Genomic DNA, 138,558 nt, shown 5'->3' with positions numbered 1-138,558 from the left:
AGTCAAAAAAATGGAAGGTGAAGTGGCACCGAAAGAAAAAAAAATGGCAGGCAAGTTGTTTAAAGTTGAATGGGATAATTGCAATTTTGGTCCCTAATTTTTTAGGCCATTTGCAAGTTAGTCCCTGAACCTCAACTATAAATAGGCCTAACCATTTCTCATTTACACCATCCCAACCAATCTTTCTCTCTTAGTTTTCTTTCTTCTCCCATTTGAGAATTCTTAAGGAATTCTATTTGTTTGTAATATTTTGAAGATAGTAAAGTTATCATCTGGTGTTAGTGCCCGAGGACGTAGGTATAATTTATCGAACCTCGTTAAAACTCTTGTGTTCTTTCTTGTCCTATTTTTCTTTCAATATTTGAGGGTATAATAGTAGTATTTAATTGTGCTATTAAATTACTATAGAAGGGATATTCTGACTAAAGAAAGACTTGGTATTTAAAAGATCCATGTGATCCACCTCTCTTCCCTGGGAATTGAACTTTGTGTGATTTTTTAGTACAATAATTTACACGCTTCCGACCCTATTGGAACAACAAGTGGTATCAAGAGCCGAAGGTTAATCGTAGTATGCTCTGTGGTTGCAGTTTGAACTGATCTTCCACATCAGAAAAGATTTCCTTAGGTATATTGAAAGATTATGGAGAAAACGGTCGGTGTAGGAGCTTCAACATCGTCTATGTGGACAAGACCGACAATTTCAAATGCAAGACTGGCCGTGGAGATCTTTGATGGCACGGGCCATTTTTGTATGTGGCAAAGTGAGGTTCTAGATGCCCTTTTTCAGCAGGGTCTAGACATTTCCATTGATGACGAGAAACCAGATGATGTACAGGAGAAAGATTGGAAGGCGATCAATCGGTTGGCATGTGGCACAATTCGATCATGCCTTTCTCGAAAGCAGAGGTATGCTTTTTCAAAGGAGACTTCTGCAAATAAGTTGTGGGTGGCACTTGAATAAAATTTTTTGAAGAAAAACAGTCAAAATAAGCTCCACTTGAAGAAAAGATTGTTTCGTTTCACTTACGTCCCAAGTACCACAATGAATGATCACATCACCAAATTTAATCAGTTAGTCACTGATTTGCTAAATATGGATGAGACATTCAAAGATGAAGATTTGGCTTTGATACTGTTGGGGTCACTTCCTGAGGAGTTTGAGTTCCTAGAAACTACTCTACTTCATGGCAGGAGTGATATATCTCTGAGCGAAGTCTGTGCGGCCTTATACAGTTATGAACAGAGAAAGAAGGACAAACAGAAAAACTCAATCAGAGATACAGAAGCTTTAGTAGTCCGAGGTCGTTCATACACTCGGAAGAAAACTCAGAAGGGGAGATCAAAGTCAAAGTCCAGACTCGGGAAAGATGAATGTGCCTTTTGTCATGAGAAATGCCACTGGAAGAAAAATTGTCCAAAGCTGAAGAATAAGGGAAAAGCTGCTGTAGATGCTTGTGTTGCAAAACATGATACTAGTGACTCTGAACTATCACTGGTTGCATCATCATCGTCGTTCCATTCAGATGAGTGGATATTAGATTCGGGTTGTACCTATCATATGTCCCCTAACCGGGAGTGGTTCTCTGATTTAGTAGAACTAAATGGAGGAGTTGTTTATATGGGCAATGACAATGCCTGTAAAACTGTTGGGATAGGTTCAATCCAATTAAAGAATCAAGATGGATCAACCAGAGTTCTGACTGATGTTCGGTACGTGCCCAGTTTGAAGAAAAATCTCATCTCATTAGGAGCCTTGGAATCCAATGGTTCAGTTGTTACTATGAGAGATGGGATTTTGAAAGTGACATCTGGCGCACTTGTGATATTGAAGGGCATCAGAAAAAATAACTTGTATTACTACCAAGGTAGTATAGTTATTGGAGCAGTCGCTACAGCTTCCGGTAACAAAGCATTGGACTCAATGCAGTTGTGGCATATGAAGTTGGGACATGCCAGCGAAAAATCCTTGCAAATTCTAGCAAAGCAAGGATTGTTGAAAGGTGCAAAGGCTTGCAAATTAAAATTTTACGAGTATTGTGTTCTGGGAAAGCAAAAGAGAGTGAAATTCGGTACTGCTATCCATAATACAAAAGGTATTTTGGAATATGTTCACTCAGATATGTGGGGGCCTTCCAAGACACCTTCATTGGGAGGAAAACACTACTTTGTTACTTTTGTTGATGACTTTTCCAGAAGAGTTTGGGTGTATACCATGAGAACTAAGGATGAAGTGCTTAGAGTTTTTCTTAAATGGAAAACTATGATCGAAAACCAGACTGGCAAGAAAATCAAGCGGCTTAGGACGGACAATGGAGGGGAATATAAAAGTGATCCGTTCTTCGATGTGTGCCAAGAGTATGGTATTGTTCGACACTTCACAGTTAGGGATACACCACAGCAGAATGGATTGGCAGAGCGTATGAATCGAACATTGCTGGAGAAAGTTCAATGTATGTTGTCCAATGCTGGGTTGGGCAAGCAATTTTGGGCTGAGGCTGTGACATACGCTGGCCATCTTGTTAATCGTTTGCCATCATCTGCATTAGAAAGAAAAACTCCTATGGAGGTATGGTCTGGAAAATCGGCTACAGATTATGATTCCTTACATGTGTTTGGATCCACTGCATATTACCATGTGAAGGAGTCAAAGTTAGATCCGAGGGCAAAGAAAGCTCTCTTTATGGGAATCACTTCTGGAGTGAAGGGATTTCGTCTTTGGTGCTTAAGCACAAAGAAAATGATCTGTAGCAGAGATGTTACCTTTGATGAACCTGCCACATTGAAAAATGTAGCAGATAAAGATATTCAGACGAGTAATACTCCACAGCAGGTGGAGTGTACTCCAAAACAGGTGGAGTTTGAGCAGATGGGGATTTGCCCAGTTAATAAGTCTAATTCTCCAGCCACAATGGAGGAATTAAAGGTTGAAGAGGTTCTGACCCAAGAACCACTAAGTACACCAGAACCAGTTGCAGTTGCAAGGCCACGGAGAGAAATTCGTAAACCTGCTCGATTTACTGATATGGTGGCCTACGCCCTTCCCGTTGTTGATGATATTCCTATCACTTATCAAGAAGCAATACAAAGCTTAGAAAGTGATAAATGGAAAAACACCATGGATGAAGAAATGCAGTCTCTCTTGAAGAACAATACTTGGGAGTTGGCGCAATTACCAAAAGGTAAAAGGGCAATCGGATGCAAGTGGGTATTCGCAAAGAAAGATGGATCTCCTAGCAAGAAGGATATTCGCTACAAGGCAAGATTGGTAGCTAAAGGCTACGCTCAGAAGGAGGGAATTGGCTACAATGATGTATTTTCCCCTGTTGTGAAGCATTCCTCCATTAGAATTTTGTTGGCCTTGGTAGCACAGTTGAATTTGGAACTAGCTCAACTTGATGTTAAGACGACTTTATTGCATGGTGAGTTAGAAGAGGAGATCTATATGACCCAGCCCGAAGGATACACAGATGCTGGTGGTAGAAATTGGGTTTGTAAGCTGAACAAATCGCTATATGGATTGAAGCAATCCCTGAGGCAGTGGTACAAGCGATTTGATAGCTTTATGAGAAGGCAGAAGTACACAAGAAGAAAATATGACAATTGTGTGTATTTGCAGAAGCTGCATGACGGATCTTTCATTTATCTACTCTTGTATGTTGATGATATGTTAATCACTTCGAAGAGCCAAAAAGAGATAGATAAGCTGAAGGCTCAGTTGAATCAAGAGTTCGAGATGAAAGATCTAGGTGAGGCCAAGAAGATTCTCGACATGGAGATAAGTAGAGATAGACAGAGAGGCAAGCTTTGTTTGAATCAGAAGCAATATCTGAAAAATGTATTACAATGTTTTGGTGTAAATGAAAACACAAAACATGTAAGTACCCCACTTGCTTCTCATTTGAAACTTAGTGCTCAATTATCTCCGAAAACTGAAGAAGAAAGAGAATATATGGCAAAAGTCCCATATGCTAATACAGTTGGGAGTTTGATGTATGCGATGGTGTGTACGCGGCCTGACATTTCACAAGTTGTTGGAGTTGTGAGCAGGTATATGCATGATCCTGGAAAAGGACATTGGCAAGCTGTGAAATGGATTCTACGGTATCTTCAAAAAACCGTAGATGTTGGTTTAATTTTTGAACAGGATGAAGCATTTGGTCAGTTTGTAGTTGGATATGTTGATTCCGACTTTGCTAGTGATTTAGATAAACGTCGTTCAACTACGGGGTATCTGTTTACTCTTGCGAAAGCCCCAGTGAGTTGGAAGTCTACCTTACAGTCTACAGTAGCTGTGTCTACTACAGAGGCAGAATATATGGCAGTTACAGAAGCTGTTAAGGAGGCTATTTGGCTTAATGGATTGTTGAAAGACTTAGGAGTTGTTCAAAGTCACATAAGTTTATATTGTGACAGTCAGAGCGCTATTCATTTAGCGAAAAATCAAGTCTATCATTCAAGAACCAAGCATATCGACGTAAGATATCACTTTGTGCGGGAAGTCTTTGAAAAAGGAAAAATTCTACTTCAGAAGATTCCGACAGCAAATAATCTCGCAGATATGATGACCAAGGTGGTAACAACAATCAAGTTTAATCATTGTTTGAACTTGATTAACATCCTGAGAATTTGAGCACCTTCAGGTGTATGGCGCTCGAGAGCGCATTTGGAGGCACTACAAAAGATAACTTTATCGAATTTGGGGAGTTGAAGGAAGTGTGTGAAGATGTGATTATCCTAATCAAATCTTCAAGGTGGAGATTGTTGAAAAGTCAAATTAAAGGGGGTGTTGAAAAGTCAAAAAAATGGGAGGTGCAAGTGGCACCGAAAGAAAAAAAAATGGTAGGCAAGTTGTTTAAAGTTGAATGGGATAATTGTAATTTTGGTCCCTAATTTTTTAGGCCATTTGCAAGTTAATCCCTGAACCTCAACTATAAATAGGCCTAACCATTTCTCATTTACACCATCCCAACCAATCTTTCTCTCTTAGTTTTCTTTCTTCTCCCATTTGAGAATTCTTAAGGAATTCTATTTGTTTGTAATATTTTGAAGATAGTAAAGTTATCATCTGGTGTTAGTGCCCGAGGACGTAGGTATAATTTACCGAACCTCGTTAAAACTCTTGTGTTCTTTCTTGTCCTATTTTTCTTTCAATATTTGAGGGTATAATAGTAGTATTTAATTGTGCTATTAAATTACTATAGAAGGGATATTCTGACTAAGGAAAGACTTGGTATTTAAGAGATCCATGTGATCCACCTCTCTTCCCTGGGAATTGAACTTTGTGTGATTTTTTAGTACAATAATTTACACGCTTCCGACCCTATTGGAACAACACTTAGTACGCATGATGTCGTGCTACTACTTTGCTAAAAAAATATTTATACATTCAATGTCTTGTTAAATGATAAAATAGTTTTTTAAGAACAAAAAAAACACACTTTATTGAATTTTATTACGAGGGTTGCGACACTTGGTGTGCGTCAGCCTGATATTTTAGAGCCTCACGTCCTAGATTTTGTCCTACTAAAAATGTCGACAACTAGAAACAGACGATGCATGGCGGTACGTAAAAGAATGATAGGCAGGCGATTCCCCAATCCCAGCATCTTTGGGACTTGATTGAATCTTTTCAAAATAGTTATGTATCACCATATCCTTTTGTATTCATTGGTTACAAACATATCAACATAGCTAGAAATTTGTATTCATAAAATATAGAAATGAAGCGCAAGCAGCTTACTATTCTGCTGCAACGTTGCTTATCATTTAAGAATTAAGACAGTAAGTGTTGCTTATCATCTATGACCTTTAGATGGCCACAATTGGCCGCATCAGGGAATGGCTCAGAACTACATGTAATCGTGAGTTCCCTTAAATCAGCCAGCTCAACTATCTTGGAAAAAGGAGCCATTGTTGTGCCTTTGATTTGGTTCCTATTTTAAGGCTGTAGGCTTGTAGCTTGTGAGAGAATTTGTAATATTTCTTTCTTTCTATTTTTTTGAGTGTAAAATGAAGATAATGAAACAACAAGTACCCGAACGATATATATATGGATATTGTCGGAACTCGGAATCCATAAAAATTTGTTTATTTGTCAGACAGACAAGATCAACTTAATTCGCAAGATATCATGCTATCACTCGAATATTATCGATCGCTTCTTCTAATATGCGATACGTAACCCTTTGGAAATTTTATTATTTCTATAGTTTATTAATATATTGGACCGACCTCCATTTATTAACAGTTTGGTTTAACTTTAAAAAATGTTGTTGCATGTTTTAAGATTATATTTCCAAAAGAAAAACATGTCATGTTTAAGATGGTTGTAGTTGTTGAAAAGTTTTATTGACTAGACTCTCTCACGATTTCTTGCCAGACATTTTTCTTCCGTCAAATTCAAGAAAAATATTTTATTGATGTAAAAGAAAATATTTTTTATTGAATTTAGCAAAATTTGATTATACCGAGAGAGAACATATAGCACGTATTTTGAGTATTACCAAGCTAAAAAGAAAATTTAATAATTTTTTTATAAATTCTAATCATACTTAATTTCTTTTTTATAATATTTATATGTTGCATTCAAACTTATTCTGAAATTCAAAATCATACCTGTACTAATTAAATTAGAATAACATCTTCAAATCCTACCGTTTTTGACTTGCTGTACATCTTACTAAAAATAGAAAGATGTTATATTATATTGCATGTCGAGACTCGAGAACTAAAAAACCATAAAGAGTCAATTTTTTTATTCATTGATTGCAAACAAAGGAACCAAAGGCACCGCTTGAGAGCCTTCCCAAGAGTAGTAACCGAATTGAGTTGATTTTGAATTGTGGTAATTTTAAAGTTTCTATGATTTATGAAAATGATTTTTCTTTTGTATTTTTTATATTTATATCACACAAAATAATTTAGTTAACAAAAAATAATTTATATATGAACCTAAATTTAACAAAATATTTTTAATATATGAAAAAACAATGAAAAATATAAATTTATAGATGTAAAATAAACTCAATTAAATAATAAAAAAGGTAATTAAGAAAATCTCAAATGCATGTTTGTTTCATTGAAAACAACTTTTATGAAATATTTTTAGGAAATTTTCCAAACAACAGAAAATATTTTACACAGATTCATCCAATCACAAAAAATATTAACTTTTAAAAAAAAAGAGTCATTTTTCAGAAATTATTTTTTGAAAGTCATTTTCAATGAAACAAACGGAGCCTAAATTTAAATTTTAATATTTCATTGGAGCTTAATTCGAGACATAATTAAGTTAACGAGCTTAAGCTCAATTAAATATATTTTTCAATTTTATACTTGAACTCAATTAAATTCATTCTTAATTAACCTCTTTTGGGAAAATGTAATTTTTCTAACATAAAAATATGTTAAAAAAAACTCAACAATTAAATTCATTCCTAACTGAGCTCTTTGGGGAAAATGTAATTTTTCTAACATAAAAATATGTTTAAAAAAAGTTCAACTGCTCATAATTTGATAGAATCAAGTATTATGGTGCTCGAATTTTAATCAATCAATAACTCATGTTGCTAGAGTTTGAGCTCTACTTAATAAATACTGAATTGCACCATCTTGGATAGGGTATGCTTTTTTTTTTAACTAAATTAGTTTAGTTAATCGGTCAACCATTGAATCTAGGGTTGATTAAAGTTTTTTTTTTAATTTTGATTAGTTCAGCTCCAAACACGTTAATTAACTAGATTAACTAATTAACTGATATTATTAACAATAAAATATAATAGGGCCAATATATTAGATAGGTCTATGATGTGTCACTAAATTAACTAAAAATTTGACTAAAATAAGTGCACCTATTAAATAATAATATAGCTACGATAAGCACAGATATCGTTCCCACGGGAACTAAAAGTACTATTAATTACTGTCTTTCTATTATTTAACTAAATAATTCGAGTGATTGATTTAAAAACTAAATTTAACTAATTTAATTAACTAACAAACACGACAAAGAACAAATTAGATAAATAATCGAGTAACAAGCATTAAGCGAAACAATATTTAGGAAAGAATCCGCCTAGATTTCATCTGTAACTATCAACCTAAATTACACAATTTATTTACTTAGTATCTTGATTTGTAGAAATCCCTAAATTAAGCTAATATCTATAAAAGCATCTGACTTTAAGTTAATTAATTGAAATTTTATTTATAATTAAAACCCCTATTATCTCATTAACTCGCACTATGGATTTCCCCACTAGATTTGACTCTAATTCAGTAAATTTATATTGTCCTAATTTTAAGACTGCATGCAACAATTTCGCAACATCTTCTTCTAAACAAGGTCTATTCAACCTCCTATTTAAGCAAATCAAACATAGATCAATATTTATAAATATCAAACCAAAAGAAATAAAGAAACTCATGCTAATCTCCTAAGAAATCAATTGGGAATATTTAATCTTAACGAAAATCTGCTTCAAAATCAGTCTCAATGGTATTTTTTGAGTTATTTTCTTGAATATTCTCTAATGACTCACTTCTATTTTCTTATCTGTTATATATACATCTTAGAATGCCTGAAAAACGTAAAAATCATGATTTTTTGAAGTTCGATATGAAATCCAATGAAATCGACGTAGCCTACCACATGCCCGTATGAGTCACACGGTTGTGTGGTCTGGTTGTGTGGAATAGTCCAGCCCATGTAGGTACTGTAACTTACTCAGACGCTTCAATTTTCTATCATTTTGCTCTCAAGTGCTCTATTAAGCATTAAAGCATGAATTTAAAGGATTAGAAGTATAAAATTCATTATTAACATCGAATAATCACCAAAAAACACATTAAAAATGAGTTTAAAACATATTACTTTTAGCGTTTATCAGTCTAATGCATTATATAAGTCCAAAATATAAAAATTAATAGATTTATATATATACTTATAACAAGCTTAAAAAAGTATCATGAATAATAAAATAAAACAAAATAATAAACAAGAGATAAAAAATAAAAGAAACAAGTAAAAATTTTGATTATTTCGATTAAAAATTTGGTTCAATTATGTAACAGCCCGATTTTGGGCCTAGTCGGAACAGTGGTTTCGGGACCACTATTCTGAGGCCAGAGAAAATTATTTTAGTATTATTTTATGTGTTATAATATAATTTTATAAGTGCATGTAAATTTTGGTAAGTTAATTTTAGCGATTTCTAGTCCAATTTCGAAAAAAGACTAAATCGCGTAAAAGGTAAAAGTTGTATTTTAGTGCCTAAAGGTGTTAATAGACTAGAGAACTAAAATTGGAGGCCTTTAAAGGGAAATTGGACCCTTTTTAAGTGTGTGGCCGGCTAAGGGGAGACAAAAATTTTAAAAAAAGCCAAAATTTATTGGATATTGGGTGACTTTTAACCAAATAGGTAATAAAATAAAATTAGGATGATATCATCCCTTTTTCATCTTCTCTCCACCGATTTTTCCAGCCAAGAAATGGGTTTTGAAAGCTTCACATTTTCAGAAACTTTGAGGCTTAGCAAGTAAGTGATTTTAATGTCTTTCTTGAAGATTTTTATATTTTTGTAACCCCTAAAGCATGAGTTTTCATAAGAGGGGACTATGTGCAAAATGATGAAGAGTCTAGGGTTTTCCCATGAGAGTAAATGTGTTGTTTGTTGTGTTTTTATGGAAGATTATGAGTTCTAGTTGTCTAATAAACAACTTTTGTGAAAAAAATTGCATGAAAACACCTTAAAAAGGGCTAGATTGCTAATTTGTAAAATGAGTTGTAAATGTGTGAAATAGTTGAAATTATGAGTTGCTATAGTTATGAAAATGGTTCATCTAGACTCAAAGAGTAAAGAAATGTGATAAAAATTACTTTACGAGCCTAGGGGTAATTTGGTAATTTTGGTAAAATATAGGGGCAAAATTGTAAAAATAGCCCAAGTGTGTCAATGGACTAATTTGATCAATACATTGTTTTAATAAGTTGAATGTGATGTTTTAGATGATGAAAATTGGGATTTGGACCTAGAACGAAAAGAAATCGATTAAGGGATAATTACGTCTTTTTTTTTACCTTTGTAGTATTGAGGTAAGTTTGTATGTAAACAATACCATGTTATACATGTATTTAAATGTTATCATTACATGAATTGTACAAATATTAATGTGTATGTGATTAATAGAAATATGATAAGACAAAGCCTTAATAGACGAGGAAAAATCCCGTTTGAACATTTGGAATAGAATAGGATACGAGTGACATGTCACTAGGAATTATGAGTCTAGATGACTAGCTCGAGAGTGAGCATTGAAATGTCATTAGATATGAGGTAGCTTTAGCTACAATTGAGGCACTTATGTGCAAAGGCTTTTCCGAGTATCCAATTAGTATTCCAAGTGTTCAACGGGTAATCCAAGGAAAGAGTTGATGATGGTCCCAATGAGGTAAGTCATTGGTGAGTATGCACTTGAGTTATGTTACGAGTTGTGCAAGTATGTATACTAAGCCTATGAGAATACCTTGATATGTGATGATCTATGATGCATAATATGTGTTCTTACCATGATGGATGAAATGATGTTGTATTAATTTTGTGAACAATGATCATGAATGAGTAACTTAGCCTTGACAGATTTGAGTTACTGCAGTAGTGTAACTTTGAAAATACACTAAAAATAGTGGAAAATGAGTTAGAGGCAGAACAAAATATGGGATTAAATCTTAATGAGTCTATTTTCACATGAAAGAAACAGGGGAAGAAAAAGAATTCTATATTGTGTGATATTTGAATTCTTGTAAAATAGGGTCTGAATGAATTCGAGATCCCCTGTTCTGATTTTATAAATTCACCATAAATTGTAAAAAAATTATTAAGAGTCATACCTTACATGAACGGATTCCTTATTGAGTCTATTTTTACGGGAAACAAACGGCATGGTCATTGGAATTCTTTACAGGGAGAAATTCGGTTCGTAGTGTACAGGGGTCAGAGTAGTCATACCCTGAAACATGGAATACTTTAACTAATAAAATGTATTAAATGGCTCAACCAAAAATTTTTAAAATTTTATGGAAGAAATATGAATGAGTCTAATTTCAAGAAAAATTTATGGAACTTAATTCGGAGTTTCGTAGCTCCAGATATAAATAATTTAGTGACTGTTGTGCAGGAAGACAACTTGTCGTAAACTTGAGAATATGTTGTAAACATTGATAAAACTGTTTGAGTTGCTTATAAGATATTGATTAGAACCATATGTGAATTTTGAATTGTGATGTTAGGAAATGATATATAAGTGGTTTTGATATGATGAAATTGATGTACAAGATATGTATATGTGGTGAGGCCGAAATGGCTAATATTAAATGTGTGCAAGTTATCTGAAGAGCCTTTATGAAAATGTGTTCTATCTTATTTGTATAGTGAGGCCGAATGGTTACTTAGAAATGTAATATGGCTGAGTGGTTATTTAAATGAAAGCAAAGTATATGATGTATTAGCAAGTAATGATAAAAGCATTATCTTATATATGTGCTTGTGTGAAATGTACATATGTTTATGTGTATATAATGTGGCCGAATGACCAATTATCAAATGTGGATATTATTAGATATTTGATGAGGCCAAAGTTAGTAAAAAAGTATATAAAATAAATTGTGCTGAGATTGTATCCGGGTTTAAAGTCCCATAGGCTTTGTGCTGGTGTTATGTTCGGGTTTTATACCTCGCAGGCCAAATGCTAGTGAATTCGATAAAGCATATGACTACGAGATCCTATGCTAAGATGATAAATTGAACTCGTATTACACATTAAGTGATTCAGGTATGTGATATATATTATTTATGTGAGATTTATTTGACGAGAATATATATTATTTATGTGAGATTGATCTGACGAGAATAAAGAATATGTAATGAGAAGCATATGAAAAGATGTGGTAAATTCATATGTATATTTGTATATGTGTGCATTCAGTTATTATGCAAAGTTACAAGATAGTTTTCGATATGCCATTTAACTATGAATGTTGAAAGTAAGTGTGGGTAAGAAATGATACACTAGTGAAATTTGAAAGAATTAAAGTTAATCCGGAAGCTTGTAAATACTATGTTTATATGAGTTTGAGTATAAACGGAGTAAAATGATATGTGTTTGTGCATAATCGGCCAAATAGTATTGTATTCAGAAAGTGTTATGTGATTTCGAACATTTGGTTTGTTTTTAAGTTCAACTGTTTAAATTGCTTAAGACTTACTAAGCTTATGAAAGCTTACTTTGAATGTTATGTTTCTCTGTTTATTTTTGTAGATCGTTGACTCTTACTATTAGCACGGGGATCGTCAGCACTTCGTCACGCTATCTACTATTGTGGTTATCATGTGTTTTGGACTTAGCTTATGGCATGTATAGGTTAGACTATAAGTAGAATGATATTTTGACTATTGTATATAAGCCATGCGAATATGGCATCTTATAGAAGTTTACTTTTATAAGTTTTAAATTCGATCTTTGTTTGTATCTATTAGTTATATATATAAATGATCTTTTATTTAAGAAAAGGCTCAAAATTTTACTGTTCTGATCCGATTCCTAATTTCTGGTAACGCCTCGTCCTATTCCAGCGATGGCTACGGGATAGGGGTGTTACAAATTAAGAGTTCAAATTTTAATTAATTTAATTAATGATAAGACCATATCAACATCCTAATAGTGGATCAAACAAGGCCATGCCTATGAGTTTGGACTCTAAGATGAAAGTTCCCCTGCCCAGGGAGTTTTTTGTAGTTTGGGCTGTAACATGTAAGTATCCTAAACTGTTCATTTTGAATGATATACAGATTGGGCTGATGTTTAATTTATAATTCCAGTCAAACCCATAAATTTAGCCCTCAAATTTCTTATGGCCACCATTTAAAGCTAACACTAACCTCATCCAATCAGATTCCCAGCCATTCATCCCTTTACTTCACCTTATCCATCATCATCTATTTCCCCATACAAAAGTAAATCCCCATTTTTGTTCTCTTCAACTTTATTGCATACCAAAAAAACTTACAACAATGGCAACTGCCCCAGTTACCTACACTCCACCCATGTTGGCTGCTGCCACCACTAACCCCAAGAAGAAGACCAACACCAATGTGAATTACATAACAGGCTTGAATTCTTTTGGTGGGTTGAAAGCTCATAACAAAGTGGTCTCACTAGGCCAACGTGTATGCACCGAGCAATCATTTGCAAACATTGTTAGCTCACTCAAAGCTCCGACAAAGGGCAAGACAGGTAGAAGCGGCGGCGGTGCACTGTCTTCAACCTGCAATGCTATTGGTGAGATATTCAGGATTGCAGCAATCATGAATGGCCTTGTTCTTGTTGGTGTTGCTGTCGGATTTGTGCTGCTTCGAATCGAAGCTTCTTTGGAAGAGGCTGAGTAAGAGAATTTTAAGACATAACTTGTTTTCATTGCCCCAAAATTTGTACTTTTACTTTATGTGGAAGTTTGGTTGTTTTATATGTGTTGTAAGTTCATTGGCTTGTAAGAAAATTTAGCATTGATATCTAATAACATCCAAAATGGAAAGCTACTGTGAGGGAAATCAATATTTATAGAATATGCATAACATTATTCAGCAATGTTTAATATTAGCCATTCTTGTCCAATTTCTTTGTTATTGATTACAAGACCTAGGGATCATCAGCTCTTGAAGGTATCAATAGTTATAGGGACATCACTGGTTCTAATTTCGAGTTGCTCGTATTCGGTTGATTGTGCCCTTGGGGTACATTTTCCAGCAAATTTGAGGCTGGTGAACCCTGTGAATATTAAGATAGCAGAGAGTATCCAACTGAATTGCATGTTAGCCAATGCTCTAGCCCTAAAATCGTCTTCATGTGAGTAACATGTCACCGCTTCATGCATGCTGTCACTCCTCATTTCGGCCTGCATTATACATCCTCGAGGAATGAACTTTGGACACCATAGCATGAACCCCATGTTCATGAACCAACAACCTTGGAATACAACGGAAACTGAAAGAACAAGAGCTGCAGACAAGCTACTCGGTAGGAACATTACTGTTAAAGATGCTAGAAGGGAGATTAGCACTATAAGCTGCAATAGCCAGTGGTAATGGCCTTCGAGTCCAACATGATCTGCTGAGTGAAAATGGAGTAAGAACACCTCTTGACCAAAAACAGAAGCCACAAGGATTCCCGAAACAACCGATAGAATCTCGGAAGACGGAGTTAATTCAGCAGAAAGTGTGAAACCTGCAAAAATAGCAAGATGGAGAAATATGCTAGCGTGCTCGAAACCGTCGAGTTCGAAAGGGAATCGAAGGAAAGGCAAGTCTAAAACTTGCATGAAAATTGCTAACAGGGAAAAAGATAAGATAAAAATCAGCTCCAGGTGTTTGAATCTAGAAAAAGGGCCATCGAATGGGTACCAAAACCTTACTGTAAATTTGGTAGACCCTTTGAGACAATAGGCTTTGATACTGTTGATGGTGTGCCATAGGCCAAGAAGGGTCAGTGCCAGACCTGGCACCAAATGTCCTACAAATGTACCCATGGTAGCTTCTGTTTTTCAGGCATGGAGATTTTTTGACCAAACCGAGAAGTTAAATAACAGAAGTGATTGTCGATACATCGTGTCAACAATCCATACGGAATTGCTTGGTGCTCAATGCATGTATTTCCACAAAACCAAAAATGATATGAAAAGACAGCCATTTAGTTGAAACATTACAAAAGATGATACATCAGATAAGATATGGTTTTAACTCTATAAAGTATATACTAAAGTAGATATGAGTGAAGAAGACACTAACTGCTGCTTCACTTCAAGATGTCTGAATTTGACAAACCGTGGAATCCGATGATCAGACGGCCACAAATTCACCTTTGTTGTACCTGTAAAAACCACCAAAGAAACCAATTCTTCTTTTCATCCAAAGGTAGAAAAAGCATGGCCTTTCAAGTTGATGAGGGCCATAACTTTTCTCCCAATCACTTACTAGTGGAAAATTATGATAACCCATTACTGCAAAAAAGAAGTTCCACTCAGCCCAAACAAATGCATTTCTTAACGGAACATCACTAACCAACAAGTAAGGACAAGAAAAAAGCTGATTAAGATTCCAAGTATATTCCATGACATTGTAGCGACATGCAAGAGATGAGTTTCTATTGGTTCAGCAGCTCCATTAAAAGGTTACAAGCAATCATATGACCTGCAATAATGAAACCTTACTACCATCGTGAACTTTTATCATGCATGTTCCTTGTAGAACTCATGCAGATTCATGTCAAATAATATGATTTTCTCTTACGTCTCCATTGCATATTAGGCAATAATGCAATATGCAACAGAAGCAAATCAGCCAATGACATAACAAAGTGATTTACCAATTTGTGCATGAGAAAGTGACTTGTACCCAATTTTTCGAGGGCTTTAAGAGCCAATCTAATCATGACACCATGCGCAAGGGACCTAGGGAAGGAATCCAACTAACTAGTTATGACCTAGAATAATAATAAGCTCAAGCGCTTGATCTTATTTCACCGTCAAGAAACGAATGAAGGTTTCTATCACCGAGTTTAATTCAAAGTAAATAGTTGAGCAAGTTTTCAAAATATGGAAAAAGAAGTTCCAACATTTTACAATGAATGTATTTAGTTGAGCACTTTTTGTTGCCTGCTTCCATCAGTGGCAATACATGCTACTTTTCTAGTAATAAAAACATAAAATCTCAAGTTTCAAACAATAGATTACAGATTTAGCTTTGTCAACTTCACTAAGCATGGTCAGATCTAAGCCTAAAAGATAGACATATCCGGTGGTGGTCCATAAACGGTCTGCCATGAAAAAGGAATGACCCAACCACCACTTCCATTACCTGAAATGGAAAACAAAACTTGTAAGTACTTGAAATTCTCAATGAAATTGCTAACAGACCAAAAAAGGATGGCAAGTAATAATACAGTCATAGTTAAAAGCTGTTTTAACACATAGATAAATTTGTCTTTCTAATGAAACAAGTTTGGAGATTAGTTATGAAGCAAACACCACAAAAATAATAAAAATTTGAAGAAAATTGATACAGTATTAGCAATAGAATAACATATTCTTCCACCATTAAACTCATCCCAAACAACCGAGGAAACGATGTTGGGATATGTGTTCATTAGCATCTGCAAAACTTCAATAGTGCATAAAATTATGTTTATTTCTAAAGTTCAAATCTTCAAGGCAACCATATTAAAAACCGTAAAACTAATTAAGTGCAATATTCAAGATATATACGTCATTGGTATAAAAAGACATCACAGAGTAGCTGTAGGAAGCAATATTGATATCTTAAATATAAAGGAGCCTTACCAGGAAAAGTACTAGGATTTAGGCCCAAAAGTCTGCATGCTGCCTCAGCCAAATGAAAAGCATCCTGTATATTATCCCCTTCTGAACAGTAGCATAGTAAAGACGTAACCTTCAAGCCTTTGGCCTATATAGAAATTACAAAGTAAGCCACAGAAATACAAGGTTCATCAAATAGCTCTGGAAAAATGCAAAGCTAAAAAATACGGGTACCTTCAAACAAGAAAAAAGTGCTGCAAATGGCAAACTAGGGTAATAATCTTCATCTTCCAGCTCATCTTCAAAAGGTAAATTGCTTTCCAGCATAGTATTTCCTTCAGCTAAGGTGCTAAGGTACTTCCAACATCTTTGAGCAGGATTGTATTCTTGCAGCCTTTTCCATCCAAGTTGTTCACAGTTGTCATCTCTTCCATCGGGATTTATGCTGGATAGGTAATAAATCTGCGGACCACTGAAAAAAAACCCACAAGATCAGCATTTCTCGTGAACAACAGGCATTTCCAGTTACCAAGGCGCTCTCCAAGAAAAGTAACACAATGTTCTATATTTCCAAAGATACACAAGTAAACTGATCGGTTGCACCAAAACAGGAAATAGAAGAACCTCGTAGTATATTAATATACTAAATGTAGACAATTTCAGATTGAAATACCTTGACATGTCAATTTTCTGCCACTTTCCAAAATCCAAGCTGGAAAGCAGAACAACATGCTTCTTTCCACTTGCAGCAGCAAAATTTGCCAAGTTTTTGGCAAATTCAACCATTCGTCCCTATTTGGATGGCCATTTCAAATATCAAATAATTCTATCTGTATTCAAGTATCACTATAGCATTGAAAATGATGAAAAATAGGAAAAAGATGATTGGGGAAACAAACTCACATCGAAACAAGGTAAAAAGATACAGTTAGTTCATTAGTGAATTTCAAATGGCATGGAAATCCCTCACTCATGATAATCAGAAATGACATAGGACTCCATGTAAAAGTAGTCATTCAATGTTTCCTGAAGGCAATTAAAAGTAGTAAAAACCTCTAGCATTCAAAATAGGACAGCAATTCAGGCACTTAACTATCTACATTCTGAAATATTTATTATTCGGGTTCCATGTGTTGGAGTGACTAATTATTTAGTTATATACATCTGCTTTCTAACAATGGTCATATAACAAAAAGAACAAAGAGCAGTGTACAAGTACAAAGCTATAACTGGCAAGAAAGACGAATGTTGTCAGAAAACACTAGATTAAGTCAGTCATGTTCTGAGTAAATCCTATTACATGCAACACGTTCTCAAAATGGGAGAAACCCGAGGTTTGAATTCAATGCCTCTAATCCATCTAGTTCAGTTTACGCAGTAAAACTGACTCGGAAAATCATCATTCACCGAGATCCGGAATTAGTGGGTCAGAATAGCAAGCACCTTAGTTCCAAAGCATCAAATTATACTTTAAAAACAAAAAAGTTTATTGCATATTATCCAGCACTTCGTTGCACTAACAAAATGTTATTGAATCAATATAGCTTTAATTGAAGCAATACCTTAACGACGGGAGACCGCTGTTGGAGGAGAGCAACTCGACTAAAAGCTGACTCGTAAGCTGCAAGATCAAGAAACAATGTATTCAAGCTCCAATATATTTAGTCCGAGTTTCATAAAAACAAAGAATATGAAAAAAAAATTTGGAAAAATGAAAGTAAATAGAGCACCTTCAAGAGGAAGAGCAAGGTCACCACATGGAATAGGGCCATAAGCATCATTTCCAACACAAGGAAGCACAAAGGGATCATCTAAGTACCCAATTCTCTCTGCTTTCATTGATGATACTAATAAATCCACCGCTAGTTGCCCCACATTCCCAATCGACAAAGCAGGCTAAAAACAAAAACAAAAACAAAATTAAAACTTTATTAAAAGCAAAATTAAAAAGAACCCTAAGGGACGGAATTGAAAGGGGAAAAAGGAATAGAAGTGAACGAACCAGAAGCAAAGTAGAGCATTCTTGGTGTGGTTGTTTGCCTTGTTCAATAACGAATTCCATTTTTTTGAGAAAATTGAGGAGTTGTGTATTGATTTATGAAGTTCCGCTCCTTCAAAAAAGCTCTCTTTTTCTTTTTGATGCAAAGGTTTGATCTTTGCCTGTGCTACTACTCTTCCCGCTGGTTGTAGTTGCTGCTTTTTGAGCTTGAAGAACAAGATAGCTTTTTGGGCCTGAAGGGGCCAATAGATGGGCGGCGGAGGTTCTTTTGGGCCACTGAATTTGGGATATTACCAGGTTTGCAAAGTTGGGCTTTCATTTGGGGATTAAATGGGCCAAATGCTAGCCCAGATGCAAATAACCAGTGGCTATGGGCGGCTAATCCCTATTCTGTCTTGCTGAGAGCAATCTTTACATGGTACATAGTACATCAAAATTTGCCTTATAGTATGATGTATACTTTTAATTTATTCACTTCTAGTTTATATACTTTTCAAATCGGTCAACTTTGGTCATTGCGATTTTCGAATCAATTGTAATTCCTGTAATTTTTAAATTTTAAAATTTCAACTTTTTACCTCAAACGATACAATTAAATTCGTTTGGTTAAATTTTGTTATCAGTCTCGTGTCATGAATAAAGTTATATATTTAGCTCATGTGCTCCAATTTGATCACTCTTAGTCCTTATACTTTTTTTTTTAATTTTCAAATTTTAATATAAATACAAATGACTGTCATTAGATCCATCAACTGCTTTTTTATAATAATATTTGAAAACAATAAATTAACGTGGCATTACACATGTAATACATGAACTAATAAAGTGGATATTAAAATACAAAAGCTAAATTCACATAGTAAAAATTAACCATATAATTAACACTTATTTTTAGGATTTATCTTAATAGTTATTCGTTTGATCTTTAAAAAGAAATCAAAGGAACCAGTCTCCCTTTCTTTACTTTTCCTCTTAATCTCATTAAAATATAGGATAAAATTGGCAAAGTTTTGTAGGGATTAGGGTTCTAGATACATCATGGTGTATGACCTAATCATTAAGGCGACATTCTAAAGATTAGATAACCAACTCAAGAAAAAACCCAACACACTAACATTTCATTCAGACTGAACAATATTTCCACTTAAACCCTAAAAGCTTAGCTCACTATAAAAATATATCTGCTAGACTGCAATAGCTCACTATAAAAATATATCTGCTAGACTGCAACTTGGGCCATGCTCTTTAATTCATGTTTCATGAAGATAACAATATTATTGATGATTTGGTCAATGTATAACCTTCCTTGTTATCTTGTTCAACCTGCTTAATCCAATGGGTGTTAACTGGTTGTTGACACGTAAACAGATACAATGCATAATCCCTTTGATTAAAGTCAAATCCCCTTATCACTTCCCAAGCATTAACCACCATACAAGAAAAGAAAACACTACACTTGCTCATAATTATCCAAAGCTAGCAGACCAGATAATGCATGGATAACAGCACCTTCATTTTTGTTAAACATTTTAAGAGAGAATGTTATCGATTTGATACTGATAATGTTAGCTTGGGATAACTTCTATGTCTCATCATGTTATCTGCAGAGAGACTACCAAGCCATGTGTACAGCACTAACTGTGGCTGGTGGAAACTGTTCATCTTTGATATTATGAACATGGTCCAATTAGCATGCAGAAGATAGCCATGTGTACAGCACTAATAGATACTTGGATTATTCCATTTTGTCCTTTTTTTTTTTGGGTTATATGTTCTAGAAATTCTAGAGCTGATCTCATCAACCTCTGATATAATGGAAGAAAGACAGTGATCAGTGATGGAGGATGGGTGTTGGGCCCCTTGTTTTCATTTGCTAAATAAAAATATCAATGGAGGTATGTTTGATAATGGGGTTTTGACAAAAAATATTTTGAAACAATAATAAGGGTTCAACAACACTGAGACATTATTGGGGATGGGACCTTTTTTCTGTCACTTCAGTTGAGTTTCAAAGAGTGGAAAAAGATTATAGGGCTAGCTTTGTGTTGTTTGATGTTGATTTGTCTCTTTCATGTAACCATTATTATTACAAAGATGTCCATTTGCAAAATGTATTTTATTACCTAGCTTTCTTTATATAGTAGTATTTCCATACAAATGCAATGTATTAGAATAAGTTGAAAATTTTTGTATTTAAAAATTGAAATATCTCCTTTCAAAGGAAAAAGAATGAAATATTTTTGTTCTAAAAACAAATATAATGAATGAAAATTCGAACTAGATTATTTCTTAAAAAAATAAACATAATTGAGAGTTTTCAAACCCAAAAAAAATTTACAAGTAATTGAAAATCAAGATCTAGTAAAAATACAAAAGAGACCAGAAATAGGGGATAGGTACTTGAACTAAATCTTACTATATACTTATAATAAAAATAACTCGACTCAAAATTTAATTTGATGTCCGACCCTATATAATAAAAGATGATAAACATCTTAAAAGAAGGACCTTCTTCTCTTTATATTTACATCTATTAATCCAATATATTAACAATTTTTTATAATCAAAATAAGTGGGAGTAAGGGAAGACTCGCGAGCAAGTCATCAGGACAAAAGGAAATAATTGTGATGGGTTGACCTCCAAACAAATTTGCACCATTTTTCATTGTTACGAAAATTGGAAAAATCAGTGAGTAGTCATAGTCATACTATGCAAGACACCTTGTATTTAAAAAAAAGGTTAATTTCAAACCCTAAAAGCAATATTGCAACTTTTAAAATATTACTTTTATTTTAAAAATGAAATGGAAAATGAGTGACAATGGGCGAAAAGTTTAGTGGGTAATGATGGGTTGGGGTGGTACTAGAGTGTTCAAAGAAAGCATAATGTTACAATAATTGAAGTACACACATCTTCCTAGATTTTAAGCTATCAATCCCGAAACAACATGATTGCCAACATGTGGCTTGCATTCGCCCATAGCCATAAACCCATTGTGGAATGTTTCATTTTAAGGTTTGGAAAATATTTTATCCAAGCTAGCGCATGCATTTCCTACTTGATTACGCATCATCACTATTTCAACCACAAATAAACAATGGCTTGAGGAAGGTCAGTTTAGTAGTTGAGTTAAGTTTTTTGGATTTGTCAGCTCAGTTTGAAAGAATTCCAGGGTTGTCATTATACGTATGAGATTAATTTTGTTCGAGTAAGATTCACTTCTTTTAAGTTTCAAGTACTTGTAAAATTTTAAGGTTTTAATACAGGAGTATTCTTTATTTGGATGTACAGTTAGTTTTTCCATAGAATCTTTTCACTTGTAAATCTTGATAATTAGTTATGTCTTGAGTGTATTTAAGATCACCCCTTTTTACGGCTATTTTGATTTGTTATTTTCTTTTATAATAATTTTTATTAGCTTCAGGCATGCATTATTTTAATAAGTTGTCCTACTGGGACTTCAACATATCAGCTGGTATATAAGATTTGATTATTCTTATTAAGTTAGAAAATGCATATGACAATTAAGTTGTAATAAAGTGAATTTATCTTCTTGAATTTCTAGTTCAAATTATTTTCTTCGAGGATCTAGATAATGATAATTCGTTCAAAGTAATTTATTTATTCAGCTATTATTTCTCTCCCCCTAATTTTAGGAAAATTATCAAATTAAAATACAAATCATGTCATAATTGAATCTCCAATTCATACGAAACATCTAATAATACCAAGAGATTCATAATTGATATATATTTCCAACATTTTTTTTCAATACCCATTATGCGTATTGTGGCGGAGCAACTTAAACATATGTCGTACATTAAAAAAATTCTAAGATGGATTGTTTTTAGCTCCTAACCAAAAAGCCAGTAGTAATTTGGGAGTACTTATCCAAACTTATTAATAGCAGTAGGTTTTGCGATAGTTATTCGTACTAACAATCTAGCATACAATAATCATTTAAAGCCTAAGAAATAAACTCACCAACATTAGCAAGAATTGTCCCAATTGCATAATCAAATTTAGGTGATAAACGAGGTTATGAAAAATTGATATTTATTGATATGACCATCTCTTTTATGATTATTATATAGTCACTTACTATAACCACATAAAAAATTAGGTCTTTATATATTGCTACATTTGTCTTGGGGGAATGGAGAAAATCTAATACAACGGGCTTTATAGTTTTTCATTTAATAGTTCATTGTTTAATAGCATGTTTGAAGCATGGAACGTTAAAAAAGTTCTTTAACAAGTTCTCATTAGTAATATTATTCCAATATAATTTTATTTGAGTATTCATCTTAAATACTGTAAAGTTATCCTCGATCAAAATTTTAAAATATTGCAACTTCCGGTGCATCCAATCATAACAAGATTTAGATAGAATTATCATAATCTGATGGTCATATCTTCCTACAGTTTAAGTAGATCTTTCATATTCGAATATTCTGCTTTCAACTTTTCATGGGGATGAAGATGAAGGAAGACGATAGAGATACTCACAATTAATTTAACAGATACTGATGTCTTTAAGCATAAGTATCATGCATTCAATAACCAAATATTCGTTATCCTTTTCAAAATCAAAACAAGTAGATATTCATTGTAAGAGTAATTCATACTAAATATAATCAATCTTTTTCTCATTCACAATTTCAATATGAGATCCATTATAGTAAATATATTTTAAAACTTAATAATTTATTTGATACTTCAAATATTATTATATTAGCTCTTCTGGACCTTTCAACTAATTTTGTACTACCAGATAAACAAATAAGATAAATATTTACTACCTGTAAGGATAGTATTTATTGTTATGTTGTTGGCAAGACATATATTTTTTTTCAAAAAATATTAATACAGTAATATTTGGGCATACGACATATATGTGACCAATGGTCTTTCATATTATATTGATAACACAAGTCATCTATACCCTTTGAAGAGTTATCTTGAGAACTCTCATTATTCTCTTATTTATTACTATATTTCCGCTTCTAGTGGTTATTATTATGCCAATTATCATGTGCATGATTGTATCCTTTGAAATAATTTTTTTATGCATGCATTCACTTCGGAGAATGCAAGCAGATCTAGTAGGATGGGTTTCTAAACGTCCCAATATATTCTTTATTTAAAGGGAACCAATATCACAAATATATGTAAATTTTTTAAGTGCTTCATTGATAAACACCTACTTCAAACTATTTCAATTGATTGACATCTCTATCATTCAATAACTTCACAAAATTAATTGAAGGTAGAAAACTAATTTAGAGACGGAATACTGTCTTACAATTCATTCATATAAATATCGTCATGATAATATAAATTCTTTAGCATCAGAAAAATAAATCAATAAGATCAGCAAAAGAGGATCATAATTGTTTTATTCATTAATAAAGCATACAAAATATCACTTAATAATTTCAATATATACCACAATTGAAAAGAAATTATCGGAATATAAAAATTTCTTACCAAATTTGAATTTTACCCATGCTTATACAACAATAAATCAAACATCAAAGAATCATTTAATATCCTTAACAATATAGAAATAAAATCAAGTAATCAACTCAGTCATGAATTAAAATAAAAATAAAAACTTCCTACAAATGTCCACGTCTTATGTTGAAAGCTTCAGAGAATCTGAAAATATTCAAAAGTCTTCGACTATTTGAATGGTTAAAGCTAGTTATGACACCTTGGGCACAGATTCGAATCCATCCCTAATAAGAAACTATTAGAAAAATAGGGATGGAACAAAATAACAATAAAAAAAATTATATTATAAAAATCCTAAAATACATCATATTCATAATAAATATCCGATTTTAAAATAAGAAAATTCGCCTCTATCAAATCAGGTGGGATCCAACTCCATCTGATCTGAACTTTTTTGCCATCAACATGCATGCATCTTTAATTAATTTTGCACATAAATAATATAGTTAGACAAATCCTCAAGTATCAACTTCCACGTGCCACCAATTTTCTTATTACCATTCAACACCATAATTTGACACATTACACTGCATACTAAATAATTTTCTCTACGTATCTTGCTTATGCAATAAAATCCCCTCCAACATAACTTCTAGACCTAATTTGTTCATCATACGGGAACATCAACTCCATATAAATAAATAAAAAAATCCAAAAGTGATATTCTATATATAGTATATAGAATTCATGAATGACACATGCCAACATCTACCATTTTCTTAATTGATAAATGCTGATTTTTATTTTGGTCCGACGAATACTTCATGCTTATGTGATCTTATCATATATTAAAAATTATTTAAATTACGTGTTTGATGATTAACAGACAGGTTTAAAGAATTAATTTGATATTACTTTTTTTAGGGTTCATCGACACTTGTCTTAATCTTGTTTACTATTCTCTTACTCAAAGTAAACTTAAGCACTCTCATGTTTTAATTAAATTAATTAATGTTTGTTTGATTAGTGCACAAGACCAGAAAGCACTAAAAAAATTAACAAGAATAATAATTTAATTTCTTACATTTTTATAATCTAAAGTAAAATAAAAGCAGCTTTTTATAGTGACACTTGTCATGTTTAGATACATTTTCAGAATTTCACTTTCCATTTTCGTATTGAAACAAAAAAAATCTAACACAAAATTATTTATGCTTAATATTTAATATTTATTAATTTTTATTAAAGAAAGGGTTTATATTTTATAGTTCTTGCAACAGGAGACAAGTGTTCAACATGACTCAAGTTATGTACAAATTTCACTTGAAGAATAAAACATTATATAGTCCCCACAGTAGGGTTAGGACACATTTAAAATTTGATTAATATAAACATTTTAATGGACACGTATTGAATCAATATGCATCATCTCTTCTCGGATTTTCTTCATATTAAATTATTAAATTATTAATCAAGTTTCATATATATATATGAATTACAATTCAAATTTTATATTTATAATTTCACTAAATTTTCATATATTAAATTACACATTGATACAAAATGCATATATAAATTTACTATTTATTTAAAAAATAAGATTAATGAATATAACTACTTGTCATAATTATCTCGCCAAACAATAACCTCGAACACCAAGACTTTGCTAAGAGCAATGCCAAAGTCAAGCTCCATGAATGTACAAATGCATAGCACTTCGACAAAAATAGCTGTTACGCTTTTTCTTGCATGGCTCATACGTGGATCTCACCGTGATGCCCAGATAAAAAGTTATTATGTTTCCTAAGTGATAAACCATAATGAAACATACATTGCACACGTGTTAAGATCCTAGATTAAGAAAATCACATTTACATATAAAATACTCTTCCCTAACCTTTACAACTCTCTACACACCACCATGTGAACCGTTACTCAATCAACACTTTTAAATTAATAATGTATGATAGGTTATGCGGACCAGCTACATTACAATTTTTTTTTATGAAATACCTTTTTAATATAATCATTATTAAAATAATTTAAAGGAATTATGAAAATTTTAAAAATTATAAAAAAATAAATATTTTAGAGCTTGGTTGATTTCATTAAGAAAACGTTGGTCCAAATTAATAGATGAAGTGTAGAAACTGTAGACCCAATATGGCAACCTTGTATGCTGTATTTGTTTTGAGGGGGGATAACGTGGCGAGAAGAAACATACCCAATCCAACATGTTCCTGTTTCGTGGCGGCTAGCGCCGGTCATGAAGGTCGTAATTTTTATCTACCAAACATGCAAGTGGCAGCAATTCAAAAACCGTTGACAAATATTTTAGCTGCTCCAAAACGATTTTGTATGTGAAATTCCAATAGGGGTTTCGGTTTTTTGGGGCAATGGACTTTAATTTCGACACCCAAAACCTTGTCTTTTCGGTTCACCAAACTCAACTGCCACGACGTTTTTCTTCATTTTATTATTTTTCATGTGAAATTAATTTGAAATTGATATGTTTTTACCTCATAGTTATCTTGAGGATGAAAACGGATCTTTTCAAGGTTAATGATTAATATCTTCTTAATAATATTTTTTTCTTAAAAATATAGTGTTATTAGATCACAATTTCTATATTTAATGTACAGAATATATGTCATACGATCTATACATTAATAGTGAATCACAAAATAATACTTATTAAAAAAATATAATAATATATTATAAAAATATTTATTATATAATAACTCAATCCGAGATCCAACCCGATAAAAATAACCCCTTTTTTACCAAAAAAAAAACCCATTGAGGGGGAAGGTACAAAAGGACCTAGGAGGGAATCATTCCGATCACTATGCTTCTTCACCCTCTTCCCACCTTTCCATTTTCCCTTCCCATCTCTTTATATCTGTTGATAAATTGTATCAACACTTTTAAAATTATTTGTTATTTTATTAATGATATATTTTAAGGGAAAAATATTTAAAACATTATCAATGGAGTTTTTAGACTCTAAAAATAAGGTCAAGGTTGATAAGTATCTTATTGGAGTATAGTTAAATATTTAAAAAAACACACACATGTTAATTTTTTTAAAGTTTGCTTGTGAATAAAAAAAAATGCACTACTAATGTACTAAATACTAACCCATTTTTAATACGATTCATTGATTACATATGAATCTATATATTTTCAACACATCCAACACAAACTCTTATTATATATATGTACATAATGCTTGAGGTAAAATTCTTATTAGAAGTCGGATTGTATCTTGCGCCTTCTACTAAAAAAAGAGTAAATTAGTTCCTGTATGTTAGACTAAAGAATAAATTGGCCTTTCTGTTAAAAATTCCCTCAAATTTTACTATTAAAAACTGGTCATTGTACATCAGCATAAGGTACACGTGGCACGTCTTATGTAATTGTTTGATTATTTCATTAGCCACGTCGGTTTTAACAACATAAATGGTTAAAACTTTTAACAGAAAGGACTAATTTACTATTTAATCTAACATATAACATATAAGAAACGGTAAAAATATTTAGGTGCTTAGCGTGATAATTAATTATGAAATTGAAATTCTAGACCCCATTCCACCAAAATTAGAGTATAAAATTTAGGGTTGATTCCATGTAGCCATCTAGATATCTATAAATAAGGGTTAATTGTTGAACCAATGAATGAATGTTACTTAAATTATAATACAGTCCAAAAAACATTTATAACAAGAATACAACTATTCTTCTTTCTCTCATTTCTTGTAATGCTAGCTTAAGCTTTAATACAAGATTTTAATAGGATAAAAGATTGCTCAAGAATAAAGTTAACCATGTGACACTAAGAATAACCAAACTTAAAAAGGTGGCCGAAAGAAAATATTAGGGATAACAATGCTTTGCCTAACATTAATTATTTTCTTTATATATTCAACTAATATAATGAATATTCCTAATTTGCTTCATTTTGAAGTACTTCCCAATGCTTTTATTCAAATTTCGTGATTTAGCAATGTTGAGGCTTTGAGATTTTGAAATCTAAATTAAATTCAAGTAAAAATTTCTGGGTTTTCTTTCAATTTTATTATCATTCTAAAAAATTTACGTTTTAAAATTTGGGTTCGTTTCTAAATAAAAACAAGATTACCAACTTTGTCATGTATTCTTTTTTCCAAATTATTAATATATTTTAATGTTTTTTCATGTAAAGTCTGCGTTGAAATGTAAAAACTTTACAAATAAATTATTATAAAAATAAAAGAGTAAATTACACCTAAGGTCACTAAATTATATACTGGTCACTTAATTTCAAAAGGTTAGTCATTAAACTATCTATTTATAAGTTTTTATTTAAGTCACTAAACTATTAAATTTTGTTTTATATTTTTATATTCGGCTAACAAACTTCAAATAACCATTTTATAATTTTTTTAAATTAAATAATTAAAATGTAAATTTATTAATAATTTAACCATTTTATATATAGTTTACTTAAGATAAAATAAAAAGTGAAGTTTCAATATTTCCCCTCGAAAATATAATAATTTCACACTTGCACGTTTGTCGAAAATATTAATTGAAGTAGATAGCAAGAAAAGTTCAAAGACAAAACGAGAATCGTTCTCGTTTTAGAACACTTCTTTCTTTTTACGGTAACGAAGGTTCACAAATCACAACCCTATATATATATATATATAGAGCATGTTGTTGCATTGGTCAATATCTTCCTAATTATGGAATATACGGTCAAACTTTTTGTCTCATACCATCGTTTTTATCTTATCTATGTTTACAATTAACATCTGCATAAAATGTTTACTATGAATCCATCTTTCATTTATCTATTTCAAGAATAATCACAATAAAACCATTATTATCGATAATAAATATCTTAATTTCGATAAAAAATATTTAATATATCATTTCTATTTATTAATAAATGAATTATTTTAATGTTTGTATTACAAAAATATTTCAACATATGAGAAATTTTCATAATCGAACTTTATTATAAGTTTCCTAGTTACCGGTACCCATTCGTAATGATTACGTCTCATCAAAACACGTGTCAAAAACCCAGAGCCTCACATCACCTACCACTATTCATCCCTTCCTCCATATATACCCCTTATATCCAACACCCTCGTTTAGTCTTTTCCTCGCAAACAAAAAATCAGATAGTAACGCTCCAAAAATTCCCATCTCAAATTACCTCTTCATTTTCTCAAAAAGCCATCCACATTTTTTTCTCTCTTCACATTAGTACAGAAAAGTCTATATCTTTGTACAGTTCTGATTCTCATTGTTAACGGGAAACGATAAGGGTGGTACGATGGTTATGGAGCAAAGCAATAACCTCCATAGCCGACCAAAACTAGGAACTCTCTTCAAATCTGAACCTTCTTTGTTTCCTATCGGTGCCGAAGACGACGAAGTCCCCAATCGTAAAAGCAGTGCATCAATGGCGAGCCCGAGGTGTTCCAACAGTACGACGACGAGCGGTGAGGGTTCGCCGTATATCATGTCACCGTGGATACAAGCTTCTCCTTATATCAAATCACCATGGGTTATTAACCCATCTATGCTCGAAGCTGATTATGGCCAAGATGGGCTTATTGCTTCCATTGTAAGAGAAGAAGGTCATATTTACTCATTGGCTGCAGCTGGGGATTTGGTTTATACGGGTTCCGATAGCAAGAACATCCGTGTGTGGAAAGATTTGAAGGAATTTTCAGGTTTTAAAACTAAAAGTGGATTGGTTAAAGCCATTATTGTATTGGGTGATAAGGTATTCACCGGTCACCAAGACGGTAAAATCCGTGTGTGGAAAGTCTCATCGACGACGAGTCCTAGCGTTCACAAAAGATTAGGCAGTTTGCCGACGTTCAAAGATATAATAAAAAGCTCTGTTAAACCGAAGAACTATGTTGAAGTTCGGAGGAACCGAAATGTTCTTCGGATCAAACACTTCGATGCCGTTTCTTGCATGAGTGTGAACGAAGAGGTCGGGTTGTTATATTCAGGGTCTTGGGATAAAACCCTGAAAGTTTGGCGATTAGCCGATTCGAAATGCTTGGAATCCATCGACGCTCATGACGATGTCATTAATTCCGTGGTGGCCGGATTTGATAGCTTGGTGTTTACGGGATCAGCTGACGGTACGGTCAAGGTATGGAAAAGGGAACTACAAGGGAAAGGAACTAAGCATTTCCTGGTCCAAGTGTTGTTAAAACAAGAAAACGCGGTTACATCATTGGCCGTGAGCCGAGAATCGGCGGTGTTGTACTGTGGGTCGTCGGACGGGCTCGTTAACTTATGGGAACGCGACAAGCGTCTTTCCCATGGTGGGATTTTACGGGGACATAAAATGGCGGTCCTCTGCTTAGCCACGGCGGGGAATTTGGTTTTCAGCGGGTCAGCCGATGGGAGCATATGTGTATGGAGACGAGAAAAAGGTGGTATCCATAAGTGTCTCTCGGTCCTAACCGGTCATACCGGTCCAGTCAAATGCTTAGCCGTCGAGGAAGATGATCGGACGTCAAGGAAAACCGACCGGAAATGGATCGTTTACAGTGGTAGCCTCGATAAATCCGTCAAGGTGTGGCGCTTGTCTGAAAACGCGCCAGATATGAAAGAGATTAAGCAAGTGGGTTGATTCCCCTACATTCTTTTTTCCATTGTCAAAGTCAAAAAGGTCAGAGAAAAAGCGAAGGAAGATTAGCACGCGCAGACACGGAAGCGCGGTAGGCGCGTCGTTGTTTGGTGGTCCGATCCCTTAACGATGAAGGCAACTATTTGGTAGGTTTGGTCGGTGCCACGTGTAAAAATGGAGTTTTTTAACCACATGTCAGAGTGCCAGGTCAGTGAAAAGTTAAAATTTCGAAGTTTGTTCCATTGTTTAATTTTTGTAATTTAATGTCGTATTAAAAAAGGCACATGGTTAGCCTCCATGAAATGTCTTTTTTGAAACATGAAACGTAACTTGTAACTCAAGGTTGACAAAATTTATTGAGCAAGTTGACTTTTTTCTGCTCCTTTTTTTGGGAATTTTAATGTAACCGGGACCAAGGGGGTTCCATCGGTGTGAACATATTTACTGTTTCATTTCTGTAATTTTTTAATTTAATTAAAGCCGTTTTTACTTTGGAAAATACTAAGGTGAAGACATATGTTTGTTGTCTTAGTTCCAACTCCATCACAAGTATACGATTGCATGATCTCATGTTTAATATACCATCTATAATCACGTGACATTAATTCACTTAATGGTGATTCTTCGTTCTAAGATACGTTATAGACTTAGTTTTTCTATTGACAAACATGCACCTTGTTTAGCAGATTTTTGTAATCTTTCCACATCAAGCAAAATCCAATAGTTAAACATCTTGTCCGATTCGAGAAGCCTTTATATAAATTATAACGTCATTCTACTTAAACCAATTAAAACAATCTACTTATTTATTAATGTCTTAATCACAAAACAACATGCGACAATTCGAGATAAAAGAAGACCTCGCATATATAAATTGAAACTTCGATGATAAAATTATATTTTAGCTCTCATAAAAATATATAACTTAATTTCTCTTCAAAAAATTTCTTGACCAATCCTTTTATCATGTGTAACTATTAATATTTAATTCTATTAATATTATGATGTGTCCTACCTAAAAATATGCTTTAATGTCGCGTAAAATCATATAATTTTCCAAACTTTAAATCCACATCAAACCATAGCTAATAACATATGCATATGTATCACACCATAGGCAGATTATTTTCCGAGCTTTTAATCCACATTAAAACCATGGATTGACCTCGACTGGCTACTCAACCATATGATTAATTACCTCGACGCAATGCATATCATTGTATTTTCAAATGAAAAACTGGAATTGGGCTGCTCACCATCATATTCAAACTATGAACCAACCATTTACCAGCTCGACAAATGATACCCTATAGTTCGGCTAGGTTAACGTATTTTTTGATAGTATCAGAATATTTTTAGATTGAGTTATTTGTTTATGGATCGACGATCTTTCTTTTAGTTTCACAATGTATTTTAAAACATGTTAATTAGAGTTTGAGGAGTCAAGTTTTAATTGCTTGAGTCAAAGATTGTTTTTTTTAGTGATTCAACTCTCGTTTTTTTCAAGTTTGTTTCTTTTCTTCTGAACTTATAGAGTTTTCAAACTTCAAGTCTAATTATTGATGTTTTTAGGAATTCTTCTTCTGAGAGTTTCGTAAATGTTTAAGCCCGATTATTGGTCTTTTTAACCACAAGTTGGTTAAGGGTTTCATAGGACAAATTATCTATTTCTTTTTTCAATCACAAAGTTATCCAAAAATCTTGGAATTTTTGCATCCGGTTGAGTCAAATTTGGGTTCAACTTATTTCAACTTTGGGTGAATTCAAGTTTAAAATTGTGTTGGGCTTAGGTCATTGAAGAATTCAAGTGGTAATCACTTTAAGTTCAAACAATTTCAGGTTAGTTGTTTCAGCTTAATTTTAGGTTCAAATCTTTTTTGAATTCACGTTTAGATACATATTAATTGGAGTTTGAGATAAATAATTTGTTGACTTTTATGATAAATTAAGTTAGATTTAATTTGAATTTAGATTAATCAAATTAAACTTTGAGTAATGGCCCAAGTACTTCAACCAACCCAATAATAATAACAAGTCTTAAAAAATATCTTTTAAAGAACGAACAAATCATATTCAAAGCAATTATGAAGTGTGATATGGTAATTACTTAAATCAACTCTTGACTATATGGTCAGATATTCAATTTTTCCCTCACGGAACATTCGTGACAAAATGATTAATAATTGATACTAAATAAAAAAAAATTGTATATTCAATTCAAATCAACATACATTGAAAAGCAAAAGTCATTTAACTTAACAATGAACCATATCTCCACATAATTACACAACCTATAAACAAACCTTGTTATCTTTTACATACAACACTCAAAGCTCCATCAAATATAGTACACACTGGAACTTCTTCTCATACGTTTTCTTTTCTGTTCTCTTCAATCAACACGGTGCAAACCTGTCCATAAGCATACAAAGTGTAGCTTCCGACATTATAGTTTCTTTACCAGCTTCTTTTTCTTCTTCAACATGTCTTTCCTTAACAAGCTGCTGATCCTTTTTAGCCTTCAACATGAACGACCTTTTAGATTGAACTCTCTCTTTGAGCCTTTCAAATTCATCCATCCACACCCCTACTATTGTCGACATGTTTTTTTTTTTCTTACTAAAACTTGAAGCTAAATAAAACACTTTTTTTCTTTTGAATGTGTTGTGTTTACATGCTTTTGCTCTGCACGAAGGTGTTTATATAATAGAGTTATGGTTTCGAAGAAACCAGTTTAGTATCTATTAGTGACGTTAAGGCTGTCAAATTTGACTCTTCGGCAGCAAAAATTAAAAGAAAAAGAAAAAAAAAAATCTGTGTGGTTGGCCCCTAGATACTGTTAAATTGGGAGAAATGGATATAGTTTTGCATATTCCTCAATGGTGGTATCTTTTCTTTAGGGTTAATATATAATTTAGTACATGAATTTCACTTTCTTTGATGTTTGATTTGTACTTGAAGTTTTTCTGTCCTAATTTGATACTGGTGATTGCCTTTAATGTTCAATTTGATATCAAGACTCAATGATATCATGTGGCTCAATTAATAATTGAAATGTTTGCTCTGGTAAGTATATGTATAGGTACAAATACAATGCCAATCTTGGGATTAATTTTCTTTTTGAGGGGAGGGGGGTTAGCTAAAAATTTCAAAAAAAAATTGAGGACTTAATGAGGAAATTTAAAAAATTTGGCAGTTCTAAGTAAAAATTTTAAAAATTTTAAAGGTTTGCATAGGCTCCATTATTATTTACGTCTATTTAGGTACTTAATTGAGATAAAAACACAAACACTAAAAAATCAAATTAAATATTGAAGTCAAATTCGAGTACTTTAATAAGGACAAAAAATTCAAGTATTAAATTGAAGAAACACAGGTATTAAATTGAATATTGAAACCAAATTCAGATATCAAATTGAGACAAAAGAAAATTTTAAGTATCAAATTGAATATTGAAATCAAATTTAGGTACCAAATATTAATAAACCCTTTTGTTTATTGATAGAAGGGAACTGTTGTTTTGTTTCTGTAGAAAAGTTAAAAATATCTTCGGCGACTTCACGTGGCCTGGGAGCTAAGCAACAAAATAGTTCTCAACGTTGGAAAGTTCCGATATAACGCCAGCAGGCCAATGAGCATGTGGCTCTCTCTGGACTTGTATTCCATTGGACATTGGTCCCCAGATTTTAGTTTTCCATTGGCTTCGTAGATTTGAGATTTTCTTCTAAATGTTTAATGAAACACTATTAGATCAGATCAAACACCAAATTCATGGTGTCTTAAAAATTTTATCCAATTTTATTATTAAAAATTAATACCGTATAGTTACACGTGAATTTATTATAGAAAGATCAATTTTTTATAGTAGAAATACAAGGGTTAAATAAAAATTTTAAGATGTCAAAATATAGATTTTATGGTGTATTAATTTATTAATTTATTATTTTTGAAGGGATTAAATATAGTTTTTTTTTTATTTTTAGAAGAGTCAAAGTATAATTTTACCCTATATTAATTTAAAACTATAATTTTTTTTATATTTTTGAGAGTCGCGATATAATTGTTCTTGTAAAAATGAATGAAATTTTTAATAAAATAGTTATTTTATTCTTTAATCTATCATAAATAGACTAATTTATTTAAATTTTTTAATAAAAAAAATAAAATACAATCTAACTTATAATATTTAAAAATGTAAAGCAAAGGATTACATAAATTATAAAATAATTACAATCAGGTCCATAAGAAAACTGTATTGTGACACATTTTTCAACTTAAAAAAAGTTAATGTAGTCTATATTTACACAAAAAAAAAATATCATTTTCACAACTCACATAAACACCCACAGTGGAATAAAGGAAACTAAGGGCTAAAGCAATCAACAAGCATGGAAATAGAGCCCTCAGAGCATGGCACCATGGTTGATTTACTAGGCATGACTTGGGTAACAAAACCTTGTATCAACCCATTTGAGCTTCTTTCTTGTGACTGAACCACCTGGTCGGACTCCATACTGGCAGGGCTCGAACCAGTAGAAAAAATGGATTGACCCTTTTCGCGTAGCTTCGTGAGCTCCCTCCGCCACTTATCCACAACACCAGACATGGTTAATAATCTTGTTTGAAAGTGCTTTTCAGATATTTAGGCTTCCTTTGGTTGGATTTTATAGGAATGCAAAAAATATGTAGATTTTTTTATTGTCGAGCCCACGGCGCACACCTTCTTCGGTGGAATATTATATATATTATATATTCACTGTATTAACTTATCTGTGTGCTTTAAGATATGGATAAACTTAATGCTTCGCATTGAACTATGTTCCCTCCCCCTCTCTTTTTTGAGATTGTGGAAGATAAAGCTTTTAGTGCAAGTTTCGAATTTGGGATAATATAAAGTTTTAAACGGACAATTTAAAATTTTAATTTTAAGGAAACGACGTTTGATGTCACCTCTATTTTTTATATTTGTCAAATTCATGAATAAAAATAAATCTAACATCAAACTCATACATTAAAATATAGTAAGTAAAAATATACAATCGACCCAATTAAGTTTAGATTACTCCTTGAGGCTTGTAGTTCATAGATTTCATAAAAATGCAACCTTGCATATTAAATGCTAATATTTATGTGGTACTCAATAAGAAATAGGTAACAAAAATGGATTCTAAAGTCATAGATTCTTCTACCCAAAACCGAGTTTATTTTAGTAGGTTTTTGCCAAATCTCAGAGCTGAAACTACATGATTCCATAGCGGTAAGAAACTTGAACTATTTAATTAACCATAACAATAATATGAATGTAAGCAACTTTTTATTCAAGTGCAAAGGCAGCATCTTGAATTGAAACTACAGCATAGGGATGTCACATCCCCTGTTCGGACCATAAAGCATCATCCAACACAAAATGCTATATCAAAATTGAAACTTTTTCTTGCATTATATAATTTACACAAACATTGGTAATCATGCTATACTGTTATTTCTTCTTCTTTTTCTTTTAATCAAGGGCTGAAGTATTCAACCAGCATGGAAATAGAATCCTCAGAGCAAAGCACTACAGGAGATTTTATTTTGGCTCGCGTAACTCTGTTAAAAAAAGCTCGAGCTAACTCAGTTGAGCTCTTCTTTTCGGACTCATCAGCAGTCGAGGTTGAACCCGTAGAGAAAAGGGTTTGACAAGCTCATTGCTCCATATATCCACAAGCGCAGACATAGGTAACTCAAAAGCAGACAATAAAAAGAAAGGTAAAGCAGTTGAAAGATTTTAAATTTTTCTGATATTTTGGGTTGTGTAGGGGTATATATATATGGAAGTTAACGGGTGGGTTTTCCGGCGGCACACATTGCTTGTGTTACTGGTTCTGTGTATGAGCTTTGAGATAAGAGACAAGCAGACGTTCAGGTCGGTTAAGGTTATCTTCATTTCTTGGGGTCTTTACAATGACTTCAAAACCGCTGCCTACTTTTCCTTGCATTATAATCCAAGCATATATATATATAAAGTGTTTAAATGCAAGAAAAAGTTCCCAAATCATCACTAAGAAAATACTAAATATGGCTGCCTAGCTTGTCTGGCCCTGCTTTGCTTCAAAATTTGTAAGAACATATCAGCAAGTGCAAAGATATTATGTTAATTAAATGTTCATGTCATAGTCGGAATCACACAATCAACTAAGTCCTTGGTTTCAATCAAAAGTAACGTAGATTTCAATACGTCATATATTTTACAACAAGGAATGAATACTTGAAATCCATAAACAGAAAATCGGACATAAAGAACAAAAATCCGATCATGTTACACTCTTATTTCAAGGGCTAAAGCATTCAACAAGCATGGAAATGGAACCCTCGGAGCACAGCACAACAGGAGACTTGACTCGCGTCACTCTGCTAACAAAAGCTCCAGCTGACTCAGTTGAGCTCTTCTTTAGTGATCGAACCGCTTGACCAGACTCAGCAGTAGTAGGGGTTGAACCAGTAGAGAAAAGGGTTTGACCCTTCTCTCGCAGCTTAGCAAGCTCATCGCTCCATATATCCACAAGCGCAGACATAGCTAACTCAAAATCAGACAACAAAAGGGGCAAGCAATTGGAAGATTTTCTTTTCTGATAATTTGGGATGTGAAGTGGCTAACTGTCACTAAGGGGTATATATATGGAAGTTGATGGGTGGTTTTCCGGTCGGTTGTCAGCGGCGGCACACGTTCTTTGTAGTAATGATTGTATCATTGTGCTCTGAGATAAGTTACAAGGATAATTTTTTATTATATTTTGTCTTTCCAAACACGACAATGAGACCTTCAAGTCGGTTTAAGTTACGTTTTCCTTACTTTACAAAACCGCTGCATAAGTAACATGTTTCAAAAACCGCTATGTAACGATAAGGATCATTTATTTATTATTAAATTAACTCTTATAATTAAATTAATTATATCTATTATAATTTTTTTATATGTACGGTTAAAAACTAATATAATTAATAAAATAATTAAATAATAACACGTAATTTGACATATATTTCTCGTATTAATGTACATGAATTAATTTTTAATAATTAAAATAGATAAAATTTTTAAAGGTAAAAATAAATAGAACTTTTAACAAAAAAACTAATTTACTCTTTATAAAAATTAATTTTTCTTTAATAAGTGTAAAATATAATTTGACTCTTAACATAAAAGTCTTCATAATACTTTAACCATGATTGTTATATATATATATATCCTGTTTCAAATGTTAGAGAAACTATCAAATAATATGATGAACTAAGCATCAAATGACATAACCAAGAAAGGGACAGTAAGAAGGAAAGTTGAAGCAAGAAAAAAAAAGCATCAAATTTCAAGGTCCACTTCCTCCATTGTTGCAAGTACGTACAAGACTGCAATAGCCGCGATGTAGACGATTACTTCACTAATCTTTACCCGTTATTCGAATATTCCAGATATTTTTCTCTTTGTTCCAAAACAAACCATGACAATAAGGACAAGAACACACCACAATGATGTTTGCTGGTCTGGTCTCTGTTATTATCTGATTCTTCTATCTTCACTGCTATTAACATTGATTATGAAGCTAGGGTCAGCAAGTGGCAGAGGGATAACCTAATGCCGCTTCCACCCAATATTAGTGGTACCCAAACAGTCAATGCTTTTCAACTTAATCTTCCATTAGCACAAAAGGAGCCATCAAGAAATTGTAGCTAATTTCATATAACTTTTGTACCTAAACTTTACATTTCTTTCTAATTTGGTACTTAGATTTGATTTTTTTTTAATTTAGTACTTAAATCTTTTTTTTTAATTTGATACTTGAACTTAATTTTTTTTCCTACTTTGGTGCAAATTACTCGAATATACTAATTGTGTTAATTTTTTATGAGTAGCAAAACTAATCAATGTATGACCGACACTTAACAAATTGCAAGGTATTTCTTTAGTTTAGTTTAATTTTTTTATTTCATTTTATTAAATTAAAATAATGAATGTCTTTTATTTTGGGTTTTTAAAACTCTTATTTTCTTATTCAATATTAATTCATTAAGTATAGCTCAATGCATAATTTTTAAACATACTCTAATATTAGTGATATTTTTGTAGCATAACACGAACTTTTTAACACTGTTAGTGTTTTAGGGTAATTTGTATACCATTTAACAAATTTAAGTATCAAATTGAGTTTTAAAAAAAACTTAAATACTAAATTAAGAAAAATGTCGAGCTCAATTACCAAGTTAGACCTCAAAAAACCTAAGTGCCAAATTAAATTTTTTTGTCAAATTTAATTACCAAATATTATATTAAACCTACCATATAATATCTAAATCAATGCTTTGTTTTTTCCTTATTTTTTTAAATCATTAATTAAGATAAGAATAAATTCCAGGTAATCAATCACATGCTGCCACATCAGTATGGGGACAGATGCCAAATCATAGATATTAATGACTCAAGTTGAAGATATAAGCATGCAAATGGATAATATCAATATCATATCATCTCATCTGAGAGAATATTGGAGATGTTGGTCTATTTGGGTAGGAATTTGTTCTCTCATATGTCATCCTTCAATCCACCCTTATAATATTAATATATTTTTGTTTTTTTTTAAATCAGATCGAATTTATAATATTATTAAAATTTATTTATATTTATAAATAAATAATTTAAATTTATTTTAAAATTTAAACTCAAACATTGTATTTTGTAATTCTATTTTTTTATTCCCAACTATTTTTTAATGTTTATATGGCATGTGATACGAATTGTATAATATAAAAATAGTCAAATCAGGCTTGAATTTGAAATATTAAAAATTAAAGTTCTACCCGTTTTTAAAAAAATTCTATTTTTTAAACTTATTTTTTTGACTTCGTATTTTTTCTAATTTTTTTAATATTTCGAGCAATCCTTCGAATTTGAACAATAACCCTTACTATTATCAGAAAAGTATTATCTCTCAAAACTATGTTTCGGTCTCAAGTCTTGTAATTTGATTCTATTCCTTCTAGCATTATATATATATATTATCTCATTCCATTTGTATCCTTAAAAATGAAAAATGTATATATTTATAAGATATAGTTGAACACTTAGGATGAAAACATTCTTGGCTTAGCTAGGTTTGTTGCATGTAATGGTGTTGGTGTTGGATGCTTTACTTATCTGAGAGAAACTAAAATCATCTTTTAAAGATGCTAAGATTCTTGTTTTGCTCATTGGATCCTTAAATTTACACCAAGTATTTGATCCCTTCACATAAATCCTCTCCTTTAATCTCTTTTTCCTATTTAGCTTACCAAACACTTTTTTTAGCCTTTGTCATAACCTTAAAAAAAATGGAAATTAAATTATAAAAAAATTTAGATTAAAATTATAATTTTATTGTATATTAACTTATGATTTCATTATTTTTAAAAGGATTAAATACAATTTTTTATTTTATTTTTTGAAGGGATCAAAGTGTCATTTTACAATAATAAAATTTTAATTTCATTATTTTTTCATTTTGAGAGGCCAAGACTCTACTAGCCCCTTTGTCATTTTATAATTTCATTGTTCTTCCCTACGAAAATTAAGAAATTAGGTGTTTGGTGTATTACACGAAATTAAATATAAAATATAATTAAATTATTTGATAAATGTAAATTTTAAAATTTTTGAATGTAAAGTACTCAAAAATAAAAAAAATTGAAAATATGCTCCATTAGGGATTATTACTTTTCAAAATTCAATCTTTGGTTTTTTTTATTAGAGATTATTAAATATGTTTAAAAGAAATAAATCAATTGAAAATATTAAATTTTCAATTGCTTATCAAATAAGGTTTTATTCCCTTTATTTTAATTTATCAGAATTTTATCCTTATACTTCGTTAAAATTGAGAAATTAGTCCAATTATTGGTAAACACATGAAGTTTAACAATTGATTTTGCTAATTTGTTGCATATAATTTACCAGACTGCTTTTTTTCTAATTTTTTAAATATATATTATTGAAATTTAACAATAAATTTTAAAGCTATCCCTCGATTAGGCTAACTTTTAAATTTTAAAATAAATATCAAAATTATACATGAATTTTGATATAATGTGTAATTTGATACATGAACTTTTATTTTGATTCAATTATACACATTTAAATAAATGAATATATATTTTTTTCATATATATTAATATAATTGTTTGTGTATACAATATATTAACGTAAAATAGTGCTAATTCGATAATGTTGTTAGTGATTTTTGAAATTTAAATCAAATTAAAATTTAATGTATAAAATCGTACAAAATCAAAGTTTATGTATGACTTACATATTGGATCAAAGTTCACATATAAGTTTGATCTTTATCTTTTCTTTTAAATATATAAGGACTGAATTTTTGAAAACTAAAGTAAATGGACTAACTTTTTAATTTTAGATATGAAATTCAAAATTTTATGGAGAATAGAGTAAAAGTACCACAAAATCATCCGTACTATATTCTGGATTGCATTTTAGCCATTTTACCGAAAACATGAGTAAATTAACCATTGTACATTAGATAGTGAGCAAAACAGCGACTTCGTTAAAATTTGGTATTTATATATAAAGTATAATAACAAATTTAGCCTTCACCCTTTACACATTTATTCAATTTGATCCCTACTATTTTATTGGAAGTAAATTAGAAAATTTTGAAACTAATAAAGCTAAAGGGTCAAAAAGGCCTTAGTAAAAAAATTTTAAAAAAAATCAACTAAACCTTTATAAAATTTAAAAATTATCTAAAAATCATAAAAAATTAAAGAATAACAGTACCGACCCATTAAAATCTACTGGTTATAAAATCTTAAAAAAAATTTGTCTCTTACTCTTTTATTGGGTTAGTGTTGTTATTTTTAATAAAAAATTTATAAATTTAAAATTTTTATAATTTTTTTATAAATTTTGTTTATAAATTTTAAATTTTAAAAAGGTTTAATTGATTTTTTAAAATTTGATATTGAGGGCTAAATTTTCAATTTACTTTAAATAAAAAAAGGGGTCATGAATAAATGTGTAAAAGTTGACGGCTAAATTTGTTATTATATGTAAACAATAGTAGTTATTATGATGATGTTGATTAGTAGAGACTAGACTTGTTCATGAGTCTGGTCACCCAGCCCGAAGGCTCGCCCGAAATGTGGGACGGTTTGGAGTTAAATATAGGCCCGAAAAATAAGCTGAGACAAAAAAAAATAAGGCACGTTTAAAAATTGAGTCAGGCCTCAGGTAAGTCATTTTGGCCCGAGCCCAGCTCGGCCCTAATTCACTAAAGGACAAACAAATTTTTTTTTGTTTTTTAATGTTATTTTCTCTCTATTTTGCTACCATTTTACTATTATGTTACTATTATTTTGTTGTTATTGTTTGGATATTATATAAACCTTATTTTATTGTTAATTTTGTTATTATTTTAAAGGTATTTGCTTGTTAAGTTGCATCTATCTTATTGTTATATATTTTTTAAATTTTATTTTCAATTTGTTGGAAAATATCTATTTTGATGTTTTTAGTGTTTTTATGTATTATATATATTTTAAAATTATATAAAAATTAATATGAACGGACCAGGTCGAGTCTGAGTTTTAGCATTTTTATTCGGGTCGAATTTGAGTAAAATCTTAAGCCTATTTTCGGGCTAGGCCCAGGCCTAACAAATCGACCTAAACCCGACTCGGCCCATGCACACGTCTAGTAGAGACATGATGACATGAACAATATGAGAGCCGTTTTCAACGTTATAAAGTGAAAATTCGTATTCTTCAATGGAGCATAAACATAAATGCCTTGTGCCTCTCTTCTAAAACATCAGGATTCTTCTATGTACATATATCACTTACCACCATTGATCCATGACTACCATTGTTAAAGCATAATTCCTCTTTCAGCTTCAACTTCAAGCCATAAACTAAATATAAATCACCATCCACATTGTTTCTTTACCCACACACACACACAAAAAAAGCCATGAAATACAATGAGATATCCCATTTCAGCCACCCTCAACACACACTAACATTCGACTACACCGAAACCCCATTCAAGTGCGACGGGTGCAAAGAAGTCGGCATCGGCTTGTTGAATATTGGCAATATCCCACATTAGGAAAAGATAGAAAGGGAGGGGGTTTGGTTTGTTATATATAGAACCCCTCCCCCTTTGGTTGTATCATCCCAAAATCTTCTCCTTTGTAATATTTCTAGAGGAAATATTAATTTGGTAGTGTCCGAGGACGTAAGCTAAATTGGCCGAACCTCGTTAAAACTCTGATATTTTATTTCTTATTTGTTTGCTTTTATTTAATAGCTTTATGTTGGTTATATTTATTTAGTTATTATTGCTATAAATATCTAAGTGAGTTCTGTCTAGTTGTTGGGTTTTAAGCGGGACCATTGTGACCCCTCCAATTTAACTGGGAATTTTCTTAGTATAATTGTTGGCATAATAATTATCTAAATATTTCTGATAATATTGTTATTAATATTATCGTCGCTTCCGCAACAATTGGTATCCGAGCCAAGGTTTTGTAGTATGCTCTGTGTTTGCAGCTTAGTCTGATCTTACACATCAGAAACATTTCCTAAAGCTTGTGGGTATTCTGCATTTGGTGGCTATTAAATAGAAGCTATGGCAAAAATGACAGAAGAAAAACCATCCACAGCAACAACTTCCACCTCGTACATCTTGTCGAGGGTTGGAACTACAAATACGAGATTTGCAGTGGAAATTTTTGATGGAACAGGTCATTTCGGCATGTGGCAAAGCGAGCTTCTAGATGCCCTCTTTCAACAAGGTCTAGATATTGCCATTGAGGAAGAAAAACCAGAAGGGGTTGATGATAAAGAATGGAAGACCATCAACCGATTGGCATGTGGTACAATTCGATCATGTCTTTCCAGAGAGCAGAAGTATACATTCAGTAAAGAGACTTCTGCAAGTAAATTGTGGAAAGCATTGGAGGAGAAATTTCTGAAGAAGAACAGTCAAAATAAGTTACATATGAAGAAAAGACTGTTTCGTTTCAGTTATGTTCCTGGTACCACGATGAACGAGCACATTACCAATTTTAATCAGCTGGTGGCTGATTTGTTGAATTTGGATGTGACTTTTGAAGACGAAGACTTGGCGTTAATGTTGTTGGGATCGCTTCCTGAGGAGTTTGAGTACCTTGAAACTACTCTACTTCATGGAAAATCGGAAGTAACTTTCAATGAAGTAACTGCTGCATTGTATAGCTATGAACTACGCCGAAAGGATAAGTTGAAAGGTTCAGGTGAAGCAGCAGTGGAAGCATTGGTAACAAGAGGTCGTCAGCAAAGTCAGTCTAAGGGGAAGAGAAGAAAGTCCAAAGGTCGAGCTGTTGCCAAAGATGAATGTTCTTTTTGCAAAGAAAAAGGACATTGGAAGAAAGATTGTCCAAAATTGAAGAAAAAAGGGAAGACTCCGCAAGATGCAAATGTTGCAGAATGCAATAGTGAAGCAGAGTCAGACTTTTCTCTTAGTATGACATCTTCAACATTATATGCAGATGAGTGGATCATGGATTCTGGTTGTTCCTATCATATGTGTCCCATTCGGGAATGGTTCTTTGAATTTCAAAAACTAGATGAAGGGGTTGTTTACATGGGTAATGATAACACATGTAAAATAGCCGGGATAGGTTCAATTAAACTGAGGAGTCATGATGGATCTACTAGAATTTTGCGGGATGTACGATATGTCCCAAAGTTGAAGAAGAATCTCATCTCTTTGGGGTCGTTAGAATCTAAAGGCCTAGTTGTGACAATACGAGATGGAGTTCTTAAAGCAACTTCAGGAGCATTGGTGATGTTGAAAGGCATAAGAAAGAACAATCTGTATTACTACCAAGGTAGTACAGTGGTCGGGACAACAGCAGCAGCAATTACGAGTACCAAGAAGGACGCTGAGGCAACACAGCTGTGGCATATGCGTTTGGGCCATGCTGGTGAAAAATCCTTGCAAACTCTAGCCAAGCAAGGATTATTGAAAGGTACAAAGACTTGCAAACTTGAATTTTGCGAGCATTGTGTTCTGGGAAAACAACGAAGGGTGAAATTTGGCACTGGGATTCACAATACTAAAAGTATTCTGGATTATGTGCATTCTGATGTATGGGGACCGTCCAAGACTCCATCACTTGGAGGAAGACGTTATTTTGTCACCTTTATTGATGATTTTTCCAGACGAGTTTGGGTGTTCCCTATGAAGAACAAAGATGAGGTGCTTGAAGTTTTCCTTAAGTGGAAAACTAAAGTTGAAAATCAGACAGGAAGGAAGATTAAGGTTCTCCGATCAGACAACGGTGGAGAATATAAAAGCGATCCTTTCCTGAAGATATGCCAAGATTGTGGCATAGTAAGGCACTTCACCGTAGGTGGAACACCGCAACAGAATGGGGTGGCAGAGCGTATGAATCGCACGCTTGTGGAGAAAGTTCGATGTATGTTATCTAATGCTGGATTAGATAGAAAGTTTTGGACTGAGGCTGTGACGTACGCTCAACATCTCATCAATCATTTGCCATCATCTGCTATAAATGGCAAGACTCCTTTGGAGAAATGGTATGGAAAACCTGCTACTGATTATGACACCTTGCGCATTTTTGGTTCTATTGCATATTATCATGTGAAAGAATCAAAGTTAGATCCAAGAGCAAAGAAGGCTCTATTCATGGGCTTCAATGCTGGTGTTAAGGGATATCGTTTGTGGTGTCTAGAGGCAAAGAAGACGATAATCAGTAGGGATGTTACCTTTCATGAATCTGCCATGTTGAATAAGGTAAATCCAGAAGGAGTGAGTAGTACTTCACAGCAGGTGGAGTGTACTCCGCAGCAGGTGGAGTTTGAGCAGAGTGTGGTAATTCCAGCAAAAGGTACCACTAGTGATTCTTCATTGGCAGATGCAGAGTCAGATGAGGAAGAGGTTTCTACCCAAGAACCTCAACAGCAATCAGAGCCAATTGCAGTCAGAAGGCAGAGACGAGAAATTCAGAAACCTGCTCGTTTCACTGACATGGTAGCTTATGCACTTCCAGTTGTTGATAATATTCCATCCACTTACACCGAAGCCATTCAGAGTTTAGAGAATAATAGATGGTTAGGTGCAATGGAAGAGGAAATGCAATCTCTAGAGAAAAACAAGACGTGGAAGCTGGCACAACTACCAAAAGGGAAGAAGGCGATTGGTTGCAAATTTGAAGACACTATTGAAGTTTGTGTTATGAGAAGATGTTCGAAGATGTGGAATATCGCCAAGGTGGAGATTTGTTGAATATTGGCAATATCCCACATTAGGAAAAGATAGAAAGGGAGGGGTTTGGTTTGTTATATATAGAACCCCTCCCCCTTTGGTTGTATCATCCCAAAATCTTCTCCTTTGTAATATTTCTAGAGGAAATATTAATTTGGTAGTGTCCGAGGACGTAAGCTAAATTGGCCGAACCTCGTTAAAACTCTGATATTTTATTTCTTATTTGTTTGCTTTTATTTAATAGCTTTATGTTGGTTATATTTATTTAGTTATTATTGCTATAAATATCTAAGTGAGTTCTGTCTAGTTGTTGGGTTTTAAGCGGGACCATTGTGACCCCTCCAATTTAACTGGGAATTTTCTTAGTATAATTGTTGGCATAATAATTATCTAAATATTTCTGATAATATTGTTATTAATATTATCGTCGCTTCCGCAACACGGCTCACATTACAGATGTTCCTTTTGCGATTTCGATCTCCATACACACTGCGCCATACCTTCTCTTTCAATCCACCACCCTTTTTACCCCAAATGTTCCTTCCAATTCTTCTCGAGACCACCCGGAGACACACCTCGTTATTGCAACGCTTGTGAAAAAGACATTACCGGGTTCGTTTACCATTGTAAGTCATGCGGGTTCGATCTTCATCCATGTTGTGCGAAGTTACCGATGGTGTTAGACGACGGAGAAACGAATTTGTATTTGTATAGGAAAGTGAGGGCACCATGTCATAAATGTGGACGTAAAGGGAGGAGTTGGAGTTATAGGTCTAGTTGTAAGAAATATAATTTGCATGTTGCATGTGTTAGGGAAATGTTAGTGGAAAATTGGCATGAATTGTATTTTGGATATGGAAAGGGTATTAAGAAATTGGAAAATAGAATCCCAAGTTTGAAAAACACATTGCAAACACCACATAAGAGAAGGAAAGGGAAAGTAAAGAAATGTTGTGAAATGGCTGGTTTGGCTTTACAATTTGTGATATCAGCTGTGCTTGGGGATCCCACAAGTCTTATTGCTGGAGTTATTGGAACATTGATGTCGTGAGGTTGATTGTAAATTATGGGGGTTTCTAACTGTTTGTTGTCTTGCCTGGTTTAGTTCAAGTTCATGTAGGTGTTTTGTGTATGAAAAAAGAACATGAAGAGAGTAGAATGTTTAGCTTTGAGGTAGCTGAAGCTCATGCTTTTACCTGTTAATTATCTGTTTGTGAATAAATTCTCTGCATGAAAATACCATTTTCCTTGGACTTTGTTGGGCTTATTTTATTAAAATTCAAATCGAACAAATGAAATATATCTATCGGATTAGGCCTACCCTAAGTAATTATGTATGATGATATTAGAAATACATGTGTTGAGATTCAAATCTAAATATTCAAAATCCCAAATCCTCATGAGATGTGAACCTATAAAAGTAGAACAATACAAAGGCTTAGCTTATGGTTGAGAAGGAAACATATATGAGATTTAGAGAACATGTCGAGAAAAGGTATAGCAATGCAAAAAGGCCAACAAAAAAGATAAGAATTATAGTTGTTTAGATGGCTTTTTAATTATGCAAAAGAAGAGAAAAGGACGAAAGAAAAAAGAATGCAATAATTGAGACAGTTTTACAAACATGGGTCCCCAAAATTATTTATATAAAAAAAATGTAAAATGATGAAACTAAGGACTACAATGCAAAACACCACAAAATGAAAAAAAACAAACATATCAAATCTCAATAATCTAACCATATATATAATGTATGCATATATTGTGTCCTTAGCATCATTAATGACCTGCATGCTTCACGGTGGGAAACCATCTCTCAGTCATTTTATGGCAAAGGTCTGAAAAACGTGTACGTTTCTAGTGAGAGATACGCACCCGACCCGAAATACTATTAATCAATAACGTGAGATGAAATGGGTTAATTTCATTTGATATCCTTTGATTATGATTTAGATTTTAAATTCATCCTTAAACTTCAAAACATTTTGGTTAAATTTTTAAAGTTTTAGTATTAGATTAATTGTATCTTTTGTCAATATAATTGTCAACTTAGAGGTTGAATATTAGCTAAAATATGACTTAAGAGTATGCGCGTATTATAATTTAAGTATAATGTGTTTACGAAAAAAAGCTAAGTGCTCGTATAAAAAGCTCAAATAAAGGTTTTTCATGCAATTTACTCTAATTTTTATTATAAAATTAAGTAAATATTGATATGTTTAGAATAAAGTATATGGTATTTAAATCATATATTACTTTAAAAAAAAGGAAAAAAATTAATAACATAACTTGAAATTTATTATACGACATTTGGAAAACCCTTATTTGAGCATCTTCAATAAGTTTTGACCCTTATTTGACTATTTTAAAAGGTTTAGCCTCAATTTAAGCATTTAACTAAAAAAAAAGCTTCTAAATTTTAAGTTGTCACCTCTGAACAATCTATACAATAAGTACACATGTTTAAAATTTAATCCACGTGTTTTAAGTATCTCTAATATCAAATATAAGCTTCCATTTATTGTCCGAACCAATGACTAAGATGACAAAAGACCAAATCAATACGATACTCATACTTTGAGTCTCAACAAAAACATTTGGTAAAAGTACTAATAGTCATATTGCATTTTGCCCCTATTATTCAAGAAATGAGCAAATTAGCCCCTGTACATTAGATCAAAGAGTAATTTGGTCATTCCAATAAAAAATTAAACCCATTTGTACTGTTAAAAAGGGACCAATTTTTAATAGTAGAAATGGATAGAATTTTTATTCAATTTGGTATTTGATCTAAGGTACAATGACTAATTTCTCATTTTTTGATTAGAGAGAGCAAAATGCAATCTGAATCCTAGTATAAGGGCCTCCATGGTGCTTTTACCAAAACATTTTGAAATTTAAAACCAAATTAGAATTTAGATCATAGTTTAGGACGTCCAGTGCAATTATCCCGTAGATTAAAACATAAGACATTTTGCCATTGCACGTCTTCGTCTATATAAAGCTCAACGCCATCTTTACTCCACACCAGCCCAGCAATAGCTCAGCTTCCCCTTTCGTCTCTCAAATCATCATTCAAAGCTCCATATCTGTGTTTTTTTTTCCCTTTTCTCAGAGAAAAAAATTATTACAACAATGGGTATTTGTTCATCTTCTCAATACACGACAAAGGCCGACAATCGCCTTACCTGGCCGCCGCCCACCACCACCAAAATAATATACCCAGATGGAAACCTTCAACAACTAATTCAACCCATCAAAGCCAGCGTTGTTCTGTCCCAGAACCCGAGTTGTTTCCTTTGCAACTCGGAGCTCATGTATGTGAACTCGTGCCTGTCTCAGGTACCCGGTGACGAACAACTTCAGCTGGACCAAATCTATTTTCTAATGCCACTGTCTATGTCTCAAGCACCACTTTCACTTGAAGAATTATGTTCGCTCGCCATTAAAGCTGGTGCTGCATTATCTCGTTTGAATGAGGCTTATTCTCACAAAGAAGTGTGCATATCTGGTTTATTGCAGCTGCAACTCATTAAAAATGTTGTGAAACATCATCCCATTGGAATCATATAAATTTAATATTATTATGGTAAATAACCTCCATGTCTGAAATCATTGATTTTACTCTTTCTATTTAAAATAATAATTATAATAATAATAATCTTTGTTTGTCGGATTAAAAAGCAAATTGTTCATTTTTATTAAAAATTTTATTTATTTAATGCACCACCTATACCTCATGTTAACCTATAATGATCAATTTTTAACAATAAAAATAATGAAAATTTTATCAAATATAAAAGGATTGATTTGCATTTTTATCAAATATAAAAGGATTAATTTGCATATTATGTTAAAAAAAGACACCATAAGAAAAAAACAAAGCCCAACATATGGCTTATGTACAGTTCAAAGTTCCTTAAAAGATAAAAGACCCATATCTATGTATAGAATAAGTACCAGAAAATATAAACAGGCAAATCCCATTAAGCAAAATATTAGTCTCCAGTTAGATCTGTACATTATCTAAAAATAAAGCAGGAAAAGAAAAAAAAAAATCAATTCCTATGAAGAACTTCAGCTGGCATACTTATATCGAAGAATACACCGCCATAAGTCTCCTTTTTAGGTCGCCTCTGGGACGGGCAACCACTGTCTTCCGAACTACCAAAACCAAAAGGTCGATCCCGTTTGCCTGAACCACAATGTGTCAACAAATGTATATCGAGTTTTAGAAGGTGCATGTGTAAGTGAGAGTGCATTTGGTTTACTTACCGTTAGCGCCAGAATCGGATGGAACACATTTCTCAGTATTGAGCTTTAGTTATCTTCAAACTATGTGTATGTGCGAGTGAAAGTGCATGTTGGTCTCCAAAATGTAAAGTCTGCTTACCGCTAGTGCTAGAATCAGATGTAACACATTTCTCGGCAGTACTCGGTTTACTGTTCCAACAAACGGCAAGCTCGGATGCTTTCTCGATGCCCTTAGATTTGTACGGAGCTATGTTATGTGTATTGCATTGGAGAGATCCCAATAGATCGTTCTCGATGCATTCATACCTGCAAGTCATTGTCTCAGAACATGATTTCGAAAAACTATCTCAAAACATCGATTAATACAAGCATGGCTATGTATACTTACATTTTCTTGCAAAGGGTATCAGTGATCACGGTGAGATTGATGATTTGCATTCTCATCTCCGTTACTTTATCATCACTGTATTGATCAAAGGGCTCTTCTAAAATCTTAGAGAGTTTCTCAACATTTGCCTCGAGTTGCTGCTGTTGATCCTCAAATAAATGCTGTTTTATTTCCCTTTCCTTATTTGTCATCTCGTCAACGAATATTTCTTCTCCAAACATGTAGAATGCAAACGGGTATGAATATGAAAGAACCCGTCTCGATCTGAAAAGCCTATTGAGTCCGTTCGTTACCCAACTGAAATCTCTAAGAATTGACTCCCTTTCTTCTGAAATCGATATCTTCTCCAAAATAGTCTCCTTGAGTTTACTCTCAAGCTTAAAAGAATCTGTATGAGCTTTATAACGGTTGAGATAGTGCATGTATCGATAAAGATCTCGCTTCGCTCGTTCAGTCTTTTTTGCTTGATCTTCTTTGTAGCGACCACAGCTATGACCTGCAATTGTTGACCAAGTGTGATCCCGCCCCGTAGCTCCCCCACATAGCCAACTGCATTGTGCAAGTTCAAAAGCTTTTAACAAGACCGTTTATTCTCGAAAAGTAAAATAAAAGCAACACTCACCAAAATGCTTGTCCGCAGATACAGCTCACAAGATTACAACCACCATTCTTCTCCACGGGTTTGTGACACTGTGGACATGGCTTTGTATGAACAGTGATCCAATTTACTGTTTCCGACTCATCTCGACATTTCTTGGTCCAAAGCTCCCACATCATACACGAACATGGCGAATGTGCTTCGGATAAGCAACTAAAACAAAACTGCAGACCACAAGAACACTCTACCTCACAAAATTCATCATCCTCGACACGTATTGCATTTCCACAATGTGGAGTACTAGGACACCATTTAACCATCCTATTATCTTCTATGTAGGACTCGAGAAGAAATCGATCAAATTTCTCGGCTAAATCGGGATGCCTTTTACTGACTAGATTTCTCACAACAGATTCATCACAAACAGCATTGCATTTGTGCGCCATGCACCTAATTCGCCTACTTTGTCCTTCATTTATTTTCACAACGAAATGTTCCGTCCAACCTGGTAAACAAAGAGCTTAAATATCAATTCAAAAGACAAAGACACACAAGCAGGGGCAAAGGGAAGGGGGAAGACAGGGGGCCTTGTCCCCTCCAAAATGGAAAATTGCTACCTTAGTCACCCAAAATTTATAAAATCTCAAGTTAATATATGGTAAAATTATAGTTTGCACTCCCCCAGATGCTAGAATTTCAGTTTAGTCCTTTTGAAAACTATCAAGATATAAGCCAATATAAAAGTGAAATTGCGTTTTAGCTCTCATTAAAATACATAACTTAATCTTAGCCCCTTACAAAAATTTCTAGCATTGCCCCTGCAGACAAGCTGATACAAATTCAATAACATTATGCACGCAACAACAAAACCGATATGCATCTCCATGTTAATTCTAAAGGGTCATTTTGACAATCTCTCGGCCTTGTTGACACTTAACATGCTGATGCTATATCGTGATGTTACAGAAACATGGTTCAATAACAATGTGACAATTAAAGAGGATGCTTACAGTCATTGCAAAACCCGTGCCCGCATTCCATTTTCGTCATCTTATCAACCGGTAACTCCTCAATGCATATCTCACACATGGGTGTAGATGACAACGACAATACAGAGGTTCCTGTATGCTCACCCTCAACAACAGAAACACCTGCCGAGGCGAACAAGTACGATTTTCCATTCTCCACCAGCACGGCTAGCAATTTCTCAACATCCCATCGGTAATGGATTAGTAAAGTTCGAGCATGGTGTTCCCTTATAGATAACATGTCCATTACTCTCCTTAAATCCTCCCTCTAGCCATAACCAAAAACAATAAGCAATTCAGTCCTCAAACAATAAAAAATACAAAACCCCAAAAATAAAACAAAAATTTTACCTGTGCAGCTAAAAGTGATTCTTTTGTAATAACCTGTATAAATGCCAAATTGGTTCTTCGAAATTTAGTACATAAGAGTCCAAAAAGAAGATAAAAAAAATACAAAACAACATAGAAACTGGATATCCTGTCATGTTTTTCACATTAAAATTAAAGCTTGATTTTTTCCCCATTAAAATAAAATAAACACAATGCAGTTTAACACACAAAATAAGAAAAAAAATCACTCATTTGATGATCAACAACATTTCTCTATTCACTGAAAACCCAGAAAGCAAACAATAAAAAAAAACACCCTTTTCACTGAAAATTGAAACAAAAATCAAAACGATAATTCGAACAAGAAATTGAAAATTTTCAAAGAAACCCAGAAAAAAAAAGGGAAATAAAAACAAAAATTGACCTTTGTAGTGGGACTCCTGGAAGTGACCCACTGAGAATCGGACTCGTCATTCTCGAAACCGTCAAGGGAATCTCGATCGGACGAATAGTAATAATCCTCGTCGCTGCTCGAAAAATCCTCCATCGTCCGATCAAACCAAAACAAATCAAATTTATACAATAATTATGATTGTTCTTGTTATAATATCTCTAAAAACAGAAACTTTTTAAAAGCGAATTTAACAAAACGTTCATAAACAAATATTTATAAAGATGAATTTATTGAAGCCTTTAATCGATCAGTGGGGAAAAAACCCTCGTTTCCGGCTAAAGTTTCCCTTTTTTTTTGTTTTGCCGGCAAAAAATAGTAGAGAAGAAGAAAAGACTTGCTTTCCTTTGTAAGTGACAAGTTATTATTATACAACCAATAAAATTGTGTTTTTTTATTTTATTTTTTATTTCGTGTGAAAATATTTTATCAAATAAATAAATAAGAATTTTTGTTTATATAGAACTTCCTTATTTTACGCTGAAGTGTTGAGATATTTTCATATAACCCAACGCCCAATATTAAAAAATATTATCTCTGCTTTAACTTTTCACTGAGAAGCATTTTTTGGATAAATTTTTTTAAAAAAAAAAGATAAAATATTTTATTTTTAAAAAATATTTTTTTCAAAAACTGTTGGGATATTTTTTGTAGGAATGGTTTTATTTTAAAAGCGTTTTTTTGTGTAAAGTCAAAAAATTTTGTTAGAAAGCCGGAATTAAATTATAATTATTACGATATTAAAAATATAATTTTATTATTTTAATAACATATATCTGTATAATTTTTAAATAATTAAATCAATTTTTATTATTTTTTAAAAAAATTAAAATATAATTTTAATTTTATTAATTTAAAATTTTAAAAATTTTAAATGATAACCGAAGTCTCTGCCAACCCATTTAACTACGCCTCTACCAAAAGTGCTCTTTAGAAGTCTTGTTAAACTAAGTCTAAATATAAAATTTGTCCACGAATTATATATTTTATACACTTAGGTACCTAAAAATTTCTTTTATTAAAAATGATATTTAAATTATTAATTTCATCTCATTTTACTCAAAAACACAATCCTAACTAATAAAAATCTAACCAATAAAAATGTGATCTATACAATAAAATTGATAATTTAAATATTATTTTTAAAAAATATTACATTTCTAAGTGTGAAATATAATATAATTTGGAGATAATTTTATAATTAAATATTTTTTATTTGAATTAAAAAGTGATGTATTGATGAGATATAATTTTATCTTCTGTTAACAAATCAGATAATAACATATTTTTTTTCAATAGATATCTCATTTTCATATTTCTTTTTATTGGAAGAATTAGTCAAATTTTTAAGTACACAATTATTTTTTTCTAAGTTCGAATTTTTCGAAAAATGTATCAAACCTATGAAAATTGATTATTTTTAAATTTATGTCGAAAAATATAATACATAAGTTATAAAATATTTGGACTGTAAATCTAAATATTATAAGGTTGATATTAATTATGCAAATAAAAAAAGTTTCCGTGCATCAAATCATGGGGTATGATACCATTTCAGATAATAATGTCTCGGGACCTCTTAAATTTGAGACATTTAAGGTTTCGAAATATAGTTGAGAAGACATTTGTTGTTCTAAAAAAATTATTTCTCATATTAACAACATCACATCGGTTTAACATAAAAAAATAAAGTTAAATCGTACTAGTATGTTACATATTTCATAATTACAATTATGGATGGAATTGAGATGTCTCATATCTCGTAGAGTATATAAAAGAATGAGATTTTGATAATCTCGATGATATAGATACAAATTCAAATGATGATGAACTCGATTAATGACTAACAAATGATGATAACGGGGATATGTTGAATATTAAAAAGAGAATAACCCAACAAATATGCGCTAGCTAGAACAATTAGATAAAATTAATATGATTTATTTTTCTTGCTATTTTTATTAGTAATCATATTATCAACTATATTTTAGACTAACATAATACATATGATGAATTGATTTTAAATTTTGTTACTTGCTTCATACTAATAATTTTTTATAGTAGCCAATATTTTTAAATATATATATATAAATTATGTAACTGTGCAATTACAATTTGTACCACAAAATATGGTATAGGAAATTACGGTCTAATTACACTTTGTCAGCCAAACAAGTATAGAGAATTACAATTCTTTATAATATTGTTTTCACCGCATATCTAATTTTGTACAAATCTTAAATGGATAAAATATAGTTTTGGTCAAATTTTGCTACTAGTATTTGTAATCTTTGTAAGTTGTAGATTTAATCATTATACTTTAATTTTGTCAATGTTTAGTCATTGTAATTTTCAATTCGGCTTATTTTAGTTCCTTGTACTTTTTGAGTTTTAAATTTCAATCCCGATATAAACTTTAGTATTTAAATACAATTTTTTTACTTTTTAAATTATATTATTAGTTTTCTATTGCATGTAAAGTTGTAGATTTAATCAATATTCTTTAATTGAATTATTTATAATCCCTATACTTTTTGAATTTCAAATTTTAAATTTTAATGCAAATAAAAGTTGTTAAATCCATTAACTAGCTTTTTTTAAAGCAAAACGTGGAAATAACAAATTAAAATTGCATTACACATAAGATAATACATTTGTCGCATCAGATTTTGAAAATAGTTAAACATAATAAATTTAACAGTTATTGTTTGGTCGGGACAATAAAATAAAATTTGAGAAGTATAGTGACTAAAAATAGCCAAAATAAAAGTATAGAGATTAAATCCACATCTTACACATAGTTTAGGGATTAATAGCATAATTTAACCTATAAGTTTGAAAACGCATTATTTGAAGAAGGAATTTTATAGTGAGTCGAAATTGAATTGTGAAATTTTGAGGGTCCAAACAAAAATTTTACCATTTTATTAATTATAACATTATAAACTTTAAAGGTCTAAAAGTAATATTTTTTAAAGCAAATTGGAAGTGAAATCGTTTAGGTCACCAGTTCGTCGATTCAATCAGTCTAACAAATTCAATTAAAAATTATTAAGTTCAAAAAATAAAAATAAAAACACGGTTCAACCAATTCTAGAAGTTTTTTAGTTGGTTCAACCAGTTTGTATCGACTCTTAATTTAACCGCTTTAAAGTTACTCTCCAATTCAATACCCCAATCAATTCTCGATCCATCAAACTAGTTCATTCTGATTCAAACAACATTTTCTAAAACACAACATCACCAATCAAAATGACCAAAGCCACTACCTGTCCCTCGGCGTCACCCTTGCCTTTTAGCTAAATCGCACCACAACAGTATGTTTGGGTTGCATGTTTCAGCACAGTCAAGACTTCACTCAACATCCTTAATTGTCATCTTGTATTTTTAATACAATTTACCTCACCAACATGGACAAAGATAAAATATTAGATTCGTGATTTAATCACTTAAATTTTCATGAAATTACATGTTAATATTAAAGATAAAATTGTATTTCTCAATAATTTATAATTCATCTTTAATTTCTCTAAAAGTGATTTTTTGACTTCGTTCCTACTCATCAATATTGTTACGTTTACATTCAAATGTATATCTCACTACTTATTTTAATTTCTTTTATATCTCACTAAAATTTATCCTTAATTATTTAAGATATAACTTAAAAAGAAATTTATTTTATTTTAGATATGTATACACATGGGGAAATGACTGTTTCATATGATTATGAATTACCAACAACTCCCTACCCATTGAAACATGAAATACTGACCAATTTTTTTCTTTCCCAGAAATATCTGAGTTGTATATAATATTTTTATTATGATAAAATGGGAAAGTGTTTAATACAAAGTTGAAGAGTTACAAATACATTTTATTTAAAAAAATTTGGGTATTTATTCCCATACATGTAAACCCAAAATAAGATTACAAAGCATCCTAAATCAGTATGTAATTTAATGCAAGCAAAGCACAGCAGGGAATTTTTTGTACATAAAAAAAAACATAGTAAATTTAGACAGCTCAAAGTGTTGAATATCCTAATATCCCATCCCCATATAAATACTAACCTTCCCCTTTCTCTATTCATATTGCCATTGCCATTGCCATGGGGAAGAAAAGCTTAGGCCGTCAAAAGGTTGAGATGGTGAAAATGAAGAACAATAGCAATCTTCAAGTGACTTTCTCGAAACGTCGTTCCGGTCTTTTTAAAAAGGCTAGTGAGCTTTGCACCCTTTGCGGTGTTGAAATCGGCATCATCGTCTTCTCTCCGGGCAACAAAGTCTTCTCTTTCGGCCACCCTGAAATCGGGAACGTCATCGATCGGTATGTCAACGGTAACCCTCCTGATAATTCGGGTACGTTGCATCTCATCCAGGCTCACCGTAATGCTAATGTTCGTGAACTCAACATGCAGCTCACCGAGGTTCGGATTTGACTAATATATTAGTTTTTTGTTTGTTTGTTTGTTTGTTTATCGTTGATGAAATGATATTAGTCGATGTTGTTTTGCATTCAGTTGGTGAATCAGATCGAAATCGAGAAACGGCGGGGCGAAGAGCTTAACCAAATGAGAAGAGCAAGCCAAAGCCAGTACTGGTGGGAATCACCGATCGAGGAACAGAACCCTCAACAACTCCAGCAGTTGAAATCTGCATTAGAAGAGTTGAAAAAGAATGTGGCAAAGCAAGTGGAGAAGCTTCTTATTCAGACAACGAATTCGCAGCCGTTTTTCGTCGGGAGTTCAAGTACCGGGATGTTCCCCAACAACGTCGAGTTCGACCCGAACACGATGTCTCAAGGATACAACAATGTTCCCAACATGATACCTCCTGGATTCAACCCTAATCCTGAACTGTACAATCCTTGTCCTCCTGGATTCGGACATGCGTTTTTTTAAATTAATTAATTAAGTTATTTACTTTCTTTATCAAATAAACAAAGAATTACAGTACACCGACACAGTGTGTATGGTTTTTTTATGTATGTAAATTTAGTTTTATGCTTTAATATCAATTTCAACCATTTTTCTCGTTAATGTTCTTGGATCACCATTGGAAAATGGAACCCAGTTTTTTTTATGTTGGAATTACAGACAAGATTGTCACCATGTTATAGTAACTGGCATTTTTTGAATTTTTCTTATATGTTCTCTTTATTTGTTGTCGTTTGATAATCTAAATGTAAATTCAACCATGAATTTTGAATCCAAATATGGTATGAAATGATAATGCCAAGAAAGGTTAGTGGGAGGGATCGTTTTGAGACATACTCTAAACTGTCTCCATACGATGTGCATAAATCCATAATGATAAACTTGCCTTACATGCAATATTAATGATTTAATCACTTGGCTGAGTTCATTTACAAATGTTGAATTTCGTAGATATGATTTTTTTGGGTTAATATAACATTTAGTCCTTGCTTACTTTGATACCTATATTTTTTTTTTCGTTTTAATACTAGAACTTGACAACTATATTAATTTTAATCCTTGAACTTAACAAATATAAAAAAAAAGTTTAATGACATGGCATTAATATGTGTCATGTCATCAAATTCTGATGGAATCCAAAGTCAAATACTAAAGCAGACAAAAAAAATATATAGATACCAAAGTAAACTTGATTGTCAAGTTCAGAGACTATTTTCACTAAAAATATAAAATTAGAATATAAGAGACTGTGAAAAGAACTTCCCCACTATTGCTCTGAAAGCCTTCCCTTTTTGTTTCTTTGATAGTAAAGATAATGAACAAAGTCTTATCATCAGTTTAGAAAATGTCTTTTTCCTTAAAAAAACTTTAATTTTACCCTCTTTTTTTAGAATAATTTTCTTTAGTAATTCACTTTCCACCAAACAAATACCGTAAAATAATGAAAATATTTTAAGAAAAATATTTTACATGCAAACAAACATGCCCTAAAAGTATATGAACTTGTATTTTTTTTAAGTTTCTTGCATCAATCACCAATTCAATGTAATAAGATTTTGTAACTTCCAAGTGTTAGGAGAAATTAATCATTTAAAACATAACTTAAGATTAATGAGAATTGCAATCACTAATTTAATTTCAGTGATATCTTTTAAAGGAACTGAATTTGCTTTCAAAGATCAAACGTTTGTATATTTAGTTGTATAGTGATTCTACATAAAGGATGAAGATTTTGGTAACCTACAAAATCATGGATTAATCATACAAAGTAATTTTTAATTAGTATAATAATGATAGTTTAGGACAATAATTAACTTGAATTGTAACATACGTCGGAAACAACTCCATGAACACCTCTCATGTTTTCTGATTTTCCACATCCATCCCTGAAGAGAAAACAAATAATTGCATTTTGTTAGGATTTATTAGAGCATATTAAGGCCCTAAGACATATCCCAAAAGGCCATAAAAGACCAAAAGTCATGCTGGTTTAAGGCCCAAAATATCCACTCACTAAAAGCATACCTCAATTTCTGTTGGAAAAGAAAAGAACAAAAATCTGAAACAATCTCAGTTTTGTTTTGTTTTGTCTTGTCTTCTAGAATTTACTAATTAGCATATCACCTGCACGTGCCATTGATTAAATATGTTTTAACCCTTTTCCCTAGTCATACACATTATTTTGGGAGAAATTGTTTATACGAAAGTTGATAATTTTTTCAATAAATCAATATTAAAGTTTTTTTCGACTCAAACTAACTCAAATGATAGCAGTAAAATCTTTAAAACTAAATCGATGATAGAATCAATCAGATTTTACACGCCAATTTAGGTAGGTTAAGCTTTTTTTATTATTGTATTTGGATAGATTGGATCTGTCCTAGTTGGGTTTTTTTCCTTGACTTGGATTATTAACTTGAGCTAAAAACATAAAAACCTGATTGAATCGGTTCACAAGTAACAATTCACTCTAAAATTAATCTAATTTTTTTGTTTAAATTATGATATACTAATTGATTTTCAATCTAATTCGATTTAGATAAAATTAGATAATATAACTCTCCATATCGAGTATGATTCACTCTTATTTTATTAAACCCACAACGTTTTCAAATAATCTTCAAGACTCAGTTGATCTAATATGAATTCATGAAAGAGATTCGTGGACTTTTAAATCAAATAAGTGAAGATGAAGACGGGAGTCCTGGTCATAGAGATGAGTGTGAATTCAAAGAAATGAAGTGAAGAAGGCTCTGTTATCGTGGGACCTCGTATTTGCATGGAGTGGGACTCTCCGTCTCTAACTCAGGCAGCCGCAGTTATGTTGTGTTACATTCAGCATCATCATCATCATCCACTGTTCTTCGGCTCCATGCAATGTTTCCGACCTGTTAACCACTTTCAGTTCGGTACTTTAGTCATTGCCCCCACACCCCCCACGTCTCCAACCCATCCCACTTTCCCACTCTCTATTGGATCATCCTCTCTGTTAGATTATGTCAAATATTAAATGAGTTTTTGTATTGTTTTATATAAATTATTACACTATATCAATCAAAATTAGAAACGACAAAAGATAGACAAAGGGGAAACGACAAAAGAGTAGCATAGGATTTGAACATTGATGCTCTTCTTTGCTGTCTGGCATCTTGTTTATTGTATGTATCTACTTGTCGTTTGCATTATGAGCCAGCACATTTCTTTGTATTTGTAATCAATTCCTCGGAGTCTATCCATTCCCCATGTATGGTGAAATTTTATGGGTAAATTCTACCATTAGTTTATATTTGATTTTAGGTTTTCTTTTTTCCTTTTTTTGAATTTTTGAAACTTCTCTTATTTTTGCATATTGTTCACAAAAAAGTCTGTTAATAGATATAAGATTAAAATTTTAAAATATTTTCAAAAGTCTTCGTATATTTTTCATTTTGAACAATTTAATTTAATTTTTTATTTTTTTATTTTCCATTATCTTCTCAATCTCTTTTAACCTAGTTTTTCTATATTTTTCATTTGTTAGAACTAGTCCCTATACTTTTATTATTTGAATAATTTTTTTCTTTTTTTCTTTTCTTTTTCGCATTTAATTTTAACAAATAGAAAATATAGAAAAACTAATTAAAAGTGACGGAGAAAGGAAGAAAACAAGAAAACATAGAAAAACTAATTAAAAATTATGGAGAAGGGAATAAAACAGAGGAAGAAGCAGAAGAGAAAGAAAAAAAAAGTTAAAATATCATAAAATAAAAAATATAGGGACCAATTGTATAATTTAACCTAAATTTTTTATTTGAAATGATGATTTAACGTGTCACGTCAGCTTACCGTTACATCGTTAACGATAATTAACGGCTCAGTGACTAAAATATTACAACATGTTAATGTAAATGATTAAAACGTAACATTTCAAACATAAGTGATTAAAATGTAACCTGAGATAAACAAAAGTGACTATTTTAGTAGTTTACCCTTCACAAAAAATTCTGTTAACGGGATAAATAGTTGTTGTTTCTGTAAGATTAAAATTTCAAAATGTTCAAAAAGTATCAAGATGAAAAAAATCAAATCGGAGAATATGAACTAATTTTACAACTTTTCAAAATTTGAAATTTCAATACTAACCAAAAGGTTGATGTTAAAAAGTAATAAACTTAATCGCCGAGATTGACATCGAAGGTTCGCAACTGGATGTCAAGGGATTGATAAGTGGAGATTCGACATGTACCACGAACAGCACATATGGTTGCTAATACTATACACAAGGCAGTAAGGTGTTACCAACTAGGTTTTTATTTTTTTCTCACAACCGCCTCTGGCAGTGCAAAATATAATGTTGAGAGACAAATGTTGAGTAATTAGTCTATTGTTATCGATTAAACGTTATAATTCAACTTCCTTTTATAACTAAAAAAGATTATAAAAATTAAAAATAATTAAATTAAAAAATATACACTAAATATATAATTTTATGCATAATAAACTACTAATAATAAAATTTAACCAAATATATTGAGTCGGGTGAAATTTTAAAACTCAAAAATAAGATTAAAAATATAAATAATAGTAGAAAAATTATTGAATTTTTGGCTTTAGCTGGTTCTGTTTCATTTTTCTTTATGATGGTTATGTGCACATTAATTATATCCATTAGTCACATTAGACTTTTTGGTTTATCGTTTTAAAGCAGGAAAGAGTATTAATTAGTCAATTAAAACTTTCTTTTTGTCTAAGCAAAAAAAAAAAAAAACAGTGGTAGCTTAGCTGTTCCACAGAAATCATTAAAAACTTTTGGGAATATTTCATCTAAGGTAACTGAAATATTAGTAAGTTTACGTTTTAGTCACTCAACTTCAAAAAGTTACAAAATAGTTATTGAAGTATTCAAAATTTTTATTTAAGTCACTGAATTGTTAAAATAGTTGTTATATACCCTTTTCCATTTGAGTCACCTACAAAAATCAAAACTTTTCCTATCTCTTCTTTTTTATAGTTTAGTTTGTTAGATCAACTTAAATTTAAAGTATATTATTATACTTATTAATGGGTATTGATCCACTTGCTTGAAGCATGCTAGCTGGACTTTTTTAAAGAAAAAAACTTAACAACCTAATGACTTAAGTTCAATGATCATTTTGTAATATTTTGAAATTGTGTGAATAAAAAGTAAACTTATAATAGTTTAGTGACCTTAGATTGAATTTACCCAAAAAGTTTTCCCTTTTTATCATAAACAGAACACTAAAATGGACGCTTTAAAAAACTGAAAAATCTCAGTGGAGGGGTTTAATCCCAAAGGCGTGATGCTGAGCTTGACCTCACCTGGTTCTTGGCTGGCTCCACATCCTTGTCCCCTTCCCTTGTCTGCAGTAACCCCCCAGCTAATATTACAGCCTGGTTTCTCATTTTCTTTTTGCTTACGTTTTGCTCTTAAAATCTCTTTATTTTGAATCCCTCCCCCATAGGTCCAAAAAAATCCTCATCCCAAAGAATAAGGGAAAAAAGAAAAAAACCCAAACTTTTAAATGGATCCCTGCCATTTTGTAAGGATCCTGGTGGGTAATTTAGCCCTAAAATTCCCATCAACACAGTCATCTTCTTCATGTTATTGCAAGATTAAACTCAAGAACTTCCCGCACCAAGTAGCTACAATCCCACAACAAGACATAGAAACCAACAACTGTTCTTCTCAGAAACCGTTGGCTGCTTGTTTTAGTCTTAGCAAGTCTCAGATCGACAACATCGTCTCGAAATGGGGTTCGTCGTATAAAGTTTCCATCGAGGTTTACGCCGGTGGCAGCGGAAGCGGCAGTACGTGTGGGTTGTCGTCAGGGAAATTACTAGGGAAGGTCTCGGTGCCGTTGGATCTACGCGGAGCTGAATCGAGGCCGTGTGTGGCGCACAATGGATGGGTTACTATAGGCAAAAATGGTTCATCTTTACAGTTGTGTTTAACGGTTAGAACCGAGCGAGACCCAAGATTCGTGTTCCAGTTCGGTGGTGAACCTGAATGTAGTCCACAGGTTTTTCAAGTTCAAGGAAGTGTTAAACAAGCTGTTTTTACTTGCAAGTTTGGTTTTAGAAACACAAGCGACCGGAACCTAGGATCAAGGTTAGCTTTTTTTTATTATATAAAGTTCAAAGGATCTTCTTTTACATTATAAAGTTTTGATTTTTGGTTATGTTATTGTACAGATCCTCTTTGTCTGAATCAAAAGCTCCAAGGAAATGGCTACCTTCATTAAAAACAGATAAAGACCAGCCTTCTAAAGAACGAAAAGGGTGGTCAATTACAATCCATAACCTTACTGGTTCACCGGTAGCAATGGCGTCAATGGTGACACCCTTCGTACCATCTCCTGGTTCAGACAGGGTCACAAAATCCAACCCCGGTGCATGGTTAATTCTCCGACCAGGTTGTGGAACATGGAAACCTTGGGGTCGTCTCGAAGCTTGGCGTGAACCTAGTTTCACCGACGCCATTGGATTCAGGTTCGACCTCTTCCACGACGATATCACTACCGCCGCAAGTGTAACATCCACCGTCGCCAGCTCCACCATCAACACCAAACTTGGCGGGAAATTCACCATGGATATGACAACAAGTTTATCAACCCCATCAATAAGTCCACAAAGCAGTGGTGATTTCGGGTCAGGATCACGTTCCGGGTCAAGACCAGGATCCGGATCAGGATCAGATTTCGGGTTTTCGCCTCAAAATCAATTCAGGGGAGGGTTCGTGATGTCATCAACGGTGGAAGGAACGGGGAAATGCAGTAAACCGGAAGTGGAAGTAGGGGTACATCACGTGACATGCACGGAGGATGCAGCAGCTTTCGTGGCATTAGCAGCGGCTATGGATCTAAGTATGGATGCTTGTCGGTCTTTTAATCAAAAGCTAAGGAAAGAACTGAGACAACAGCAAACTCAGAACTTTGTCGTTTAATCTAGTGGTGGTGGGAATTTTTTTGTCGTTTCTAGGTTTTGGTTTTTGTGGTTAAAGTAAAACTGATCTGAGGTGTTCTTTTTGGGGATGATTCTTTCGGCAGATATACTAACAGCAAATCCCTTGAGCTGGATTTTTTTAATTATTATTTGTACAGTGCGGAATGACATGGCATTCATACTTTTTCCCTTTTTTAATTTCATGAAATTCCTTGTGATTACTCAATTTTATTCATCTTTTTCTACTTCATCTTTCTTGTTTATTATACATACCTTATTATTCCTTTTCTTTTCACCTTCCTTTTAACCTTCGTTCAATTTAGTACATGAATTTTTTCGATTTATACTTAAGTTTTTTCTTTTACGGTTAAGTATTTGAGTTTAACTTAAATGTTTAATTTTGTATTCAACAGTAAATTTAAGAAAAAAAATTAGAAGGGATCAAAATATAATTTTACCATGCATTAGTTTATTATTTCATCATTTTCTTTAAAAGAACTAAATAATTTTTTTTCATTTTAATTGTCAAGAGTGTAATTTTATCATATATAAATTTATAATTTAATGATTTTTACGGGAGTTGAAATGTAATTTTCCATTGGGGGAGGGGCCAGCATGCCCCCTTTGCATTCGCATCTGTTGGTATCTGAGTTTTTCCAATTTGAAACTTGAGCTTTTTTTATCACGGTTTAGTATTTAAGTCTGGCTTCAATGTTTAATTTGGTACCTAAATTAAATCATAGATACTTAATTGGAAGAAAAAAAAAGCTCAGGTGCCCAATTGAATATTAAAGCCAAATTTAGGTGCTAAACTGTTAAAAAAATATCAAATTGAAAAAACCTCAAGTATCGAATTAAACATTAAAGTTAAATTTAGATACCAAATATTATATTAACCATATATAATATATGACTTATTGTGACTGGGAATCCTATGTTGGACATGTGGAAGTGTTGGATTGAAGAAAATCCACATGTCAAGTTGCAAGGATTAATGTAGAAGCAGATTTAGTCCTCCAAAGACTTAATTTTTTTCATAATGCAGCATTTATTACTTGGGTAATATTTGTTGGACTTTTTTTCTGCAACTATAAGCAAAATCAATTAAATGTTCATCAACTTCAATGGAGTTTTCATATTAGTGGGTGCAGATATGAATATAAGATGAGGCTAATAATAGGACTAGCTTTTATTGGATAGTGAAAGGCCAAGGACTATTTTGATCAAACCGAAAAAGAAAGCATATGAATACTTAAGTTCTTGGATATTTCAGAAGCACTTTTTTGGCATATTTTAGCTTTTAGAGTGTACCAAATCTTAAAAAGTAGCTAAAATTTTGGCATATTAGAATCTAAAAATTTATTGGAGATATGCATCAAAGTCCCTATGACTTGTGTCCTTACTACCTTGTTTATCTCATTGATTATGCTAAAAGTTTTTATCTGTGGCCAATAGGACAGTAAGGGACGAATAAAAAGGGTTCAAATTAGACCAAATTCATATTCGATTGTTGACGGTGGTTCATCCCAAGGCCGAGAGTCGTAGGTGCTTTCACGTATAGTTTTCTCGTGTAGAAAGAATTAGGAATCCCTATAAGGTATGGAGAAAGGCTAATATAGCTCTCTAAGCCCCGTGAAACATGTATGGGGTGTGTGAGGACCATGTATTTATAGCCATGCAGCATTTAACAAAGTGAGATGGTGACGAAATTACCTCTAAAACTGATGGGTGAAGTCTCCATGTGTGATATGGTGAGGTCTTCCAAATGAGGTGAAAACATACAACATCTCTTTCATCCCTATATGAAGGCTTTAAGTTGGCAGCTGATACTGGTGGGTTCACTTATGCTATTTGTGTGCATTTAATCTTTGAAAAAAAAGGCCCTCTACTTGGTTACTTTTAAGTCATTCACATAGCCTTTTGGTCATTTCTTGGTACCATGACCATCAGCCCTTACCTCCTTTCGCAGCTACAGTAAAAAAGCAAACTAATCCTTTAACATGAGTAAATTAATCCCTTTTAAGTTAGATTAAATAGTAAATTAATCCTTTTATTAAAACTTTCATTCATTTTAGTAAAAAAATTGGTCTCTATACATTAACATAAGATACATATAGCATGTCACATGTCATTGTCTTGTTATTTCGTTAGTTAGGTTTTTAACCGTACAATTAGATGAATTTTTTAATGTACAAGAACTAACTCTTAATACAAAAGCCTCCATGATACTTTCACCTATTTCTACTCTATATCTCAGTTAATTTGAAAATTTAATGAGCCTTGTTTTCTGGTGTATATGATACACCTTTTGAAATTGAATTCTGCACCTAATACTGCCTTTAACAACTAGACAACCTGCAATTACTGGACCTATAATAAGATTTTTGGTAAAAGATTAGACCTCTCGCATTATGTTGATCATGCACATTGACAATATGGATGATGTTGAAGTATAATTCACATCAACTTGAAAAGAACCTTGAAAGCTGAATACAAATTCAACGATTTTCTACACTAGTTTACTTTTCTAGCCATCCATATATGCTTTACTTCTCAGCAAAAGGGTGTAAGGCTGTTAGTGTGACTAAATAGAGAATGTCATGTAAGCAGGTTGGCATTTGGTAACCTACAATTAGTTTGAGGTTAAATCTGCTGCCAAGCATGTATAGAGGCCTGGATTTGTGGCCTCAATTAGTAGCAGAAAAGGGATCATGTGGATAAATGGTGTGAAAAGTTTTCTTTCTCTGTCATCATTAAAATTCTCATACATTGCCCTACTAAACAGCCTGTCTTTAACAATTTGAGGCTGTGTTTTTTCTTTCAAGATTTCTTGTAACATGACAGGGATCTCAGGCTTTGGATACTGTCTGATTCTTTTTTCCCCTCAAATGAAATAGAAATTAATAGCGACTTCATTATTAGTAATTTGATCTTTATACCTTCAACATTTATGTATTGTGTAATTTGATCTCTATTTACAGTTTTGTTTTTCTAGGTGACCCTTTCACCAAAAAAGTCAACAAAAACAATTTAATCCCAAAGTCACAAAGAAGCAAAAGTGCAAACAATAAATCAAATTATAGAATATGTAAACGTTTAGGACTAATTTTTTATACGAATCAAGACTAAATTGATGTAAATTATAAATGTTGAGAGTTAAAGTTGTTATTATGTCAATTTCAAAAATATCACCATTAGCCTTTTGATGACCAAAAACGATAAAATCGAATAGTTGAATGACTATTTTATAACTTTTCATAATTTAATTACCAAAACAAAATTTATTAATAGTTGGATGACTATTAATGTAATTTATTCTTAAATTTTTATTGATGAATATAAAAATGAGATCACAGATATATGGAATTATCTTATAAAGTAGTTTAGAGATGTTGTTCATCAAGTCAGGATGGCCGAGTGGTCTAAGGCGCCAGACTCAAGTTCTGGTCTTCGTGAGAAGGCGTGGGTTCAAATCCCACTTCTGACAGCTTTTGCGTTTTTGCAGCAAGTCCAACTTACTAAGCCACTACACTAATTTTTGACTTCACGTCTTTTTGCCACTACACCACCACCTTGACATCTAATTACAGCCTGCATTGTTCTCACCACTCATGCTGTCATGCTTTAAGCAATGTCTTTTAGCCACTACACCACACACTCGTGCATTAAGCCATGCCAAACAAATGGAAAATGAAAGATTTAAAAGAAAAATATTCACATAAAAGAACTTGCCACAAATTATACAGATTGCATCCACTAACAATATAATATAATAGTCTACACATTTTGATTTTTAAAGAAGAAACCGTATTCTCTAAACATAGTTTGATATTTAAATAAAGTAGAAACAAAGCTCTCTAAAAAACCATTACCAGTTTTAAAGCAGTTCACAAAAACTGAACAAACCATTTATATAACCAGAATTTTTATTCAGCTACACTATCTTCATTGTTCGCCCCCTCTGTTGTAGTATCTGGCAATGTACTCAAATCTATTTCAGTACCTTTCTCTTCTTGTGAAACCGAATTGTCGGAAGTATCAATGGGGTCGTTATGATTTCCGTCCACAGTCTCATTATAGGAAGAAGTGTCTTCGTTTTCATCTTTTCCATCTGATTCATTGTCACCTTCTTGTTTCTCATTATCAGTAGTCTCCTTATTCGTGGAAGATTCAAAACCGATACCTTCGGTTGTTACATTTATCCTCGGGGTATCATCTACTACGTTCTCGATCTTGCTTGCATCTACTACGGTCTCCTTGGCTTTTTCTTTATATATTTCTTCAATAACCCTACCACCTCCTGTTGTATCTAGAGCTGAAGTCCCGTTTTGCAGTGAACCCGGAATTTCTTTTGCAGCCTCGTTGTTGGTTTCTTTACTCTCTTCCGTAGTGTTATTGCTTGCTTGGACAATGAGCTCTGTTGTGTCTGTTGTGTTTTGAAGAGAGATATGCTCAGAGTTTGATGATCCAGTGTCGTGATCATTTGCTTTACTGTCCGTCGTGTTCAAGTAACTACCAGTTTCGGAATGTTTACCTTCATCGGCCTTCAAATCTGACTTGTTTTCATCACCAGTAGACGAGCTACCACCTTCAGATTGTTTACCTTCGGACTTGTTTTCATCACCATCGGTTTTCTCAGTAGCATTGGCTTTGCTCTCCTGCTCCAAAACATTCGTTGTCAAGTTGTCATTAGGATTTTCCATTTCTAATTTATCAGTTTCAGAGGTAGTAATTTGTGTGTCATGGGACACGGCACTGGAAGCATCATCTCCCTTGTATTGCTCCTCTCTTGCCTCGTGTGTATCCCTATCCCCTCCATCGACATTCTGATCATTTGCTGACTCCTCATTTCCTTCATGACCCTCTTTTTCCTCGTTCTCTTTATCATCACCCTCGGCTTCTCTCTCTTTCTCCTCGTCCATTAATTCTTCTTCATTACCAACTTCAGCATCTGCTCTTTCTTGCTCGTTTTCATCGACCTCATCATCTCCAACTACTTTTCCTTCATCTTCCGCTTCTTCATCCTTAATTTCAGCTTCTTGCTCTTCATCCTCATGCTTGCTCCGCACTTCTTCAGCCTCTTCATCTTCTTCATGTTTGTTTGTTTCTTCTTCCTCCTCTTCTTCGTGTTTACTTCCTTCTTCCTTCTCCTCTTCTTCATGTTTGCTTCCTTCTACCCGTTCCTCTTCTACGTGTTTTTTTGCTCCTTCATGCTCCTCTGCTTCTTGCCTCTTAGTTTTTTCTTCCTGTTCTTCATCGTGTTTATTTTCATCCTCTATCACATTTTCTTCTTCCTCTTCTTCTTCGTGTTTGAAGTTCTTAGATGCTTCCTGCACGTGAGGTAGGTCTTTCCTCCCGAATTTTAAGATCAAATCATCGGCTTGTTCTTTCACAGAGACTTTAGCATCTTTTGCATCAAATTCTTTTCTCTTATCATGCGAGCGCTTGACTTGGTAGATTAACCAGAAGCAAACCCCGAGTAACAGGCAAATCTGAAGGACATGTTTTATCCTGATTCCTTTCGATCTTTGGTTTCTACTTGATATCTTCTTGAACATGATGGAAATCCAAAGACCCCCCTACACTGATTTCCTTCCTTTATATATATTGACTGAAAATTGATTAAAAGGACTGATTAACCATTTGAAAAATCAAATTGCATGTATACTTGAGTGACCAAAATCATATCCAAATGCTAAATTATAAAATACCCAAATTCTCGGCAATATCTTTGACATAAAACCAATTCAGAAACAATGCAATCTATGCCTATACGGACATGGAACCGCAATACCACAACTAGTTGAAATCAATATGCTCAACTTTCATTCAGCAAAAATAACAGAACAAGAGGCAACTTTCAAGTTCTTACAGGAAAAAGTGAACTTGTTCTTGTATAACTTGTGAAACTAAGTGTCAAAACAAGTGATGTCAAACAAACAAACAAGATCACATGTCTTGTTTAAGATTTCGATATGATTTCTTAAGGACGAAGTTTCCTTTTCAAGAACATGTGAAAAAAATCAAAAGAACAGGCAAATTTTATGACCTTTTTTTCGAAACCTGTCACATAAACTGGTTGTTTTCTAAGTTCATTACTACCCACTTATAAATGATAGAAACACAGACCGATTTGAATGAAGTGGGAAAGAAGGGACATTAGGAAATTTTGCTTTAAACCATTTCTCTTTTATTTATCTCAGATCTGTTTTACGGGCTGAGAACAATCCTGTTCAAGCTAGGGTGGTGTTCAGGTAAAGCCCTCCCAATATTAACGACTACAAGAATCAAACTCAGTCCAAATGACTCGGGATAAAATCCACTCCAATTCTTCCAACCACCTATTGGTGTCCTCTTATGTTTTTACGAGCTGAGACTAATCTTGTTGAAGCCGGGTGGTGTTCAGGTAAAGTCCTCCCAATAGTAATGAGTAATGACTCTAAGAATCGAACTCAGTCCAAATAACCCGGGAAGAAGTTCACTCCACTTCTTCTGAGACCTATGGATGCATTAAACCATTTCCATCATACTATCTCTCATTATATTTTCAATACTAGCATTAACAAATAGGTTTCAATGTTATTTCATAGTACTAAACTGCTAGAAATCAAAGAATCCAAACTAATCCATATTGAAACCATGCATGACATTGAATTATAGTGATATTTACAGTCTCATATGGTATAAAGAACGCTTTAGCCTATGAAAGAACTTTGGATATATGAAATATATCAAAGGAAATAGCAGTTCCTCTGCAAATTAAGCAAAACCCCTTGGTTCAACTCCATTAATGAAGAATGAACCAAGTTCAAATCCACATCACAAGCTATTAAAAAAATTATAAAGATTTACTTTTAAAGTGAAAAAAAAGGGATATTTGCTCAAATGAAAGGATACCCCTCCATGGAAGCCCTAAATAACAGCACAGTGAAGCAACAACAAAAACACCCAACAAATTTAGATATTCATAAACAAAAACCCATCCCCCCCACCCCCCCAAAAAAAAATAGCAACCAAAACAAAGAATCAAAATATGAAGAAAAAAAATCATGCTGTAAGCCTGTAACTACAACAAAAGAACTTGCTAAAGCTGATGAATAAAAGTACACAAGATCCAAACAAAACTGGATGATGAAGCCAAAATAAATAAATACCTGGAGAAAAAAAAGAGACTTGCAGATAAAAAAGATGAAAGCAGTCAAATGTGTAACACAAAAAAATTGTTTCAAGTGTGTGTGTGTGTGAGAGAGAGAGAGAGAGATGAGGTAAAGGGAAAGTCTTTCACAGTTTTCTCACTGCCCCCTCTCCTTCTGGATCCAAGACGAACCCCTCAAAATTTCCCTTACACCCACTAGTCAGTATATTTCTGTCGCCGCCAAGATTTCCCATTTGGTTCCTCAATCCCTCAAAAAAAAAATTGGTTTAACTCATTATTTAATGGGTAAACTACACCAATGGTCATCAAACTGTTAGTCAATTTACGTTTTGGTCACTCAACTTCAAAAAGTTACAAAACGGTCACTGAATTATTCAAAAAAATTTATTTAAGTCATTGAACTATTCGATTGTTTTTATTTAAGTCACAAGGCTATTAAATTTTTTTTTTAAGTTTGACTAGTGAATTCCAAAAGACGATACAATTATCAGTATGGTGGATTTTGGTTCGTAAGTTCACAACGTTCAAAGCTATTTCATGAAAAAAAATAAACTTTAGAAGTAAAGAGGAAGAAGAGTTTTTGATTAGTGCAAATGGTGCAAATGAAAGAGGCCACACAATAGCAATTTTAACAGCCCAATAACTTAAATGAAAATTTACTTATAGTTTAGTGACCTTGAATGTGGTATACCCTTATTTAATCAATTAAATTTAGCCATCAGTCCTTGTACTTTACGAAAGTATTAAATTTAATCCTTATACTTTAATTTGGTCAAATTTATTCCCGTACTTCCCTAAATTTGAATTCTTAGTCTTAGTCAAATGACAACTATTAAATTCATTAAGTTATATTATTTCCAAAATCTGATGTGTGGAACATATTATCATATTTTTAATGTCATGTTAGTTTATTGTTTCCACATATTACGCTCTAAAGACTTAGAAAGATCTGATTGAAAAATATAGACTAAATTTACAAATGTACGTATAGTATGTGACTACTAATTGAATTTAACCAATTAGATTTAAATGATACTATTTGGATTAGGACTAAATTTTCAAATTTCGAAAAAAGTAAAAGGACTAAAATTGATTAATTCGAAAACTACATGAACTAAAATTATTCAAATTACAAATTTCACAAAGTACAATGATTAATAACATAATTTAACATTATTTAATTACTAAATTAAACACGTTTATCTTAAATTAAAAAAAAAGTTAGTTGTGGATGAAAATGTAATAAAATGGGAATATCAAAATAATTATAATAAATGTTTTAGGGGTAAAATTGTAACTTAAGCTAAAATATATTTTAATTTCATATTCATTTTAGCTATCTACAACTATTAAATTATTGCTCGTGTATTTTTTTAAGACAAAAACGTTATCCTTATTTTATTTATTTAAAAATTTATTTAATGTCTTGAAATTTTATCAATATCATAAAAAACATATTGTTAATAACATTATTAAATAATGTTATTATAAAAATTCATTTCATTTTTGGGTGTTTTTAGGAAAATATTTACATTTTTAACATCAATAGTTAATTGTGCTATTTATTTAGATTAATTAATGATATTATAAAAATTGATGGCTAAATTATGTCAAAATAATGTAAGTTTAAAAAACTAGAAATTAAATTTAAGCATGATGGAGGGACTAAAACCAAAATTTGACCATTTTATTTAAAAAGAAAAACTAGAACCGGATCAGAATATAATACTTGATTATTATATCATTGTGCTAATAATTTCGTGCAAAATTAAGCTAAACTGAAAAGCCATCTTTCTGTTCAGCGCGAATGTTGCTTTCCTCATCCCATCCCTGGATTGATAATAAAGTTATTGGAGCTCATTTATTTTGGTATCTGGATTTTTTTTAATATTTAAATTTAATAGTTAAGTTCATTTTAGTCCCTAAATTTGAGAATATACGTATAGTTATATATTTTGTTTTAATTAAATTCTATTGTTAATTTTTGTATTTTTTTAAATTTAAAATTGCAATCCTCACCAAATAATAATTCTTAAATTCATTAAATATAGTTTTGCTATTTCCGAAATCTGATGTGCCAAACATATTATCATATGTGTACTGTCATCTTAGTTTATTATTTTCACATATTATTCACTAAAAATCAAGTTAATAGAGTAACTTCTGTCATTTGTGTTAAGGCTGAAATTTTTAACTTAAAAACGTATAGGGACTTAGAATAATCTAATTGTAGAAAATGGATTAGTATTTGAATTTAACCAAACAAAATTAACTGCTATTGTTTGGGTCAAAAGATTTCGAATTTCACTTATATTGTATAAAGTATTTTTTTATTTAATAAGGTAATATAATTTTTGGCTCAATTTGTGCTTCTTGAGGTATCGTTGGTTAATTTGTTGTATAGCTTAAAGTATAGTTATTGTAGTACTCTTTAACAGCAGTTTAACTATATTTGAAATTTTCTTCTGTAATTAAAATTTTCTAAAGGTAATATATCAAATATTAAATTGTTACAAAAATACGTAATTTTTTTAAATTTTCTAAATATTCATTTTATGATTTATGTTTAATATTCAAAACTATTCCTCTCAACAACTTCATTTTCTAAAACTGTAACCTTTAATGGAAGCTATAAAAAAAACTCAAAGGTTTGTTAGTGCATGGGCCTCATTGTCCCTTGGGGCAAGGATCTTATGGACGTAATAACAATGGCCGAAGATCCCAACATCGTGTTAAAAAACTCAAAGGTTTGTTAGTGCATGGGCCTCATTGCCCCTTGGGGCAAGGATCTTATGGACGTAATAACAATGGCCGAAGATCCCAACACATAACACGATGTTGGGGATGCATTCAAATGAATTTAATGAGGGTCCAAAAATATAGTTTGGATTAACCTAAAATGACATTTTGTTTGAGATTCTCTGCCCCACAATCCATAAATATGAACTTTAGGAGTGAAGTTATGAATTTTTTTTGGCAAAATTTTGTATTTTTAGAAAGTTACTATTTTATTGATTTATAGTTTTATAGTTTTTAGAATGATTAAATCAAAATTTTATTAATTTGAAGGTTAAATTATAATTTTATCTTGTATTAAATTATAATTTTATAAAATTTGAGAGTTTAGAATAAAGTTTTCCCATTCCGCACTCTCCCTTGGTCCTTCATTAATCATTTTCAAAGTTCATGATTATCATTATTAACAAAGATAATATAATTTTTGCCCTGAATTTAACAACTAAATTCATTTTGGTCCTTAAACTTGAAAAATACAAAGGTTTGATGGCACGACTGTTTGATATTGTGCCACATCATCACTTGAAAATTAAAAAAGTTATATAAATTTTCAGGTGATGACATGATATAATCTCAGTGTGTCACATACAGTATTCTACCAACCGAACCAATAATTGAACTAATCAAACCACTAGTTCATAATTTAATTGGTTCAAAAGCTAAATAAAAACTAATTAAATAAATAATTAAAAATTATAAAAGATATATATTAAATTATTAAATTATTAGTTTTTATCTCAACTCTCAATTTTTTTATTTCGAACAGTTTTTAATTCAATCAATTTAACTTATTTATTTGAATTAATAGACTAATTAATTTACGATCAAATCAGTTTAACAACACTAATCCACATCAATTACCCTTTACGAAATCCAAGGGCCATCAAATAACTATTTTTTATGCTCTTACAATTAAAGCACTCATCTTATCGGGGAATCAAATCTCATTGCATTTATAGAAGAAGGAAAACCCCTTTAAAATTACAATGGTTTTGGATTGCTTCATTGGAGTAAACAGTGAATTCGCGTTCAAGACTTTTGGACTAAGTTTTTCTATGACACTCCCGCTTCTGTCCGAGTTGACACAGTTGAGGAGACAGAGAAGATTCCCTGTCTCAGGCTCCAACATGGCCAGAAGCCAATGCCGGCAGCCTTTTATGGCGGATCCGACCCTGCTTACCTTACCGCACTCATGTCTTTTCTTTCCTTTTTCTTTGTAAAGTTATGGTAATAATTAAGGGTAAATACAGTATAGAGTTATTAAATTATTAATAATTTAAAATTTTAATCACTTCAAAAAGTTATAAGCTTTCATTTAAATTAATAGGTTGTTAAAATTGTTATTGAATTATCTTCTTTATTCGTATTATTTACACTAATCAAAAGTTCTTATTTTTAATATTCTTTTCTGTAATTTAAAATTTTTTTTATGAAATAATTTTGAATGTCATAAATATGTGAAGTAAAACTCAAACAGTTTTCTCATTTGATCTCCAACACTACTCGTCAAATTGACTTAGATCTATAGTATGTTATTTTACTCATCAATGAGTACTGATCCATCGTACCGATTGTCGAATCATCAGTTGAAGCTCGCTAACCGAACTTTAAAAAAAAAAAACCTTAACAATCTAATGACGTAAGTTAAAAACATTCAAAAAGTTTAATGACTTAAATGAAAACTTTCAAATAGTTCAATAACTATTTTGTAACTTTTTTAAAAGATTAGTGGCCAAGGCATAAACTTAATAATAATTTAGTACTCAATATTTATTGATACTATATTTTTAACACGTTAAATCCAACTACCCGTTTGATAATTATGTATTAAAAATTTAATACATGTATTTTAACTTTACTAAATATCAAATTCAAATTTGATGTCATTTTTAGTAAACATGAAAATAAGAAGAATTAAGATACTTGAAAGTTTTTCGATTTTTAAGTCAATATTTAAGTCACTTAAACACTTAAAAATAAATGTATGCATTACACTTAATTATCCATCTAAACACAACCTAAATATCCTCGTCATATCTAAGGTGAAAGGTCAAACTCGATACGCAATATATCTTTAAAATGGAGCTTTGGGTTGCGTATTGACTACCCAAATCTAACCCTTAGCGAAATCTATTTGTTAGGGCCATTGGCTACTCATGCTTTGCACATTGCCTTTGAGCTATGTAAAAGCTTCTTTCGCTAAAAAGAGGTGATTCTCCCGAATACCACGTGCAATTGTTTTTTGCTAGCATATTTAGGCTTATGCTTTCTTTTTTGCAATGTATATTACACTCTTAAAAAAATTAATTTTAATTTTAAAAATAATATTATTAAAAAAATAATCACAAATCTTAAATATAGACCATAAAACGAATATATATTTAAATTACCAAAAAGGAACTTCAACTTGTGTAAGTTTTATGCTAGTTGGAGCTTGAACTCCAATGGACCAAACCTTGGCAAATTTAATATAGACATGACTAAGTATTTAATTAAAAATAAAAATCTAAAATCCGATCCAAATCAACTTTACTGAAAACACCCTAATAAAATCTTCAATGATAATATTTTTATTGTAATAACCGCAAGTCCTTACTTGCAACCTGTAATTATACAAATTCGTTTGATTGAGATCATAAAAAAGGATTATGTAAGGATTAGAAAATATATATTAATACTATGAAAAGCGACGAGGCGAGAATTATAAGGCAATGCTGATGCAGTTGTCGTATTGAAACATCATGTGAGTTGGTCCGCAAGCTCGACAGGGCTGAAATGGTGACAGCTTACCTAATTGATGTTATTTGGTTGTTTATCAGATAAAACAAGACATCAAATCTGTTTCAAACTCTGATTTGAAATCAAGATATCACTAGTTGATGATCCGAACAATTTTTTTAGAACATGGTTAGATTTGTTAGTCGGATCGGTTAAATTAAAAATCGATCAATATAGTAAGTTAAATAAATGGGTTGTTATTTTTATAAAATTTTAAATATTTATTTAATTATTGCTTGTTTAGCATCAATCAAACCGGTTGAAAGGTCTGATCAATTCAACCACTAATTCAATTATAAAACATTATACGTGACATTCAAATATTGTAACATACGATAGCTTGACAATTTTATAAATTTTTAAATTTTAAACAATGATTCAACATAATATTAATCAATTTTTTAAATTTAGTAGCATAGACAAAAATGTATGCATGCATTACATTTGTCAATGCCAATATCATGACATACTCTATTCAAGTACGTAAATGAAAAGGTATAACCTTTGATTGTCAAGACACAATTTGACATCAATGGTAGCTGGCCAACATTTATTTATATTTCCGATAAGGTCCAACCCTCATTTTGATGTATATATTATCTTTATTAAATAATACTAAATTTAAATCTTATCTTTAATTGGGAATTACACCAGAATTAATATATTTCTTATAATTTCACTATAATTTTGATTATATTTATTTTTTTAATATAATATTAAAAATTATTTATAATTCCTTCTAAATTTATAAATAGAAAAATATCGAATCCATATCATTTTACATAAACAATAATACTTATTCCAGTTAAATTAAAATTCAATTAATTAATTAATACCTAAAATATATATTAACACCATTTTTCATTGGAGGAAGGTAAACATTTGTTTGAGTTTATCCCGGGAATTTAGCGCCTTAAATGTTTTTTTTTTGTATTTAGCAACTTGTTATTTTAATATAAAAAATTAACGATTAATTCTATTCAATATTTGCAAGTCGGTTTATCTAATTTAATTAAATAATTATTAAAAATTTATAAAAAATATTAAAAACTTAATAAAAATTGAATTGATTTTTTGATTAATTCAATTTAATTTAAGCAATTCTATTTAAATTTAAATAAATCACCACTAAGCTCAAACTCGAATAACGAGTTAAACTATGGCTCAGCCATATAAATTAGCTTACATTTGGGAAAAAGAAAAACACTAAACTGTAAGTAAACAGTACACGTAGATGAAGATCATCCTCAACATCACTATAAATAATTAATCATAGAGCTCGAAAACCGAAAAACTCACAGCTGTTTAGATTATAACCCATTTATTAGCTTCAGCTTTCAATTTCATCCACAAAAACCATAATAATCTACACCGAATCCGTTTCGACGGGATTTCACTTTACTCTTTTGTTTTTTTGCTATTAGCTAATGTTGCTTTCGTAATGAAAGAGCTTTATCATCTTTGTTCTTCGTTTCTCTAACGAAACCCTAAGTTTTTATTTTAATTTTTGCTTGATTTGTGAGGTTGTTTTTTTTATATAAAGAGAGAACTTTGAATGGCGGTGGAGTATAGTTGTTGTGAATTGGAGTTCTTTATTCACATATTAATAGTAGTGTTGTTGGTATTGTTCGCGGGTTTGATGTCGGGGCTTACTTTGGGCCTTATGTCGATGAGTCTCGTCGATCTTGAGGTTCTTGCCAAGTCCGGAACTCCCAAGGATCGTAAACATGCTGGTACTCTTTTTCATTTGTTTCTTCTTTAACTGAATGATTGGAATAATTTACCTTTTTTTTGAGCGAGGTTTGAATTTGGAATGTTGGACTGAAAAATTAGATGGCAAAATTGAAATTTGATCATCTAGTTAAGTGATGGTTAGTGAAATTATAGTCAGATAAAAGGGTACACAAGCTAATTTTATCCCCCCATTTTGAAACAGCAAAAATATTGCCGGTTGTCAAAAAACAGCATTTGTTGCTTTGTACACTACTTATATGCAATGCTGCTGCGATGGAGGTATATGTATATATATGTTGTAGATACAGCTTCAGCCTGACCTGTGATCTGGTTTTGTTTGGAAATTTTTAATTAATGTATGGAACTTGTTTTGTTATTTTTTTCAGGCACTTCCCATTTTCCTTGATGGTTTGGTCACTGCTTGGGGTGCTATCTTGATTTCAGTGACCTTGATTCTTCTGTTTGGTGAGGTGAGGATCTACCTTAGATCGTATTAGCTGTTTCGAACTCGGCAGAGATAGAAAATAGAAATCCTTGTTACACCCTGAACATGACATTTTGTGTTTCTACTATTTTGATGTGTGTTACTCGATATCGTTTACTGAAGTTTTGGCTGAGCAACTATGGTAGAAAAAGGCAAGAAGTTCTATGCATGTCCTAAATCCTAATTGCAATTTAATTGTTGTGCAGATAATACCGCAATCCGTCTGTTCTCGATATGGTTTGGCAATTGGTGCAACTGTAGCTCCATTTGTTCAAGTTCTTGTTTGGGTCTGTTTTCCTGTTGCATACCCAATAAGCAAGGTAATGAATGTTGCTATAGATACTCACTTTGAATTCTGCAAATTGCTCTCTTGACTGATCTTATCTATTCTTCAGCTGTTAGACTTTTTACTAGGCCATGGACATGTAGCACTTTTTCGAAGAGCCGAGTTGAAAACCCTAGTAAATTTGCACGGGAATGAGGTTTGGTTTACAACTTCTTGGTTTGCATACAAACTTTTTATTTTTATCTATAGTTGTTTACATTGCTTTCTTCTAGTTATTATTTACTTGGTTGTTTCCATTTATCAAATCAATGCCATTGTAAGTGCAATGCCTTTTGGGGGATATGCTTTCTTTCATGATAATTTTGAGATTTTTGATCCTTCTATTGAACCTTTATTAGGCTGGAAAAGGTGGAGAACTGACGCACGATGAGACAACAATTATAGCTGGAGCACTTGAGCTCTCCGAGAAAACAGCTAAAGATGCCATGACTCCTATATCCGAAACATTTGCAATTGACATTAACGCCAAGCTTGACAGGCATGATTTCTGTAAATTATCAAGAAACATGACATTTAATATCATTCTCAATTTCCCTCAGATTTTCTAAGGTACCATTACATGCTTGCTATGGACAGGGAATTGATGAGTTTAATTTTAGAGAAAGGACATAGCAGAGTTCCAGTTTATTATGAGCACTCTACAAACATTATTGGACTTGTTTTGGTAATCATTTTTCTTCAGCTAAAACTAACATCATTTACAGTTGGTCGAGTGTTATTATGTAATTGTTTCCAACTGGATGATGCTCTGTGATATGACAGGCTTTATAGTTAGCCATGCTAATGGTTGCATGAATCATTTATGCATCCCACCACCTGTATACGAGTTCCTTTCTGAACATTAACATTTTGTTACTTTTTTGACGTTTCCCTATTCCTTAGGCTTTTACTTTCAAATGTTTTTATTCTGGTATTTTATTGAACATCATTTATCTTTTAATCTTACAGGTCAAGAATTTATTAACAGTCCACCCTGAAGATGAAGTTCCTGTGAAGAGTGTCACTATACGAAGGATTCCAAGGTATCTTATATTAAATAAACTCTAAAAGAAGACAACTTGTATTCATGTCGTTCTGCAAAGAATATGACTATCTGCACCATACTCATTGGTTGATCCTCCATATTTGTATTTGTATATTTGCTTGTTACAGGGTTCAAGAAACTCTACCATTGTACGATATATTAAATGAATTTCAAAAAGGTCATAGCCATATGGCCGTTGTTGTAAGACAGTGCAACAAGGCAGACCAGCCGCCTTCTAACAACTCATCTAGGAGTAAGTATCACCCTCTTATTAGAATATTCTCACTGAATTTCCACTTATACCAGTTAGCCGTCCATGGAAACTTAGTTTATAATGCATAATTCTCTATTGCTTTTTATTCGTCTTTATCTGTTTGTTCCTCTCTTGAAATAGGCCCTTTGCCGGAAGTGAAGGTTGACATTGATGGTGAGAAATATCCTCAAGAAAACGCTTTAAGACGTAAACGATCACTGAAGAAGTGGAAGAGCTTTCCCACTTCGAATGATTCTTTTAAAAGTGGTTCCCGGAGCCGAAAATGGTCAAAGGGTACTGATTCTGACATCTTACATCTAAATGGCAGTCCACTCCCACAGCTCCCTGAAGAAGAGGAGGCTGTTGGCATTATAACAATGGAAGATGTCATTGAAGAGCTTTTACAGGTACATATTCCTCTTATTAGCTAACTTCCGATTTCATTTCCGTCAAACGTTTCTCACACATTTGCCTTGTATGTGACCTTTCTCAGGAGGAGATCTTTGACGAGACGGATCATCATTACGATGACTCATGACATTTGCCTTACTTCGTCGCAAAGTTTTTCTACGGCACTGATTATTTGTTGTTTCTTGTTTGGCACGCAGTAGAAGTTGGTTTGTTAGAGCTTATTGTAGACACATGCTGGTTGTATGCGAAATGCATTAGGCATTCGAGTTAATGGAAACTCTATATTTTTGTAAGTAGGACAAAAGCAAACATTCCATTTATAAATGGATTGTAATGTAAAAACTCGAATTTATTTTCTTTTGTTCTAGTTATTCGCAATTTTATAATTATTAGTTGAGTTTGAACTCGAGCAACTTTCGAATTGGTTGTGGGTTTTATTTTTATATTAAATTTGGTTATTACCTTTCAAATATAAAAATCGGGTACAAAAATTGATAAACGAGCTTAATCAAATTTGAGTATGGAGTGTTCGGTAAATAGAGTTTTGGGTTTTTTTATAGTTCAATAAAAAATATTGTACTCCTTTTGTCACATGTTTGCTTAAAAATTACTCTTAGCCACATCTATTTTTTGAATATTTATATTCTTAATTTATTTTCGATTTATTTGTGTGAAATGATTTTTCATGTAACTTTATATTAATTGAAATATGCTACTATAAATTTATTCAGAAGTGTGACATGATAGCATATTAAGAACATGTCATAATTATTACTAAGAATATAATTTGCAATAATATTGATACACTTTTAATATTTTTTAATTTCTACAACATTAATATTTGTAAATAAATAACTTAAGAAATTTGTTTATTTAAAATTCAAAAATATTCACTAATTAATTTTCATAATGAATGTTTTAATTCTTTGGTAATAATGTTTTATTTCAATAATTTCACCTAATAAAAACTAAAGTATTACAAACAAATAAATACCTAACAATGAAATGTGTCATGCTCTTATTTGTTTACCTTTTTTTTTTTTTTACATATATCAGCTTTCAACTATCAACTAAGATTTATCAAACACTTTTAAATAAACAGTTAATAGAATCAGTTGATCAAACCAACTACTACAATCAACAATCAACTAATTGCCAAATAGGGCTTATATCTTAAGTTGAGTTTGTGTTTAATCAAGATAATCTTGAGTCGAGCTCAACATTGTCCATATTTGGATTCAGCCTAGCTCGATTATAGGTTTGTTTAAGTGCTCATGTTTTTTTTTGAGTAAACTATATTAGTAATAATCTAATTATTAGTAAATATTTTTTAGTTATTTAATTGTAAAAAGTTACAAGATAATTACTTAATTATTTAATTTATATTTTTTGCTTATTAGCAGGCTAATGGTGGTAGCATTTAAAATTAGCATTATAGTTAACTTTAACCTAAACATTTATAAATTATATCAATTTAACTTTGATTTTAAAAAAGTTAACTTTATGCGTAATTTAATCTTTTTTTTATGATATTGAAGATTAATTTTAAAAAAAGAATAAGAAAAGATGAAAACTACTATATTGGAAATTTTAGTATTCCGTTTGTCGTAAATTTTTATAAACTTTTAATTTATTTATTTTTTTTAATTTTTTAGGTTAGAAGAGTAAAAAAAATAAAATTATGCAATATGCAAAATTGAAGGGTTAAATTATTTAATATCAAGATTAAATTGATATAATGTGTAACTATTAAAAGTTAAAATTGTTATTACGTCAAATTTAAAAATTACCATTGGTGAAAAAAAAACAAAATTAAATAATTATACGGTCATCTATAACAAAAAAGGAAATTCACCAAGTAAAAATGAAACAGGGCCGAAAGAAAGAAAGCCTCAACGTCAGCTTTTATGCATATTTTCATCGTAGAACAGGGAATGACCCTTTTTACAAAGCTACAATCAATCATTGATTATTACCACAAATGGTACATAAAATTAGATAAAACTAAACTATTGATTGTCACCAAATAGTACATAAATTGATAATAAAACCTTTATATTACTCACTTCCGATGTTTACTTCTTTTTTCTTCCTTCCTCTTCTTTTTCTTATCTATATATTTTTCTTTAGATTTATGCTTCCTTCTATGCTTCTTATCTAAGCTCTTAGAATGGTCTTTTTCTTTCTTCCGTCTATGTTCTCGTACTTCCTCATCGGAAGAAAATTCCTCGGATTTCAGTGAAGGTGGTTTCTTGGGACCTAATGTGACACGATGTTCCCTTATAATGGGGTCCGTTGACAGCATTCCTGGAGAGCCGGTGGGTAGGTAAGGTCCTGTTTCATCCATCCTTGAACCTATAGAACCTCGACCGCGCTTCACCCTGTCATCATAAAACAGGTTCGTGTCAGTCAGTTTTCCGTATAAATGCCGGGGATAAAATTACAAACGGTTAAAGGTACAAACCTTGACTGAAGAAATTCCTCGATCTCTTCGTCTCTTAGACCTTCATCATCTTCCCTTGAACGAGAACTCTCATCTGGTCTCTTGCTTGATGAGCATGAAGCACTAAAATCACTCTCGTGCTTCCCACTGGTTCTTCTGGAGGAATTGCTAGTGTCCCCATAACTCCTGATGTGGCTGGTATCTTTTTTTGATCTTCCTTTTAGCCTATCGTTTAATTCAATCTCCTTTTGTCGAACTCGCCACATCTCATTCACTTCAACAGCTCGGTTAGCTGAGAAGAAGTGAAAGAAAGAGGCACACACAGCATTCATGCATTAGCAATAAAATCCAAAAGGGGAAACCGAAAGGTTGCCATCTTATTTTCTACAAATCTATTGGATTCACGTGTACCGTACTTGTGCTTTCAAGGAGCACCTAATCATCATTAGTTTAAGGTATGTAAAAGATCTCTCAGTTCTTTCATACATTCGAATTCGAATTTATGAAAATTCATAAAACTAGTCACTGTTGTTACAAACCTTAACCTAAACTCGCTCTACTATTAGAAAATGCAAGCTTAATAGAAGAATGGGATAACAAACCTTGCTGTACACCAAGCACAGTAGCGGTGAGGAAGCGCGAATTTGGCCGACCCCTTACTTTTGGCTGCTGAAGATAAACATGAACACCTTCCTTGTCCGCTTGCCGTTTCAGTTCGGCTGCCTCTTTTAAGAGAATAGCTGCTATTCTGTTTTCAGTTTCCAAATCCATTTAAGCTGCAATAGCATATTAAAACCCAGATGAATTTAACAGATTTCTCATTGAAAACACAAATTTGAACAAATAAACGCAAAAAAACTATCAAAAGGCATTAAAAAGCTATGATCAAATATGAAAACTAGGCTCTCTTGATTTCTCCAAAAAAAACCCAGAGATTTTAGCATGGAAGACTATCAGCCCCAACACCAAATATAAACAACATAAAATTTTAATTATCCAAGCCATAGTTCAATACATTAATCCTAATACGCATCGGCACAGGAAAAAAAAACATCCCTTTTTCATTATCCTCAAAACCCAATTAAAAACCAGCAGTTCACATCGAAAACCCCCAAAAAAGAAATAAAACCCCCTTTTTTTGCCTCACAAACAACTTGAACAATAAGATTTCTAAGCAAAATAAACATCAAGAACAATAAAATCAGTAAACTTACCCAATCAATTAAACGGCTAATGCGAAATCCAAAGTGAAAATCTGGATCAATTTAAGCAACCACACCGCTTTTCTCCTTTGAAATCGAAAACCCTAATCCAAAATTTATTCTGGATTGAAGGTGAAGGCTTTTTCACTTTTCCTAAATAGTATGTATATATTTATTTATTTTAAAATTAGCGCGTAAATGTTATTTTCCTTTATTTCGCGTGGAAAGGTGTCTGCCACGTAGGATAATAACAAGACAAAAATTGGGCCCTACATGACGTGGCATAAGGTGCGTGAAGGTAATTAATTTTGACAACGTTGACTCTCGAAGAGCCCAACTATTAGGGTTAGCCCGTTAGGGTTAAATATCAGCTTCGGCCTATAATCGTGAAGGCATCACATTTGTGGTTATTTGGCCGCATAAAAAAGAAGCAGCTTTTTCCATTAATTTCGGAGGGAAAAAAAAGGGGAAAAAAAATCTGAAAATGTCTCTGATGAACAATCTATCAACTTCAATGATTTCTTCATCTTCATCTACTTTCTTGGCTCCAACCAGTTTCAATTCAAGGTACTATTTTTTTCCTTTTGATTTTCTTCTGTTTGGTTTCTGAGAAAACAAAAAGCCAAGTTCTCTTTCATTTTATCATTAAACAAGGTTCTTAGTTTTTTTTTTAATTTCTTTTGTTGGGTTTTTATTTATTGGTACAATGCAGCAGAACCCAGAGTGTTTCAGTTCCATTGAAAAGCATCAATATAGTTAAATGTGTTGCCACTCCTCAAGAACAACAAAATGGTGATCATTCCTATAATTTTTCATTATTATTGCTTTTTTTGGTATGTTAATACTTGAATTTTTGTTGTTTTAAAGCTAGTTGAGTTGGTAATGTTACTGAGAACAAACTGTTCAATTCATGAGTAGTTACACAAATGACTTAATTTTCAATAAGTGCTTTTAAACTTCAATAATTTTATGACTGAGCTATGGTTTCTGTTTGTTTTGAAGCTTACAAAACTAAAGTTTCTCGCAATGCGAACATAGCTAAGCTTCAAGCTGGTTACCTGTTTCCAGAGGTCCGTGTCATTTCTCATTGTGTCTAATGCTTTTCTTTGTTGTCATTGGTGTTATATATAAACTTTTCCCTCAAGATACTGATTATGTTTGCCGTTGGTTTTTATAAGAAGACATGGTTTGCTCAGTCGGTTTTCTCGAGTTCCATTTATTTGCTCTTGAGTGTACTTTTTTAATGTTTTTGTAATAGGTTGCCAGGAGAAGGGCTGCACACTTGCTCAAGTACCCGAATGCTCAAGTGATAAGCCTTGGAATCGGTGATACTACTGAACCTATTCCAGATGTTATTACGTCTGCAATGGCTAAGGTAAGTATTCCTTGTTTTTTTTTTTCTTTTTGTCAATTTAGGGCTAAATATTGGTTTCTACCTGAGGTTTCTCACTTCTATCATCAAAATCTATTCAAGCTTATGTAATAGGGTTAACGAAAATTACATTTACAAGTAGGGCCTGATATTCATTTGAATTATTTTCTATTTGGCAGAGGTCTCATGCATTGTCTACGCTGGAGGGTTACAGTGGTTATGGAGCTGAACAAGGTGAAAAGGTATGCCATTTTGAGTCTTTATCGTAAATTGTAAACTTCAAAGTTGAAGCTCAGTAATGAAGTTATGGTTTGGTTTTATTAGTAGTACGCATAAATTATTTTCAAACCACAAATTAAAGGCCCCAATTGGATTTAATTGGGACTATAAATAAGTCCACTAGTGTTATACAATGGCATTTATTATGTTTAGATGTGAAATATTAAGTTTCAAAACACAACCTCAATGTTAATTTGTGCAGGCATTGAGAGCTGCACTTGCTTCAACATTCTATCGCAACCTTGGCATTGAGGATGATGATATTTTTGTCTCAGATGGTGCTAAATGTGACATATCTCGCCTTCAGGTTTGATTTAGTTGTGAGATTTCTTTTATTATTAGTATTTTAACTTGTCTATCCGAAATAATCTTGGTGGTTGCGGTTTTGCTTTGGGCCAGGTTGTTTTCGGATCTAATGTCACAATGGCAGTGCAAGACCCGTCATACCCGGTAACTTTTCTTTGTAGTCTTAATATGTCAAATCTTTTTCGATCTACTTTTTCATGTCATGTTTAGCTGGTCTGGTTCTCTGGCATATGAAGCTTCAACGACGATGGTAAAAGTATTGAGAGTTAGATTGCATTTTGCCTCTACTAAAAAAAGGGGCAAATTAGTCCCTGTACGGTAGATCAAAGAGCAAATTGATATTTTCTATTAAAAATTTCGTCTATTTGTATTGTTAAAAACTGGCGAGGTTGACAGAACAACTAGATATTGACATATGGCATGTCATTTGTACCTCATACTGACAAACAGTAACTAGTTTTTAATAGTTGAAATGGATGGAATTTTTAACAGAAAGGTCAATTTGCTCTTTGATCTAATGTATAAGAACTAATTTGTCTATTTTTTTTAGTAGAGGGGGTAAAATGCAATTTGACTTTTTGTTCAAGTGCCTCCATGGTTTTTCTTACCATGAACGACTTTTTAGTTTGTTTATTTGACCTAGGTAGACCTGTGGAAAACAAATAATAATAACGGAATGTGGGGAAGAGAAACATTTAGCTGTAAAAGAAATAGCTTCTTGTGTCTATAATTATTGCTATTCTATGCAGGCTTACGTAGATTCCAGCGTTATCATGGGTCAGACCGGACAGTTTCAAAAGGATGTTGAGAAGTATGGAAATATCGAGTATATGAGGTGTACACCCGAGAATGGATTCTTTCCTGATTTATCCAAAGTTGCTAGAACTGATATCATATTCTTCTGTTCACCAAACAATCCTACTGGTGCTGCTGCAACACGAGAGCAATTGACTCGATTGGTTAAGTTTGCAAAGGACAATGGGTCTATCATAGTCTATGATTCTGCATATGCTATGTATATGTCAGACGATAACCCTCGTTCTATCTTTGAAATTCCAGGAGCAAAAGAGGTTCCCTTCACCCCTGCTTGTTATCTAGAGAACTAAAGGATAAATATACAATTGATGTGTAAATTTCCTTACTCGATATTGTAGGTTGCAATTGAAACAGCTTCTTTTAGTAAGTATGCTGGGTTTACTGGGGTTCGTCTCGGTTGGACTGTTATTCCAAAACAGCTTCTGTTCTCAGATGGATTCCCTGTTGCCAAAGACTTCAACCGTATCGTTTGTACTTGCTTTAACGGTGCATCTAATATTGCCCAAGCTGGTGGCTTGGCTTGCCTTTCATCCGAAGGGCTCGAGGTTAGTGTCCTTGCCCGCTTTATTGTCAAAGCATGCAAGAGTAAAACTCCTGATTTTGGGTTTTGTTTCTTCGTAGGCCATGCAAGAGGTGATCGGCTTCTATAAAGAAAACACCAAAATTATAGTAGAAACGTTCAACTCGCTTGGGTTTAAAGTATATGGAGGAAAGAATGCACCATACGTGTGGGTTCACTTCCCTGGCCGTAGCTCATGGGATGTGTTCAGCGAAATACTCGAGAAGACCCACATTGTTACTACGCCTGGAAGTGGTTTCGGACCTGGCGGTGAAGGTTTCATCAGAGTCAGCGCATTTGGTCACAGGGAGAATGTCTTGGAAGCTTGCAGAAGATTCAAGCAGCTTTACAATTGAATCTAATAGCATTTGACTGGTTACCTCGGTTTCAGACCCGAGACGAAAGGCCGTATGCTTCTATGATTTTTGTTCTCAATTCCGTAATATTGCTTGTAATATCTCGTCAGATTCTATGCTTAGAAAAGACTAGTAATGCTTCTTATTTATCCTGTAACATTCACTGAAAACTACCTTTTTATTTATATAAATAACCGCTTGTATTCGCCAAGCAAATAAAGCAAGAAAAATCTCGATTTTTCCATGAAAGTATCATGATTTTCCATGAAATTCTTGTTTGTTAAAGCAGATGGCAGTTTAGATCACAGGTATTGATAATGCCAATTTTGATATATTATGAAAGTAATATAATGTGAATTCTCTGAAATAATAGCTTACATAATTCCTATTGGACATTTGTTTTAGTTTCTTAGCTAGAAAAAGTATTAAAAGAATGTGGCAAATTTTCCAACTCAGTGTTTAGTAGGTAGGAAAATAAAGCTTGGTTTGCTCTGAAATTTTCCATTGTTCCTTCAATTTAATCAACGGGAGGAGCTCTGTAATATGCAGGCACAGTTGCAGGGAAAAACATTTGTCTAACTCCTTCAGCTCGGATAATAGGGAAGATGATGCCCGATGCACCCTGAAAATACGGATTATTATAAGCAAAAAATGTCATGTATCGTGGTGAAACACGATTCGTAAAAGAAACAAGAAGATAGATTAGATACAAACCGAAATCAATCGAGCCCCAGTCCAGATACGTGTGGGAGAAGGAAATGGAAGTAACAAACGGCCAACACCGTATATTGCCACGGCAAAGAAATGTAGCACTAGGCTTATGGGATGCGGGTTTAGACCGGAGAGTAGAGATATCGGTCCCTCGGAAAATGCGCCTCCTAAGCTCAAATAATCAAAGCATGCTTCCCTCATTTCCTCCCTTGCTTTATCAGCCGAGGCACTAAATACCTTATATAAAGCACCAGCCAATGTGTTTATTGTAGATGCCACTGGCTGCGGGTCATAAAAATCGATGCCGATACCATCCGGTAAGTGTTTACTTGCTTCGATTATATGAATTTTTAAGAACATGTTTGAAGTTTACCTTTCGTAAGGTGTAAAATGATTCGAGATATCTACAAAGAGCAGATGCATCATGAAGATTATGGAGTGGTCTTAAAAGATCCCTTAAGAGAACAATATCGGATAACGCAACAGTCATTCCTCCTCCAGTTAAAGGATGTCGCATATTGAATGCATCCCCGAGTAAAAGTGCACCTGGAGTTGGTTGTGGAGCCGCCGGCATACTTCTATTCGTCATGGTTCTTATGTTTCCCTTGTTGACCGCAGTGATAAACGCCGTGTATAGTTGTGGAGGAATCTGATATGCATAATTGGACCAAAATATCAGTTAAATGTTCCTAGGGATTCGAAACATACTTAACGGAACATAAACTAACTCCGAGTTACCTGGGGAGCCACCATAGTTTTTAAGTAATGAGCCATCTCACCATTGGAAACCGAAGGTACTTTTTGGCCGGGTACGTCGACCAAGCAACGAATCTCAGTGCTGCTAATAGGGTAAAATAAGATAGGCGAAGGGTCTGCTAATATAACATGTCCATGATTCGCATGCGGAAGCTCGCAATTCTCGAGAATCAAACCGACAAAACAAGAAGGTACATCGACCTGAACGAAAAAACCGAACATCATTAAATCATCGATCAAGTGCTTGATTTAAACAATATTCGAACAAAAGATTCTTAACCTTCGGGTTAGAAAGAGAGCGTCGTAAATTTGAGAAACCACCGTCGCATACGATCGTCAGGGGAGCATAGGCAATAAATTCTTGACCATCCCTAGTTTTGTATTGAATTCCTTTAACGGTCCCTTTTTCTTCTATTAGAGATGTGACACTCCCTTGCTCTAAACTCACACTGTATATGAATACGTGCATCGTATATGAATATTAAAAAAGAAAAGAAAAGTTGGAATAACATAAAAGAGCGTTATTACTTGGGAAGAGAAGCCGCTTTGTGGCGCATCCTTTGAATGAAACGTCCGTTATGGAAGCTTCGTCCGGCAACATCGGAATGGAAATTTTCCAAAGGATAAGACAACTTCGTATTCTTTCCGTCTTTGAACAAAGCGTACCCGAAAACTCGTTGAGCATCGATCTCATCTACGCAATCTGCAACACCAAAGACCAATGTTAAAAACCCGAAAAAAGAGAGAGAGAGCAAAGATCACAACAACATAAAAGTATCATAAAGGCTCCTGTACTAGTAGTTAGATTACGTTTTGTCCCATTTACTCAAAAAATAGACATATTAATTATTTTATATTAGATTAAAGAGTAAATTGATCCTTTTTATTAAAATTTTTATCTGTTTTTATTATTAAAAACTGACATGACTGACAGAATAAAAGTGTCTATTTTGACGTATAATGGACAAAATACAATCCAACTCCTAATAGAAGAACATTTATGATACTTTTACCGTACAACAACCGACATGACGTTCTCGGATACCTTCAAGGCCTAATTCAATCAATTTAAGATATCCCCCTGGTTGTAAAAGTTCACCAACAATCCTATCGGGTTCATTTAAGTCCCTTTCGATCACACGTACTCGCCGTCCGTCCTGAATCGTTCAATAAACCGAAAAAGAAAACATGTTAACATTGAAAACATGTTACAACAAGGTGAAATAAGTGATGTAAGGACCTTTCCAAGTGTATAAGCAAGAGCTGCACCAGCAACACCAGCACCAACAATAATAATATCAGTTGCAGTACCCTCAGTAACCTCACCATTACGGGCAGAAACCACCGCTGACGCTGACGCTGCCGCGGCCGCTGTTTTGTTGGTTCTTGTATTGTAATAAAACAAAACAAAACCAAGAAAACAGGCAAAGATTCCAAATATATATTCGTAAGCCATGATATTATAAGATCTGTAGATAAGAAAGAACAATAAATGATTTAATTGGTGAGGGAATAAGATAGCTGACGGTACTCTCTATATATATATATAATGAAATGTAAAACTGTCTGAATTTATGAAGTTTTTTTGTGTTTTAAAGTTCAACGAAGGTTCTGTTTTATGTTTTGTTGTGATTTTAGAACGCTATTATTACTGCCAAACTTTGAGACCTTTTAATTCCAGTTTGCCAGGTATCCATAATATATATTTAATCTCGGTAAAACTACCATCAAATACCTTGTATCAAAAAATAAACAAATCAGTCCCAGTACATTAGATCAAAGAGCAAAATCGTCCTTTCTATTAAAAATTCCATCCATTTCTACTATTAAAAACAGACGTCACTAACAAAATGCTAATGTACAAAGACCAGTTTTTTAACCGTAAAAAGTTGATGGAACTTTTAATAGAAGGATCGGTTTGGTCTTTGATCTAATATACGGAGATTAATTTGTCCATTTTTTAGTATAGAGAACAAAATGCAAGCAGACTTCTAATACAATGGCCTCCATGGTATTTTTACCATTTAATCTCTTAATCAAGATTATTAAACTATGGATTATTAAATTATTAAACTATGTAAACCATGGGTTAACTATTGAATTAGTACACAGTTTATGATTCTGGTAAAGAATCATAGTTACTTAGACACTTGATTTTAGCTTAAAGTGGAGTTGATACAAACTTTTGGATCAAATTTTTTTTACTACAAAATGAGTTTTTTTTAATATAAGGACAGCAGCGGCAACCAAGGGCCAAAATTGAATAATAAATTTTTAGAGAGGTCAATGTTAAAATTTATCATTATATTAATTTGTAATTACAGAGATTAGTTAATCATATTCGAATTCATTTTCAATTTGTAATTACATAAATTTTTTTTACATATTATATATATATGTGTATAGAAATAACAGAATTTAATAAATTTAATAATTTCTATTTGGTCATGGTTGAAATTTTAAAATTCAAAAAGTACAATCACTAAAAATAATCAAATTTAATTATAGGAACTAAATCTACAATTTTCATATAATAAAGGTACTAATATTAGAATTTAACCTTATATTTTCTTGAGTTGTTAAGATTCCCCTACTTGTTTTTCTTGAAGAAAGATTCAAACCTTAAATAAAGTGGAAGAACACCTCGAATTCTTAATAAATTAATATGAGTAAATTGCACAAATATCCGAAACTATGAACCTCATTCTAAATTAGTCTTTAAATTTTAAATATTTTAAACGCATCCTTAAACAATCGATGTTACATTAATAAAGTCCTTTTGCTACTAAAATTATTAATTTAACCGTTAAATGTGGCATCAAATCTTATATGACAAAATTTGAAATGAAAAAAAAATCAAAATTTTGAGGTTTTCGAAGGTTTTACAGAAACTAATGTTTACTCTTCTTTTTGTTTCGGTTTTAATTTTTGTTTTTCTAATTTTAAAATTTATAACACATAAGAATGTACATGCTATTATGGTTAAATTCATGGTTTCAATAATGGAAGGACTTGATTGATTTAACATCGATAACTTGAGGGTATAATTATAATATTTTGAAGTTTAAGGAAGACTTTCTTGAAAAAAATAATTTCATTTGGATGAATGACAAATATTTAATAATTGAAGCATATAAATTAAATTAAACCAAGACTTGTTGTCTAATTAAAGGAAATAAAAGATTTATGGGGTTTGACTACGTTAATAATCCATATTAGTACTTAAGTGACTTAAACCTAATTTAACTACGTGTACTCTTTTATCAAACACGTATGTAGTAGGTAAAAATTAAAAACCACAAGATTCATTTTAATACTGCCTTTTTGGTCGACTTTAATCAATGCTGCTCACTCAATACCAAACATGTCTTACTTTAAATATGTTTAAAAGTTTAAGTAACATTCTTAAATTTTTTAAAATTTTAATTAAGTCCTTAAAGTATTAATATTTTATGGGTCTAGAAACATTTGTGTACTTAGGAGGGGTAGATAGTGGCCTTGACCCCTAAAATGGAAAAATCCCCTATAAGCCCTTCAAAATATAGTGAAATTATACTTTGACTTTCAAGAATGATAAAATTATGATTTAATCTTATTGTATGGATGATTTGAATCTAACATGCTAAAAGATGGAATGAATATTAAATTTATACATCAACGTATAATAATTATATGTCGAAAATGTTGTTAGTGGTTTGTGAAAATTGGGTTAAATCAAAGTTTCACCTATAGAATTGCACATTGAACTAAAATTCATGTATAGTTTTGATATTTATCCTCTAAATAATTTACAGTTTGAATCACTTGCTTTAAATGTACTCTATAGCTAAATTGATAGAAGGACTTGATTGATACAATATTGAATTTTAAGGACTCGATTAAAATATTTTAAAATTAAAAGATTGATTTTGAAAATTTAGACAATAGTTGGAAATGAATCAATTAAATATATTTGAAATATTAGTTGAGGAATGGACAAGCGGAAACGGCTGTTGTCTCAATTATCCAATATGCAGTTTACCAAAACACCCTTCTGATCCAAACTATATTACCCTTATGCCTGTAACGGCTAGTTACAGAACCTGCAACAAATTTAAAACAATCGACTAAGGGAACGGCTTCCAAGAACAAAAAGGAAAATACTACTTGCCAAAGCCTTTGACTCTCTACCGGCTAGTTTACGCTCCTCTTTATCGTATCTTAGATCTCCGGGGACGAAAAATGGACGAATTTAAAATCAACGGTGCTGGCGACGAAGAAGTAATCGGCGACGAATTCTACGAAAAGATTGAGGCTCCCAAGTTCGTAGACCTCGCCGCACCTGATCGTTGCCGCACTGAAAATGATGACCGTTACTGGTTTTGCCTCCGTGTCGGTAAGGTCCATTTTGCTTGAAACTATAATTTGATTTCGTAGATAAGATCAAAGCTTACATTTGTGGTTGGGTTTCATTAATTTGGTTTAAACAAACTAGTGTTCGATGTTAGGTCTCAATGATGTTTTTTGTTGTTCTTGTTTCTCAGGATGTGATCAAAAGCATGAAGAAGAAATGGATCCTGAAGAAATTTATAAAAATTTTGTGCTTAGGGTTAGTACAAAATTTGCTTCCTTTTTTGTTTTCCCTTTTCATTTTTTCATGTTTTTAAGTGATTGCTGAACTTAAAGAACTGAATCTTTCAGGTTATGGCCGCTAGGAGTCCAAGTGTTGGGCTTAGAAAAGCTCTTTGCAGAAGAGACTCAAGGTATATACATGGAAATGTTCTTCACTGAGATTTGCATTCTATTTTTTCTTCATCGATTGTTTGCTTTTATATACAATGCCTACTTCGTACCTATAACTCCTCCAAGCCCTTAAACGTGCTTAAGCATGCTTGAACTCATGTCCTTCTTGTTGCAATGATGATGGTACTGATTCAGGCTGTTTTTTATTGTGATTTTAGGTCGAAATTGGAATGTCCCCGTACGGTTCCTGCTAAATCTTCAAAGTCTAGAGTGTCAAGGTTGGCTAGGATCTCATCCATTTCAACAAAGATGGGTGAAACTAAAGTGAAAGTTAAGCAGAGTTCGACTACCCCAAATGTGAAGAAGGCAACAGCAGCAAAGCAACCATCTACTAAGGCCTTGACAACTCCAAGGAACAAGAAAGGGGTGTCGAATCCAGGTACTTTTCGAAGTGTTAGGAACCCAAAACCGACTACGTTTGAGGTGCCAAAGGATAGAGTGGTGGCAAAGGCTTTGGTCTTTCATTCTCCAAAGAAGGTAGTGAAGTTGAAGAAGTCTGTGGAATGGAGTAGTTCATTAAGGAGGATATGTTCAGGGATGAAGAAGCTTGAGATTACTGATGGGAGTAAGAAGAATGCATTGGGGTGTAGTAAACCATTAGCTGCTTCAAGGAAACAGTTAAGAGGGCGAGAGGTTAAAAGCCGAGTATACGATTCTTTGCATTGCCAGAATCAGAAGACTCAAGAAGCTAAATCTATAAATCGTTTGAAGAAAAAGAAGAACGAAAATGAGTTACCATTCTCTGAAGCTGCTTTGGGTCGTCATCAGGATGAAAAGGACACAATTGAGAGTACTTCTAAGAATCCTTCAGATATATTGGAGCAAGCAACAGGTCCCTCAAGGAGCAGCCATGAAGAGAACATTGAACCATGTCCTAAGGACAATGAAATCCCTGAAGCAACAGAGGGCGACGACGACAAAGAAAATGCTATGGCATCTAATATCAGAGTAAGTGAAAGCAAAGTCATGGAAATTGACAATAACAAGGAAAATTATGCAGCTTCTGATGAAAACAGGTATGGAATTCATGACATGTTTGTTCATACTTTTGTTTATTTATTATTCACTTGCATTTACCGTTGAATTTGCACCAAAATTTATTGTAGAAAATTGGATTGTGACACGGGCAAGTTGACGAATGAGACTCATAAAAACATTCAAAAGGTAGCTTGTTTATAAAGTTATATCCTTCGTTTGTTGTGTAATATATCTTTCTGGTTTTTCTAGTGTCTGTTCATGATGATGCAGGTTGCTAAAGTGATGAGTAAGACAATGAAAGAAAATGCTATGGCATCTAATATCAGAGTAAGTGAAAGCAAAGTCATGGAAATTGACAATAACAAGGAAAATTATGCAGCTTCTGATGAAAACAGGTATGGAATTCATGACATGTTTGTTCATACTTTTGTTTATTTATTATTCACTTGCATTTACCGTTGAATTTGCACCAAAATTTATTGTAGAAAATTGGATTGTGACACGGGCAAGTTGACGAATGAGACTCATAAAAACATTCAAAAGGTAGCTTGTTTGTAAAGTTATATCCTTTGTTTGTTGTGTAATATATCTTTCTGGTTTTTCTAATGTCTGTTCATGATGATGCAGGTTGCTAAAGTGATGAGTAAGACAATGAAAGAAAACTCCACCGCAGTTAAAGGTGCTCAAGGAATGAATTACAGAAAGCCTAAGCTTACAAATCCGAAGCCTTTTCGATTTAGAACAGATGTATGGCATTGTTTATTGTAGATATTATTAAAATGCAAAATGGGCATCAAAATTTCTTTAATTTATCCTGATAATTTTCTGGCTGTTCAGGAAAGAGGAATTTTAAAGGAAGCAAACTTGGAGAAAAAGCATCTTCAAGCACCTGAAGGCAGTGACAATGAATCAGATACAAGAACACATAAAGATCAACCAGTAAGTTAAAATTTCTATTTGTTTCCCATAGCTGTGTTCATTGGTCATCCAGGGAATTTGCTGAAGTTAATCCTATGGTATATACTGTACTTTGTAGCAAACCATCAAGACCTCTAGCTTGATGAAACCGAAAGGATCCATGGAAAGAAAGATTTCAACCATTCCCCAAAAACGTACCGCTCATATGCATCAAAAGGCAACTCAAAAATCCGAGGGTGGATCAGAGAAGACTAGACCACGAGTGTAAGTAACAAATCTGGAAATATCATTTGCTTTTTCATCAATGAAAATAAATTTGTATGTTCTCTAAAGGATAAAAAACTATATTCCTAATTCTTACAGGGTAGCAGCATTGAGTAGGAAGAAACTCGGTGCAATTAAGGAAATGTCACCTACAATGGCCAGACCCCTTAAGGGAACGTCGGACCCTAACAAGAATGGAACTTCCTTGACGAAGAAGGCATCATCATCGCAGCGAAGAAGGCATACAACCATACCAAAAGAGCCAAACTTTCATAGCCTTCATGCTCCAAAAAGCTGCACAAAGAGAGTAGTAGCATGATGCAAGTGTATTTGCCTTGGTCACTAGCCAGCCACCCCTTTTTTTTTCTGAACACTCATTTGCTTGCTTGAATTGTTTCAATCTTTTGAGGGAATGCCAAGTTCCTTTTCAAGTAATTGTTTCTAAGCTGTAACATTTGTGCTACAAGAATGACATTGTATGAATTCATTTATAATATGCAAATATTCAAGATTTTTACTAATGGAGTTAGCAAGATAATATACATATCAAGTGTATTAAGGAAAGGACATAATGTGCCTAAAGCTACTCAAGTTTATAACTTGCAATATATGTAATAGAGTATGTGCTAATTTGAACAAGTACTCAAGCAATAAAATTACACTATTATCTTTTAGACTTTTCATTTAAAGCACCTTGCTATTAAAATCACTGCTATGGCCTTCTCTGTTTCCACTGCCTGCACAAATCGAAAGCTTTCCTTCCCCTTCTTTTTTATAAGTTTAGTTTTTTTCCGTTGAAATAGTTTTAAACGTTGCGAGTTTGCGAACCAAAATTCAAACAACTTTCTTCTTTAATGTCTGACACTGGCCGTTAAATTGACTTGGATCTAACGTATGTTGTTCTATTCATAGATGGGCGATTGCCACTGGACCGATCGTTGAATCGTTACTTTGAGCCCAATAATTGGATTTTTAAAAAAAAACTTAACAACCAAGTAACTTAAATAAAAACTTTCGAATAGCTCAGTAACTTAAATTAAAACTTTCGATTAATTCAATGATCATTTTATAACTTTTTAAAGTTAAATAACTAAAACGTGAACTTACTAATAATTTAGTAACCTTAAATGCAGTTTACCTAATTTTTAATTCTAAAAGAAGCCCAATTCATGAGGCCATTTTTTGTGCCCAAAACGCTCAAACGATACTATCCAGAGTAAGAAAAAACCCAACCAGGAAAAAAAACAGTCACTGAATCTAGGGTTTCTCTTGGTGTTTGCCTTAAAGCTTATTCAGTCAGTGAATTAAGCTGCTTTGTGGGAAATCAAAGGAGGAAAAAAAAAGAACAAAAAATGTTGGATATCAATTTGTTCAGAGAAGAAAAGGGTCACAAGCCAGAGATCATTCGTGAATCTCAACGCCGTCGTTTCGCCAAGGTCGAAGATGTCGATGCCATCATCGACCTTGACAAAGTCTATCGTCAATGTAATTACACGCTTTCATTTCTCACGTTTCGATTTGCTTATTCTTTTATTTATTTTCTAATAATAAAATGTCTGTAACAGTGTTGTATGATCTCGAAAATCTGCGAAAAGAGTTCAACAAGATCAATAAGCAAGTTGCTCAACTTAAAATTGTGGGTTTCTTTCTCTATCTCGTTTTTTTTCTTTTAGTGATAGTTTTTTCTTCTATAATTTCATTTTTATTGTTTGAATTGGTGTGGAAAAAAGGCTAAGCAAGATGCAACGGAGACGATTGCAAAAACAGAGGAGATTAAACAGAAAATCGCTGTGAAAGATACTGAAGTTAAGGATGCTTGGGCTGTTTTGAAATCTAAATTGGAGAAAATTGGGAATCTTGTGCATGATTCGGTTCCAATCAGTGACGATGAAGTGAGTTACACTGCAAATTTTATTCATTTGGATAGTTTTTTATTGCTAAATAGTTTTAATTAGAATATTTTGACTTATTTCACTAAAATAATACAGGCAAATAATGCTGTGATTAGAACTTGGGGTGAGAAGCGGTCAGAGCCTAAGCTAAAGAATCATGTTGACCTTGTCGAGCTTCTCGGGATTGCTGATACGAAAAAGGGTAATACATTTTTTTGAGAGTGAACATGCTTTGGCTTGCGTAATGTGAATGCATTTCTTTGGGAGGAGAAAATATGAATATATGATACATTTCGTGCATGAAATCGGCTGGCAAATTGGCTTGGTTTGTTTTTATTGTTGAATCGGTTTAACTGATTACCCCACGCTTTGTACTATAGGCGCTGATGTAGCAGGAGGGAGAGGTTTCTACCTTAAAGGAGACGGTGTGCGTCTCAATCAAGCTTTGATCAATTTTGGGCTTGATTTTTTGGAGAAAAGGGGGTATACAGCATTGCAAACACCTTTCTTCATGAGGAAAGATGTTATGGCCAAGTGTGCTCAATTGGCCCAGTTCGATGAGGAACTTTACAAGGTAACATTTGCATGTTGCTTCAAAGGTCTTTTCTTTCCTTGTACCATTGAGATGCTCTTGATTCATATATGACTTAGTTCTTCTTGATACTGATTTTACTTCCTATTAAGGAATGTTCTCTTATATATTATGAAAAAGGAACAAAAAGAAGTGTTGGTTGTTTTTTAATGTTCAAAAATGTGTTCTTCATTTGGCGGTTCATTGTTGTGACTGTTATTTTCTATTCGTATAATAAGAAAGCATATCTGGTTTTGTTAGGTGACCGGTGAGGGTGATGACAAGTATCTTATTGCAACAGCCGAACAGCCCCTCTGTGCTTACCACGTGGATGATTGGATCCAGCCCTCGGAGCTACCTATAAGGTTCTAATCATGTCAAAATGATGCCTCCATTGCTATTAAAAAATTGTCTTCCTTTTTGTTTATGAAAACTGTTTTTTCCCAGGTATGCTGGATTTTCGTCTTGCTTTCGTAAAGAAGCCGGTTCACATGGCCGTGATACTTTGGGGATTTTCCGGGTTCATCAATTTGAGAAAGTGGAGCAATTCTGCATTACCAGCCCAAATGGCAATGATTCGTGGGACATGCACGAGGAAATGTTGAAGAACTCTGAGGAATTTTATCAGGAGGTAAGACATTTTTCGAATTTCTTGAACGCAAAAGATTCCCAGCCTTTCACCTAATTCCATTTCTATTTATAATTAGGAGTCTTTAAATGTCGACTTTATCTGGACCAGTGAACCTAATCAGGCTAGCTTCATAGGTTATCAATGGGCAGTCCTTGTGGTCTTAATAAGAAAACGAATCTTTGCCCTCCAACTTAAGTTGCTGTAATTTGCCTTTTATTAAAAGTTTGACTTTGCATGGATTTGTGTAAACCCCATTTTGCAGATAAAGCTACCTTATCAAATCGTCGCCATTGTTTCTGGCGCTCTTAATGATGCCGCTGCCAAGAAATATGATTTGGAAGCATGGTTTCCTGCATCTCAAACTTACAGAGAGCTGGTGTCTTGCTCGAATTGTACAGATTATCAATCAAGGCGACTAGAAATCAGATACGGGCAGAAAAAGGTAGGTCCTGTTGGTTTATCCTGTTATAGATGAGGAAATTTGTGGTTCATGCTTTGTGATTGTTTCTGTTGTTTTCGTCTTTCAGAACAATGAACAGGCAAAACAATATGTTCATCTGTTGAACTCGACTCTCACCGCAACAGAAAGGACCATGTGCTGCATACTTGAGACTTACCAGAAAGAAGATGGTGTCGAAATACCCGAAGTTTTACAACCGTACATGGGCGGGAAGTCTTTCCTGCCTTTCAAGACCAAGCCGGCACCCGAAGCTAAAGGGAAGAAATCAAAGGCCTAGTAAGGCTCAAATTGGCTAAAACTATTTTTGTTGCTCCGAAATTGTTTGTCTTTAACCTTTTCTTTATGATCGAACTTGAGTATACCATTGAATTATTTGTGGTACATTGCAAAAGATAATCCGAATCCCCGCCTTGATACTACGTTTCGAGGTGTTGTTGGAACAAGCAGAAGGTGACATTTGAGGATTTGTATAACCATTGTAGTTTTAAGTTTTAATTGAATGTTTTCTCTTTGATGTATAATAGAATGGATTTTTGTTCTTTTTTTGGTTATCTTAAAGTCTCGAATTTTTGCATTATGAATTAAAATTTGATTGCAGTTATAAATGCTTGAAAAATATGAGAAGAAAATGATTTACTAATTCTCGTAGGTTAAACATAAAGGAAAAAACAGTAAATTATTTAAATTGTCACTTTTGTTTCTCTTGAATTATATTTTAATTTTAGTCATTTATAAAATGTTATTTAAAATGTTATGTATTAGCTATTTATACTATCTTTTTATTAAGTGTTTAAAATATATTTTAAACATAATAGACTAAAATATATATATAAAAAAAACTATTTTGGGAGTTTAAAAGAAAAACCCTTTCTTTTACATGAAAGAGTTCATTTTTGGGAGAAATACAAAAATGAATGATAAAGAACCGAACTTGAATTTCTATAACTTTTACTATAAAAATATGCAAATGAAAAACCAAATTGTAATCAAACTGAAGTTTGAAGATTACATTTCCACTAGAAAATTGGCCGTTATTTTCAAAGTTGGTGCAATGAAAACCAACATTAAAGTGATAAATTTACAAACAAGCCTCTGCCCGACCCGTCAACTATGGATCATGATCATTACCTTACCACCAGCTGAGTTCAAAGGCTTCAAGGAACCTGTTTTCCAAGCCAGAATCAGCAGATAAACAACGGTCAACCTCCATTTTAGACTCTTTGCTAATAGACCCAGATTTTGTTCGAACACAAAAGCTTTTACCCAGTGCAACCCATTTCAAAGCAGAGGCCTTTACCTCCGGTGGCGGTGAAGGAGGAACGACCGGTGAAGTAGTTTCGCCGAGATGGGGAAGAATCAACATTGCAGCAGTAGGCGCCATAATTAGATATGAAATCAATGATCTTTCACTTGCTTATTTGATAAATTGACAGTCAGCTGTTTTTTAAATAAAGGGATTTGGAAGAGGCTAGGAATGAGAAAACCAGGGAAACAGTCTGTGGGCCTTTCAGTCGGTTTAAGTTTTCAATAGTATGGTGCGGGGAAAAATACGATACTAGTCCCTATGTTATACCTCAGATTGTATTTTAGTCCCTTATTTAAAATATAAACAAACTTAGGCATTAACTTTTACACATTTTATTCAATTTAGGCCCTACTCTTTTATTTGGACCATATTTGACCTTTTATTCTGTAGGAGCTAAATTGTATAAATGCGTAAATTTGTTTTTATTACTTATATTTAAAACACCATGGATTAATGAATATATTATATAGTATTGAATTTTTTTTTCAATTTAGTACTTGAGTTGGATTCAATATTCACTTTGGTACCTGAGTTTTTTCAATTTGATACCTTTTTTTTTGTTTCATGTACTTAAATTTAATTTCCATGTTCAATTTAACACCTATGTTTTATTCTTTGTCTCAATTAAATACTTAAAATTTTTTTACTAGAACATGCATGTCAAGCATTCTTTCAATCGTTTGGTCTGTTATGATAAAAAAAGAAAAGTAAAACTTAAGTACTAAATGGTATATTAATCCTTCCGCAGATTTTGACTCTATCCCTACCATAAACAATGAGCGTAAGACAAAATGGAACGTGGAAACCTTTGATTTGATTAATCTTCGGTTCACCACTACACCAACCCTTTAAGCCGTTGGTTCTCTGATACTGTTGCTGTACATACACCGACAGGGCGGGACACACGTGCTGTCGTGTTTCTCTCACTAGTTCTAAGATGATCAAAATTCCTAAATATCCCAATTTTAATTTTCAATATGTAAGTTTGATTCATCACTAAAAATGCATTAACATGATAAAAGGTGAAGCTGGTTTGTTCGAGCTTGCCGGGTCCTAGCATGATGTATACGTTCTAAATGAAAGAAAAAGGAAGAGAATGACTGAAATGAATCATTAGTCCTTTTGCATTATCTTCATTAAGTGTATACATGGGGGATGTGTAGTTTCAAAAAAGAAAAAACTGGAACTTTACCACGAAAATGCTTAACAGCCAAATGTATTTAAGTGGTTTTGGCTGAAAATAAACAAAACTTTTCACCAAAAAAATACCTTCTTCTTCAGCAACAATGTTAAATCAGTATCTATGGCAAATGTCTTCAAGCTTTGATGCTCCTAATGTTGTTGCTCATCTGCTGTCATTGGAAACCCATTCTCACTATCTATTTCTCCATACAAACTACCTCGAGACTCCGGGCCTTCAGACCGATTAAGTACACGCTTTGCTTCGGCCACTTGAAACAGGGTGACTTTATGTCTCGATGATTCATCCTTGATTGAGGTTGATAATGTCGATGCTTCAGCCTTATCGATTCTCGCCTAATCAAACAAAGTTAATCCATCCAAGATTGTAATGACATGATCTTAAAAAAACCTAGATGCATCCAAGTACCACGTACCTGCAACGGCTTCATAATATCTGGTTCTCGGTCATCGGTTTTGTTGAGTTCTTCTTGAGCTTGTAACTCCATGGAATCTCGAAAAAGCTGACGTAGAAATGTTACGTCATCGGACATGACACCAAATCCTTTCAAAAGCTTGGATCCAAGTTGTAAACTTGTCTGCACAAAATAGGATATTCGGAGTCAAGGAGCTGAAGCATGAAAGCTGAACCTTGTAATAACAATGAAGAGCAAAAGAAATTATCAGTACCTCCGTATTCTCTAAGATTGCATCTGTTGCACCGGCTTTTTTTAAATCTAAGAGATGTTTGAGGTCTTGAGCTCTTGCATAGATTGGAGCCTTCTCGAAAGCATATTTTAGTCAAAGATTAGCAATTCATTTTATCGAAAAAAGTAGAAAATGCAATAGTAGCTTATAAGTTTACATGAAATAAAGTATGAATGGATCAATAATGGCAAATGCAGCATTAATAAAGGCTACCCAGGACAAGAAAGAGCGAGCTATTACCCCGGGGAAGGCAAGTCGAAGCCTTTGAACAGCTTCAACTGTCCTCTTTTTTCCTCGGTACATAATCATGACGGCTTTCGGGGACTTGATACCAGCAGACTGCAGAACACCTGGACTTGACCCATCTCCATAAAGAATCGGGAAACCGAGCTTTCTAGACGCCTGTGAATGCAGTAACAAATATTTTCAATACCATTACCTATTGGTAATGAAATAGCGTATGTTATCATCGGTTTATATGATGAAATTTGGATACCTTCACCACAGAAGGATTGAGGTCAAAAGCAATATAATGTAATCCCATGAAGTCACCATCTATTCCAGAAGCAAGCGGAGTCGACAAAAAATTAGCAAGTATCTGCAAATAAAAACATTTTAGACTTAACTCGAGTTGCTGCCACGTGATAATAATCACTATTACTGCATGATATTTGACATACCTGGCCCATTTGGCCAAAGCCAATGATAACAATGGGTTCACTTGCATCGAAGTTCACCATCTCATCGGCATCATTCTGTGAAAATTTCTTCTTTAAGTTCACACAGATAAACTCATTTCCAAACCAAGATGATGAGAGAAAAAAATAGTCATTGATGATACTGAAATGAAATACTATTACGAACATACATCTTCATTAAACTTGTCGTCAATGAAATCAGCAGCCCTTCTTCCAACTTCATTAAGCAATGGGGTTAATGCCATTGACAGTACCACAACAATAATAAGCAGCTTATTAAGCTCAAGCGGTAGCACCCCAAGGCTGCACGAGGATGGCAAAAGACTTTATAAGCATAAAAACTGAAGTGTTTTACTTAGAGACTAGTTACTCGTCTAACAAACCTGTTAGCAAGAGAAAAAACAACGAACGCAAACTCGCCTCCTTGTGATAAAAGAAATCCTACTCTTACACTTTCCTGTAAGGTCAGTCCAACACGAGGACCGATAGCTGTAATGATCAATGTTTTGATGACAATTAAACCAGACAAGAGTGCAAGCACACTTGGCAGTTCTCGGTAAAGAAGCTGCAAAACAAAGCCGATATAAACTTGCATTAATCAAACAATATGAAGCACTGATACCAGATGCGAATAAGAAAATGGAGAGTAATAAAGGAAAATACGTACTTAAAATGATTACTACCTGCAAGTCAATTGAAGTTCCAGTAGTCACAAAAAATAACCCAAGAAGCAACCCTCTAAATGGTCGTATATCAGCTTCAATCTGTGTCCGGAAATTTGTTTCTGCCAATAATGCTCCAGCCAGAAATGCTCCGAGCTGAATAACGAAATTGAATGTAGTTATTACAAGGCTTGAAATGCATCAATCTTAAGCATTATCTGCTAATGAGAATACATATCAAACCGTATCACTGAAGCCTAACTGTTGGGTCATAAGGGAAGTCCCCGCAACTGTTAACAAGCAAAGAGCAACAAAGGCCTCCGAGCTCCTTGTTTCAGCAACAACCTGAAAATTTAAGAAACCAGGGTTATTTTTTGTTCTTTCTTTTTTGTCTCTGTTTAATAACAAACTCAACAAACCTCGAAAACTCTCCTAAGAATGTATTTTCCTCCAAGAGAAAGTATACCGAGTCCACCTAGCGCCTTTAAACTTTCTTTAGCTAGCATTGGCCAAATACTGTCCTCTATTATGTTCTGCAAAGTTGAAAAAGAGATTAAAAATGGTAGTAGATGACAGTGGCTCCCGGATACACCCGATAAGCACATGATCTACCTGGCTCTCTAGCACTGGAAGTATGACTAAGAGAGGAACAACAGCTATGTCCTGCGAACATCAAGCATAGGACCCAAATGAGGTTATTGACATCCAAATTTTGATGTCTACTTCGCATTGAATATAGAAAAATCCACGAATGGAATAAATAAGGCAAGCATGTATTGACTGTAAGTAAGAACCTGTAAAAGTAGTATCCCCAGAGTTGCTGAGCCAAATCTTGTTGGCAGCTCACCCTTCTCTGCAAGAAGCTGTATTTTATGATTGTAAGCTTACAATGCAAGATATGCTTATTGTAATGAGCACAGCACAATTTTAGCCTAACCACAACGGTTTATACGTATCTACCCAAAGTGACAAAAGTAGCAAAATGAAACAACCATTCTTAGATATCTACAAGTAGAATACCTGTAGAACAAAAGCTGAAGAAGATAGAGATAAAGCAGCACCAATCACTATGGCTTCATCAACACTTCTTATATTAACCTACAAATGTACCAACAAGGAAAATTAAGCTAAACCGGTTTACTCTAATACATAACTGCTGTTCAAAACATTCAGATACAATAATGATTAGAGAGTCAAGGATTAAAGTATTTTCACCAGGTCAGGCCCAGAGTGAAAGAGGAACTGCAAAATTTTTGTTCCAACAGCCCCATTAGGCGGAAGTTCAAATGCGGTGAAAGCAAGGGTGGACAGAAAGACCTTACAAATAGAAAGAGAAAAAAGACAATATCAATCAAGCAGTTCCATGTCTTACATGTTTTAACAACTTAACTCATTCTTGGTCATTTCCAATATAATGTTGCTCGGTTGTTTTACAAATATGAGAAGAGAATGTAAGATTTCAACCTCGATGCACAACCGGACTAAAATAGCAGTTCCCAATGATATCATTACCTGAGTTAATCCCATGCCAAAAGCAAATTTAGCAAGAGCTTTCAGGCGATCAAGTGAAAGCTCTAAACCCATTTCAAACAGCTGAAAAGGAACATGTATTAGACCAAATTAATATGCATGATAGTAACAAGGTATTCTACGAGTAATTTGCAGCTTTAGAAAGCCAAATAATATAGAAAATACCTAAAAGATGGCTATCAATCCAATAATTAAGACCAGATATGTCATGCAATTGAACTTACCAGAAAAAGTATCCCCCATTCAGACAGGACTTTGACATCTGTAAGATTTCTAATCAATGCAAATCGATTCAGTACAACCCCGGCAAAAAAGAATCCAAGTATCTGGAAGCAATTAGTATGTAATTTTTGTTAAACATTAGGGATGAAAGACTATCAACTAATAAGGATATCATCTATAGTTTCTTCTATTTTGCATATATGTAATGCCGATACATGAAATGGCAATGGGGAAAAAAAGAACAATTTGAGAGACTAATGCTACTTGAAGTGTTTATTCTTACAGGGCTTGCTCTAATGATCTTGAATGCAGGAACAACCAAGACAGTGACAGCCAAGAATGTAAGAGTATCCAATCCTAAATCATTGATGACATCAATAGCACTAGCAACTTCAACCGCTGCATAGATTCGCGACCTTCTCTGGTGGAACAGTCTATGATTGAAGAAACTAAGTCCTCTCAAATAAGATGGTGATGAAGGTAAAGAAGGTGTGCCACCAAACATATGCTTTAAAACATGAGTACAATTATTCACTCTTGCTTTTACGGATAATGGTCTAGAATGGAAAAGCATGTTATTGATATATGGCACGTAAGAAGAATGCCCAGAAAACCATGACATAGCTTGAGAGTATGCGCCACCCTGGTTCTTTCGCTTAACAAAGTCATAACCCTGCAGTAAAAGAATGGTTCAAGAATGAAATAACACAACACTCTCTAAGTAGAAACTCGAGCTCTCTAAAATCAAGTTCTTAACACATTTTGGCAGCTATTGATTTCCAAACTATTACAACACTAGGAAAATGATTGTAAAAATAGATTAAATTTGATTGTTCTTGAAATAGCAACAGATTATAAGGAAGCCAAATCAAATTAAAAGAGTTTTAACTATTTAATTAGCACAATATCCAGAACTTCAAGCTACTAAGCTTAGTCTTTGAAGATTTAGCAAAAGGCTCTAAAGGAGGGGTTCACAACATACATATAAAACATAAGGACAGTTCAAAATCCTTTTTGTAAAGCAATTTAAAGAAAGAAAAACTATAAGTTAGCACTTTAATCGTTCAAGAAAAACACAGAGAAAAATGTCAACGCCAAGAGATTACATACCTTGGGACTATGGCAACAAGATACTGATTCCAACATGGTGTTAAATGGGTTTAAAGACCAAAGACTCAAGAACCTGAAACAGACAACTTCTAAGGCATTTTCCTGATTGTTTTAATAAACTCTAAGGATTCTTGAGGAAAAAAAAAAGAAAAGAAAAGAAAAGAGAGATATGAACTCCGGCTTTTTTTTTTTTTTTTGAATTATGTCCATTTGTTACTGTTTCTTGTGTGTATTTTAAGGGGGTAAAGAAGAGAGGAGAGGAAGTGGCCACGACATGTTTAAAAGCTGTGTTTTCAGGGAGCTTGTAAAGAATTGAATTGTCCCAACCAGAAGTGTGTTTGTGAGGACTACGTAAAATATATGTTAGGTTGAAGACAAATAGGAAGTGGTTTCTATTTAGACAGGTTAGCAGTAGGGTAACATTATGTACACGTGGCGGTTATTTATAGATTATCTAAAGAAAAAAAATGTGAACATTAGATAAGGTTCAGACTTCAGATTTTTTAGCATCAAAACCTTATGGTTAAAATATGCCTATAGTCCTTGTACTTATATTTTCAGAAATTTAATCCTTTTATTTTTTAAATTTTTTAAAAATTTTAGGTTAATTATAATATTTTTTTTAATTATGTGACTATCAAGTGAGTAGTTTTTTAATTTTAAAATGTCACAACAACAAATTTAACAAAAAAAATTAAGACTAAATTCCTAATTTTTAAAAAATACCAAGACTATAACCACATTTTAACCAAATCATATTCTTCATCTCCACCTTATATCTAAGTCTGAAGATGATTACCTAATGAAATACTTTTAAAGTTTCAAGAGCTCAACCTTATGAACACAACGAAATCGAATTATCAAACAGCTAAACCATAAACATCTCTGGAATTTTTCTGAATTCTGAAACCAAGTAGCACCTGAAATAGCTAGGAAAAGAAAACTATATATCCATGAGTTCTTCATCTTTACTGATTCAAAGAAGCTCTGGAAATTTGCCCTTCTGGTAACCATATGAAACTCGAAGAAATTCGAGATTTTGCCTTCATTTCAAGGAAGCATGAAGTTCAAAAACAATAGAACCATCAAAATAGAATTTAATACAGAACTTACATACATCATTATGGACATGTTTCTATACAGAATGAATAAATAGTACCAACGTAAATGCTACTATAACCAAGAATTTGCTGGAACAAACTTGAGTGATATGCTATTAACACAATGACGTTCATTCGTCGGCGTTCGAAAACCTTCACCTCTAAAAACATGGCCTAAATGACCACCACAAGCTGCACAAGTGATTTCAGTTCTCATCCCATCAGGATCCGGCTGGTTAAACATGACACACCTCTCATCATTAGTCAAATTTACTTGAAACATATACCATTTTTGTAAGATGATACAGAGGAAAATCGAGGAAGAAAGCTCACATTTCGATTTATAGCTCCTGGGAGACCTTTATAAAAAGCAGGCCAACCACAACCAGGATTGAATTTTGTTATGGATCTGTAAAGAGGAATGTTACATCCAGCACAGTTATAAACACCATCACCAAAGAATTTGTCATATTCTCCTGTGCCTGGATACCTATACAGCATCAAAATATTGCCAGGAATTTTATCAATGGATATGGCGTTAAAAGAACATCCTTTGAATAAACTGCCTTGAAGAGATTCATGAACAAAAGCAGCTAAAAAGGACAGCTTTCTTGTTGCACATTAATCTACCAAACTCTTCTAATAAACACTATAAAAGCTCAAAATTTATTCAATTTTCCATAGAAAAAAAAAAAAGAAGTGCTGATCAACACTGGTACTAGCTTAGGAAACTTACTCAGTGCCCTTTTGTCTCAAAATTCGAAACTGTTCAGGGGAGAGAATAGCACGCCACTCTTCCTCGGATTTCTGGAGCGACCCCGGAGCTGCCATGGCCACGACTTGACTTCCACGGTATCTACGCTTGCTCTGGAGAAAGAATCTACTGGATTCTGATAAAGAAATTGAACAAGTAATAGCCTTCGGTGAAGAAAATGGAAATCTCAAGCGCCTATTACAAGGAAGAACATAATTAGCAGCGGTGGCGGTGGTAAGGAGTAGTGATTTCGGGGAAGAAGAAGAAGAAAACGGTGTCGTTTTGAGGATATGAAGCCCCATTTGTGAGAGTGAGTTGGAGATTTTTGGCGAATAAACAATGGGTAGAAGATAACGCAGAGGCGGAAAATCCTACTCCATTGATTTGATGAACACAAAATCTTCGAAACGACATGTCGTACAAGTAATTAATCGAATAATGGCAAGTCCACATTACTCTGGCTTCTTCACTCGCGCGAAACCAGCCGAGTTTCATGTTGCTTATAATGATCAAACAAGAATGTTTAGCTTGGTGTTTTCCTTCATTTTCTTAGCAACCAAACTGAAAATCTTTATGAATTATGTTAGTGGAAAAGGAGCTGAACTTGGAATTCAGTTTTGTTTAACATGCAAATTATGCCTCTTTTTCCTTGAATTCCGCCTTGGTTCCCCATTACAGGTTTTGTCCTCATTTATATAAGATTATATATTAATGTCATTTATAATTACATTTTAACCCTTCAAACTTGTATCGATAAACTATAATAGAGGTCAACTACAAATTTTTTTTATCACTCAACAATAAAAAAAATTACAAAGTGATCATTCAATTATGATTTTTTTTGTCATTTAACTATAAAAAATTAAAAAATATCAATCGACTATAATTTTTTTTGTCACGAGTTGGCTAATATAAAAATAGAAACACCCGAAAATCCAAGATAAATGAGTGGCAAAAGAAAAAATTGAATAGTTGAGTGATAATTTTATAACTTTTTATAATTGAGTGACAAAAAAATATTAATAATTAAGTGACTATTTTATAGCTTTTCATAATTAGATGACCAAAAAAGAAAAAGAAACATAATTAGATGAGCACTAATATAATTTACCCAAAATTTATCATTCATCTCAGGGTCAGTGAGTATCAACTTTGTATTAGTTTTCCACATATAGTGCATATAAAAGAGAAAGAAAAAGGCAAAGATGATTCACACTACACCAGTCAACAAGATATTGTAACACAGAGCCATGCATATGTTTTCTTTTATAAAAATATACAATAGATCTGCCATAATTGCAAGCCTCTAAAATCTGATCTCCATCAATTCCTTTCATTTCAGGATTCAGGAACATTATCAGATTTCATTATATCAAATATATATATATATATTGCAACATCGGGCAACATCTGCATGCACGACAAGACAGGGAACCAAGAAACAAACTAAAACAAGCCACAAACTTAGACCGTATAGCTGGGAACTGGTGCATCATGTCATCATCGGTTCCCTGAACCCAAATCAGATCCCCAGCCGAGCAGAAATGACACATCAGAGATTTCCCTTGCTTGTCCATCAAGTTAAGAAGTGCAGCACTAGCCGAGTCCATATGACAAACAGCAGCCGCATTGATTTTATCTTTAGGATCCTCACCCACTATCGAAACCTTAAAAACCCTAGTCTCGCTCAATTCCTCATCGTATTGACAGAAAAACACAGCGTAAGGGTACAGCATAGGGTGGCAAGCTACTTTCCTCGAAGATTTAATCTCTTTAGAAGATTCCAAATCCTTGTAATTTTGCAATGAAGATGTAGACATGGTGGGGTGGGTGGTAGTAATGAACTTGGTTTCTTGAGGGGCAACTTTAAAAGCACCACTAACAAAATCCACCATGGATTGCAAGGAAGTAGCACAGGTCTTGGTTTCACCTTTAGCTGATGATAGTTTGTAATGTTAGTAATCCCTGGTGCATTTTCACATTTTTGCGAGCGTGTCCGCCATGGATTTGGCTAACGAAGAGCCTGGTGCGATCGAAAATAGTTGCAGGATTTGAGGGAGTTTTGATGACGAGAAAGGGATGGAATCGGCAATTTTCTTTGAAAAGAAAGGGGATATTGAAGGGTCTTTGTTAGGGAAAAAGATTGGTAATATTTTCCCTGTGTCGAAATTGTTATGCAATTCATCGAAGGTGAATAATCCACCCTTTTAATTCTCCATATTCTCATGAGAATGGTCTTTAAGGGAGTATTTAGCTACAAGTCCTTGAAGAACAGAAGCTTTTTCTGCCGGTGACCCAATGTTCACCGTCTTATGAAAGTCGGAGATGGTGAATTTGCCGTCGAGGTCCTTTGGATTTACCAGTGTAACTGGCTTAACGTCCCTAGCTCCATTGATGCCATGGCCACACTGCACATAAATAAAAGAGGTAATTTAAAGGAATCAGAGCTATAAAATGGCTAAAAGTTTTGATATAGCTTACGAGTAAAAGCAAAAGACAGGAGAAAAGGAGAAAAGGAGGCATTGAATGAATTGGGCCATCTTTTAACAATATGCTCTTTGCTTGAACTGACTGTACTGGGTTGCTCTAAGCTCGTCTATTTATAGGAGAAAAAGGGAGAACGAAATTTACAATAGTGTCCACTTCTTGCATGGCCAATGCAATCATGCAGTCAATAAAACAAAATATCCTATCCAATATTATCATAAATTATAGATTAAATCTTAACTCAATTGATATAATTATTATTACTCAATAAAACAACTATTTTTTTATTTAATCTTAATTATAGGGATTATTTTATATTTTTTAAGTAAATAAGACTAAATACAATTCGACGTTTATTATAATAATCTTTATAATACTTTTACCCATCAAAACATCTACATTTTAAGTGTTGGTTCTGGGGGGGTCAAGTATCGGTACAAGCCCATAGATGACAATTTTGAATCTGTATTTTTTTTGAAATGGCTAACCAATGCTTGAAATATGGTTGCATATTGCTCTTGTTTTAAAAAGTTCTTTCAATTTGATTGGGCTTCGTTATGCAAGCCTATGCTTATGGCTCAGTTGGGCCTTATTGTCTAATTCTTCAATGTCAACTAATAAGGTTGCATTGAAGTCCAACAATGTTATTATGTTTTAGTTACTCAATTTTAAAATATTACAAAATAATTATTGAACTATTTAAAAGTTTTTATTTAAGTCATTGGACTGTTAAAACCGTGGTTGTATGGGCTTCTCTATTCGCACCTTTTGTACCAATCAAAAGCTCTCATTTCTCTTCTTTTTTATAGTTTAGTTTTTTTTTTCTTCATAAAATAACTTTAAACATCATGAATCTGTGAACCAAAATCCAAACAATTTTCTTCTTCGATCTCTGATATTGATCGTCAGGTTGGCTTGGATTTAAGATATATTATTCTACTTGTCAATGGGTACTGATCCGCTATACTAATTGTTGAATCGTCGCTTATAGTTTACTAGCCACACTTTTAGAAAAAAAATTTAACCGTTTGAAATTGAGTGACTGAAATGTAAACTTACTAATAATTACTGCCACGCAAAAAAAAAAACTGAATTTATTATTTTATTGCTGGTACGTACACAAACAGGGAGGCTAATTGAACTCGTTTATTCCATTTATGGCGTGGTTCTAAATCACTGAGCCAACTCGGACATGGTGTTATATATTAACATTCATATATCTCATACAATAACATTACAAATAACATCACATGAAATATGATATCTACTGAATTTTTCTCCACATATTCAAGCAGGCAAAGCCACCCATACAAGATTATCCGCTGGGAAAACATGGCACACAGGGGAAGAGCCGGGCTTGATTTTCAGCAGTTGGAACGACACATGATCGACGTCCCATCGAGACGTATCCATATGACAAGCAGCCAGAGCTCGAACCCGATCACCATTCTCGGCACCAAGCAAAACCTTAAACAACCTGGTTTCACTCTTTGGTGTATTGTGACAATAAAACACTGCATAAGGATATGGCAAAGTGTGACATGCAACCATTTTTGTAGACCGAATCCGTTCAGGCACGGCCAAGATCGTATAGTTTCGGAAAGGAACCGTCGGGTTTCCAACAAAAGTCGTGGTGAAAACTTGAAGTTGAGCTTTCTTGCCGAGCAAGGAACTGGCGTAATCGAGCATCGATTCGAGAGAAGTAGCGCAAAACCGTAACTCGTCTTCGAGGGGTTCGAGTTCGCATTGTTTGATCGTGTATTCGATAGCTTTGGCTTGATCCGAGTCTTTTGAGAATCGGAAAAAATCAATGATTTGTGCGATTTTTGCCGATGAAAAAGGGATTGAGTTAGCTTCTTCTCTAGAAAGTAAATGAGGTGAAGTTGAAGGGTCTTTGTTGGTGAGATAAATAGCCATTGTTTTACCAACTTTAAGATCTTCCATCTTGAAGAAAATTTTACCCGAAGGATCTATACGGTCGCCATCGATGGAACTTGCAGCCTGTCGCAAATAATTCAAGCCGATCGAACCTTCTTCCACATGATGTCTTCGAACATTTCTGCCTTGTCCTAACTGCAATAAAAAATGTTTCAAAGTTTAAACTCGAAACTAAAACAAACACGAAAAAATATATATATATTGTTGAGTACCATGAAAGCAAGAAGAAGAACAGAAGAGAAGATACAACAAGAAGCAAAACCAGAACCCATGTTTCAGCTTTTGGAACTCAGCTTTGTTTTGGGGTTTACTGACAAACGACCAATATTATATTTTCAATTGAAATAATGTACTTTTTAACCAATAAAATATGTGCACCACCATATAGATATCAAGTTTAGAGAAAAATAATCGTGGTCAAAAATATTATGTCATTCGGCATATTGTCTGGTTTGTTGGCTTTTATGTCTACACCAAATACACCATTTGATTCGAAAAAATCACTAGCTTTCACCGAGTAAAACTGATGATAAAAACCAGGGGCTATAGCTAAAAAACAGAAAAGATGATGTTTAGGGTGCGGTGATGGTGGTGGGTTTAGAAAACAGAAATTATGTAGAGGGTTGACTATACCAATGGAGAATCCTCCCATGAAAATAGAAATTAAATTATAATTTTTATGATAATTAAAATATAATTTTATTATTTAAATAATTTATAATTTTATAAATTTTAAAAAATTAAATTAAAATTTTATATTTTTAATAGAGTCAAAAATATAATTTTATTTTTATTAATTTAAAATTTCATTTTAAATAATCTAAATAAAAGATATTTTCATTTTAGAGAACGTACACTACTAGCGAGTATCCAAGTGCAGAGAACGTACTCAAAATGAAAATATATGCATGTTTCCACGAGATTACAATATCCATATACCACTTAAATGTTGTTAAATTTTCTTCAGTGTAATGATTAAAGTAAAGCATCATCAAAAGCTGGTCACATGCTGTTTGAAATAGTGCAGGTGAAATTCAAAAATCTTTTAACGGGTCAGAAAAATATAATTTTATTATCTATTAATTTATAATTTTATTATTTTTAAAGAGATTAAATAGATTTTCTTTATATATTTTGAGGATTAAAACATAATTTCACTATATATTAACTTTTAATTTAATTATTTAAGAGAGACTTTAATTACCATTTTTTTTCATTTTGGGGGAGGCCCTTCTCTGCTCCTTAAATTCATCGTTGTCGAGGTGATGTCAGCTATCTTCAAATATTTTTTATTACCAAAATGTAATTTTATTATATGTTAAATTTTAATTAAGAGAAGATTTAATTACAATTTTTTTAAAGGGTCAAGACTCTTGTTTACCCTTTAAATTTGTCATTATCAAGGTAACAAATGCAAGCTATCATGAAATACCCAATTAATAGACCATAAAATTTGAGGATCAAAATATAATTTTACCATATGAGATTTTAATTGTAAATTTTTCTATTTTGAGGATGACCGATATCCTTGCCTACCCTTATACTTTTTATTTAAAAAAAAAACCTTCACATCAGATTACAAATGTTGAAATTTAAATCCGAACAAAATCTTTCAGTTTTTACACATTACATAATATATTATCATCCACATAACATGGAAAATAGACCCTTATACCTTTTTTTCTTTTCCTAAAGTTGACAAATGTGAATGATTGACCTTTCTTTTTAGACTCTATGAAAGTGATCTTATCACTCCCTTGACAAAAAGCAGCCAATGAAACATTGACTAATGGGATTAAGTGATAAAAAATTGAAACTTTATGAAATTAAACAGGAGGGGGGGTGTCATGATTCATGGACTATTAATTTTCTTCATTAAAGGTCCTCATAATGCTTTTAAAAAACCTTTTGCTGTAATTACTTAGCTTTTTTTTTTTCCTTGTTAGTGAAGCAAACCAAATGAAGAAAATTATTGTTACACTGTTGGGATTAAGAGTTAAAAGAATTGGTAAAAACACCTCTCTTGATTTTGATATCGAAACAAATTGGTCACTTTAAAAGAATTGAAGAAATTTGATCGTTGTCAAATTCGAAAGTGAGTAACTATAAAGACAATTAATCATAATATTATTAATATTTTTCGCTAATTATATATATGTATATATAAAATTTTGAGGGCTGAATTTATTATTATACCAATTAAAATTATGCACAATTAGCAAAAAAAAACATTAACAATGTCGTTAATTATCTTAATTATTTATTTTTGAAATTGATAGAGAAGAGTTACCAATTCACTTAATATCGAAATTGAAAGGGATTAGAAAGAATTTCTCACGTAAAGAATTCTATCAATAAAGCAAAATAAGGAGAAAAAAAATGAAATTTCAAAAGAGTGCAACCAAAGCTTACATGTTTGATATGCAAATGAAAGTTGACTTTGGCACATATGGCCAAGACAGTGATCATGTGCCCAGCAAATCATAGCATAAGAGCCATAATAAAAATGTAAAAGAAAAGGAAAATTAGACCAAAACCATATGATGAAAATAAATAAAAATAAAGATGCTGTGCATGAACCAAATGGGAACCAAGAAAAATACAACCAGACAAGCTCTTTTGCTAAGCACCAAATAGACAATTGTGCATGAAGTTGACTTTAGAGCCAACTTAGAGTTGTCACGGGGTCTCAAACTCTATCTAGAATTCGGGATCGAGATTTAATCATATATAATGATATATTTTGATATTTTTAGAAGAATTAAATTAAAATTTTATTAATTTTAAAGGATGAAACTATAATTTTTTCATTTTACCTTGGTCAGCTGATAATCAACAATAGGATCATGCAAAAGTATATGAGAATATATATATCTATATATAGAGAGACATATGCATGATTAAAACAAGAACAAATCACTAATAAAGATGTAAAAATCTTTGAATTAAAACACTTTTTTTTGTACAAATCTTTGAATTAAAACACTTTTTTTTTATGTTGTATCTTACCAAACTACTGTTAATAAATACAGGGTAGGCTATGTTTCACATGTTGATAGGGCATTAAATGAGCAAAGGTAATGTTTTCAATTAAGTCCTTCTAATCAAATATTTGTCTTATAATGAGAGGTCAACTTTCAACAGAAATTTATTTTTAAAAGCTTATAAGTATTTTCATGGTAGGTGAGCATTACTTTGCATTGCATCATTGCTGACCGGAAAATTTTGTATCTAGGTAAAATTTTCATAAAGGCCCTGTATTAGGTGTCAAATTACATTTTACCTCCGTTATTCAAAAAATGAGAAAATTAGCTTCTATACATTAGACCAAAGAGCAAATTGGGTCAATTCTATTAAAAACTGGCATGGCTAATAAAATAACAAAACAATACCTTATACTGACGTATATAGACCAGTTTTTAACAATAAAAATTGATAAATTTTTTACTAAATGACCAATTTATTCTTTATCTAATGTATAGGGACTAATTCGCCTATTTTTTTAGTCGAGAGGACAAAATGCAATCCAGCTCTTAATACAAGGGCCTCTATTGTAGTTTTACCATAAATATATATATGTGTGTTAAAATTGATCTCCATGTTTTTGCAGCTAAGTATGTTGGTTTTGAGAGTCAACTTAAGAACTCAATGGTCCTGAATTTGTTCACCATTTAAGATTAAATGATAGGAAAATGACTGAAGGCTGTGCATGAAAAGGACCTTACATCAACTGTTGATAATAAAAAAAACCCAACCATGTTTGCTGAGGCATCAGCCATTACATGTTGCTGAAATGATTAATTAATTTATTTTTCTTTTAAGACAAATGCCCATTTGGTTAAGTCAACCAAACACTAAAAAGGGACTTTTGCTGCTTACTTAAATTAGTGTTTGGTACATCATCACTACCTCTAAATTGTATAGCATGATAGTGATAATGTTCCACTTACAGACCCCATTTCTAAACTCTATCCATTTGCCATAAAGTGAGTATTATTACAACCTTGTTTGCTGTTGGGAGCATATATTCTGTACAGATTTGCAGATATTACTTAATTTAATCAAGTACAACTGGTGACAAATGAGATTCCAGTTCTAGATATAGAGTTTTAAAAACAAGAAAAATCTGATAGGATTTGAGGGGAAAAAAGAAGAAGAAGAAGAGATTTTGAAACTTTGGATATCTTATCAGCTTTGTCTTTGTTTTTGGACCTCTAAAAAAGGTTAGTGCTTTTAGGTTTCATTAGTTCCTCTCCCACCATATATACAAATTTCAACTATGCTTCCCATTAAAACGTGTTGAACATTGTCTACCACTGAAAGTGACAGAAATTGGTAAAAAGAATAACATTTTAAAATCTAATTGTTGAGAGACACCAACTCTTTTCGAATAAATTTTTAAAGTATGGTCCGTTAGACAGTTGGCTGAATTTCTACATAATGATCTATATGCTATGGGTTTGGAATTCAAACCTTAAGAGGTAGGGACGAAAGCAAACGCCCTAACCCCACTTAAAATGGGAAATTATTAACTTCACCTTTACTACCGAGCACGCAGCATACACATTTTTCTACCATCATGAAAAAGTATGATATTAACTATTGTTAGGGAATTTAATCGACTGCTTAACAAATGATATTCTAAAAATTTCTTTAAAAAAGAATGAATCCAGTTTAAAAGATTTAAAAGTAATCTCACACAGTCCAATCCTTAACTACTAGATGTGCCAATTTTTTTCCCATAGGTCAAAGCAGATTCAATCTCTCATTCTTGTGTCATGTCAAGGAGAGAGGTGATGAAACCCCTGAAAATGTTGCCATTGGACTCTAAAAACTTGGGGCTCTATATTATATTATATTAAACTTTACATCAAATAGTCCCTGACCGACAGATTCACAACAAATTATCATGCAAAGATAATTTTATTAAAAAAAATACTATTTATTTAATTGATTGTTGAATAAAACAGTGAACCAAAAAAAAAGGTTATAATAATCACTTCCTTGTCCCTTTACCTAATACCCCTATAAAATGGGTTACTGAATTGCAAAGCTTTACAATACAAAATAGCAAAAAAGATAATGAAGACTTTCATTGCTATCCTTATTTTCTGCTTTCTTCTCCTGGTATAGTTTATATTTTTTTTCAATCAAAATATTCAATAAAAATCGTTTTTTTTGGGGGTTTATTAATTATGTTTTTTTGGACAGTTTGCAAATCTCAACCATGCAAGAAAAGAACCAGGGGAATACTGGAGAAGTGTGATGAAAGATCAACCTATGCCTGAAGCAATCAAAGGGTTATTACATGAAGATGAAACAGGTTCGGGTTCGGGTGCGGAGATGAAAATGAAGCAGTTCGTTAAAGATTTCGACAGCCGGCATAGTCTTATAATTTATCATAACAGTCCGGAATCTAAACAAGAAGACACGACACATGCTAAGGATGTTAAACACACGAAGGACCAGAAACAAGATAAATCAGATAGAAAGAACTAGAAAAAAGAAAAAAACAAGAGCTTGTATTAATGGAGGTTTTTTCTTTTGTCTGATATGTAAGCAGCTAGTAGTATTTTTAGAGTTTATATATATATACAGTCAGAAATACTAGCTGATATTTATTGGGATTAAATTTTAAAGATGGATTATGAATATCGAGCTAGTTTCATTCTTAAAACAGAATTTACAGAAATGGAGGCTTTAGTCAGTGAAAGTACTCATGAGGCTTAAATTATATTTTGTTTTTTTACTAATAAATAGGCAAATTTATCCATTTTCTACCCAACAAAACAACTTCACAGTGCCACGTACATTAATCTTTTAAGTATAAAAAATGAAATAAAATCTAATTCTTAATATAAAAAGAGTCTAAAACGCTGCCATAAACTTGAAAATTCACATTAATTCTTATCAAGTTTTGGGCTATAAATACCTACTGTTTTGAATCAATATGGGTCAACCAAAATTTGAGTTTTGGGTCCATTTTAATTTTATATTATAAATAGATTAAAATTAATTTATTCCTGATGAAAATCAAATTATGGAATAAAATAAAAATGGACCAACAAGGGTTTCAAAAGCAGACCAGATAGCGTGCTCCTTTGGTCACTTATGAATTGAATGATTAAGCATCTTCTGTAACCTGCAATTCAATCTCTACCGCACATGAACTGATAGATATTGTTCATTGTTAGGCTGTCAATTCTTTTGCAGAAAATGAGAATTACAAGACATGTTCCTTAATCTCTTTTGTCCTTGTTGATGATTAAAATTTGTGATTCCTAGTAGCACCCAGCTTTTCATTCTTCAGACAAAAACAATACGAGGTATAAATTCCCTTGCTCCTGTTTTCCTTTTAAATTACGAATAAATCATTATAAGTATGGAGAATTTACGCATTTATATAACGCGTCACTCAAACTCGAAATTTTTTTACGGGTAAATTAGGAATTTTATTTATGATCGGAATTATGTTATATATTTTCATAAGAGTTAAAATATAATGTTATTGTTGTATTAGTTTATATTTTTACAACTTTTAGGCTTATATCAAAATTTTATTATTTTTGAAGAACCAAATTATAATTCTACCATGTATTAAGTTATAAATTTTAAGGGATTTAAAACTAAAAGTTTCAATTTTAGGAGGGTCAAACCTTGACCTCAAAGGTCTCGACTCTCAACATTGCTATTGAACTAAGATCAACATATGCTATTATTCCTTATATTATGCATAAGTTGTAAGTTTAGCCTTTATAATTTAATCTGATCAATTTTAATTTTTGTATTTTTTAATTTTAAAATTTTAATTTTGACTCAAACGATAGCAGTTAAATTTGTCTAGTTAAATTATGTTCTTAGTCTTGTACTATGCAAAAACTTGTAGATTTAGTCCCATCTTCTCCAAATTGATCATTCTTAGTCCTTATAGAATTTCGAATTTTTATTCGTAACGCAAACAACACCCATTAAATCCATTAACTGACTTCTTTGGTGAGTAATATGTAAAAATAACAAGCTCGCATGGGGCAAAGTCAAAAAAAATTTTGAGGGGTTAGAATTAAGTTGTATATTTTTATGGTTTAAATACAATTTCACTATTTTAATAGCCTATATCTTGATGATTTTTTTTAAGGACTAAATCAAAATTTTATCATTTTTGGGAGTCAAAGTGCATTTTTACCTTATATTAACTTAAAATTTTATAAATTATGAAGGGCTAAAAGTTAAATTTTCTAGCCCCCCCTCCCAAACCAACCTCGTGACAACACCCTTGAGCTAATATGACATTTACACAAGATAATATGTTTGTCACATAAGATATTGGAAATAACAATAAAAGCTACACTTAATTAAATGCCGAAATTTTAAAATTTAAAAAACAAAAAGATCAAAAATTGTACAATTCATACATAGTATAGGGACTAATCATGAAATTTAACCAATTATAAAACATCATTTTCTAACCTATAACACAATCCGTACTATACAAGGTAGATATTGATCATTCATGGTGGGATGATACAAAACAAAACAAGCCCTTTATAGTTCATATTATGGTGTTTTTTTGTATGAGGTCATTGTCTTTGCGGAATTTTCTTACATTCTTTAGTAGTGGTGGCCATTTTGATCAAGTTGTGGGACAACATAATTGGTGTCTTTGTATAGTGGTTGCCAGCAGTAAGTGAAAAACATGAGCTTGTAGGAAAAAAAAATCACTCATTTGTGGTGATAACTTAGGGAGAAATTATATTTCACTTTACGAGTCGGATTTATTTCGTCTTTTCTACTAAAAAATAAGTAAATTAGTCAATGTATATTGGGTTAAAAAATAAATTGGTCTTTTTGTTAAAATTTTTATCTATTTTTAAAAACTTATCATTGTATGTCAAAATTAGGTACACGTGGCACACCACGTGTAATTATCGGGTTATTCTATCATCCATGTCAGTTTTTAACAATAATAAAAATGAATGATAGTTTTAACAAAAAAGATCAGTTTGCTCTTTAATCTAATATACAAAGCTTAAATTGTCTGTTTTTTGAGTAAAAAAGGCAAAATAAATCTATTTTTGGTCCTTGATCTTGAATTTTGTCAAGATTTGATGACATGACACTATGAGATTGTACCACGAGCTCACAAAATTATTTAAAATTTAAAAAAATTAAGTGACGATATGGTATAATATCAAAGTGTCACATTACGAAACATTTACATTTCAAAAACTCAAATAGATTTAGTTGTCAAATTCATATATTAAAATAGAAAAAAAAAAGAATATACAAATACCAAAGTAAACTTAATTGTCAAATTCAATGACTTAAAATTACATTAACCCAATATTGATTTATGAAGACTATTAAGCCTTATAATAAGGTATTCGAAATTAGAAAGTCAAATTCAGATATTAGCCGCTATATTTTATAGAAGTTGTGGATATAGTTTTAATACTTTAATTTGATAAATTTTAATCTTATAATTTTTTAAATTGATTAATTTTAGTATTTGTATTTTTTGAATTTTAAAATTTCAATTATGATCCAAACAATAATAGTTAAATTTGTTTGGTAAAATTTTTCTGTTACTCATATATTACAAGTAAATTACACAAATTCAGATTTAACAAAAAATTAAACAGTGTTAACAATTAGACTTTAATTTTTGGCATAATATCAAATATAGCCTTAATATTTACATTCTTTGACAATTTGGCCCTTATTCCTTTTTAGCAAAAATTGGCACTCAAAATTTTAAAAAGTGTCAAATTTGAACGTCAACTTTTTGAAAAGAGTTAAAATGATGTTTTTTTTTTAAATCGAGAATACTAACTAAAATGTTAAATTTTTAAACAAGACATCTTGTATGACATTCCATGTGTACTGCATGCTAATTTTTTTTGAATTTTTATGAACCTTTTTTTTATATTTTTTAAAATTTTAATTTTGATGTATTTTTTATAATTTTTAATTATTTGTTGACGTGACGTATAAAACAGATGGTGTTATGTTAACATAATGTGCACATGGATTGTCATGCGAGTTACTACGCAAACCACATTAAAAATTAGTGTTTTAGTTAGCATTTCCATTAAAAAATTAGGCAACTTAACCCATTTTTTTTAAAGTTTGTAAATATTGTGTAATTTATAACACATAAAATTAAATTTATAGTAATATATAATATTATAACATAAATATTTTAAAAAAAACAAGTTGCTTATATATAAAATTATAAATAGGATAAATATTTAAAAAAAATTAAAAACTAATATTAACAAGATTAGCAATTTACAAATATGAGTAGACCTAATTAATATTTTAAAGACTTAATGATAAATTTAGTCATTAACGTTTACATTTTCTATTAATTTGACCTATAACCTTTCAAAAAAGAGTCAACTTGCTTTTTAGCAACGGAAATAATGACTAAAACATTAACTTTTAACGTTGTTGACTTGATAACTTGCACTGCAGCTCATGTACATATCATGCTAACGTAATATCATTTGTCTTATATTTCACGTCAACAAATAATTTAAAAATTATAAAATAAATCAAATAAATCACAATTAAAAATAAAAATATATAAAAAGTTCATAAAACATAATTAAAAAAAGCATGGGGTACACATCGACTGGCATGTAAGTTGTTGTATTTAAAATTTTAAAATTTTAATTAGTATTTTTGTTAGAAAAACCATTTTGATTTTTTCAAAAAGTTGATAGTAAAATTTAACATATTTTTAAAATATTAAAGATTAAATTTAACTTAAAAAGAAAATAAGAATTAAATTGATAAAAATATAAATGTTAAAAATTAAATATAATATTATACCAATATTAAACTCATAATTCACTGAGCTAAATTTAAATAAACATAAAATAGGTAAATATTATAATTAAATCCTACTCCACCCATCACCCACCAGCCATCATTAGAGGTGAAGCAGTTAGTCGCCAGTCAACATTGTATACACAAATTCATAAGAAAATTTCCATTGTAAATGGTAATACTGGAGCAGACATAACCAGTGGCGAAGTCAGGAGGGTTGATAGGGATTCGAATTTTTTAAAATAGAAAATATTTATTTAGATTTTTTATAATTTATAAAATTTTAAATTAATATTAGTAAAATTACAATGTGGTTTCTCTAAAAATAATAAAAATTTAATTTAATCTTTTAAAATTTATAAAAATATAGACATTAAAATAATAAAATTACATTTTTACTAATTTAATTCCGACCCTCCCAACAAAATTTTTCTAACTCCGCCGAACATATCTAATTATTGTGTCCCATGCTTCAAGCTGATCCACGTAATAAGGTAATAAATAATTGATTTCAAAAAGACATCTTAATCATGGATATTGAGATATTCAATTATTTCATTTTTGATGATGTCTATGCAGGATATATCAATTATACAGATGGGAAAGAATTGTAAACAGTGACGCCATTTCATCTGTATCCCTTTCCAATAGTTTTATGCCACATCATTACTCTTATCTTGAATTTCAGGATCTTATCCTGAAAAAAATCAAATCTAAATTAAAATACTGAAATTGAGGATAAAATTCTGAAATTTAGGAAAAGAATACTGATGTGGCATAAAACTATTGGAAAGGAATACAAATGACGTGGCGTCACTGTTTTATACAATCCTTTCTCTTGTACATACATCTAAGTTTTCAAATAATCCTCAATATATATTATAGGTCAAATTGTGCTATTAGTCCTTGTAATATACTAAGTTGTGGATTTAATTCTTATACTTTAATTGGGTTGATTTTAATCTTTGTATTATTTAAAATGGTCAATTTTATTCTCTATATATACTTTTCTTATTTTAAATTTTCAATCAGAACCCAAACCGTAGCAGTTAAAGTTGTTTGGTTTAATTATGCCATTAGGTCTATACTATGTGTAAAGTTTTAGATTTAGTCCTTGTTTTCCAATTTCATCATTCTTAGTCTTTATATTTTTTCGAAATTTAAAATTTTAATTTTGATGCAAACGACAATCACTTAATCTATTAACTGTCCTTTTTTTTAAATAATACGTGAAAATAACAAATTGACATGGAATTATACAAGTGATAATATATTTGCCATACAAGATTTTGGAAATAACATAACTTGTTGAAGTTAAAAATTATTGTTAGATCAAAACCGAATATTCAAATTTTGAAGAGTACAAAGACGAAATCCATAACTTACACGTAGTATAGAGACTAATAGTGTGTTTATATATATTATATATGGGATAAAAGCAATATTCAGTCACTGAAGTTGACAACATTTCTTACCTTGATCCCTGAGCTTTTTTTATCCACATTAGTCTCTAAATTTGGTAGTTTTTCAATTTGATCCCTAAACTTGAATCCCACAAAAGTGTGATAAGTTTAGGAACTAAGATGAACAAAAATAAATTCAGGGACCAATTAAAAGAATTATCAAGTTCAGGGACTAAATAACAAGAAAAATAATAATATAGTATAATATATAAAGAAAACGAATCACATGCATCAAAAGAAAGAGTCGAAAGCATTAGGTAGAATATTGCTATAAATTAATATGTACCTTTGTGAAGAAAAAAAAGCTAATTATACCCTTAAATTAAATTAGCCCAAAGTTGGATTTTATTGACTCATTAATTTCAAAACACATGATCTAAAGAAAATATTCATAAAATCACGTAAATTAAAAAATTATGAAGAATAAAGTAAGTTTCTCACTTTTTTTAAAAAAAATATTAAACTATTTTGGAAATGTGGTAATAAAAAAAGAAACTCTTCCACAAATTGTTTTCCATTACGTAAATATTTTAAGTAATATACATGAAAGATATTATATGGGACCAAATTACAAGACAAATTAGTGTGTTACTTTTTTTAGAAAATAATGATAGATAATGGGACATGTGGCAAATGAGTTGTTCCTCTCTGTCTTCTTAGTTGTTTGGTCAAATCTTTTATTAATCCTTATACTATGAGTAAGTTGCTAATTTAGTCCTTATATTTTAATCGGTCACTTTTGGTTTTCGTGGTTTTCAAATTTTGAAAACTTTAGTACTAACCATACGTGAAATGCTATATCAACTTGTTATTTTTACATATTGTTATTAATGACTATAGTTTCGTCAAATTTGAAATTTTAAAATTAAAAAAATATAGAGGCTAAAACTGACCAAAATAAGAAATAAGGATTGAATCCGCAAGTTACGATACCAACAACAGAATTTAATTTAAACAGAATTAATTGCTACAGTTTGGTTCAAGACTGAAATTTTAAATCTGAAACTTAAGTATAGTACAAGGACTAAAAACAGAAATTGACCTATTTGCTTTTGCTGATCAGTCTCCTACAGAAAAACACAGCAGCACAAAAACAAACAATTTTGTAGTAGAACCAAAACCTTTTTCTTAAAAAAAAGTGTTGGGAAAAGAACTTTGATTCCCATACTGAAAATTTAAGAGGATTTGGTAATGAAAAAGGGATTCGCTTAATCCAAAAATATAGTAAAAAAACAAATAGAAAATATTAGAAATAGAGATAGAGATAGAGTTATAGAGAGGTGAAGTGTCAATTTTCGAGAAGAATACATTCTTCTTGAATATATATGATTCTTAAGGGCATAGTCGGTTGATGGAAAATTTTGACCATAATCATATGTTCATTTAGTTTCTTTTTCCTTTTTCCTTTTTGCCCTTTAATCTTTTTACGGTGTCTAAATTCTGGGTTTATTCTTATTCTTATTTTCATATAAATTTTGTTGTTTTGTTCTGATTGTTCAAGTTTAGAAGAAGGGAGCTAAGCTTATTTATCTGTGAGTGTACTCTTCGTTTTTTTTTTTCTTAGCTTAAAATTTAAGTGTGAATCTTTACTGTTTTGGGGTTTATTTTTATCTGTTTCTGCATAAATTTTAGGATTTTGATGATCAGTTTGGTTATGTTTCTTAGCTGTTGTTATCTTAGTATAGAGAATCAGAACATAAAAGCACGGAAGATGTTTGATAAAAGCTGCAAAAGGGAAATTTATCGCTTTGCATGTCAATTATTGTTGTTGTTAATGTTTCAACTTTAACGGGGGTAAATGAATTGCATTTCAGATTCAAAAGTTGCTTAGAGAATTTCTTATTTAAGTGATTGAATGACTTGCTTGATGAATCTGATTGATGAGGATTCTGAAATCAATGCCGAACCGCTCAGTCCTGTATCGTGTATCGGTGTGGAGAATGTTGAAAGGTATTATTACATTCTCTTCAGGTTCCTTGACATGTATTAGATCATGTGTGGTTACTTAATTTTTTCTTCTTGTAGGCCTAATAAGAAGGTCTTCTCGAATGGAGATTTATATGTTGGTGATTTTAAGGCAGTTCTTCCCCATGGCAAGGGGAAGTATACGTGGTCAAACGGAATGGTTTATGAGGGTGATTGGGAAGCAGGGAAAATGATAGGTAAAGGATTGTTACTTTGGCCTTCGGGAGAAAGATACAACGGTGATATCTCGGGGGGTTACCTTCATGGTTTTGGCACGCTTACATCACCTGATGGATCCGTGTACGAAGGACAATGGAGGATGAATATACAGCATGGATTTGGAAGAAAGAAGTATGCTAATTCAGATGTTTATGAAGGGGAATGGAAGGAAGGTGAGCATGAAGGTAATGGTAGATACTTTTGGAACAATGGAAACAAATATACCGGGAATTGGAAACGCGGGAAAATGCATGGTAGAGGTGTTATGGAATGGGTAAATGGTGATAAGTACAATGGTTGTTGGTTAAATGGTTTGAGACATGGGTCGGGAATTTATCAATATGCCGATGGGGGATACTATTTTGGAACATGGACCAGGGGGCTTAAGGATGGTAAAGGAGTTTTCTATCCTGCTGGTAGTAAACGCCCTTCTCTAAAGAACTTTTGTATCTCTCTGGGATATGATAATGGTCCTAAAAGTGTGTTGTCTCAATGCTCATCATTAAATTTGGAGGGAAGCACAGTCAAGAAACAAAGTGTTAGGCGTAGTGTTTCCGAGAAGATCTCAGTGAGTGGAGTTCTAAGAAGTTCAGGTCGAATATCGCATAAGAGTGCTGAGAGTTCTAGACATTCTGATTCCACTAGAGAATCCAGGCACCATTATTCCTCAGGCACATTCTCCTTTGATTCCGATGGCGGTCAAAGTGAGGTGCAAGAAAGTACTGCAGTAGTTTACGAGAGGGAATACATGCAAGGAGTTATGATCAAAGAGAGAGTCCGAGGTTACACTGAATTACCAAAGAAGGCCGAAAAGAAAACTAAACATCACGCCAAAGAAACCAAAAAGAGTTCATGTTTTGGCATTTTCAAAGGCAAAAACAGCTATCATTTGATGCTTAATTTGCAACTTGGTATAAGGTAATTAATCAAGATTGGATTTCCTTCCTTTTCTTTAACAACTCAACTATATTTTTACGTGTGTGTGTGTGTGCATGTATGTATATTATCTTTGGATTTATTACATGTTATAACATGATTGATTGAAGTTCACAGGTATACTGTTGGCAAGATAACACCGGTCCCTAAGCGTGAGGTTCGAACTGCTGATTTTGGCCATCGAGCCAGAATTACTATGTTTTTCCCTAGAAGGGGTTCACAGTTTACGCCTCCACACAAATCTGTTGATTTTTACTGGAAAGATTATTGTCCTATGGTTTTCAGGTATTAAAATCCTAAGGACATGTTGCTTTAATGATCTGCAATAATGATGGAGTAACAATCTTATACTTTTTGCTTCATTTTTTGTACTATGTTAAGGAACTTGAGGGAGATGTTCAAGCTAGATGCAGCTGAGTACATGATGTCCATTTGTGGTGATGATGGTCTCACAGAGATTTCTTCTCCAGGAAAAAGTGGAAGTATCTTCTATCTATCTCATGATGATAGATTTGTGATCAAAACATTGAAAAAATCAGAGCTCAAGGTTCGAACCTATATTGATTTTCATGCATATAACATGTTACTTATTTTTGTTTGTTCATGTTCCTCTATGTTACACAAGTAAATTTTCTTCTGTGTAGGTTTTACTGAAGATGTTGCCTAAATATTATAATCACGTGAAAGAACATGAAAATACTCTCATAACAAAGTTTTTCGGGCTCCACCAGATAACTGTACATGGCAAAAGAAAGGTGTGTGTTATCCGTATGGCTTTGTTTATGTATGTTGCACCAAGCTTATGGTCGATTTTCTGCTACTAGGTGCGGTTTGTGGTTATGGGGAATATGTTTTGCACAGAACTGCGAATTCATCGTCGTTATGATCTAAAGGGATCAACTCACGGAAGATGCACTGATAAAGATAAAATTCACGAAAATACTACATTGAAGGATCTTGATCTGTCGTATGAGTTTCAAATGGACAAATCATTGCAGAAATTCTTTTTTCAGTAAGTTCCTCTGTTTCATCCTCCGTGACATGTGCATTGGTACTACAAATTTTCTCATAACTGATAAACTGAAACCCTGTTATGTTTTGTCATGACTATGACTCCATGTCTACTTGACTTCTAACAAGCAGTGTTTTTTTCTTCGTATTGTAGCCAAATTGCTCTAGACTGCAATTTCTTGAAATCTCAACATATAATTGATTATAGCCTTCTATTGGGGCTACATTTTAGAGCTCCTGAGCAACTAAATGGCCTGCTAGAACCTCCCATGATGCCTAATATCGAGAGTTCACCGGCGGGTCAAGGTAGATATCGCTATCTGATTTGACCATTTTATGTTAATAATCTGCTCTTACGCGCTTAGTTTATGTGATGAAGTGGAATAGGGTGGGAACGGAATAGTTTATTATCTCGTGCTTAGTTTATGTGATGAACTGATTCGACTCATGTTCTGTTTATACCGGGTCCGACTACAGATGGAGAAGTGTTATTCCCCTCAAAAGGCTTGTTGCTTGTGGCCCATGAACCGAGCTCCGTTAGCACTGATCCCGGTCCTCATATTAGAGGAAGACCCTTAAGAGCTTTCTCTCTAGGTGACAAGGAAGTCGATGTTTTGGTTCCCGGTACTGGAAGGTAGTTGCTTTTGTTCTCATTCTTTTTACATGACTGAAATTTTGTTTCGAACCTTATACAAAGAGTATTTGGCCTAATACTTGTTGATTATTTTCGGCATTACTAATTATCTAGCATACCCTAGTATTCTTATAAGCTTGCATGTTCCTTGGACCGAGCTACATCAGTCACTAACATAACAAATAGTAAGGGCTACAAAAGAAATGAACCTTCAACACAAAGAAAGGTGTATAGCCTGATTGTATGGTTCGGATAGAAGCTGTTGTTGGACTTGTTTTATTCAGTTGGTGATCCCTTTTTTATTCAGGTTACAGGTACAACTAGGAGTGAACATGCCCGCACAAGCTAACCAAAAGCTTTCCCGGGATGAAGCAGATTCAGTTGAAGTCGAACTTTTCGAGGTTTATGATGTGGTTATCTATATGGGAATTATTGACATTTTACAGGAATACAATGCAAAGAAAAAGGCCGAGCATGCATGCAAATCGGTGAAATTTGATCCCTTGTTAATATCTGTTGTTGAACCCGAGCTTTATGCTCAACGTTTCATCAATTTCTTAAAGCAAAAAGTTTTCCCGGAACAACCATGAAAAAAAAAACAGATATATCTATCTGTTTCTACCATTGCTTCTATATTTTGGCTCACGTTGACAAAATTCTTCTGTTACTTTGACAAAATCGATAAGCCAATAACTATCTGTACCTATTGTATTGTTTGCAAGTGATATTGAGAATATCTAATAGCTGAGAATTAATCAAGCTTTGGTTCTGTATGCATTTTGTTTCCAATAACTGAGAATTACATCTTGAAATTCTAAAACTTTTGCAGCAAGAAAAGTCTAAAATACAAAAATGGTTGTTTGTTTCTTTGCTTGCATGGCAAGCTAATATTTTTTAAAGCAAACAGGCTGGTTGGCAAGAGCTCAAGTGTCGAGCTCACTTCTCGGTGCTGATAGACCGTCATCCCAGCTGAGCATCCGTATGTTGTTCAAAGTTTTGCTACCTTCACGTACATGATTCCAACTTACATCTTTGCTTATAAAAAAGGACCCTTTCCCTAAGATTTGATTAACCGATACCATCAATAGCATAATGGTTTTCAAAGTAATCTGCTCAAAAACTCGCTTAATTGTCACACTTTATTAAGATATCGACAGTTAAACAGGTTGAACTAATTTTATTTTTTAAAATATTTTACATTTTTATGAATTTTTAATTAATCGTTTAATTATTATTGGTCTGGCAGTCACACTGATCGAATCGAAAACTAATGATCTGAACAGTGAATCTTACATTTTAAGATTGTATCACATCATCAGCTGAAAAGTTACATATATATTTTATTCGGACTAACTGATCTTGTATTTCTAGAGCATAAAACAGAAATTAAGAATAGATCACTTATCGGAAATTGTATTTGCAACAATCATTATAAAGACGTCACTAAATAAATGATCTTACTTGCTCCATTAGTGTTGCAATAAAATTCGTCACAAATAATCTACTACTTGTGACGAAACTCCTTATTGTCAGAATATATCGTCACTAAAAAACGTAATTGTTGTTATAGTGTTTTCTGAGCGAAAAGAAGTTACTTACAGGGAATAGATGATAGTAATAATCTCCCCTTGTCAGCGTGCTATTCCAACAGATGAGAGAACCAAATCCAAGAATCCAACAAGCTACCGCCGCACTAAACTTAACCTGATAATTCAAAAATACAAGCATTAAATTGTAGAAGAAAGAACCCTAAACTCCATTGATACTACCAATGAAGAAAATAAAAAACATAAACCTCCAGCCTAGAAGGTGATTCTCCTCTATCAACATCAGCCATATCTATTTGAATCAACCGCAGCAGTTTTAAGAAGACCTTGACAAAACAAAATCCATGTAAACTAATAGTGTGCTCGGAACTGGATACTCTTAGAAGTAGAAATATATTAATCGATGACAGCAAAGTGGGTCACATACCAAAAATACGAAAAAAAAAGAAGAAGAAAAGCAGACATTTATTTTCATACGGGTTGGTGTGTAGTGTGAAGGCTGTATAGTATAACACAAAGAGATTGTTTTACCTTAGCCTAGAGTGTTCTTTTTAGTGTCTAATAATGAATGTGAACTGCGATCGGCACATAATGGCTATTGACTAGGAAAGAAAGGTTCCTAAAATCATTGAGGGGTTCCCTGCAAGATATGCATACACGATTGGGCAGTGACCTGTGAAAATAGCATTAAGGGACAAATAGGGGTGAGTTCTGCTTAAAACCAGACATTGAAAAAGTTAAAGTCAATCAAAGAGAATCCTAATTTCCAAAAATATACTCTGTGAAGTTTTGATTTTCAAGAAAAGAGAAATGCTGTTGCCAGATTAAGTTTTGGTGGATCCAGGATTATGAATACAACAACAACAAATAGGGTAACTTACACTCAAGTCATTAAATTATTAGTAAATTTACATTTTGGTCATTTAATTTCAAGAAGTTACAAAATGGTCATTAAACTATTCGAAATTTTTCATTTAAATTACTGAACTGTTAATTTTTAAAAAATTAAGATAGGGATAAAATTGAATAAATTAGAAAAGTACAAGGATTAAAGTGTAAAATTTTCATTTTATGGAAGAGGGACCTAAATATATTTTTTTAATTGATATTTGGAGACATTTTCATGAGATTAGGATATTTAAGTGTTGAGGTGTTAAGGAGAGAGAGAATTTGTGAAAATTAAGGTTGAAATATGGTAAAATTATTTGATTAGAAATTGTAAATAAAAAGAAACGAGTAGAATTTTTACGTTAGAATTCAAGTTAGTTTATTTTAATTTGAATATTTGAGTATTTAAACTTTAATAGTGCTATATATATATATAATTTAATAAAATTTCATGAAAAAATTTTATTCTTCTATTTTATACTTTTCTTTTGGTGATTAATCATTATAGGAGGGCAAAGTCCTAACAGTAACGCGACTCAAACCCAAATCACACCTAAGACAATAAACACCCTAATTATCAAGTCAACACACAAGGTTATATTTATGATTATTTCATTAAATAAAACTAAGCTGTTGTAGTTTACTTGCGATAATAAATAATATTGTGCTTCAATTATGAATTTTGAAAATATTGCAATTTTTTAAATCTTATCTATATGGTATTGGTATCAAAATAAAATTTTAAATTGAATACTTGATAATTGAAAGGGACTAAAACTAATATTATTCCATTCAACTAAGACAAGGAAGGCCCATCTAAGACCCATCTCTACCCTTATACCATTGCCACACCCTTCACCTATGATATTATTATAAAACTTTTAGTTAAATTTAGTGTCACTAATTAACTAATTGAAATTTGAAATAAAATTAAAATGTAAATTATATTGTTAATAAAAATTTTAATTTAATAATTAAAATTTAAATACTACTATATGCTTTATTTAAATAATAAAAAACTCATATGCGGCCTATTTAATTTTTTTTGTGAAATTTTTAAACACCACTTATATAATATGAAAATATAAAATTATATTTTTTTAAATAAATATGATAGTTACTTCAAATTTTGAAGACGATATTATTAAGAGAAATAGCCATTAACCTCGAACATATTTTAAAAATATGATAAGTAGATCTCAAATAATTCAAAATATCAACTCATTGAGCTGGGGTACACTATATGGAAAAAAATACTCATTTTACCTTTTATCTTTTAATGAAAAGTGGGGGTAAGCAAACTGTTAATTTTAGTCAAATCTCGTGATTTTTACCCTTTACTTAAAAAGAAATTTTGCGTTAAAATCATGTTTCGTTTAATTTTCGTTTATGGTATTATGGTTGATTTTGTATTGTTTGAAGAAATATTGTGTTATTATATTTTTCATAATTGTCAATTTTTGTTTATTAGGAGAAATTAATCATTGGTTGTGCTTTCGCAATTTTTGATAAAGTTTAATTTTTTTCCGTCAAACTAGTATTAAAACTTGAGTGTGTTTTATATGATAATTAACCTAAGTAGAATGATTACGTTGAATGGCACAAATTATTAATTTTAGTGGAAAAAAAAATGAAACGCATTTTGTTTTGTGAAAGTTTTATATCTTGATGCTTTTGTTATTCAAAAAGACGAGTCTAAAAGTGACGAGGAATGGACATTTAAGTACTAATAAATGTGCGGTTTTATTTGGTACATTTAAGAATCAATTTAAATAAATGTTACTTAAATGTAAATTTAATTTAATATAATTTCTAAATTTGCATCTTTTTCATATATTGCAAGAAGTTTTAAGTAAAATCAAGTATGAAATCACTAGCATATAATCAAGGTAATGCAACATACGTACGTACGTAGATACATACATACATACAGAGGAATTAATACATCAGTTACTTTTTTTTTCCTGCTCAATTGATCATACTGGGCACCGGCCGGAAGTTACATTCTTAAAAGACAAAAAAAGAAAATGAATGATGCATATAAAACCAAGACCCAATATATGATATACATTTCACTTCACATGGGAATCAAGGCCCTCATCTTCGAGACTTCTATGCAATTTCACCATATCCAACCTTGACCAAAAGAAGCGAAAAACAAATTAAAGACACATATGTATATATGTATGTATGTACGTATGTACGTACCTATGTATGTATATACAGCAAAACAGTAGATATGCTCACTGAACATTCGTGCATAAAATGGCAAACCTACTTTTTTTTCTCATACATACATACATACATACATGTATGTGAGGGTTTACTTCATTCATCTGTGCTAAAGGCAATATGGGTAGATGATGTTCAAATTTTCTTATCTCCTTGTAGGCTACTAAAAATAAAATTACTATTTTATCCTTCACAATAAAAAATAAAATAAAATTTTAGACGTAATAATTAACTACATTAAAGAAAACTCGAGTTTAAATCCTAAATATTCAAAAGGAATAGTATGAATTTGGAAGCATAGCTTAGATATAAGAAAAATAGTAGTCTACTTAGAAAAGAGAATTTATGTCAATTGAATCTTAACTCGATTAGTACGAGCATTGTTGCCGGTATAAAAAGACATGGGTTTGAATACACTAAAATACAATATTCTTCTATTTAATGGTTAAGAAAAGGCTACAAAAGCTTATAATAAATTGTTTAAAAAAAGGAAAAAATTTATTATTAATTAATTACTATACATTATTGAAAAGAGATTGTCATTAATTAATTAGTAAAGACCATAGATTTTTCATTTTTGTGTGGGAACAATTTGTCATCAAACATGGAAAGAACAGACATGGTCAACACAAAAAAAGGCGTCAAAATTAAAAACTAAGTCAATGGCATCTCTTTTTTCTTTTTTTTTTTTGTGTTTGTTAGCATCTTTGACAAGTGTGTCAAAATGATTCAATGCACACAGACACACACCAAAAAAAAAAAAAAAAGCTTAAAAACTACTCCCATTTTTTAACCCCACAAGCCATTGCCTGAAACTAAACAACGACAACTCATGACTGGTCGGAGGAAGTGTTTGGCTGACGGGAATGAAGCCTGGTCCGAGATCATATAGGGCTATATATATACACATATCCAGAAACTTTCCCGGAAAATTTAAATAAATCCAAGAAAATTTCATGGAAATTATATATAAAAGATCAACCAATATGACCTCGAGCCAAACAACATTCCCATCAACCGTTTCTCCTTTTACATAATCTTTTTCTTCAACTTTGCCTTAAAAATGAAAATGTTTGAGGGGAATGAAGCCTGGTCCGATGATACCTTTTACTTTGATTACACTTTACAATCTCAAAGCTGTCGCATCGAGCCAGCCAACATTCCTCTCAAAGACAACCCATTTCCATCAACTTGCTTGCTTTAACGATAAACAAGCTCAGGGATTATTTCTGAGAAAAAAAAATGAGGCAAAAGAGATTAAAGAAAAAAACACAAAGAACATGTTTTGTTTCTCTCCTTGAAAGAAAAAAAACCCTAGCATACTTGGATTTATAGAGAGAAATGAGGTTAAGAACATGTCCGTTGGTCACATCTCTCTCACACTTATCGTATAGCGCGTATCTACACGCTCTTCTTAAAGGGTTGTAAGCTGTTACATGTTATAAATTTTAATAATTACAAGGATTATGATTCTATCGGGTTGGGTCAAATTCAAGTTAAATCTTATCAAAATTTTAGACCCGTTTGTTAGTATAACAAAGTTTTGATTGAAATATTAATATTAATGTTTTAAAAACTATAATATTTTAAGTTATAAAACGAATGATCTTTTAATAAGATTCACTAATGATATATAAACTTATAATACTATTAATACATCAAATACAAACTCATATATATAAAAAAATTTATATTTTAAGCCAGTTTTTGAACCGTCCAAAAAACCGTTTTATTATTTAAAAATTAATAAAATATTAAAATTATAATTTTTTTAGTTGCTATTTTATACATTTTTATAACTAAATTTTAATTTAAAATATATATTTTATTATTTAAATTAAATTCAAGTTGCTCTGAAATGAAAATTTTTATCCAACTTGACTTTTAAACAGGTCTAAGCATGGTTAAAAATATTGTAGATATGGATATCTAGTAAATAATAAAAGGATTTAATAAGAATGTGTAGGTGGGGGTGTTAGGTCAGTGAGAAGATGGAGCAGTAAAAAAACCCTAAACATTTAGTCATTTAGGATCTTTGAATTCTTGATGTTACGAAAAGAAACAAACAAAAATTAGTGTATAAATTATTTAATATTCAAATCTTTATTTTATGTTTGGAGCATTGAGATTCTTAAAAACTTTGCATTCCACTTTCCAATGTAGAACTATATCACATGATTAGTTTGCCCCTTAAATCAATCTTTAAATTTATTTTAAATTATTTTGTATTTATTATTTTCCAACTTTTTTTATTATTTTTTTCGGATTTATTATTGTTATTTTTTAATAACGTTGTCATTAAAGTTTGAATTTGAGTTTTTTTCGTAAAAGTGTAATGCATTTTACTGTTACACCCTATATTCGTTGGTAAAATATGAACGATTTTTTATGGGTTAGGTCATTACACAATACTTACTTTCAAGGATTGAGCTAGAAATTTTTTTAGAGAACCAAAATTGAAATATAAATTTTTCGTGAGGTCTTTTTCTTGTATTAACTTGTAATTTCATATTTCTGAAAGGACCAAATAGAAATCTTTTTTTTTTGGTAGAAAAAAAGACAACATTGAGCGAGTACATAAAAACCAATCAAACTTGTGTAAAGATATCAAGATCAGACAACAAAACCTCTTGTTCTGAAGTCGGGGATCCTCAAACAACATCAAATTCAAGGGACATTATTCACGTACTTGACCGTTTGATCAACAATCTCGTTTGAACAAACTGTTGATTAATCGTAACTCAACCATACTACTGTTATTGGCAGCACCACCCGCCAGCAGAGACTCTACTAGAAGCGCATTATCACATTCTAGCTCTAACTATCTATAACCCTTTCAGGGATAAAGCATGGTTCGTGTTTCAATTCGAAAGATCAAATATTAATTTTGAATTTGTTTTTATTTATTTTGAAAGGTTATTGTATATTAATCTTTTTATTTATAAAAAACCAAAAAAAAATCTCTATTTTGAGAATTTAAAGCTCTACTTGCCCTTTTAAATTCCCCACCACCTACTCCTATCCCTTAAAAAAAATATACATACATAAATATCATCCATTATATTTTGTAATTTTACAATCAAATTTATGTTTACTTTTTTTTTAAAAAATTGACTATTTAAACATATATTGATTATGTAACCCAAAAAATTGATTGAAAATATTGTGGGCATGCATTTGTCATTTTATGATGCAAGCTATCGTTTGATATTGTGGGGACAGTGGTAGGATAGGCGCTCCTTGTGATCCTCAACGTACCAAAGTATTTCCATTCAAGAAACATAAAATATTACCTCAAAAAAGAAACATAAAATTAAATTCATAGACCAAAAGTTGTCAACATTTAAGATAATATCAATATTAAATAAGATAAAAAAGTTCAATATTTTTTAAAAAAATTTTAAATTTAACATGGGTTTGTAAATAATGCGAATCTAGTTTTAACTCAACTAGCATCAACATTATTATTAGCACAAGAGGACGTGGGTTTGAGTGCGTTCAAGCGCATTATCCTTTTATTTAAGGGTTAGGGAGGGGTTATGAATAATTTTAAGTATGGTATAAAAAAAAGTATATATTATAGGAACCGGACTCTTGTTAGCCCTCCAAATATGCTACTAATAAGAACTTATAATGAAATTAATGGTACAAACCAAAACAACGCAATGAT

General features: G+C 32.3%; 21 protein-coding genes, 3 long non-coding RNA genes and 1 other non-coding gene across 34 annotated transcripts; 13 read left to right on the top strand and 12 right to left on the bottom strand.

The window, feature by feature from the left end:
• Nucleotides 1-13,070: 13,070 nt before the first annotated feature.
• LOC107938842 (uncharacterized) lies at nt 13,071-13,595 on the top strand. The gene has a single exon (XM_016872084.2). It carries the CDS (start codon nt 13,071-13,073, stop codon nt 13,443-13,445), a length of 375 nt encoding a protein of 124 aa, XP_016727573.2. The 3' UTR covers nt 13,446-13,595.
• Nucleotides 13,596-13,598: 3 nt separating this feature from the next.
• LOC107938841 (transmembrane protein 45A) lies at nt 13,599-14,581 on the bottom strand. Its single transcript, XM_016872083.2, has one exon. The coding sequence runs from the start codon at nt 14,579-14,581 to the stop codon at nt 13,706-13,708; it is 876 nt and encodes a 291-aa protein (XP_016727572.2). The 3' UTR covers nt 13,599-13,705.
• Nucleotides 14,582-15,608: 1,027 nt separating this feature from the next.
• On the bottom strand, nt 15,609-18,556 carry LOC107938847 (proteasome assembly chaperone 2). Its single transcript, XM_016872090.2, has 7 exons — nt 18,369-18,556; nt 18,097-18,262; nt 17,929-17,987; nt 17,040-17,158; nt 16,601-16,838; nt 16,391-16,514; nt 15,609-15,908 (listed from the first exon to the last, which is right to left on the bottom strand). The coding sequence occupies exons 1-7, from the start codon at nt 18,426-18,428 to the stop codon at nt 15,829-15,831; spliced, it is 846 nt and encodes a 281-aa protein (XP_016727579.1). The 5' UTR covers nt 18,429-18,556; the 3' UTR covers nt 15,609-15,828.
• A 10,402-nt stretch (nt 18,557-28,958) lies between these two features.
• On the top strand, nt 28,959-30,998 carry LOC107938882 (protein JINGUBANG). The gene has a single exon (XM_016872130.2). The coding sequence runs from the start codon at nt 29,150-29,152 to the stop codon at nt 30,470-30,472; it is 1,323 nt and encodes a 440-aa protein (XP_016727619.1). The 5' UTR covers nt 28,959-29,149; the 3' UTR covers nt 30,473-30,998.
• Nucleotides 30,999-34,671: 3,673 nt separating this feature from the next.
• On the top strand, nt 34,672-37,013 carry LOC121222550 (uncharacterized). Its single transcript, XR_005919856.1, has 2 exons — nt 34,672-36,187; nt 36,268-37,013. It is a non-coding gene; the product is annotated as an uncharacterized lncRNA (long non-coding RNA).
• Nucleotides 37,014-42,447: 5,434 nt separating this feature from the next.
• Nucleotides 42,448-47,017, top strand: LOC107938863 (uncharacterized). Its single transcript, XM_016872105.2, has 2 exons — nt 42,448-42,565; nt 46,206-47,017. Exons 1-2 carry the CDS (start codon nt 42,462-42,464, stop codon nt 46,813-46,815), a joined length of 714 nt encoding a protein of 237 aa, XP_016727594.1. The 5' UTR covers nt 42,448-42,461; the 3' UTR covers nt 46,816-47,017.
• Nucleotides 47,018-49,731: 2,714 nt separating this feature from the next.
• On the bottom strand, nt 49,732-53,245 carry LOC107938877 (probable E3 ubiquitin-protein ligase ARI2). Its single transcript, XM_016872123.2, has 7 exons — nt 52,787-53,245; nt 52,384-52,416; nt 52,015-52,300; nt 51,029-51,509; nt 50,407-50,955; nt 50,158-50,324; nt 49,732-49,959 (listed from the first exon to the last, which is right to left on the bottom strand). Exons 1-7 carry the CDS (start codon nt 52,907-52,909, stop codon nt 49,823-49,825), a joined length of 1,776 nt encoding a protein of 591 aa, XP_016727612.1. The 5' UTR covers nt 52,910-53,245; the 3' UTR covers nt 49,732-49,822.
• A 3,676-nt stretch (nt 53,246-56,921) lies between these two features.
• LOC107938856 (agamous-like MADS-box protein AGL62) lies at nt 56,922-57,713 on the top strand. Its single transcript, XM_016872098.1, has 2 exons — nt 56,922-57,239; nt 57,333-57,713. Exons 1-2 carry the CDS (start codon nt 56,922-56,924, stop codon nt 57,711-57,713), a joined length of 699 nt encoding a protein of 232 aa, XP_016727587.1.
• Nucleotides 57,714-62,510: 4,797 nt separating this feature from the next.
• On the top strand, nt 62,511-64,416 carry LOC107938879 (uncharacterized). The gene is made up of 2 exons (XM_016872126.2): nt 62,511-63,357; nt 63,441-64,416. Exons 1-2 carry the CDS (start codon nt 62,771-62,773, stop codon nt 64,189-64,191), a joined length of 1,338 nt encoding a protein of 445 aa, XP_016727615.1. The 5' UTR covers nt 62,511-62,770; the 3' UTR covers nt 64,192-64,416.
• A 3,177-nt stretch (nt 64,417-67,593) lies between these two features.
• Nucleotides 67,594-67,677, top strand: TRNAL-CAA (transfer RNA leucine (anticodon CAA)). The gene has a single exon. It is a non-coding gene; the product is annotated as a tRNA-Leu (tRNA).
• A 323-nt stretch (nt 67,678-68,000) lies between these two features.
• Nucleotides 68,001-71,598, bottom strand: LOC107938867 (cilia- and flagella-associated protein 251). 2 transcript variants are annotated; one of them, XM_016872111.2, is made up of 2 exons: nt 71,345-71,598; nt 68,001-69,801 (listed from the first exon to the last, which is right to left on the bottom strand). In XM_016872111.2, the coding sequence occupies exon 2, from the start codon at nt 69,746-69,748 to the stop codon at nt 68,117-68,119; it is 1,632 nt and encodes a 543-aa protein (XP_016727600.1). In that variant the 5' UTR covers nt 69,749-69,801; nt 71,345-71,598; the 3' UTR covers nt 68,001-68,116. The 2 variants fall into 2 exon arrangements, with proteins under 2 accessions (XP_016727600.1, XP_016727601.1); XM_016872112.2 differs by having other exon boundaries at nt 71,476-71,597.
• Nucleotides 71,599-78,069: 6,471 nt separating this feature from the next.
• On the top strand, nt 78,070-81,576 carry LOC107938865 (DUF21 domain-containing protein At2g14520). 2 transcript variants are annotated; one of them, XM_016872108.2, is made up of 11 exons: nt 78,070-78,653; nt 78,857-78,933; nt 79,041-79,124; nt 79,345-79,458; nt 79,534-79,620; nt 79,823-79,962; nt 80,061-80,148; nt 80,433-80,506; nt 80,637-80,761; nt 80,903-81,168; nt 81,255-81,576. In XM_016872108.2, the coding sequence occupies exons 1-11, from the start codon at nt 78,476-78,478 to the stop codon at nt 81,297-81,299; spliced, it is 1,278 nt and encodes a 425-aa protein (XP_016727597.1). In that variant the 5' UTR covers nt 78,070-78,475; the 3' UTR covers nt 81,300-81,576. The 2 variants fall into 2 exon arrangements, with proteins under 2 accessions (XP_016727597.1, XP_016727598.1); XM_016872109.2 differs by lacking the exon at nt 78,857-78,933 and having other exon boundaries at nt 78,129-78,653.
• Nucleotides 81,577-83,053: 1,477 nt separating this feature from the next.
• LOC107938866 (protein FAM133) lies at nt 83,054-84,995 on the bottom strand. The gene is made up of 4 exons (XM_016872110.2): nt 84,830-84,995; nt 84,218-84,391; nt 83,637-83,907; nt 83,054-83,553 (listed from the first exon to the last, which is right to left on the bottom strand). Exons 2-4 carry the CDS (start codon nt 84,384-84,386, stop codon nt 83,235-83,237), a joined length of 759 nt encoding a protein of 252 aa, XP_016727599.1. The 5' UTR covers nt 84,387-84,391; nt 84,830-84,995; the 3' UTR covers nt 83,054-83,234.
• Nucleotides 84,996-85,153: 158 nt separating this feature from the next.
• Nucleotides 85,154-88,721, top strand: LOC107938864 (LL-diaminopimelate aminotransferase, chloroplastic). Of its 2 annotated transcripts, none has more exons than XM_016872106.2 (10): nt 85,154-85,384; nt 85,530-85,609; nt 85,820-85,887; nt 86,076-86,192; nt 86,369-86,431; nt 86,671-86,775; nt 86,868-86,918; nt 87,524-87,844; nt 87,929-88,135; nt 88,212-88,721. In XM_016872106.2, exons 1-10 carry the CDS (start codon nt 85,302-85,304, stop codon nt 88,503-88,505), a joined length of 1,389 nt encoding a protein of 462 aa, XP_016727595.1. In that variant the 5' UTR covers nt 85,154-85,301; the 3' UTR covers nt 88,506-88,721. The 2 variants fall into 2 exon arrangements, with proteins under 2 accessions (XP_016727595.1, XP_016727596.1); XM_016872107.2 differs by having other exon boundaries at nt 85,180-85,384; nt 85,533-85,609.
• On the bottom strand, nt 88,604-91,457 carry LOC107938857 (squalene monooxygenase SE1). The gene is made up of 8 exons (XM_016872099.2): nt 91,213-91,457; nt 91,018-91,129; nt 90,501-90,675; nt 90,253-90,421; nt 89,955-90,173; nt 89,590-89,865; nt 89,220-89,498; nt 88,604-89,127 (listed from the first exon to the last, which is right to left on the bottom strand). Exons 1-8 carry the CDS (start codon nt 91,426-91,428, stop codon nt 89,023-89,025), a joined length of 1,551 nt encoding a protein of 516 aa, XP_016727588.2. The 5' UTR covers nt 91,429-91,457; the 3' UTR covers nt 88,604-89,022.
• Nucleotides 91,458-94,055: 2,598 nt separating this feature from the next.
• Nucleotides 94,056-97,435, top strand: LOC107938844 (uncharacterized). 4 transcript variants are annotated; one of them, XM_041103474.1, is made up of 11 exons: nt 94,056-94,347; nt 94,496-94,560; nt 94,653-94,714; nt 94,913-95,770; nt 95,861-95,918; nt 96,003-96,127; nt 96,218-96,275; nt 96,360-96,479; nt 96,570-96,671; nt 96,769-96,914; nt 97,014-97,435. In XM_041103474.1, the coding sequence occupies exons 1-11, from the start codon at nt 94,194-94,196 to the stop codon at nt 97,231-97,233; spliced, it is 1,968 nt and encodes a 655-aa protein (XP_040959408.1). In that variant the 5' UTR covers nt 94,056-94,193; the 3' UTR covers nt 97,234-97,435. The 4 variants fall into 4 exon arrangements, with proteins under 4 accessions (XP_040959408.1, XP_040959421.1, XP_040959399.1 ...); XM_041103465.1 differs by having other exon boundaries at nt 94,085-94,347; nt 95,982-96,127; XM_041103487.1 differs by lacking the exon at nt 95,861-95,918 and having other exon boundaries at nt 94,084-94,347; nt 94,913-95,679; nt 96,037-96,127.
• Nucleotides 97,436-98,087: 652 nt separating this feature from the next.
• Nucleotides 98,088-101,019, top strand: LOC107938878 (serine--tRNA ligase). Its single transcript, XM_016872125.2, has 9 exons — nt 98,088-98,399; nt 98,480-98,550; nt 98,645-98,806; nt 98,903-99,008; nt 99,187-99,380; nt 99,639-99,742; nt 99,825-100,008; nt 100,271-100,450; nt 100,536-101,019. The coding sequence occupies exons 1-9, from the start codon at nt 98,267-98,269 to the stop codon at nt 100,743-100,745; spliced, it is 1,344 nt and encodes a 447-aa protein (XP_016727614.1). The 5' UTR covers nt 98,088-98,266; the 3' UTR covers nt 100,746-101,019.
• Nucleotides 101,020-102,875: 1,856 nt separating this feature from the next.
• On the bottom strand, nt 102,876-108,248 carry LOC107938843 (K(+) efflux antiporter 3, chloroplastic). Its single transcript, XM_016872085.2, has 19 exons — nt 107,884-108,248; nt 107,057-107,446; nt 106,776-106,877; nt 106,534-106,614; nt 106,237-106,338; nt 106,042-106,119; nt 105,816-105,884; nt 105,634-105,684; nt 105,441-105,554; nt 105,265-105,366; nt 105,043-105,177; nt 104,743-104,924; nt 104,530-104,662; nt 104,342-104,416; nt 104,158-104,259; nt 103,902-104,063; nt 103,644-103,733; nt 103,391-103,552; nt 102,876-103,310 (listed from the first exon to the last, which is right to left on the bottom strand). Exons 1-19 carry the CDS (start codon nt 107,917-107,919, stop codon nt 103,107-103,109), a joined length of 2,370 nt encoding a protein of 789 aa, XP_016727574.1. The 5' UTR covers nt 107,920-108,248; the 3' UTR covers nt 102,876-103,106.
• A 642-nt stretch (nt 108,249-108,890) lies between these two features.
• LOC107938855 (peptide methionine sulfoxide reductase B5) lies at nt 108,891-110,409 on the bottom strand. 2 transcript variants are annotated; one of them, XM_016872097.2, is made up of 3 exons: nt 109,720-110,409; nt 109,317-109,473; nt 108,891-109,215 (listed from the first exon to the last, which is right to left on the bottom strand). In XM_016872097.2, exons 1-3 carry the CDS (start codon nt 110,037-110,039, stop codon nt 109,057-109,059), a joined length of 636 nt encoding a protein of 211 aa, XP_016727586.1. In that variant the 5' UTR covers nt 110,040-110,409; the 3' UTR covers nt 108,891-109,056. The 2 variants fall into 2 exon arrangements, with proteins under 2 accessions (XP_016727586.1, XP_040959394.1); XM_041103460.1 differs by having other exon boundaries at nt 109,317-109,392; nt 109,720-110,372.
• Nucleotides 110,410-111,075: 666 nt separating this feature from the next.
• Nucleotides 111,076-111,632, bottom strand: LOC107938860 (BURP domain protein USPL1-like). Its single transcript, XM_016872101.1, has 2 exons — nt 111,198-111,632; nt 111,076-111,147 (listed from the first exon to the last, which is right to left on the bottom strand). The coding sequence occupies exons 1-2, from the start codon at nt 111,630-111,632 to the stop codon at nt 111,076-111,078; spliced, it is 507 nt and encodes a 168-aa protein (XP_016727590.1).
• A 1,677-nt stretch (nt 111,633-113,309) lies between these two features.
• Nucleotides 113,310-115,088, bottom strand: LOC107938849 (BURP domain-containing protein BNM2A). The gene is made up of 2 exons (XM_016872094.2): nt 114,375-115,088; nt 113,310-114,297 (listed from the first exon to the last, which is right to left on the bottom strand). Exons 1-2 carry the CDS (start codon nt 114,432-114,434, stop codon nt 113,512-113,514), a joined length of 846 nt encoding a protein of 281 aa, XP_016727583.1. The 5' UTR covers nt 114,435-115,088; the 3' UTR covers nt 113,310-113,511.
• Nucleotides 115,089-118,999: 3,911 nt separating this feature from the next.
• Nucleotides 119,000-119,779, top strand: LOC107938861 (organ-specific protein P4). The gene is made up of 2 exons (XM_016872102.2): nt 119,000-119,289; nt 119,374-119,779. Exons 1-2 carry the CDS (start codon nt 119,245-119,247, stop codon nt 119,659-119,661), a joined length of 333 nt encoding a protein of 110 aa, XP_016727591.1. The 5' UTR covers nt 119,000-119,244; the 3' UTR covers nt 119,662-119,779.
• A 6,777-nt stretch (nt 119,780-126,556) lies between these two features.
• Nucleotides 126,557-130,980, top strand: LOC107938870 (phosphatidylinositol 4-phosphate 5-kinase 8). Of its 2 annotated transcripts, XM_016872116.2 has the most exons (10): nt 126,557-126,988; nt 127,271-127,406; nt 127,482-128,558; nt 128,694-128,861; nt 128,958-129,123; nt 129,221-129,331; nt 129,401-129,588; nt 129,742-129,893; nt 130,065-130,221; nt 130,529-130,980. In XM_016872116.2, exons 2-10 carry the CDS (start codon nt 127,312-127,314, stop codon nt 130,809-130,811), a joined length of 2,397 nt encoding a protein of 798 aa, XP_016727605.1. In that variant the 5' UTR covers nt 126,557-126,988; nt 127,271-127,311; the 3' UTR covers nt 130,812-130,980. The 2 variants fall into 2 exon arrangements, with proteins under 2 accessions (XP_016727605.1, XP_040959373.1); XM_041103439.1 differs by having other exon boundaries at nt 126,561-127,406.
• LOC107938871 (uncharacterized) lies at nt 130,853-132,589 on the bottom strand. 2 transcript variants are annotated; one of them, XR_001694995.2, is made up of 4 exons: nt 132,300-132,589; nt 132,017-132,094; nt 131,821-131,925; nt 130,853-131,278 (listed from the first exon to the last, which is right to left on the bottom strand). It is a non-coding gene; the product is annotated as an uncharacterized lncRNA (long non-coding RNA). The 2 variants fall into 2 exon arrangements; XR_001694996.2 differs by lacking the exon at nt 132,300-132,589 and having other exon boundaries at nt 130,853-131,224; nt 132,017-132,287.
• Nucleotides 132,590-134,507: 1,918 nt separating this feature from the next.
• On the bottom strand, nt 134,508-136,187 carry LOC107938854 (uncharacterized). The gene is made up of 2 exons (XR_001694992.2): nt 135,993-136,187; nt 134,508-134,792 (listed from the first exon to the last, which is right to left on the bottom strand). It is a non-coding gene; the product is annotated as an uncharacterized lncRNA (long non-coding RNA).
• Nucleotides 136,188-138,558: the final 2,371 nt, after the last annotated feature.

The sequence above is a fragment of the Gossypium hirsutum genome, chromosome A03 (assembly GCF_007990345.1).
Source record: "Gossypium hirsutum isolate 1008001.06 chromosome A03, Gossypium_hirsutum_v2.1, whole genome shotgun sequence".
NCBI classification, from domain to species: Eukaryota; Viridiplantae; Streptophyta; class Magnoliopsida; order Malvales; family Malvaceae; genus Gossypium; species Gossypium hirsutum.
The sequence above is the reverse complement of the archived record's forward strand: the minus strand, read 5'-3'. Positions and strand labels throughout refer to the sequence as shown.

Excerpts from the sequence above, each read along its gene's own strand:
- LOC107938878 (XM_016872125.2), top strand. The coding sequence starts at position 98,267 with ATGTTGGATATCAATTTGTTCAGAGAAGAAAAGGGTCACAAGCCAGAG. Across the intron at positions 100,009-100,270 it reads CTGAGGAATTTTATCAGGAG|ATAAAGCTACCTTATCAAAT; the intron begins GTAAGACATTTT and ends CCCATTTTGCAG. Across the intron at positions 100,451-100,535 it reads TCAGATACGGGCAGAAAAAG|AACAATGAACAGGCAAAACA; the intron begins GTAGGTCCTGTT and ends TTCGTCTTTCAG.
- LOC107938847 (XM_016872090.2), bottom strand. The coding sequence starts at position 18,428 with ATGGAATTCGTTATTGAACAAGGCAAACAACCACACCAAGAATGCTCT. Across the intron at positions 18,263-18,368 it reads AATGCTCTACTTTGCTTCTG|CCTGCTTTGTCGATTGGGAA; the intron begins GTTCGTTCACTT and ends TTTTGTTTTTAG. Across the intron at positions 17,988-18,096 it reads CCTTGCTCTTCCTCTTGAAG|CTTACGAGTCAGCTTTTAGT; the intron begins GTGCTCTATTTA and ends TTGATCTTGCAG.
- LOC107938865 (XM_016872108.2), top strand. The coding sequence starts at position 78,476 with ATGGCGGTGGAGTATAGTTGTTGTGAATTGGAGTTCTTTATTCACATA. Across the intron at positions 78,934-79,040 it reads GCAATGCTGCTGCGATGGAG|GCACTTCCCATTTTCCTTGA; the intron begins GTATATGTATAT and ends TATTTTTTTCAG. Across the intron at positions 80,507-80,636 it reads ACTATACGAAGGATTCCAAG|GGTTCAAGAAACTCTACCAT; the intron begins GTATCTTATATT and ends TGCTTGTTACAG.
- LOC107938877 (XM_016872123.2), bottom strand. The coding sequence starts at position 52,909 with ATGGAGGATTTTTCGAGCAGCGACGAGGATTATTACTATTCGTCCGAT. Across the intron at positions 50,956-51,028 it reads ATCTGCGGACAAGCATTTTG|TTGGCTATGTGGGGGAGCTA; the intron begins GTGAGTGTTGCT and ends TGCACAATGCAG. Across the intron at positions 49,960-50,157 it reads ATCTGATTCTAGCACTAGCG|GCAAACGGGATCGACCTTTT; the intron begins GTAAGCAGACTT and ends ATTGTGGTTCAG.
- LOC107938856 (XM_016872098.1), top strand. The coding sequence starts at position 56,922 with ATGGGGAAGAAAAGCTTAGGCCGTCAAAAGGTTGAGATGGTGAAAATG. Across the intron at positions 57,240-57,332 it reads TCAACATGCAGCTCACCGAG|TTGGTGAATCAGATCGAAAT; the intron begins GTTCGGATTTGA and ends TTTTGCATTCAG.
- LOC107938867 (XM_016872111.2), bottom strand. The coding sequence starts at position 69,748 with ATGTTCAAGAAGATATCAAGTAGAAACCAAAGATCGAAAGGAATCAGG.
- LOC107938879 (XM_016872126.2), top strand. The coding sequence starts at position 62,771 with ATGGATCCCTGCCATTTTGTAAGGATCCTGGTGGGTAATTTAGCCCTA. Across the intron at positions 63,358-63,440 it reads GACCGGAACCTAGGATCAAG|ATCCTCTTTGTCTGAATCAA; the intron begins GTTAGCTTTTTT and ends GTTATTGTACAG.
- LOC107938855 (XM_016872097.2), bottom strand. The coding sequence starts at position 110,039 with ATGGGGCTTCATATCCTCAAAACGACACCGTTTTCTTCTTCTTCTTCC. Across the intron at positions 109,474-109,719 it reads TTGAGACAAAAGGGCACTGA|GTATCCAGGCACAGGAGAAT; the intron begins GTAAGTTTCCTA and ends GATGCTGTATAG. Across the intron at positions 109,216-109,316 it reads CAGGAGCTATAAATCGAAAT|CCGGATCCTGATGGGATGAG; the intron begins GTGAGCTTTCTT and ends ATGTTTAACCAG.
- LOC107938844 (XM_041103465.1), top strand. The coding sequence starts at position 94,194 with ATGGACGAATTTAAAATCAACGGTGCTGGCGACGAAGAAGTAATCGGC. Across the intron at positions 94,715-94,912 it reads CTTTGCAGAAGAGACTCAAG|GTCGAAATTGGAATGTCCCC; the intron begins GTATATACATGG and ends TTGTGATTTTAG. Across the intron at positions 95,919-95,981 it reads CTCATAAAAACATTCAAAAG|TGTCTGTTCATGATGATGCA; the intron begins GTAGCTTGTTTA and ends TGGTTTTTCTAG.
- LOC107938861 (XM_016872102.2), top strand. The coding sequence starts at position 119,245 with ATGAAGACTTTCATTGCTATCCTTATTTTCTGCTTTCTTCTCCTG. Across the intron at positions 119,290-119,373 it reads TTTTCTGCTTTCTTCTCCTG|TTTGCAAATCTCAACCATGC; the intron begins GTATAGTTTATA and ends TTTTTTGGACAG.
- LOC107938863 (XM_016872105.2), top strand. The coding sequence starts at position 42,462 with ATGAAATACAATGAGATATCCCATTTCAGCCACCCTCAACACACACTA. Across the intron at positions 42,566-46,205 it reads GGGTGCAAAGAAGTCGGCAT|CGGCTCACATTACAGATGTT; the intron begins CGGCTTGTTGAA and ends GCTTCCGCAACA.
- LOC107938843 (XM_016872085.2), bottom strand. The coding sequence starts at position 107,919 with ATGTTGGAATCAGTATCTTGTTGCCATAGTCCCAAG. Across the intron at positions 105,555-105,633 it reads TTCCAGTGCTAGAGAGCCAG|AACATAATAGAGGACAGTAT; the intron begins GTAGATCATGTG and ends TCAACTTTGCAG. Across the intron at positions 104,925-105,042 it reads GAACTTCAATTGACTTGCAG|CTTCTTTACCGAGAACTGCC; the intron begins GTAGTAATCATT and ends TTTGTTTTGCAG.
- LOC107938842 (XM_016872084.2), top strand. The coding sequence starts at position 13,071 with ATGGCAACTGCCCCAGTTACCTACACTCCACCCATGTTGGCTGCTGCC.
- LOC107938866 (XM_016872110.2), bottom strand. The coding sequence starts at position 84,386 with ATGGATTTGGAAACTGAAAACAGAATAGCAGCTATTCTCTTAAAAGAG. Across the intron at positions 83,908-84,217 it reads TGTGCTTGGTGTACAGCAAG|CTAACCGAGCTGTTGAAGTG; the intron begins GTTTGTTATCCC and ends ACTTCTTCTCAG. Across the intron at positions 83,554-83,636 it reads GAGGAATTTCTTCAGTCAAG|GGTGAAGCGCGGTCGAGGTT; the intron begins GTTTGTACCTTT and ends TTATGATGACAG.
- LOC107938849 (XM_016872094.2), bottom strand. The coding sequence starts at position 114,434 with ATGGGTTCTGGTTTTGCTTCTTGTTGTATCTTCTCTTCTGTTCTTCTT. Across the intron at positions 114,298-114,374 it reads TTCTTCTTCTTGCTTTCATG|TTAGGACAAGGCAGAAATGT; the intron begins GTACTCAACAAT and ends TTTTTATTGCAG.
- LOC107938860 (XM_016872101.1), bottom strand. The coding sequence starts at position 111,632 with ATGGTGGATTTTGTTAGTGGTGCTTTTAAAGTTGCCCCTCAAGAAACC. Across the intron at positions 111,148-111,197 it reads CAGCTATACGGTCTAAGTTT|ATGTTGCCCGATGTTGCAAT; the intron begins GTGGCTTGTTTT and ends TCGTGCATGCAG.
- LOC107938870 (XM_016872116.2), top strand. The coding sequence starts at position 127,312 with ATGACTTGCTTGATGAATCTGATTGATGAGGATTCTGAAATCAATGCC. Across the intron at positions 127,407-127,481 it reads GGTGTGGAGAATGTTGAAAG|GCCTAATAAGAAGGTCTTCT; the intron begins GTATTATTACAT and ends TTCTTCTTGTAG. Across the intron at positions 130,222-130,528 it reads TTGGTTCCCGGTACTGGAAG|GTTACAGGTACAACTAGGAG; the intron begins GTAGTTGCTTTT and ends TTTTTTATTCAG.
- LOC107938841 (XM_016872083.2), bottom strand. The coding sequence starts at position 14,581 with ATGGGTACATTTGTAGGACATTTGGTGCCAGGTCTGGCACTGACCCTT.
- LOC107938882 (XM_016872130.2), top strand. The coding sequence starts at position 29,150 with ATGGTTATGGAGCAAAGCAATAACCTCCATAGCCGACCAAAACTAGGA.
- LOC107938864 (XM_016872106.2), top strand. The coding sequence starts at position 85,302 with ATGTCTCTGATGAACAATCTATCAACTTCAATGATTTCTTCATCTTCA. Across the intron at positions 85,610-85,819 it reads TCCTCAAGAACAACAAAATG|CTTACAAAACTAAAGTTTCT; the intron begins GTGATCATTCCT and ends TTTGTTTTGAAG. Across the intron at positions 86,776-86,867 it reads GTGACATATCTCGCCTTCAG|GTTGTTTTCGGATCTAATGT; the intron begins GTTTGATTTAGT and ends GCTTTGGGCCAG.
- LOC107938857 (XM_016872099.2), bottom strand. The coding sequence starts at position 91,428 with ATGGCTTACGAATATATATTTGGAATCTTTGCCTGTTTTCTTGGTTTT. Across the intron at positions 90,422-90,500 it reads AAAGCGGCTTCTCTTCCCAA|TGTGAGTTTAGAGCAAGGGA; the intron begins GTAATAACGCTC and ends ATTCATATACAG. Across the intron at positions 89,128-89,219 it reads CTGGGGCTCGATTGATTTCG|GGTGCATCGGGCATCATCTT; the intron begins GTTTGTATCTAA and ends CCGTATTTTCAG.